The 144,179-nt window shown below is 39.6% G+C and overlaps 2 protein-coding genes across 2 annotated transcripts; both read left to right on the top strand.

Moving 5' to 3' along the window:
- The first annotated feature begins 8,262 nt into the window (after positions 1-8,262).
- KBTBD11 (kelch repeat and BTB domain containing 11) lies at positions 8,263-10,023 on the top strand. Its single transcript, XM_009953264.2, has one exon. The coding sequence runs from the start codon at positions 8,263-8,265 to the stop codon at positions 10,021-10,023; it is 1,761 nt and encodes a 586-aa protein (XP_009951566.2).
- Positions 10,024-54,165: 44,142 nt separating this feature from the next.
- On the top strand, positions 54,166-126,636 carry MYOM2 (myomesin 2). The gene is made up of 37 exons (XM_086460469.1): positions 54,166-54,272; positions 55,300-55,419; positions 57,093-57,231; positions 57,414-57,571; positions 58,459-58,551; positions 67,633-67,721; positions 67,802-67,852; positions 68,134-68,298; positions 74,396-74,557; positions 75,318-75,459; positions 77,068-77,267; positions 78,425-78,478; positions 81,089-81,216; positions 84,144-84,327; positions 87,641-87,815; positions 89,023-89,144; positions 91,041-91,061; positions 92,447-92,634; positions 95,226-95,352; positions 99,673-99,851; positions 100,025-100,139; positions 100,733-100,889; positions 100,994-101,100; positions 102,997-103,041; positions 103,508-103,644; positions 107,284-107,428; positions 107,541-107,600; positions 109,109-109,176; positions 112,934-113,047; positions 114,409-114,496; positions 117,381-117,419; positions 118,093-118,198; positions 120,625-120,788; positions 121,119-121,155; positions 121,283-121,305; positions 122,178-122,233; positions 126,292-126,636. Exons 1-37 carry the CDS (start codon positions 54,166-54,168, stop codon positions 126,634-126,636), a joined length of 4,410 nt encoding a protein of 1,469 aa, XP_086316595.1.
- The last annotated feature ends 17,543 nt before the right edge of the window (positions 126,637-144,179 follow it).

The raw sequence follows: 144,179 nt of genomic DNA, 5'->3' as shown, positions 1-144,179 counted from the left end.
TACCCACACAGTACGTATGGGTGCAGAACCTGTCCGTATGTTCCAGATGTCTGTTCAGGAGCTGGTTCAGGTAGATCAGCAGTACTGTACAGCTCAGACACACAACATTCATCTCTGCCCTTGCAGGAGAACTAGGAGGTGCATCCCACCCACAGATACATTCTGTGTAGGAATATGGCCTCAGGCCTGCCCCATGTCTCTCCACCTTGGCCTGGTTTCCATAAAATAACAAATAAAAGAAGTCAGACTCCCATGAGTCACCTAATAGTTCACAGTTACAGGCCCAACAGCAAACTCTACCAGCAGCTCTTCTGCCATGGCAGAGAGACATCTGTGCAAGCTAATTCTTTTCCTCCTTTCAGATTAGGGCTGTCATGCTGGAGGGTTATTTTGCTATCTGATCTGGCTGTCTTAGGTCTTAGAATATCTCTATTGCACTGCCATCTGCCAGATAAAACTGCCCTCAAAGGCAGCCTTTGCCATGCTTAGCATTGCGGCATGTCTCTCCATCTTTGAATCCAGTCCAAGGTCTGTGTAGAGATAATGTCTACAGAAACCTGGAACTGTTTTGTAAATCTACCTAGATGTAGTGTAATTTTTAGCTGCAGCTAGAATGACTGTAAAGTTTGAAAAAGTATCTGGGCAAACAAACAGTGTATGATGTCCAAAACCGAGAAGGGTGCCATTCACCGTGTATCTAAAAGACCTCTGCCTTTCTAAGCATCGCTTACTTAATTCATCAGTAAATCAATAAGTCTGTTCAGTCTCTAAAAGTGGGCCTTTTTTCTGTTAAGTACCTGATTTAGAGTTTGTCTGGAAAGAGAAGTGTTTTCATTGTTCCTTCCTCTACAAGTTTTCGTTTTACTTTCTTTTCCTAGGCATAGGTCTCAGAAGAATGGGACTTTCTTGGCTTTCCTTTGAAGTCTATTGTTACTTCTCAAATTCTGTCTTTCTCAAGCACAAAGGTGACATACTTTGGCAGATTTCTGGTGCTTTGAGCTCTTTAATCTGTATGTCCTTTCCATAATGATATTAAAAGCAAAATCCAGTTTTGTCTTAAAGCAAGGAATTTCATTTCCTCCAAATACATTGGCCCATCTTCTGTATTGAATGCAGTACATAGCAGGTGGGTTGCAAGAGTGAAGTACATTAGTGGGGATCAAATGCTCTTCTGGAACTCAAAACCGAGCCTGACTCTTCTTTTATTTTCACAAATCTATCTGAAGAGATCTGGTTTGCTTCACTTGGCTTCTCTGTGGATATTCTCCTCCTCCTTTATTAGTACCAACATTGGCATAGTGTTCTCAGAGACTTTGTTTGCAATTATTTATTTGTTGACAACACAGTTTAGTGCCGAAAAGCATTTCTGCAATCAGCATTACAGCAGTTAACTGCACTAACGCTCAAACGAGGCTTTTAATCATCAGAAGCTGATGCTTTGCTTGATGTCAGTATTCCTGGTGTATGGCAATTTCCAGAATTTAAGGTCAGAAAAGATCACTAGATCAACTAGTCTGCTCCTATCAAATTTCATTCCCCCTGGACTCCCAAGTGCCTTCCAGCAAGGCACACACTCCTGATCTCCTTCATCACATCAGAATAAGGGTCTTCTCATGTCAGAGCAAATGTCCATCTAGCCCAGCATTCTGCCTCCCACATGGACCGTGATCCAGTATTGAAAGAAGCATGTAGCAGGGTAAAAATGTGTATTTCTTCATGGGATACTACTTGTATCTTTGCATATTAATACTCTGACCATTTTCCAGCTCAGAATCCTCCTAAGCTGGACGCAATTTTAGTGTTTAGTGTGTATTTGGTCAGCTTCAATAGATTTCCCTTCCTTGAGCCCATTCTTCACTCTCCCCATCAATTCATGTAAACTTTCAGTATCCACCATACGTCTTTTTTTTTTTTTCTTTCTTCAGTAGTGTATATATTTTGCTTTGTTTACGCTTCCACCCCGTGTTTTGTTTAGGGCTTTCTCCACCAGCCTAAAAAGGCCATCAGTATGCAGAATTTTCATGTGCCTACACTTGTGCACAGTCATCAAGTCACAGAGTAAACATACCAAGCCCTGAAGAAGTGTCAGCACTGCATTTCTCAGGCTGACTAAGGCTTGCTCTGCCTGTTCTCCAAGCTACTAGCTCAAGCCACCTTCTCTCCAAAGCCATGGAAGTGTGGCTCTGAGGTGGTGCCTAAGCTAGGTATGACCTTCTTGCTTGGGAGTTGGCTCAAGACTGGTGTACACCGTGTGGAGACAGAGTAAGCTCGTGTGTGGCTGCAGAGTGCTGTTGCGAGTCTTTCACTGAAGTGTTTTTCTATAGGTCTTAAATTATTTGGTACTTTTCTCTGTTCTCCTAGCTTTTTAAATACTACTTCCAAAATGTAAAGCCTGGAACACACATGCATCTGTCCATCCATCGTGTTCCATTGCAAACCTACTAATGCTATAGATGTAAGGTAAGCTTTTCCCTACTGTTACTCCTTATTTCCCAGTATCTCAAGGACACTCAAGGACTGCAATCAGCTGTAGCCCTACGCTGGTACGTTATGTACAGCTGTTCATCTGAGGTAGTGTTAGCCATGTCCAGATACGATGAAAGTAACCAGACTTCAGTTTATCACAGCCATGACCACATGCTCTCACCTTTTGTCTAGAACTATAATTACGAGGCCATGTCTAGAACTAGCAGCAATTCTCCATAAAAAGTTTTGTAACATTCCGTATGGTGTTGCCATGCCATTGTCTCCTGATCTGTCGTGCATTAGTGGTGAAGACATCACATCAGCCCCGGTGTATCCCCAAAGGTATTGTAATCACCTAAAAACTTGTTTCTGACTTTTCTTTCTTTCTTTGTTAGACTTTCTTTCTTCTAAGAGATATTGTAGAGGACTTTCACTTAACCTTTGCTAGAGTCTACTTTTGTGGGAGTGTTATTTCCTTTTTAGTGTCAGAACTCCTGAGAGACATTGCTCCTCCCTAACTACTTCTGAAGAGTCTAAACTGGAAGGAACTCAAAAAGATAGTTTCCATTTTAGAGAATGTTTGTCTCTATGGATATCACTGTTAGGAAACCTTTTCTCTGGTCATGATGACTGTTTAGAACTTGTATATTTTTAGTTTAGATTTGCTAGCTATAATATCGATTTCGTCAGGCTTTTGATAATGTTTTTATGATGATTTACTTCCTCTCTCTCTTCCTCCCTGCCCAGACACACACAGCCTTTCTTCCTCTGAGTGTCTGATGAGAAGCTGCTGCCCACATGTTTCTTGTGTGGTCTGTAATCATAAGCTGCATTTCTTAAATGTTTATTTTTCTTTATGGTTGTATGAAAATTCTGTAGTTATGAGATAAAAACATATATACGTCCATTATGTGTTGTGAGAAAATTACAGCACCTTGAGAGGTCCCAAGGAAGCTGCATAGGCAACTTGATGCAATACTACGAACGCCATACATCCAGTAGGCAGGGATTTGTATTGTAACCCCAATTCTGAGCACCCCTAATTTTAAAAAAGGGAAAGAAAATATTTATTGTTCCTGCAATTTTTCTCGAGGTGGGACATTGAAAGACAATTCTTTTGTTTGTACAAGCCGGAGGTTAATCAAGCCATTAAGATCTAGAGTTTAAATCTGTAATAGGTTGCAAGACTTGCTGCAAGCCCTTTCGGAGAAATGGCATCTCTATGCTCCAGATGTTTTCCTGAGGTATGAAGAGACCATTTTTTCCCCCCAAATTTCACAGGTCTGCTCAATGAGCAGGAGTGTAACAGACCATTTTTGTAAATACGCAAACCTCTCTACACTTGACTTTGCCCCCTCCAGAAGATTTTTGCCTGCTAGGCTGAGCTGGATGTCTTCCCGCTGGCCAGTTCTAATTTTAACAGTCATCTTTTAGTTTTTAAAATAAATACAAGGGATGTTTTCTCTCTTTTGATGATCCTGCATCTTTGGACTCCTTAATCACCTCAATCAGATGACGCCCCTATCCTGAGGGAATTCTCTTACTGGGGTAAAATTTGGCAGTACAAGTTTTTACAAAAGCATTTCCTGGACTAAGGTGGAGCAGAACAGCGTTATGTCAGTTCTGAACTGGTGTAGTGTCTCTTGGGGTGGATAGGCTGCTTATGTAAATTAGAGTTGCTTATGATAGGGAAAGCACTGCTTTTATTTATCTGGGACTGAGTCAGAGCAGTTTCCATTTGTGAACTAGAGAGCAGTAACTCAATTCCTCCCACATGTGCATATTCCCCAGAGAAAGTGGGTCTTGCTGGAGGACAGAGTTTGGGTCAAAGGTTATTGGCACTGCACGAAAAAAAATATAGAGAACAGGGAAAAACAAGCATTTAATGGGATTTTATCAGAAGAACTGCCAAATGAGTACAGTGCCAGGAAACTTCACCTGCAGCTCTTCGTTACAGTTCCTCTGTCAGAAAAAGCTACATCGCCTTATCTGTGCTGTTACTTGAGCAATGTCTCGCAGCATCTGAGGTCGGGGGCACACATCCAGGATATTGTAAGTGTGTCACTGCCAAGTCTGTAAATACGGTTCATGTTTGTTGGCAGTTCCTCTGTTCATTAACATTACATCATCCCTAGACCAAACCCATGATAATGAAAACGGTTTCAGTCCAAGTAATTCAGCTTCCGACTTAAAAGTCCCCAGTATAAAAGGTGAGATCAGTCCACAGATGCCATGTACTCTAAACAGCTTGCTTCCTTTTCCAGTACCTATCCTGTTTGTGAGTTTTGAAAAAAGTGCTAAAACCAAGTTTGTTTTGAGCCAAACAAGATCGCTAGGAGCTCAGACCCTTTTGAATCAGCACAGCTATCAAGTATCTTCTGCTATTCTGTAATTTTTGAATATTCTGTGTCCCAGAACAGCAATACAGCTCTTTGATCACTGTGGATAAGAAAAGAAAGAAGTTCAGTATTGTATTTCCATCAGCACCTTTCAGCTTCTTCCTGTTTTATACTAAATCCATGACCTTTTAACTCAGATCGGTCGTGTTGCTCAATAACTTCTCTGAATTGTTTTTTCAGCTTCATCTTTGTGTAATTCCTATACTTTGTTTTCAGCTAGACAGAGGTGCTGAGGTTGCTGGAGCAGTCATAGCTCTGTCATTGACAAAGTCTTCCAAACCCTCTTTTAGCTTTTCTAAGGCTTCAGCTTCCCTGTAGAGTTCCTTGTTCCCTAAATTGCATGTGATACTTTGATTCAAGTCCTCCTTACGCTCAGCATGAATTTCTACATACTCTTGGTAGTTAGCTTTAAATATACCAGAAGGTAATTTTCTTCAGAATTCTGCTGCTTGCCATTGGCCAGCTGTAGCATCAGTCCTTCTTGCTCCCTATGATTCCTCGAGAGGATGTTAACGCAGGTGTTTGTTAGGACTGCGGTGGGTGGCAGCTTCGTTCTCAATAACATTTCGGTGTCCAGTGAAACTTCTAAGCCAAGCAGAATATATCTGAATAGGGGAAAAGGTACGATTACTGTGCTTGAGGATGATTTCCCCCTTTTTATTTTCATTAGCCGAGAACATTGAGAACATCACTTTTTCTGGATGCCGTTTTTAACAACTTTGAATATTCTAATTGGTGATTTTCCTTCAAGACAAGATGCAGGAAATACATTTCACCATACAGAGATATTACTGGTATTACAGTTACTGGTTTTGACTTCACACATTTAGTCACCCACACTTTTTATTTTTGGTAGCATTCTCTTTCATTCTTCCTTTATAATTTCTCTTGCAAAATCAAGCAGTGGACTGAGAGCTTTAAACTATCTGAAGCTGCTCATTCCTTCTTATAGAGGGGGAACAGAAGTAGGAGAAGTTAGGAGGAGTGGTCTCAGAAGTGAGATATGTCTGGATCTAGGAAAGATCATAGTATTGAGGGCAGTAGGGGCAAGTATATTAGCACTCTTTGAGTGTTCGTGATTGAGGAGGTCAAGCTATCCAGAACTGAAGCAAGATAAGGGCTGAATGTCAGGGTACTCAGCCCAAGAAAGAGCAGAGGAGACACAAAATGTTTCAGTTACTTATATTACCAATGATATACTAGTAGCAATTTTCTTAATATTGCTAACAGTACATCAGAGCTTGGGGTTGTAGCTGTTTTTCTAGCCATCTCCATTTGCCCTTTGTCATTTCACCAGTGTCAGTTACAGTAGCTGCTCTCGAACAAAGGTGATCCTCAGGGCTCTGGAAGGCCTGGAGCAGAAAGTAGATTAATCTCAGTGTCTGCAGCATAATAAATCAGAATAAAAAATAGTTACATATTGAATTCAGTTCTGTGAAGACTCACTGAAAAACAGAATCACATCGACAGGGATGCTGCCCAGTTTAAGTTATTAACGAATGAATCTGTCTTCCATAGCTACACCAAGTGTACACACAGATCACTTCTGTGTCTAGTTAAAGGTGCCTACCGAGTTTGAAATTTGCCACGAAGGCTATCCAAAGTTCATAAAATGTCACTGAAAGTTCCTAAGTGCCAGATTTTTAAACACCCAGGTGAGGAATGCAAAGTTTTTGAAATCTACTAATTCTAGCAAGGATTTTTCAAATGCTATTAAAACCTTGTTACGGTCTCAAAGGCTCAAATATCCAGAAATCAAGCCTCCGTATTGATTTATTGTCTAACTGAATGTGATCAAATGTAGTAGAAAGTCCTTCACAGGGCAAGTGCACCAAATAAAACCCATAAGAGAAGACTGATACTATCATTTAAGTGAAGTTTGCTTGCACAGGTGTGGGCTTCTAGGTTTCATGTCCATGTCAGGAGTTTCCAGACAATATCATCTACCAATTATGCTCCCATTAAAAAAAAAAAAAAAAAAGTTAGATTTTCCTAATATTGATTTAATAGAGTAAATAAATCATCTCTGCTGAAAGGAAGTCACAGGGCATATTTTAAATAGAAATGATGTTCCTTGAGGACTATGAAAAACCTGCCCACAGAGATTTTAATGGAAATTAGTAACCTCCTTAAAAATAGAATCAGAGCTGCAGATACTTATTAAATGAAATTAAGTACATTTGGACAATTTTCATGCATCACTGATCAAAACTGAAATGAGCCTGGGAAGTTCATAAACAAACATGAGGCAAACAAACAGCACTTTGTTGAATTCTAAAAACTACATTTGTGAAATGAAGATACAACTGGGTGGCGGTTGTGCTGACAGGGACTAACCTACTTGCAGCCATGCCCTGTAGCCTGCCATTTTCCCAGAAGAAACTTCATGTTCTAATTATCTATTGTGATTTTTGCTCGCTTCTACTTTTTATTAACAGAAGCCATAAATCTTTCAGACATCAACCAGTCCCTGTGAAGCCTGATTTGCACCTCGCTAATGCATTACAGCTACATATGCTGTTACATACACGTCAGATTGCTTTTGTCGTAATAACAAAAGAGAATCCTTTGATGTGTTTTGTAAGCAATTAGAATCTATTGGTACGCTTCTGGTCACTTTAAGATACCGTAAGATACCCTGTTAAAGGAAACATGACTCTTAATAGTCCCAAACTTCTGAGCGAACTGAGAATATATTGATTTAAAAACTAATGAACTTTTTCGTTTTCTGTTGAACAGGGGGAATGCATAGGAGGAGCAGTGATACGAAGAAGAAACCTTCTCGAGGGTCATGTAGCAGGAAACTTGGCTAGTGGGGAACCTCCTTCCAGAATAGATTACAGCCACTGCCTCCTGCTCAAAGAGTTGCACAAGGTGAATAAATTATGATAGTACTCCTCAGTATCTGCCTTTACAGGACGTTTTTGCCCAGCATAGCGTAGGGACCAGTTGCCGTGAAGAGGACGCAGTGCCCTGCAGACTGCTCCAGTTTTTTGCATAGCAACAGGAAAACCCGAATTGCTTTTCAGGCGGTTGAGGTGCTCATCGGGGCGATCCCCCCCCCCCCCGCCCGCAGGAAGAGGTCGGGTTTTCGGGGGTTGGCTAGTGTGGTTAGCCCCGGGGAGCGGGAGGCGGCAAAGGCGCAGGACGGACCCTCCGGGGGAAGGAGAAGCGGGGGTTTAGCCCCGGGAACCAGAGGCGGCCCCGCCTGCGAGAGCGGCGGCGCCGAATATTCAGCCGGAGAAGCGGGGCGGGGGGGAGCCGGCAAGGGGGAGCGGGGTCCGGCCGCGGGAAGCTGAGCGCTCTCCGATCTCCCCCGCAGGTGATGGCCGTCCCGCTGCGGCCGACAGCCCCCGGCCCGGGAGCGGCGCAGCGCCGGTGCAGCTAGCGCGGCTCCATGGAGGGCAGCGGCGCGGCCGAGGAGGAGGAGAGCGCGGCCGGGCACGGCGCCCCGCCGCCGCCGCCGCCGCCGCCCACCCCGGCCGCCCCCTGCGGCTTCAGCTCCTCCCTCTGCTTCAGCGCCGCCGCCGCCGAGCCGCAGCCGCCCGCCGCCGGCGGCAGGGTGGTGCAGAGCCAGTGGGAGGTCAACAACGCCGCCTGCCAGCCGGAGGAGGAGGAGGAGGCTGTGGGGACGCCGGACCGGCCGGCGGAGGAGCCCGACCTGGTGATCGAGGTGTCGGGGCGTCGCATCCGGGCGCACAAGTCGGTGCTGGCGGCCAAGAGTGACTACTTTCGTGCCCGCGCCTCACGGGACGTCCTGCGGGTGAAGGGGGTGAGCTACGGGGCGCTGCGGCTCCTCATCGACTACGTGTACACGGCCCGCATGGGCGAGGTGCGGCACGACAACCTGGCCGAGGTGGTGAGCGGCGCCCGCGTCCTCCAGATGCCTTGTGCCCTGCACTGTGCCGCCGAGGCCATGCGCGCCCAGCTCCGCCTCGACAACTGCTACCAGCTCCTCTGCCTGGCCAAGAAGCAGCGTCTGGCGGAGCTGCGGGAGGCCGCCTACCGCTTCATGAGCGACCACTACCTGGAGGTGCTGCGGGAGCCCGGCGTCTACGGCCGCCTCAGTGGCACTGAGCGGGACCTCATCCTGCAGCGGCGCATGGAGGCTGGCCGGCCCTGCTTGCTGGTGGCCGAGGTCAGTGATGCCTTCGAGCGGCCGGGCGGCGGCAGCCGGCCACAGAGCCGCGAGAGCAGCCGGCCGCAGAGCCCCTCCTCTGTGGTGTCGCTGGAGGACAGCGGCTCCCTCATCTACTGCTACCAGGAGGCCAGCGGTGAGTGGAGGGTGCTGACACGCCTGCCCGAGGAGGCCAACGCCAAGGGCTGCGCCATGTGCGTCCTCCACAACTACCTCTTCCTAGCAGGGGGCATTGCATCGGGCAGCGAGCCCCGGGCCCGCCTTTCAGACAAGGTCTTCTGCTACAACCCCCTCACCGACACCTGGAGCCAGGTGCGGCCCCTGGCTCAGCCCCGCTCGCAGCTCAAGCTGCTGGCCCTGGATGGTTACCTCTACGCCGTGGGCGGCGAGTGCCTCTTCACCGTGGAGAGGTACGACCCACGGGCTGACCGCTGGAGCCCTGTGGCACCCCTGCCCAAGGGCGCTTTTGCTGTGGCTCATGAGGCCACCACCTGCAATGGGGAGATCTATGTGTCGGGAGGCTCCCTCTTCTATCGCCTGCTCAAGTATGACCCCAAGCGTGATGAGTGGCAAGAGTGCCCTTACAACAGCAGCCGCCGGCGCTCTGCTGACATGGTGGCCTTCAAGAGCTTCATCTACCGCTTTGACGTGAGCAGCGGCCGCGGTGGGGAGCAGGGCCCAGGTGGCGGGACTGGTGGTGGTGTCGAAGTTTTCCGGTACAACACGGTGGCCAAGCGCTGGAGCCAGTGTGCCAGCCTGCGGCCCAGCGGTGGCCCCATCCAGCCCTTCCGCTGCGCCCCCTTGGGCAACACCATCTACTGTGTCAACCGGACCGGCACCCTCCGCTTCAGCCTAGCCCAGGATGGCGAGGTGGAAGCGGATGGTGGGCTCAAGGGCACCTTCGACGGGGAGCTTCTTAAAGCTCCCTTGGATGCTAAGGGTGTCCTCCTACCCTTTGTGCTCACCCTGCCCGAGAGGCTGGACAAAACAGGGGACCAGGAAGGCTCCCTCCCGCTGTGAGGTGGCCAGCCTGGCTCTGGCTTCCTGAGTGGGGAGCTGGGCTGCAGCTGTGGGGGACCCACAAACTCCTCCCTACAGAGGGGATGCTCTCTGGCATGTCTGCAGAGAGAAGGGGCTCCCCCTTTCCTCCTCTGCTCCCAAGATGTTGAGCTGGAGCCGTTTGGTTGTGACTCGGTTGTAACTCTTCTCGTGTTTGCTGTGCTTTGCGTGAAAAGCCAAGCACGTGAAAGGAAAAGCTGCTATAAAGGATAATCTCTGGATTATGTTTGTGCCAATTCCCAATCTGAGAAAAACATTTTTACACCTGGATTTCTAAAAAATTCCTGACAACAGTGTTGTAACGGGACTGTTAGTGTTGGTCGTGTGTTTACATGTAGTTGCAATCTGGGCTGGAGCCTTTTCTGCCATTTGTTTTCTTTCTCTCCGAGATGATACTGAGGGATAAACACTGCTGGCAACATAGCTTAGCTGCATTTTTTTTTATGTTAAACCAACTATTTCCTGTGTTGGAAAAGTGTAGGAAGAACATCTCCATCGCAGCCTTTCATTTCTGGTGCAATAGATGGTTTAAGGAAGACGTGGCACTGTGCAGTCCCAGGAATTTCAACCACGAATGATTTAACAGATACTGGACTTAAAGTTTTAAGTAACACAAATGCGTGCCACGTGTTTGTATTTGGAAAACACACACACAAAAAAAAAAGGCAAGTTACCTTTTTAAAATGTGGCATATTATAGCAGATATTAAATGTTGATATGTTCTTTATTTGAAAAAGGCAATGATTTCTGTATAAAAAGACATAATTTTATTACCTTTTTTATCAGAGATTTGAAATTACAACAAAAATGAACTGAAGCTGTTCAGACTGCAACCGATTGACATGACCATGTATGCCACTAGAGGTGGGGGAAATATTTTGTACTTCAGCTGCTCTTTAATTAACTGCAGGTCAAGGAAGAAAACCTAAACCAAATGTAAATTCTTTGAAACTGACTGCAGACAGCTTAGATGTTCACTGTATGTTCAGTATCCTGTGGCAAGAGGCTTTTCCAACTTAGTGCAAGACCGTCAGAGGAGGACATGGAAAATTGGAATGCTCTACACACGGTGATTATATTGTGCACTAGCATGATGTTATTTCCCTATCTTTTGGTTGAGAGTGCTTTATTTATTTCGATCTAACGATTGCTGTAATCAATAAGTCCTCGTTAACTGCAGTGCGTGCTGATGGCGTACGCTGTCACTGGGATTCTGAACTGCCCGAGAGCGCTGTTTGCGGAGCAGCATCCTGACGAGACAAAAGCAGACAAAGCTTCTTCCTGCCTGTGGAAAGTCGGACCATACTTTTTGTCATGTTACTCGAACTGGAAAAGCATAAACTGTCAACGCAGACAGGCTGTATTGAAAAGGGCACATGCATTTATTTTATACATTTTATATAAAACAAATCAATAGGCGAGGCAAATGTTTTAGCTTTATGGTAAATCACTGAGAAACCTTTTCTGAAAAAAAGAGCCAGTGTTTTCGCTGTTGGTAATTTAGCCTGGAACTGGCATGGACTGTGGAAGGGAATCGTTTCTACTTAAAGCTCTAGTATAGATTCATATCTTAGAAAGACGTAGGGACTTTACATCAAAGAAAGCAGATCTTTTTTATTAAGATGTTTCTGTTAAACAGGACATTAACGTTCTTATATATTATTGCTAGTTCCAAAGGAAGGCAGCAGGCTCTGTCCTAAGAGACACCGTCTTCACAAAAGAGAGTAGTGAAGTTTATAGATAATTCTTTCCGTCACTTTCATAGTTGTTTTTTTTCCCTTTTCTCCATCTGTCTTGCACAGGATTTTAATGCAGCTGATCTGGTTGGCCATCCTGTAGAAAAGTGATCCAGTCCTAAAAGTTCTTAGCCAAGTGAGCCTGTTCCCTAGTGAGCTAATTAAAGCATCAGCCAGGTAGGGACTGTAGGCCTGTGGAGTGTGATGCTTATCTTAGCCTCAGCACAGGTTGGTGCGGTGGAATTTAATTCCACAGGTGGCACATTCATTAGCGATTCACAAAGAAATTGATTCTTTTCACTGAACGATGGACTCAATTGTCAGACAAGGATCCTTGGAAACGTTGACTCTAAATTAAATTACAGCATTGTAGCTTGAGCAAGAAAGAAAAATTATGTGTCTGCCTTCAGCATCATTTTTATGTTAACTGTAGAAAGTATTTCAAGCTGTGTAGTGAAACACTTAGGTGCATACTTAAACTAATGACATAAGTGCTAGGCCAGATTTTGAATCGGGAACACACGAGGAAATGCCTGTTTTATCTTGCAATACAGTATGATTTCGTAGTTCAAAATATTACGTAGTATAGTTCCTATACTACAGCGTAGTGAGGAATCAAACCAGCTTTTGTATTACTGTTAATTAAGCATTAATTAAGCATTTTCATTCCTGCTAATGCATGAAAATGCTTCTGAATGAGTTTGGGGAAGTCTCCATGGTTTAAGCTGTGAAAATATGCCACAGACTTTCGGGAAAGGATGATACATATCCTTTTCTCCAATATTTGTTGCTGAACACCTTGAAGAAATACATTTGGAAATAATCTTTACAGTAGTAAGCATTCTACGAACCTGCAGTGGTTTATATTTTTGCTAGCTCCTGTTGTTAGAAAAGGTTGAATCAAGTGCTTACCCGCTTTCACTGTTTATGCAGCGTAAGTGAGGGCAGAGTCTGGTCTTCATTAGTAGCTGTCTGTCAAACCTGTTTGCTTTCTACACTCTCTGCATAATCACAGCCTGATAATTGACAACAGAGGCATGTTTCTAGACAGGTTTCCTACTCTGTGGCCTCTGTTTCCTCCCTGGTAAGCCTGAGGCAGGTTTGCTGAGAGTTGTTTTTCCCCCTAGTTATATCTTCAGTGTATCCAAAAAAACCCCACTAAACTCGGGTACTAAAACCAGAATTTAGGTAGACTTTAGGCATTTGAAGACCAAACTTGTCATTTCGGAAGTCTCCAGTTTAATTTAAACTGAGCAACCACTGTCGCTTTGCCGTGCGGAGGTGCTGGGCAGCTCCCCTCCACCCGGTCAGAACTGCTCCCCTCTGAGCAGTTACACACCTACCTAGCTACCGCCTCAGCTCTTTTGAGACTAGATGGTGTGATACCCAGAAACCACTGGTGTAATATGGGTTTATAGTACAAACTAAAGGGCCAGGCCACCCTCAAATGGCATTCACATATGCTTTGCTTTTAAACAGAGCTATTTTATAATCTACTAGCCTGAAGGCTACTGCATTTGCATGGGAACATTGAGATATGTGTTTGCTTTCTTAGCCTGCAAGGATTCAATCTCCCACTGCCTGATTGGCAAAGGATTGAAGGACCTTTTGGAGCTAACCCTTGATCTCTAAATACTTATGCATTTTGTATTGTACATTATTTGGCTAAAGATCTCAGAAGTTGTCCAGGTAGGCGAATTCAAACCCTCATCCTCACTGAGTGATCTGAGACTAGCTGGAGAGACATAGTCCTCTCTGCTCTCTTTCTTCTCCATGAATCTCACAGTTACCTTCTCCCACTTTTAATAGAACGTGCAGGTGATAATTTTTCTGCTTCCTTGTCCCTAGAGGAGTGCTGTTTTCAAGGTTATCTGCTAAAGGATCTAGGCTTGAATTCCCTTAAACTCAGTAAGGGCTGAACTCGAGGCCTCCCACTTCGTGTGTTCTCAGATCTAGACGACTAAAAGAAAATTGTTGGGACCACCTCCTTCCTATGGCTGTTTTTCGGGGATAAACCTGGTGCAAATCCTCCAAAAACACACATAGGCTCCTGCACACCGTGTTCTGGGTAGCTTCCAGGCTCCAGCTCCTGGATGGGTAATTCAGGACGCATTTAGTATATGTTGGTGCAATTGAGCACATTTTCTTCTGTGGAAAGCTTTTCCAGACAGGCTCTGTATTTTGGGTTGCCAGTCTGAGGTGAGAGACTCCATGCACCATACTGGGAGGCCAAGCAAGTAATTTGGATTCTTCTCAGGGGTGACGCCTTGGTAAAGAGGCGTTGCAGTGCCTAACGTGGAAATGCCTAAAGCCTTCTTCGCATCTAAACTAAATCCCTGCTTCAATAAAGAAACAAGCCTTCTTAGCATGTGCTGATTACAGATGGAACTATTTCCACCTATTTACTGCTTCCATAAAAAGAAATCTTAATCGCAGCAGAGGCATGTGTATAAATTCTGTTTACTCTTGGAAACCAAGTCAAAGGAATAATTGGCAAAAGAATAACCCTATTTGATCAAAACAGGCACTGTTAATCAACACGGGAAGGATGCTAATCATACCCTGTTAATGAATAAAATTGTGCAGTAGCTGACGTAAATTCTGTCCACAAAAAAATTTCTTTGTAAATAAGTACCTGGTAAAATTTAAAGTGATAAAAGAATAAATTATTCACATGAAAGCTGTAACTCTCCTGTGCTGTTTGATTGGCTCTCAGAGTGCTGTATCCTGATGGCCGATATTCACGAGTGGCCTGTTGCTTTCCCTGCTTTACGGTATCTGTTCCATGGACTGCTCCGTAGATGTGTTACCCTTCATTATCACAAAGCTTAACAGGGGTACTGAGGTGGTTTGCTTTGTGTCTGGACTGACGTGTAGTGCTTTCTGCTTGAATGAACCCAGAAGATTTAGACAGAATTGTGTATTTGGGCTTTTTTATTTCAGTAGCACTGCTCCTGGGAAACATAAGAAAGCACAAGAAGGGGAAATGGTGGTACCATTAAGCAGTTGTGGTAACAAGCATTTAATGAATTTCTTTTTTTGTCTGCTGTTATTCTGTGCACCAGATTCACACTGGATTTAACAGAACATCTCTGTGTAGCTATTACCAGTGTGAGCCTGAGTACTATGGTGGCAAAATATGTTTTTATTTAAGTATATTTACCGCCTCAGCTCCTACTCTGAGATAATTTAATGCACGTCTGCAATAGTTCCGCACATTTAGTAGGTTACTGGAACTATTCTGACTTTACATTACTGCTACTAAAAGCAGACATTGACACACAAGCTCAGTGAAATTGTGCACTCGGAATATATAATCACACACTTTTCATTTGTTCTGGCCTACTGAATGCTGAGAGCTGCTGGAATGAACCCATCAGTATTAGGAATCAGCAGGCTGTTTTGGAGACTCTCTAGCTTTCATAAATTGCTCAATGGGAAGAAATGGGAGTGTGAGGCAGAGGGATAGGAGGGAAGAGGAGAATTAGGAATCAAAAATAGCTGCTGTATGTCCAGTTGAAGCAAACAAATAGCGGGGAAGGGAGACCAGAATTGGTACTTGAGACAGTGAAGTCTACAGGGACAATTTTTTTCAAGTATTTCTTAAACAGCCCGAGTTTTTGCCAATTATGGTGTTAGTCTTATCATTTTGCACCTGCAATACATCTCAAACAACCGCAGTGTTTAATAAGCTGCTTTTTACAGGAGTCTCGTGCTTTGCTTTTAAGTCTTAGTGGATAAACCTTGGACAAATTTGTGAAATCATGAAATAATGTTGACGCTGCCACTTACAACAGATTAACTAATGCAAATGCTTCAGACACTGTTCACAATTCAGGTGAATTATATGTGTAACTGATGTATTAACAGTTTCGTTTTTGAAGTATATATAGGTAAAGCTTTTTATGTACTCCCAACTTATGCTGTAATGAAATAAATGCATACAAAAAGCTTATGCTCCCCCTTAGGGATTTCTGGGTAACTGGTTGTTTTTTCTTTGTCATCCATCCAATCAGAAACAGTATTATATTTGTTCTTATAAAGCAAAGACAAAATTATATGGATTATCACAAAGGTAAAATGTTTATGAAGTGTTTCTAAGGCTAAGCAAAGGGAATATTTTCATTTCACAGTGCCCTGGGTATTGGGACCATGAAATACTCTGCAGTGAAAACACTTTCCTATGTGTGGATTAGTTTAAGCTCCAGTTCAGTTAATTTTTATTTCCTTTTTTTTTTTTTTTTTTCCTTGTCCATACGTTAAAGTACGTTATTTATTTACAAAAGTTACATGTAGGTTTTCCCAGGATACTCTCCTGTCTTATGTCACATATGTCAGATTTTTGGCTGGAGTAGATTTACAGCACTATAAGTAAAAGCAGAATCAAACACAACTTGAAGTTTGCACATTGTCTCCTACTTACTTTCTCATCAGATAGTTTGCTTGAAATGAAGTCGTATAACCTGTTTGAAAACTCCGAGATTCATAGAGAGACCAGGGGTTGGACTTGGTGTCGTTTCCATTATTTCCTTAGCTGCCCCAATGTGCGAGCTCTACCTATTTCAGCTTTCTTAATGTTTTCTTCAGAATGGTTGAATTCTGCTGCTGGTTAAAGCGAGGGTAAATCTGGAATAACTCAACCAAACCTTTTAGATTGCCAGAAAACTTGTGCCATTCAGCCCCAGAGTTTAGAGTCTCATAATTTACCAGGGACTTTCATGGGAAAGGAGAAAGAAAAGCTCTGATAGAATAAGGCTCAGGCAACCTCTAACTTGAATGTGTTTTTTTTTTTAACTTCACTAGAACATAAATTCCTTAACTGTAATTTTTCTCTGTGCTGTGAACTAGACATCAGGAAGCTTAGTGACAGTGGAGTCTTGTCTCAGGTATATACTCCTGCTTGGTTCATTAAACATTTTGCACCTACATCTCTCAGGATGCTTAGGCCTCGGGCTCAAGCTTCAGGTGTTTCTGGAGTCTGGTGAATGACGATAACTTGTGCCATGTCACAAGATTAATTTTCCAGTTGTGAAACACTGAAACCAGTTGTAGCACAAAGGATTTGGGTTTCAAAATCTTGATTTGGGTACAGAGGATCCCCTGTTATCATGTTCCAGGTATAGTGCATGCTTTTAGCGTCACTTGTGTCCATGTAAAATCACAAAGGTTCGTATGAATCACCTCAAAAATCACAAAGGTTCATATGAAAACATCTAGAGGCAGATGGAGTTGACTTGTATTCCCCTGAAGGCAGAGAAGTCTTGCTGGAAAGACGAATCTGCTTCAGTTCCTAGACTGCACAAGCAGCAGTGAAGTCCCGTACAACTGGGAACTCCCATGTCATACCGAGTAGTTATCAAGTGTACAACGCAACAGTGTCATTGAACAAGAGTTTACAACCTACGGACTGGTGTGGGTGGGGACAAAGGCAACTCAAATTAGTAACTATTAATACTGGGACCATGCCTAGAAACAAATCCCGTTCCTGTTTCAGGATTGTGTTGTCTGGGCACCTGTAAACAGAAGAGAAACTATGTGTCTAAAAGTAGGTCAGGGGAGCAATAGGCATTTATTACTCAGATGCGGCAGTACCTGCGGGCTTCTTTCTGAGATGAGTGTGAAGAGTATCTGCATCTCATGAATACCACCCGGAGCAACAGGGAGTGAGCGAGCTCAGCTGCGGAGGGCAGGGAGCACGGCCTGACCCAGGGGTGACGCCTGCCTGGCAGGTCACTCCGGCAGGAAGCAATGGCAGAGGGGAGCTGAATGAGCCTGCTCTGAATGACAGCTGTCCTGACGCGAAGTCCTTGGGAAGGAGAGAGGGAACAAAATACACCTGGCGGTCCTACACCATACCCTTCGTTCCTGTGCTCTCTCTGAGCTTGCAGCGCCGGTTCTTGAATTCCCCAGTGAGCAGCTTACACATGGGGAGTTTTGAAAGTGATGTCTTTTTTCTCCTCTTGCTTTTTTTATCTTCCTTTTTTTCTTTCTCTCCCTATTTTTCTCCTTTCTGTTTTTTTTTTTTTTTCTCATGTCATCCTCTCTTTTTTTCCCCTCTACTTTCCTTCTCTTTCTTTCTCTCCCTTTTTTTTTTTTTTTTTTCCTTTGCAGGTTGCATGTGTTTCTCTCTCTGAATATTCCAAGAGGTCATCCAGGAGGTCTGTGAATTTGGAAAAATTATCTGTTGGAAACCAATGAAACTCCTTTTCTTTTCCTCAGGAGTCAGACTTTCCTTCCCTAGCCTGCTATTTTTTTCCCTTAATAAAGCCCTAAGTTTCTAGATGAAGTGGGGAAGACTTGATCCATCTGCTTCTTGGCAGAATTGTACGATAAACCGTGAGCTGTTTGCTTCCTAAGGAAATAAAGTTGAGAGCAATTAAGTTAGTCATAATGCAGACTTAAGGGAAGAGTTCTGCACATTTTGTTAAGCTTACCTGTGCTTTTAGTCGCTGCAGACTGCGGCTACAAGACAAAGTAACTGCAGGATTAAAGTATTGACCAGGTAGGAGGTCTCTGAGGAATGAAGCAAGAGCACAAACTGCTGCAGAATTAAGTTAATTCCCACACCATTTAGAAACCATTATCTCAGTGGTCAAGGCCTAATTTATTGAGAGCTTGTTAGTGTGTTACAGAGAAAAGGGTTTTCTTTTTTATTCCGCCCCCCCCCCACCCTCTGCTGCTTTGCAGTTCTTTGCACATGTGAAAAATCATTGCAGAGTTTGTGAGTAGAAAATTTGCAGCAATTTTTACCCATTCTGCATGGGTAAATGAATCTGTCGTCTGCAATGATGGGTTATATTTCTCTCCCATATTTTTCTATTTAAAGAAAATGCTGAATCTTGATTAGAATCAGAGAAATAAAAGCTGAGATTAATAATAACTTTAGGGAATGCAAATAAGACAATCAATTTTTACTATCATTGCCAGTCTCTGCTTAGATCATAATGAAGTTCCAGGCAGGCTGAGAGTCCTCTTAAAAATATGTTTTAAACCAATAAGAAAACTCAAAATCACATACGTCCACGAGAGGTCTCCTGGACTGGAAGCAGTGCTGTGTGGGAACCTCCATAGACTAATTAAGAGAAGCTGAACTTTCCTTTGTGTTCTTAGTCTAGTTCTATGCTCCTGTGTATATTTTGAAAGCAAATACTATTCCAGCTGCATGACTTGATAACATACCTTGGAGGTGGAGTACTCTATCACCCTGTCCTAAAACAAAATGAAGTGTCAAAATACGAATGGAAAAATATTGAAAGAAACAATTCATCATCATCTTCCTTCATATCTCCTTGTTAAGCACTGCTTCAGTTTATCGAGTATTATTCGAATGTAGATTCTGGCTGTGTCCATCTCTGGTTTACCTTTCACAGAGCAGGAGTATAAAGGTATGATGACAGTGCGTACTGATACATGTGATGTTTGTTTGAAAAGCCTAGTCCATACAAGCACATGCTGTCTCTTGTTCAGCTGACTGATGGCAAGGAGCACAGCCTGCCATTTAGCTCAACACACTTGCTGTCATCTCTACATTAGACTGTTCAAGCAGGTTGTGGGTGTACGGGTGTATATCCGTATATGTATCGCTATAGGTGCCTGTACTGTGATTTTACCCCAGTCTAGAAAGGGGCATTGTGCCTCAAGCCAAGAAGAGGAAGGAGCAGAGGCTGCTCACCTGATACTCCCTGTTGTAAGCAATGACTGGAAGGACATGCGGAACAGAATTTGTTCTGGCTTCTGCTGCTTTCCTGACCAGACTGCCTGGCCCAGTGCCTGCAGAAAGGAGCGAGGCTGTATATTCCCTCTCCCAAGACCAAGAGAGGTGCAGTGGCTCAGTTGTTACTCGTTTGTAGGTCTCTGGGGAGAGCACAGTTCCAGGCTTCCTCTTACTCAAATTACAAGGTTGCCCTTCATTCCCGAGAGCCAAGAAAATAGCTCAGCTTACATGTGGTAAAACAGAACTTGTAAAAGAAGTTATTTTTGAACGGGCAGTGAAAAAAATCAGTATTTGCATTGGCAACTCTTGATGTTGCTACTGTATTTGAAGAAGCTGGAATGTACTGTAGGTTTCCTCATCAGTCCCAGGGCTTCCTCATGCAGAGTTTAATTGCGAAGGGATCCAGGCAATAAGTTCACCTTTTTTGAACTTGCCCTGCTTTCTGAGGGCGCTAAAAAAGGCAAATGAGCCCAGCCAGTTGAGTGACTGCAGCAGTTCATCTTCCACAAATCTATGCAGACACCCTGCATTGCTGTGCTGTGGCTGATGGCAGCAGAGGGGGAAGAGGGTGCAGGGAGTGAAAGGAGGCTTGAGCGAAGCATTCCCAGCAAGAAGTCATAGGTGCACCTCGGAAACAGTTCCCTGTTAAAAGTTTCCTGATTCCTACATATGGTTGCACACACTCAGTCCAAAAAACAAAAAGACAGATAATTATATGAGCAATGACTGAACAATGGAATTACAGTTAGTTTCTGCTGCTCTTGCAGTAGGAAATAGATGCATTAGGAAGACCTAAGTTTTATTTCTGGTTCTGCCGTAAACTTCCATTTATTACTGGGGAAAAGCTTCTGTTAAGCTTTAAGCTTCTGTTTTCTCTGAAGAGAAAAGTGGGGACAGGGAGGGAAAGATGGTTCATCCCAACAGGTATTGGAAATAAATTCATTTTTTTGCATCAATAAAGCACTTTGGGAATGTTGGTTAATACTGCAGAGTGCATTATTTTGCTATTTCAGTTTTTCACTGTGTTTGATCCATGTGAACAGAATATTTTCTTCCTGTGGATCTGAATAGAATAAAAAAATGGGGAGTGAAACTGGGCTTTGGTCCCTATTTGTGAACTTTTGCAGCATCCTTTGCCCCTGAAGCCAGGACACTCCTGGGCTCTGAAAAGGCAGTAGGACGCCTGCCTTTCTGTTGATGCACAGATGTCTGTGGGGAGGAACCAGGTGAGTTAATAACATGGGCATACATAGTTTGGGAACGTACTGCTGCTGTGGCTATTCCTTCACCTTTGCCTTTTGTCCATGTTTTTTATGCTGAGAAGGACACCTAGTCTGGAGAGAAGTGGGATGAAAAAGTGGAGTTCTCTTCTCTGATCCCTTTATCGGACATGAAGTCAAGAGAACAATGTTGATTTGTGCTTCTTGAAAATCTGCTTGCTCTGTCGCTTTTGCCAGAGTCTTTCCATGTGCAGTTGTAAGGATCTGAAGTTGTAAGGATATCTAAAATGCACTAGCCATCCCTATGTAGAGGCCTTTAAAACATTTTTGGTGGTGGTGTTCACTGAACAGTCAGTTCTTGCCTCTGCCAGCCAGCTGGTGATTGCCACAGCATCTCTGGTGTAAAATTTCAAAACAAAGTATGGTGCAACCCTTGCCAGTTCCCCTCTGCAATGCAGCAACTCCATCCTCATCCAAACTAGCTAGCAAGGGTGCTTTGCTCCATTTCAAGGGCACAGCTTGCTTCCTGACAGAACTGCTTCCTGCAGTCCTTCTGCACATAGCTTCCCCTTCCTTTCAAAACTGGAAGCTTGGAGGTCTCTGAGCTGGAAATCTGCTACAGGTACTGGCTTTTAGCAAACAGGGCCAATTGTTACTTCTAGGAGCTCAAGCATCCTGCTTAGCCTCTCACATTCACCATTGCAGGCTGTTTGGGAGGAGGGAAAACCCACGGAGATCTGTTGTAGAAAGAATACTTATTATCAGTTTCCCCTTATGTCCACTTGCCAGTTTTCTCCTGGGCAGCTGGCCTACATCTAAATTAAAGCCAAATATATCTAAGCTTAGCTGGGTTCTTTTGATAGTAAAGAAGGGATTTTTTCTGCAGGCAGGATGAGGCTGCCAGGGACGTGGAGCATAGCCTGTTGAGCCAAGCTGGCATTTGTGGATATTACTTATTTTCGACTGATTATGGTTTCAGCAGAAACCCCACTTAGGAAACCACACAGCATGCAGGTAATTGGAAACAGAACCTGGCACAAGCATCTTCAAAAGTTTAGCACTGGGCTTTGAATTTGTAAATAGAAAGGGCCTGTGGCTCTGCACTAAAATGGCAGTTCCCCCAGTAAATTTCATGAAGGAAACAGAGACCTTATTGTTTTCTCTCTCCCGGTATAGTTTTCTTTTTCTTTGTTTCTCTCTTTGATCTAAGAAAACTCTAGGATGGCTCCTTTAATTAAGGGGCAGTAGACAAAGATTTGTCTGCAGAGCAGTGTTTGTGTTGACACACAAAGCTAAGCCTACAGGCTCTGCTCTGCCTCCACCTTTTTATTCTATTTGGAAAAGCAAGACATTTTTCTTATGACCTTTTTTTGAGTTTATAATATCCCTTGTTTTCAAAGATACTTCCCCCTTTCCTACCCCCAAGAGTCTGTATCTAGGCTGACTACATGCAGAAGACACTTTTCTTTCTGTTGCATTCACTGGTGTTTTTATCGGCACAGCACCAATGGTAATAGCTTACATAATGGTCTATAAGAACCATAAATTTCACTTCTATGTCTGTTGTTAAGTAACTGTGACTTCAGTAATTTCCTTAGTCTCTGTGTTACTTCTCCATCTTACACTGTTCTTCTCTTTTCTGCTTCTGCCCAACTCCTTTTAGTACTCTTTAAAGTGCCAGATGTGAGCACAGTTGTAAGCAGCTACATTTTGCAGGAGAAACTATTTTTGATGTTTTATTTTACAGTAGTCACATGGACAGCTTACCAGCTAAAGAAAGGATCAGTTGATTCGCCCTGCAAAATACGACTTTTCAAAATTATCTGTGGCTAAACTCCTACTCATAGCATCTCCTAGGTGACAGTGACTGCACGTACTCCAAGATATTTTAAAATAAAATATTCCATGGTTACAATCACTCATTGAATTAAGATGATGATAACGGGGTTTGGTATCTAGCCCAGAGAGCTCCAAGAGACTGCTGGGATTGTACATACTGTGCTTGCTAACCCAGCTTAAAGAGATCCATGTGAGACAGAATTTAAAGCACTGGTGAGAGTATTTTAAGTTAGGTTGTCTATCTGACCATTGCAAGCGTCAGTGGAACTGGATTTGAGATATAGGAAAAAAAGAGGTGAAAAGTTCAGTCAAAAATATCCCAGGATCAAGATAAGTATTTTGAGTCTTTGATGAATGTTCCTCCAGCTGTTAAAAACCAAACTCTTCCAGAATTAAATTACTTGTTACAGAAGGAAACAAACACTATTGCCTTACTGCTAGTAGGTGGCATATAAATCTAGATGAAGCAAGTGATAGTAAAGCAAAAGAGTGCCAAAATGTGCATAAACATGTGAACTAGTGGGTTGGATGACAAATAATGAAGTGATACTGGCAGTGCAGAAGTGCTGGGGCAGGCAAGGGGGATAATGATCTCTTGCGGTAGATGAGACATGACTGGAGCATAAGCATCAGAAGAACTGTGCTCAGACAGAAGGCCTGTTCCCACACCCGCCTTCAGTTTCCTTTGCCAGCATTGCTAACTGCTACTCTACTAACTCCTAGCATAAACAAAGCAGAGGCTTGGGAGTGAGGAATGAAAGGTTTACAGGCTGAGTGTTCGAGAGCTGTGCTCAGCTCCTGCTCAAATGCTTCCCCTGGGTCCTGTATTTGGTTTGCTCTTACCTACTGTGCTTCCTTGAAATCAGTTGTTGCATCAGAAGAAGACATGCTGTTTGTATTTTGTGGTTTCAGATCAGAATATGGAGGAAAGACTGAAATGCTTACAAAAATGTAAATGGCTTGGTTTTCACCATTTGGAAGATTCAAAAGAGTTTGTCATTTTGGGTGCCCAGGCAAAACAGCATTGAGCGTCATCCATTGCAGGCTTAATCTAAATTTAAAAACAGTGATGGCATAAAATGCAGTCAGTTAGAAGTTGTGTGGGAGGAGGGTGTCGAACCTGTCCTGTCTCTATCTTCAGTCTATCCAAAGTCTTAAATCCAACATTGAAGCAAGTTACCAGATACCTCTGCTGCCACCAGGGCCATCCCTCCATCAGCCTTCAGTGAGCAGGGAGAGGGACTGGGAGCTGTAGTCTGCTTTTGCCCACCTCTTGCTCCTCATGGCTTCATTGAACTGCCTAGAATGCTGCTTCCAACAGCTCCTGTGGCAGCAGCAGCAGGCAGGGGATGCTGAAGGTAGCAGGCAGGGAGAGGCAGTAGGTTGTAGCAGTGGAGATATTGACTGTGGGGGCTTGTTCAGTTACATGGTGAAAGAGGGACTCATGGCCCTTGTTACAGCTCTGTGTCCTATTTACAGGATGGAGGAAACCTCTGATATGAAGAACCTCTACTGACTCTCCACACTGTTTCCACTCTCTGGGCTTTATCTGAAGCAGATCAGCTTTTATGCTCATGCCAGGAGCACCCAGTTCTGCAGAAGTCTGTGGTTCCCTGCTGCATGGGAAACCCTTGACACCCTGACCCTTTCTAACCACCTCTATCTCTCCCACCTTTCTTCATGACAAAGTCATGACTGTTATTAAGCATATTCTAGATGGTGTTGTCCTTTGTAGGAGAACCCTGATGCTTCCTATCTGTATAGCTGGGTTTTAGCTTGGCTGGACTCATGCTTTATTCCAGGTTCCTGGAATGTGTTGATGACAACTTCCTTCTCACAGAATCACAGAATGTCAGGAGTTGGAAGGGACCTCCAGAGATCATCCAGTCCAACCTCCCTGCCAGAGCAGGACCACCTACAGTAGATCACACAAGAAGAATAGATTAAGACCATCCCTGCGGAGAAAGACTTGGGGGTGTTGGTTGATGAAAAGATCCACATGACCTGGCAATGTGTGTTTGCAGCCCAGAAAGCCAACTATACTGGGCTGCATGAAAAGAAGTGTCGCCAGCAGGCTGAGGGAGGTGATTTTCCCCCTCTGCTCCACTCTGGTGAGACCCCACCTAGAGTACTGTGTTCAGCTCTGGGACTCCCAACACAAGAAAGACATGGACCTGCTTGAGTGGGTCCAGAGGAGGGCCATAAGCTGATCAGGGGGCTGGAGCATCTCCCCTACAAGGACAGGCTGAGAGAGTTGGGGTTGTTCAGCCTGGAGAAGAGAAGGCTCCTGGGAGACATTATAGTGGCCTTCCATTACCTAAAGAGGGCCTCAAAGAAAGATGAAGAAGGACTTTTTACAAGGGCATGTAGTGATAGAACAAGGGGTAATGGCTGTAAACTGAAAGAGGGTAGATTTAGATTAGATATTAGGAAGAAATTCTTTACTGTGAGGGTGGTAAGGCACTGGAACAGGTTCTCAGAGAAATTGTGGAGCCCCCTCCCTGGCAGTGTTCAAGGCCAGGCTGGATGGGGCTTTGAGCAACCTGATCTAGTGAAAGGTGTTCCTGCCCATGGCAGAGTGGTTGGAACTAGGTGATCTTTGAGGTCTCTTCCAACCCAAATCTTTCTGTGATTCTACCTTTTATACAGAGGCAACATGGACGTGGTGTTGTGGGTCTCTGGAGCACTGTGGTCTTCGTATGTGAGATGGCTCATCGCAGGAATGGCCTGGTGGAGATGGAGTGAGTTAAGCTGGGAGAAGGTTATTCTGCTTATATGATAGATTCTGGTCGTGGAAAAGGTACAATGCTGTAATTAAGAAGGCAATGTTTTCTGACAGGGTAAGCTGCATTTCATTTAGGGAGGCTTCATGGTAGAGCTAACTAGGAAAGCTGGTATGAGCAAAACCTTACAGTTTAAGTCGTCTGAATACTCCAGATTATTTTTAGAAGATCCTGAAGGAGTCACTAACAGCTGACAGGAATGCATGTCTCGTCTCTCCCAATGACTACTCTTCAAACTAGGCTATAGAGTTATTTCCCTGTTACGGTGTATCAGACATTTAATTATTTGATGCCATATATAGCAGTTTGCAGAGAAAAGACTAAGAAAGGTATCTAGAAAACCTTCTAGACTGCTGGTTGTATCGAGGGGATGTGATGATGGTTGTTCACATTTCCTTGGGCAGAGAAAAGAGATGAAATTGTTTTCCTCTATTTACATTAAAGCTCTGAGAAGTTGCCTTGGATACACAGGACTAATCTCTCTCCCTGCATTTAGTGCTGATCCTGACCCAAAAAGGAGGTCCTGAGCGACCTGGCTGAATGAGAGCATGTAAGTGTGATAGGCCTAATAGGTGGACTTGGATGGGACATGGAGATAATGTAAATGTGGAGCTGTACCATAGTGTACTTTTTCAGTTGTGCCCAAGGGGGCACTTAAGTTCTCAGGGCACTTAGACTCAGTCTGTGGAGCTGAGTAGTTTGTGTGTGCGCCTGTAAAAAAGGCCGATGCTGATGAATTAGTTTCATAGAATCATAGAATTGTGTAGGTTGGAAAAGACCCTTAAGATCATCACAATGATTGGTACGCTTACAAGGGTGTCAGTGAGCACAAAATTGGGGTTTGTCACAAATCTTATTGCTCTCTGGAAGAGAAGTGCTCCAGCTCACTGGCATTTACAGTGCACATTCAACCCTTGTATTAGCTGGCTAAAATTACTATTTTCAGTGTAAGACTGCCTCTGTCCCTTTAAAATCTGTGGCAGTTGTGCTGCCATACCCTTTCTTAATAGTGTTGGTCACTAAGACCTCTCCTAATACCTTTTGTACTTTATGAAGTTTAAAACCACATTGTCTTAGACCCTCCAGGCTGAAGGCAGTCTCATCCTCTCTTGTCGTGACAGCGCAATGATGTTGAGAGATATAGGGCATGAGAGATGGGACACAAGAAGGTGCTGGATGTTGCAGTTTGCTGCAGACTGCCTCAGACTCTGGTCCCTGCTCTCAGTGTTCTTGAGTTGTTTATGCAGCATAGTTTTAATGCAAAAGGCTCGAGGGCCCCAAGATCAGGGATGAAATACAGCATAGCTGGTTCTTGCTCAGCTGTGGACCACCATCACTGCGGGCAGTGATATCTTTCACTCTCTCTCCGATCTCCTAGTTTGCATTCCTCTCAGCAGAGCAGCCCAGTTGCTGCTGTGTATCTGTCTTGCTTAACAAGTGAAGTCAAAATGCAGCAGCAACACAGTGTGGTGCACAGGGTTAGACTTATATTTAACTTCGCCATGCTAGTTTTACTTCAGCTTTAATTCACCCCAGCTTCTCCATTGACTACCGCGAGTTTCTCAGGCATCCCATGTTGGTTCAGCAGCGTGGCGAATCGACTCATCTTGGTGCAATGATTAAAGCTGCAGCTGTGTTTGTTGTTTTGTTACATGGTTCTCAGACCTCTCCTCTGCCACGTCCTTTCACAGCAGTTTCTCTTGCTGTGTCGGGTTTGTGGTAAGCGACATCACTAATCTCCCAGGCTGGGTCTCTGTACGCAGGATGCTTCCTCCTTGCTGACAACTTGCCTGGGAGGATTTTGTGCTGCAGGCCTTGGGCAAAAGATAGAAAAAAACAGAAGAGAAGAATGTTCCCCTTCCTCCTTTGTCCGTGTGTGAAAGTGAGCGTGTGGGATTCTGCCTCTGCTGCTGCACAAAAGGGCCTTTCTCTCCGTCCATCCCCAGGCTGAGTTTCCTCACAGTTCTCACTGTTCTCCCCTCTGGATGTCATTCAAGGGACAAATAGGGGTAACTAAATGTCCTCTGCTGTTCAAAGGGGTCATTGCAGCTTACATAAAATACACTGACTCTTTAAAACCATAACCAGTTAATCAAAGACATTATTCTGTGTGACATTGTTATTTTTTTCTGCATTTGCATGGTTTAACAATGTTTAGAGAGTATTGTATAGTACCGTACACATGCATTATTTTTATTCCTAAATATGTATAAAATATCCTTAAACCTTAACTTGAATAGCTGGTGTATCAGCAAATGCTTGTGCTTAGCTTAGCTGTTTGTATAAACAATAGTCTTATTGGTGAAATGCTGTACACATGTGAGTCAATGGAAAACACATATTTTTTTACTGCAATGGGATTGACTTTCACCCATGGAGTACAGTAGGATTTTGTGTGGAATCTAGGCATACGTCAGTGCAAAATTGGTGCCATATTTGCAAACAAGCACAGAAAAAGAAATACCTCAGGTAGAAATCTCATTTAATGACTGGTAGAGAGTTTAAAAATGTGTCTTTTCTGGAGGACTTTGCTGTAACAGGTTAGAACTGAATGAAACACCTTGGATTTACCATTTCTTCTCTTTCAGACTGGTTTTGTAAATGTGTAGGAAATTGCAGGGCAGATTTCACAGAATCACAGAATGGCAGGAGTTGGGAGGGACCTCCAGAGATCATCCAGTCCAACCCCCCTGCTAAAGCAGGTTCACCTACAGCAGGTCACACAGGACTGCATCCAGGTGGGCTTTGAATGTCTCCAGGGAAGGAGACTCCACAACCTCTCTGGGCAGCCTGTTCCAGTGCTCTGTCACTCTCAATGTAAAGTTTCTCCTCATGTTCAGGTGGAACTTCCTGTGCTCCAGTTTGTGCTCGTTCCCCCTTTTCCTGTCACTGGGCACCACTGAGAAGAGCCTGGCCCCATCCTCTTGACACCCGCCCTTTAGATATTTGTAAGCATTGATAAGGTTCCTTCTCAGTCTTCTCTTCTCCAGGCTAAAGAGCCCCAGGTCTCTCAGCCTTTCCTTGTAGGAGAGATGCTCCAGTCCCCTCACCATCTTTGTAGCCCTTTGTTGGACTCTTTCCAGTAGTTCCCTGTCCCTCTTGAGCTGGGGTCCCAGAACTGGACACAGTACTCCAGATGTGGCCTCACCAGGGCAGAGTAGAGGGGGAGAAGAATCTCCCTTGACCTGCTGGCCACACTATTCTTAATGCACCCCAGCGTACCACTGGCCTTCTTGGCCACAAGGGCACATTGCTGGCTCATGAGTAACTTGCTGTCCACCAGGACTCCCAGGTCCTTCTCCACAGAGCTGCCTTCCAGCCTGTACTGGTGCATGGGGTTATTCCTCCCCAAGTACAGGACCCTACACTTGCCCTTATTGAATTTGGACAAGTCTAGAGGAGGTAGCGCAAAGATAGTGAATAGTAAATGTAGAAGAACTGGAAGGTGCACCAACAAGAGGACATAAACAAGAGACATAACAAGAGAGCCTAATATATTCAAAACTTTAATGAACAGTGTGAATATTTTGGTAGATTCAGATCTTGCTTTTGCTACCTCAGGCTGCTACTACAGTCATGCAGTTTTCAGGGAGACACACCTGAGACTACCTTGCCTCGTACATGACATTCCAGGTGGGCAGCAAGTAACTTGTATGCTCCAAGACCTATCTGGTTCTGCAGGTGCCCAAAGTGAGTTCAGGCTGTTGACCTGAACAGGCTATTCCTCTGAAAGCCTTTGAATTTTGAGTTTTCTTCCCTGAGATCACCAGAACAAAGTTGTTCATCTGCTGGACATAACGAAAGGCTAGTTTTCTTCCATCCCATTCCCATACTGTTTAGGCAATGGGATACTTGAAGTAAGCTTTATTTATTTATTAAATTTTTAATGCCATATAATCTGTTTCATGTCAACTTCCCGGACAAGATCCTGGGCACTTTATATATATGCCTGCTTTAACCATTTGGTCTGTCACATGTTTGTCTCTGTCTCGTAGTAACAAGTGTACCAGTTTCCTCCTGTTTCCTTTTTGAATTCTACCTTCCGCGTCACCCACACAGAGGCTATGTTTTTTTTCCCATATGCCACGGCTGGCAATATAAATGAACTTCCTGACAGCAGGGAGGAGTTTGCTCTTCAGAACTGTTTTATCACACAAAGTGTCACAGCATGCATCTTCTGGGGACGGAGTCATGCCGTGAATAGATATTGCAAAAAGTAAGGGGCCTAAAGTAAGGTATGAAAACTGTGGGCTATTCCTAAGTGGAGTAAAAAAGCAGGGCATTTCCCCCACACCTTAAGCAAAAGTAATGAAAGTCACAAAATGCTGCTCCTGGGGCTGAGAAATTAAATGTGCAATGGTGGTAGGGAGCAGCTGGCCATGCGACAGAGTCCCTTGGGGTGGTATTGGAAAGCAAAGGATATTGGGTAACACTGTGTTTCTGTTATGTACCAAAGAGAAATTTGAAGTTTAAGAAAAAGTCTGAACAGCAGCATTATTTGTAAAAAGGGGATTAATTACACTTCTCTCCTTGGCAGGGGTGAGACCGGCTGAAATACTGCACCTACTTTCAGGCATTGTCTTTGACTGGAAGTGTGGACTCACTGGAGAGAATTCAGAGGGCAGCAAAGGGAACATGAGGTGGGGAACATGAGAAGTCTTTCATTATGTAAAAGGGTGCTATTAAAGATAATGATCAGTTGTTCTCTTTGTTCATTTAGGAAGTGCAAGGAGGAATCAGATTAATTTTTGCTTAGTCTGCAGCTAAAAAGATTCACGCTGGATACTATAAAAAGTCTGTTAAGGTAGTAATATTCCTATTAGTCTACCTAAGGAGGCACAACTTCCTCATTTCTTTATTAGTTTATTACTTAAAATATCAGTGCCTGAAATGTGCTTTAGATACACTTGCTTTGTATTTTGCAAGTTCTTGCAGTATCTTCAGGCCACAGAGGACTACTGAGTAATTTCTGGATACATGGAACAAAGATGCCATGTTTCTAACATCGTATGCTTCTGAGAGCTTGTGGGCTCACCCATTCAAATTCTCATGTTGAACTTTGGAGAGAGCTAAACTATATAGTCTAATAAAGCACAGGAGAAAAGTAACTTGTAAAATCAAAAACCCTCAAAGAGGGTAACACAAACATGGAAAATGATTGATTGATTAAATGATTAATGAAAAGAATGCCTGAAGATGCTGGGGGAAGAAGGAACAGTTGTTGGTGTGTGAGAAAGTGACCTCAGCAAAGTGAGGCATGCAGGTGACAAAGGAGTATCTTCCTGACATAGAGCTGTAAAAGAGCTGTGTGAAAGTGGGAGAGTGGGCAGATTAAAGCAGTGGCAGATGAAGTGTAGGAGGCAGAAAAGAAAAGCTGCCACATACATGAGGATGAAGTAATAGATCTCCTTCCCCCTTTCTTAAATTACTGGATGGGAGGTGGGTCTGGTTTGAAAGAGCTGTAAAGGAAAGAGAAAGCATTCTTCAGTCTGGACCTGCCCTGCACAGCTCCTGAGGCAGACTCAGTGTCATCAGAAAACACTGGCTCTCCCCATGCCTGCCTGTTCAGAAGCACTTTCCTATTATGGTCACCGCAAATACTCAGTGGTATCTGGAGCTCATGTTCCTTCCCCTGTGCCAGCCTGTGTGAACACAGAAAAGTCTTGTCTGTTTTGGTTTCTTTGCTCCAGTTGAATCCTGAATTTTCACCTTAATGATTCCATTCCTTCAGTTTAATTTTTTCAGTTATGGCATATTGTTCTCCCCTGCTCCCATTACAGGCTTCCAAGATTGCTGTTGACCTTGCCTTAATATGCACGAGCTGCTTCACTTCCATACTACTCCTGTGGTGCATATCTCTCATGCTGGCCTTGCTCCAAAGCTGCTTAGCAGCTTTTCATTCTTATCAAGTGCTCCATTTTTAAATCTACCGTGTTCTGGGATTACCAAAAATAAATAAAATGAACAGGGTTATGGCTGTCATGGCTGATCCCTAGAACTAGTGGCATGGGCATGTCTGCACTAGAAAGCTATTTTAGCTAGCAGAACAGGAGGACCACATCCAAACCTCCATGGGCAATGATGCCTTGCTCAGGCTGAACCCTGCCTGTACTGAGGAATTGTTAGGGAATTGTTAGGGAAAGTACCATATGTCCCAGTCCAGAAGGGTGCCAAGGAGCACTGTAACACAATTGATAACCCAACTACCATGCCAGGGAATCTCCTGTTAGGTTCATGAATAGCCAATGTGTTCTGCCTTCAGAAGTTGCTCTTGGAGAAGGCTGGTGCTCCAGGGTCTGATCCAGGCAGACATAAACAGGATAACAACTCAGCCAACCTTGGCTTAGCTGTTGGCCATTTTGGCGTGAGCAGGTCTAGGCTGTCTTCACCCAGAACGGCTGATGCCCCTCACTGCACTTGCTGCTGTGCAGAGCTGATATGAAAAATTGATTTTTTCCTGCAAGCTGGTAAACATCAGAAGCCTGATATCTCATAAGAACAGAAATAGACCATAGAGTTGACAGACATTTGTGTGGGACAGTTTGTGGTGTTGTTTAACTATAATGTGACTGACCTTTCCTAGAACAATTAACTTCAAGGCTCAAGGTTTATGTTCCTGTCTCCTACATAAGATTTACCATGTTAATAGCCTCTCAACCCACATTTAGCTGAAAGGTCCCCAAGGACTATTGTTAGTTGGAAACATATTTTCCTGAGGGATGCTGGCATTGCTATTGTCTGGACCAACAGGGATGAAATACATGGTGCTGCTTGTTTCACATAATTTTGTCCATGTGTTCCCCTGTGGGTAGGTAAAGCTGTAGTTCTATGTAGTCAGACACAGTTGTGTGAAAATCTTCTAAATTTTATTGGTAGAATACAGGGACCTTTTTTTTTTTTTTTTTTTTTTTTTTTTGTTTTAAGGATGTTGGGTTTTAAGGAGTAGATAGCCAAGAATTTATGGGGTGGAGGGTCTATGCTTTCCTTCTGGTGTAGGTGCTAGTAGAATTCAAGTTCCAAATTCGTCTCGAGCTCTTAAACTCATTTGCGGTTCTGATATTTCAGGATGCTTTTTATCCTTATTATATTTCTCCTCTGGAAATGCAGCTTCTCAGTGTGGACGCGGGTTGCGAGCTGAGCACTTCTTGCCTTGGGGCCCCATCTAGTGGGTGGTGTCTGGCACTTAGCACCACCAAGAGTGACTATGTTGCTCTGAGAAATAAAAACCAGTAAAAGCAGCTGATACGAAGATTCCCTATAGAGCTTAATAATCGCAAATGAAATCACTGTGTGTTCATTCTTCTCCTGCTGACATTTTGTTTCTGTGTCTCTCTATATAGACAGTGTTACTTTGCATTATGTCCTGGTGCATTTTCATAACATAACAGAAGCATACCCTAATCGTAAAATAAACCAAACCAAACAAAAACAAACAAACAAAAAAAAGACAAACCCCAAAAAAAGAAGAGAAGAGAGGAGAGAAAAGAAACAACATAAATCAAAATAAAATCATCATCAATTCCTTCTGTACCTCTGCATTTCTTGTGTTGCTTTAATGGAACAGCTGGATTATTTCATCGAGTACTCTGCCGTCATTGGTAAATGATTCAATGATATCGGTGTTACTCTGTGAAGTTATCCATAAGTTAAGAGGCTTATTAGGTAACCTTGAAAATAGGAAGCATTCCAGCAGCACTAAAAGGTCTGTCAGAGCCAAACATTTAAAATCTGTATTTTATCTTGACAGAACTGCTTGTATGCCAAATTGCTGAAATGGTAACCATGTTCAGATATGAACTGTTTGTTGTACATATGTATTAGGAAAAGTAAGCGGCTTGAGAAATGGGAGAAGGTTTTATGGCTATATCCAAGTTACTTTTACAGAGGACATTTTTCTAGTCCATCTGTCAAATGAATTTAGTGAGCCAAATTTGGATTTCAATTGTACTTGTGTCATTCAGTGTAACCTGAGGGAGTAAGAGGGATAGCTAGACAGAACATATGGCCCTAGCTCCATAAATTCACTTTTTTAAAATAAAAAGGAGAAGAAAGAAGGAAATAGCTAAACTATCTGGTAAGGATAAAGCTGTTTTCTCAGGCAAATGTGTTTTACAGAACTAGCTGTTTTCAAAAAAGCGTCTGTAACTGTACATAGCTCGCAGTCTTTACAGTTAAAATGCACCTTGATGAAAGAACTTTCTGAAAAGTTTCTTTGCTATCTGTATCTTCAGAGAGGGTTATAAGGCATGGAGGCTGAGTACTCCTGAGTTTGTCTAACAGGCTTGTTTTGCAAAAAGTTATTTCATAAAGGATAAGCTGATTATTTTCATTAAGCTGTGTAGCGGGGTTATTTAAAAACATTGCATGAAACTCCCAAGGTGGAGATATTGGAAGACAAATGAGAATCTGGCTAAAATAAAGAAAGCATTGTTGGGAAAAAAGCCTTTTTTAACTTTGACTGTTGAACCATGATCTTGCACTTCTCTTTTCCTTAGTCCTTTTTTTTCCTTCTTTTAGTCTTTTTTTTTTTTTTTAATTTAGTGAGGGGGGAAAGAAAAGACAAGTAATGAATGTAGTATCTAGAAAGTTTTCCATGCCTTCAAAATCTGACTCTTCAGTTTACTGTTTATAAAAAAGGAAGAGTTTAAAGGAGAAATGTGTGAGTGTGTGTTTTTGTGTGAGTGACTGACAAATGATTTTCCCTTCTTTTCTTATTGACATCATATATATTTGTATTATTTTCTATCAGTTTTCAGCTTCTCTTATTTTGTTCTTTGGCTTCTATAACCAATGGGCCTTTTGCAGCACACTTACAGCTCTCTCTTTTGATAGCCTAAGTTGGTTTTACACTGTCTCAGGAGTCATGTAGAGAGCGGACAAGATCTTTACCTGTGCAAATTCTGGAGAAGCTCTAAATTATTTTTTTTACTATGTTTCTCAGCCTGTAGGGGCTAAAATAATTTCTGAAATAAATGATCCTGGAAAAAATGACTTTCAGAACAAATGAGCTGAAGCTCAGTGCTGGAGTTACAGCAGCTGGAATGCTCCCATAAGACCCATTACGCTGACCAACAATTGTCCTAGCTCTGCTCCCCAGGAATGGCATGAAGGGCTGACAGAGGTGAATGCTGATAAGGTTTTTAGGAAATAGATCTTATTTGTGAGAGAACCTTTGTATCACATCTATATTCCACTCTAGACTAGATGGAAAATATCTTTTCCACTGTAATTTCTGAGTTTCATACAAACTTCTTGAACTGCAGCAGTACAGATACTCATGATAAATGGAAGTCCTTCCCTCACCCGTATTGAGGGTCAATGCCTGGGCTTGGCGTCCTGTATGTTCTCCTGGTTAAACAATTTCCATTTGGTATTTGACTATTCATATTTTAGAGAGACTGGGCACAGTGTCAAAGCCAGTCATTTGGAGAGGGAAGAGTTAATCCCTTTTTCAATCCATGCAGAAGTTAATACCAAAGAGGAGAAGCTGCAGTGGAGGAGCAGAGGTGCTCCCAAACAACATGGGGCTGAGGGGAGGGGACAGGCAGATGCAGGGCAGGGTGCCAAGTCTCGAGCTGCATGGACAAGGGCCATGCCTGTCTCCTCTCAGATGGCAGGCTGTCTCTGAGGATACCTTCAGAAAATGGTCTAATGCTTCCTTCATGCTAAGGAAGGTGTTCTGACCTTGGGCTCAGGCTTGGTGAGCCAGTAGCAGTAACAGTTACAGGGCTGGTGGGAGCAGCCTCACATCCAACCCCTTGCCTAGTGGGTGCCTGCCCTGTCAACTCTTCCTCAAACTACAGGGTGCAGGTGGGGCCCCTACACCCAGGGCTGTCCTGTGCTTTCCGGGTGTGACAGGGAAGGCAGAAGTGCAGCCTAAGAATTCATAAACAGTGTAAATACATCTTCTGTGTGGCCTGAAACTCCTTTTTGGACCTGAAAAGCGTTTCCTACCAATTCCATATCCACAGATGTACTTATCTGGAGGTAATTTCTGTCGAATGCATGCTAATATTTCGTATACTGTAACTATGCTATTTAATATGAACTTTGATATTTATGAAGTATATTGCAGCATGAAGTTTAAATAATTGGCAGTACTGAAATAATAGCTTACTGAACCTTGCTGATTTGAAACTGGAGTTTGTGAGTCATAATGTATTGCAGAGGTTAAATGAGGCTTTAAAAGACAATTGGCCAGCTTAACGGGCCAGTTGTATAAGCGCAAATATGCTACCATGGAAACCTTGCTCTGTTATTTTGGATTCCTTACTCACAAAAAGCTATATTCTGTGTTATAAGTGAGACAATAGACATTTCCTGATTGATGCAGTTTCACTGATGTCCAACACCACTCAGTGTGTTTGAAGAGTAGTCAGAGGCCTGGAGGAGGCTTTCAGCAACTTTCCTTCCCAAATGTAATTTTGGAGTTAATGACAGCCTCCCCCCACCCTGCCCATGGCCCCATTTCAGCCCGCCAGGGCCATCACCCCCTACCCCAGTGACACCACAGCAGTGCCGGTCTCCAGCTCCCCACAGCCCTGGGCACCACTGAAAAGAGCTCGGCACTGTCTTCTTTACACCTTCCCTTCAGGTATTTATACGCATTCGTATGATCCCCTGAGACTTCTCTTCTCCAGGCTGAACAGTCAAGGTCTCTCATCCTCTCCTGGTATGTCAGTTGCTCTAATCCCTTAATCATCACCATCAGGGCATTTCAGTGTAAATGCTTATGTATGCAAATTTTGATAATGTACATAACAATTAATCCAAGGATGGTAAATGAAATGCTAGTTGGTAGTCTTGTAAATGGTGGCCAACAATTATCTAGTCATGAAACTTCCTTGAATGTTTAAAGAAATCTGAGGTGATTCCGAATGTTATTAAACACTTTGTATAGACATGCTCATCTTTGGACAGCTACTATTTAAATTATTTCCTGGAGGGAGTTGATGATCTTTGGTGTTGATCTTTAACTGTAATGTGTCTACCTAGAAAGACGTCGTTGTACTTGGCTCCTCTTCTGATCCCTTTTACACGCATTCTGATTTATCTTTTCTCCTTACTTGGTTGCTGTTCCCTAGTCTTTTCTTTCTATAGATATATTCACCAAGCAAATGTTCATTAGCTTCTGGAATGCAAATCGATTCTTTGACCTTTTCCTCTTTAAGATCCCTGGTGCATATTTTATAAGTGTTGTCTTAATGAAAGAATGACTTTATTAGACCAGGCCTAGAGGTACATTTAGTGTCTTCTCCCAGTCTATAGCAAATAGCAGGTCGCTAAGAAGGATTTAAAGAGCAAAGCAAATGTATGTGTTGTGCTGCTCCCCAGAGTAGTTTCCATCCCCTTACCCAATTTCAGGTCAAGGGCTCTATGAGAGGAATATAGCACCTCTGCAGCTGTGAGTTCAGAAGAGCTGGATGTGGAGGGCTGCTTTCAGGACCAGCATCGGCCCACCATGTTCCAGGTGCCTGTGGGGTCCGTCAGCAGGAAGTGTGATTACCTGTAGAGAGCCCCATCAGAAGACTAATGGAAAGCATGATTAGTTATGCTCATAAAATATATGTAAACCTGCTTGTTCTGTGTCTCTCTGAGTGGTGAGAAATGGTGGCATTGTCTTCCTGGTCCTCCTCACATTCCCTGGACTGGCGCTGGTAATGAGACATCTGCACATCTCTCTTCTCTTTCTTCTCGAGAATTATTAAGGAGGGTGGGGTGGTGGTGTGAGTGGAGGAGGAATAACAAAAAGTAATATTGAACAAGGCACACAGCAAATAAAAAGTCCAACTATTGAGAGAGCTCTCTATATTACTTGAGACTGGAGCTTTAATGGACTGTTTCCATGTGGTTCTCACGGGGCACAATTGTTTCCCAGGACATGTGACACACTAGGAAAACGCTGGTATACTTCTATCAGAAAGGAGGTGACACTACACAAGTGTGTCCTTTCTGCTGGTAGGGAGATACATGTGTAGTGGTCTGTTCTCTTTCCAGTGCCATATTTTTTAAAAACTGGAAATAGAGGCAATATTTCTTTTCTAGCTGTATCATGCATGAGTTTAAAGTGTGTGATTTATCAAAGATTCACAGAAAACCAGCCACCTGTTTTTGTTGACCATCTAAACCCACCAAGACCGGAACAGAGCTCTCGCTTTCCTTTCCACGTGCCTCTGTTTGATGACTTCTTTCATGATTCCTGTGAAGACATAACCTTCCGAGCTGTCAGATAGCCTCTCAACCAGCAGCTATCACAATCCGCATTACACTCTTTACACCTTTATACTAATTCTATCAAGGATTAAGCAGCAAAAAACATCTGCAAAGTGTATTTGTCTTTCTACATGCGCACAGCTGAAGTTCATGCTGAAGCTTTTCTATTACAGTATAGGAATGCAATGCAGGTTGCTCAGTTAGTGTTTCCCAGAAAGCTTCTGAGAAGATCATAATCCTAAGGTGTTCTTGTGACAAGGTTCCTCCTTCTACAAGCTTCCTCTTTCTAGAAGATTAATTTTTTGTAATGTATCTCTGCAAACTATTTCTTCCATTGCTTAATGTTTATCATGACCTATGTCTGTCCCTCATCTCTGATTATCCAAAGGTCAACACAGAATGCCAACTTCCTTGTTACTTCATTGCCTACTTCCAATGTCTTCTAAGCAGTCACTCTCTTTTCTCACGTCTGGAAAATGACAATTATAAACATCCCAAAACCAAACTTGTTTTAATTCTTTCTTCCTTTCTGCTTTGTTCACAGAAGTCCTGACTGTTTTGTGCTAGCAAGCTGCACCAGCATCATATGATCAGAAGCAGATATTCTGTCTAGCAATTGCAATGGGAAGGTGAAGTGTGATGGTTAGTGTGTGAACATCTTCAGAGGAAGAAGATACGGGTTTTTTTCTTTTAAATCTGAGGAACTAACAAAGACTACTGAATGGAAGGCAACGCTAGGCAAATTTTGACTCAAGGAAAAAAGGCATTTTTTTTTTTTTACACTAAATGTGATAAAGAGTTGGAGGAAAGTACAATCAATAGGGAAGAATTAATCCCTGGATATGTCCAAATTAAGACAGATTTCCTTTTATAGTACAGGTGCTTCAGCTAGGAGTTGTTTTGACTACACGATTTATCAGTTGCATGGTGTCACCACACAAAAGTAGCAAACATAACTGAATAGACTGCGAGGTATAAATAAGAGAATCATAATGATTCTTCTGGCCTCAAACTTTATGTTTCCAGTCAAGAGTTCCCACGCACTGGAAACCCTGAGCAGCTGATTTCAGTCTCTTTGTCAGGAAGGGAGCAGCAATCTGTCACTCCTTGATGTGTCCTAAGGAATCCCAATGCTTACTGTGATGTTATGATGTTGCTGTTGTTGTTGTCCTGTCATAAATGCCCAGACATCTTGACGACTGCACTCAGCTCAAGATTTTTTCCTCTCCTGAGCTGCTGTAGTATTTGTGTCACTTGGGGAACACTGCCAGTGGATGGGATTGGGTACAAGTGTAACCAGACAGGCCACTGAGGCAGGGAGAGAGGACAGCTGTCCTAAGCATTCAAAGCTTTACATTCTGTGCTGCTCTGATGTGACCTGGACCTCAAGATATTTATTAAGCTGGAAGAAAGCCATTTTTGGTCTTGCAGCTCTATGAATCTGCCTACCTGTTATTTAGGCTATGTTACAGTAGAATCCAGAGCAGTACCTAATGCTGGCTTATTGCAACAGAAATTCAGAATAAAAGAAATAGGCTCTATACTGGCCATGGAGAAAAAATTTTACTGCCATCTCAAGCCATCTGTGTATCTGAAACCCATAACTTCCTCAGATTAAAATTAAGAATAATAGAAAGATTGTTTGATTCAGATATCAGTAAGGTAGAAATCAAAATGTATATACTTCTATCTGTAAAAGATTTTCAGTCAGTAATGTAAATATTACCTTTGATAAAAATACAGCTGCAGAGGAATACTCAGCAAGCCCAGCATGTGAGACAAGACACAGGTTGGATCACTCATGAAGAAAAATAAAAAGAATAAAATATGAATAACTTGTCTAAGCTGCGTTTGAATGTGAAGAGTGTTTGTGTGGGGAACTCTACAGTCTTTATTTGGGTAAAAGCACAAATGAATCTTTAGCTTGAAGACCAAGGATACTAGCAGGTGATGACTGATTCAGTGACAACTGAATGCAAAAGAGTGAGAAGAGTAAATAATCAATTAAATGGCATGGACACAGAATTCAGCAAAACCTCCCTGTCGGGAACAGTTGCAGCTGTACAGTAACTGAGGGGATGTAGCAGTAATGGTGATAACTAGTGATGTAGCTTGATCTGAACCACCAGAATATGAACCATGGAGAGAAGTTAGAGGCTGGGATGGAATCACCAAGTAGGACTCTTCAGTCTGTTTTCTGTAATGAAATGTTGCTTTGTTTTATGCACTATGGCATTGCTCTTGAAGACCTGGAGAAGAAACTACAGAGCAGCTGGAGAAGGATCAATGTGACTCATCGACACTTCTGCAAAACAGTGATTTCTTCCTTTGTTGGTACTAAAAATGCCAAATGCTATCTGTTAAAACAGTGTAAATTTGCCTGGGACTGACAGTCTTAGCACACTTCTCATTGTGCCTACCTGTGGTGAACTGAATCCTTTTGGTTGTGACAGCCAAAGAATCAAAAAATCCAGCAGTAGTGATGAACATGAATTAAGGAGTCCAGCTGCTATCATTTCTAAAGAAAATACATGTGTGCTGCATTTCCAATAGTTCTTGCTTTTTTACAGTGAAACCCAGCCAGGCCTCCACTGTATTATTCCTTCAAGCTGTTGTGGATGTGATTCATTTAGCCCTGAAACTAAACACTATCATTTTTCTGAGAGTTACCTGTTTCCAGGGATATACTAAAGGCTTATTACTCTAGAGTGCATTTATGATCATATGTAAGTTGGATAGTATGTGTGTCACAGGCCATACACAGCGTAACTACAGGCTTTCAGTGACATGAGCTGATAGAGATGCCACACAAAGTTCTATAACCTTGAATAGTGGGATATGCCTGAACTTGATACTGTTTGACGTTTTCACGTCAGCTCTCACATTGGACTCATCGTGCAGGTGATCTGCCGTGTGATCTGTTATGTATTTCTTTCCTTCTCCTTTTCCCTTGTGAAACAGGAGCAGATATTTTCCATGTTATCTGTGTGAGGCTATGTGGAAGGTGAGATTGTTTATTTTCTATAAGATTATCTGACTGAGGACCATGTCAAATGGGATGATAAGGAAAAGCAGAGCACGAGACAAACAGACACAAAAAACCTGACTGACTAGTGATAACAAAGTTAATAACCAGAAACAAACCTGGTTAGTGGCACTAATTGCTAAGGATGATGGAGTGTGAGAATGCTTATTCCAGCAAGATGATCTGATTGAGGAGCACCTAAAATCAGGTTGATAAGAAAAGGTGAAAGCAATGAACATACAGAGGAACAGACCTGACAAATGATGGAGACTATGAGAAGAAACAAACCTTGCCAGTCACACTAATTGATGGACTATTCCAGAATAACTCAACTGGACTTTGTGACTGATGATTATAACTGGAGGGGTTGGGATGGGGTGGATGAAGATACTGAATGCTGGACCAGATGAATGGGAACTGGTAGATCTGTGCAAATTGCTGAAGAAATATTTAGGGGAAGTTATGGAGGAGGAACAATGAGAGGAACAGTCAGTAGTCTTGTCCAACTGAGCCCTGTGCCTGATCACCACAGTCTGTCCTGTCTTCTTTAAAACCTTGTTTAGCTATCTCTCTCTGTAATCTCACTCTTCATCCCATGTGTGTCAGTGCTGCGCAGATTGAGTGCCAGTTACTCGGGGGCAGTGGCATGAGGGGACAGAGTGCCAGCTATTGGAGACAGACTGAAGGTGTAGATGCCCCTACACCATACATGTAGGTTTTGGGGGGACCTGTAGGTGTGGGGTGCCTGTGGGATGAGTGTATGAGTGTGTGAATCTGCAGCGCACACTGACCTAGACCAGAGGGAGAGCAGGCAACCAGACAGCAAATGTGTGTGTGCTTGTGAACCTGGAGAGTGTTGTGTGTGTGCCTGCACTAGTGACCTTCAGTCTCTGCCAGCCCAAGAGGAGGAGGGGACAGGACCAGATGAGACATGAGCACAAAATGAAACACCGGATGTTCTGAACATTAGAAGACTTTTTTTTTTTTTTTTTTTTTTTTTTTTTTTACTGTGAGTGTGGCCAAGCACTGGCACAAGTTGGCCACAGAGGCTGTATAGTCTCCATCCTTGGAGATATTCAAAAGTCATCTATACATGGCCCTGGGTGACCAGCTTTATGTGGCCCTGCTTGAGCAGGTGGGCTGGACAAGATGACCTTCAGAGGTTCCTTCCAACCTTAAACATTCTATGATTGGTATCTCTGTGCTTATGTCTGGTGTGAGTCCTGTATGGAGGTGCTGTTATGAACAGTAACCCCCACAGCTGGAAGCTGCTAAAACATGAAGGCATTAAAATAGACTTTGCATGGTGCTACCCAGTGGTGGATTTGGGACTGTAGCTGTCTTGCCTGCATTTCCCAGTGTGGTGAAGCCTCTGGGCCACACGACTGCAGTGTAATCTGTTCCTGTCTCTGCCCTCTTACAACCTGTGGTTGTGTCTAGATTTAATCTGTTGTTGCTGACATTAAGATTAGTTGATAGAGAAAACTTGCTACAGCACATATCTGCAGAGCGTATTGTGTGACACCAATAAATATACCAGGGTAAGTCAAAAATCATTATTGTCCTTATCTTTGCACTTGGTTAAAAAATAGATCTCATTGTAATGGTAAATGAAGAGGTGCCACTGAGCTGATATACTGGTAGGGAGGTCTCCTATGATATGGTTTGTCTAACTAATTACAGTTAATAATCTGTAGTAAATGCTGTTGTTTTCATAAAGGTTTATCAGAAACACTTCTGAAAGATTTGATTAAATTAAAAAAACCCGACAATATCTGAAATCTGAGCTGTAACTTCACGTCACTGGTGAGACACTGTAATTTTCATGGCTTACCCTAAAATTTAGCAAAACATATTTAGCTAAGCATTCCTACTGGCTGAAACCGCAATTTTAATTAAAGTGTCACTGTCAGCCCGTTACCAGCTCCGGAGTATTTTATGCTGTCCAAAGCAGTGGAAAAGGTACTCTTGTTGCCACTTGCAGTAACTCACAAAATAAATAGTTGAAACATCCTGCTGCACCAGGCAACCCTGTATTTTCTGTTTGTGGCTGAGCTAACCCTCTGTCAACTTTTTAAGGAGGCATTAAATCAAGGAGGATATGAGTCAGAGCTTTCCTGAGTCAGTAAAACCTTACCCTGATGTGCTCCAGAGTGGGTCCTTGGACAGCAGGGTGACACATTACCATTTAAATACCTTATAAATGATTGACTCAGTGTAGCTCAGTGGTGTGTTTGTCTTCTTAGATATAAATAAGGACACTTACTAAGAGATTCACGTTATCTTATGTCGAAGGGAATACAATCCCAACATTTGTATATTCAGGTATTTTAGTATTTGTTCAAAGGCTCATACTGGAAGTGTCTGATGTTTTGGATGCAATTCAGTCTATCAGTGTTCAATTGCCATGTGAAAATCCCTTCCTAGCTATTTAAAACAGCTTCTAGCAAGTGGGGTTTTTTGGATTTTTTTTTGTTTTGGTGTGGGGTTTTTTTGGTGTTTTTTTGTTTGTTTGTTTGTTTTTAGCTGCTGTTGTCATCTCTCTGGGAGCTGCACAGCCTTCTCGTGGTTGAAAGTGTCTCCTCCTTCTCCTCCAAATATCTTGGCTCTTCTATGGTCTCATCTCCGCATAGCCTATCCTCATTTTTAAGAGGTGTAGTTTTAGCTTTTGGCAGTTTGCAGCTGCATGTAGCTAGCCTTAAAATACTTGCAAGCTGAGTGCCAAACAAGAAAATAAAAAGGTCCTAGTAGAGGAAGAGAAAATGCACCAAGAAAAATGAAAATAAGCAGAAAGCAGGAGACAGAGAGAGGTGTTTAAGCTTCTTAGGAGCTGGGATGGGATTGTTTTCTCCCCACCTGAAAGAGGCAGTCGGCTGTGTTTTCCCTTGAGGATTTGTGCTTAGGTGCCTGAACACATTTACAGTACTGTCAGCAGTCAAGTGGGTCTATTGCTGCTCTTTTGTTAGCTAATCTTCATAAGCAGGGGCTTATCTTTTTTTTAAATTAAGTCTTTCAGGTGGTGATATTCTCTTTTGAATAAGATACATTCTATTTGGTACATATATGATAATCCTGAACTTCTGATCAAAGGCAGTAACTGAGGAAAGAGCATGATTTATTTTTCATATGGTCGAATTTGCATGCATTGTTTTGTCTTTCATTTGTAAAGTCAAGGGAGATGCTAGGACCTGCATAGCTGTGAAGAAAATCCAAGAGACTGTTCTATGATCACCAGTGCACAGTATCCATTGCTCTAGCACAGCTTTACAAACCTTACCACAGGGCTTTGTGAATAATTAGGGCTGCTGCAGAGTTGAGGAACTTCATTGTTAGTTACCAATCTTTTAATTCACATGAAACCATAAATATGCTACAATCATTTGAAGAAATCAAGAGCTAACATATTAACAAAGCTGGACTTCAGAATCTGCCATACAAAGATGCATTAAGTTTTCTTGGAACTGGAGAAAGCTAAAAGCACTAGACCACTATTAATTCACTCTTACAGGCTAAGAACATACCTTTTCTAACACCATTACATTTAATTTCATTACTGTTTTGATGTTTCCTCCAGTAGCTAAAAAGCCAATGCATTTTTTTTTTTTTTTCTGAGCTCCATTTCAGATATTCACCTTCCCCTTTGTTGGAGTAGTTGAGTCATTACTTAAGCCTGTATCAGTCAAACAACCCACATGAAGCAACTAGTATAAGATAAAGAGGTAATTCTAAAATACCACATTCACAAAAGGATTTTAGCACATGCTCAGTTTTAAGTGCTTGACTAATCCTTTTGATTCCCTGCTAAATCTCTGCTTTAAAAAAGCATCTCTTAGGGAAGAACTTCTGTTTGGGAAGTGGATGGATCAGGGGAAGACACTTTCAGTGCCATGGAGGAAGTTTGAGAATGTAATGTAAATTATTTCACAGTTAAAATGCTGGATAATTTTTGGTTCTCTGCTGCCTAATTTTCAACAGCACTAAATAACAAAACATTTCAGTTTCCCCTTCTATCCTGTTTTGTGAATATCTATGAAGAGAACGAGGATTTATTTATTGACTTACCTTGAGACAACCTGGGACTGGCCTGACTGCATGGCTTGTTCTTGCGTATGCCCTGTTCCCCACAGCCCTCAGGATGCACTTTCGCATTTTTGACATCCAACCACACCCTGAAGAAAGAACTTAAAATAGAAGGGAGATCAAGTGTAAAGGCAGACAGAGCAGGCTGTACATTCCTCCATTTCTTTAAAGACAATAAATATAGAACAAGAAATTAAAAGCAGAGTGTGTAATGAGAACTTTAAAGTTTTCCTGAAAACCAACCTCTTACCTCCCACAGGAAAATGCAATAGGAGATAAGAGAAGGAGCTGTGTAAGTAAAGTGGGCTTGCTTTGGATTATTACATGCTAATTACTTTGACAGCTGCTTCTGAAGCAACATCTATGCTCAGTGCATATGCACTCATTCCACTGTGTCTGTCTCTGTAGATCTAATTCTGTCAGACTGAGTTATAACTTAAGACCGATGGGAGGAAGGGAGAAGTCTGTGTCAAGCAAATGGTAGTCTAGATGATAAGAAAGTGGGAAAGATCCTTATCAGAACTACTTAGGAAACTTGGATGGATACTGTGGATGAGAGAAGAATCAGTTGGTTAAAGGCTTTTCCACATCCTGCTCTGCTTCCCTACGTATATGCATAAGAAGAAAGCATAACTTTAAAGAGCATTGTTCATGTTTCGAAGTTTCTTGTACCAAGCACTGCAAGATCTTAATTGTTATTTAGTCACTTTGGTCTTGACACTGTTCCTATATAAGTAAACTGAAAATAGATTTTTTAATTTTCAAACACTTTGAGTATCAATGAATTCCCTGCTTTTTGTGTGTTGCTGACTCACTGGATATTTGAGTCACTATGTGTCAAATCATGATGTGTGATTAGGTCTGCCATGTAGAAGAGGAATGTAATTATTTCTTCATGCTTGTCACAAAACTGTGTCAGGGCTTCTATCCTTCCTTCCCTTCCCTCATATGGGCTCACATCATGGGACAAATCCCTAGGGGATTGCATACCACCAAAATATAGCTGAGTGACTGAGCCCACGCTCACCAGCTCTGCAGAGCAAGTGCTGCTATCCCATCACATCTGGACATGTCAGAGCCACCACAGGGATGACTTGAAGCTTTTGGATAGAAATCTAGGAGCCCTGCAGGCACCAAACCTCCATTTTACCTGGTAGTATTCAGGGACCATCAGGGACCATCGAGGTCTCACAGAATTGAGTGCTTTGGCTGTGTTTTTGCCTCTGCCTTTATGTACCTCTATGCATATTAATTCATCCTATTTTACCTACAAGACACAGAGAAATCTTTCTCAGGTTGACTGGTGTCGTTACAGAGATGGAAATAGTGACTAGGAACTGGATTATCTTTAAATCTGTGTTAATACATTTTTATACAGTTGCTATGCCTTCCATATTGCAGCCATGTTCTCAAATCAAGGGAGCTCTTAATGAGGCAACAGGAAGGCTCATTTTGCAGCCTGAGGCACCAAGGGGATCTCGTGTCTCTACTAACTATATTCTAGGGTTTACGTCTCCTTACTGGTCTTCTAAGTTACTGATTATTTAAAAAATTCAATAATTTCTAAATAAAAAAAATAAACTGTTTTCTGACATTAAACTGTTTCCCATGTGCTTGGTGTTGCTGGGAAAAGAACTCCCACTTTTAACATAAACTACTTTTTTTAGGAACAAGGTCTACTTTTGTTGAAATACAGTATAAAATTGCATATGGGGTAGAGCTTTTCTTCTGCCTTTATATCACACCCTTATTGCCTATTAGGCTGACCTCAGTTTTGGAAGAATCACTTGGTTAGTTCTAAATATAGCACTGCATCTGCCCTTAAATGGGAGTGAAGGGGCAGTAGCCTTTAGAGAGGGGAATTATTTTTGTTTTCCTCAGCCAGAGTTTGCTAAGCTGGGAAAGGCTTATCTTCCTCTCTGCTTTGTAATTTTTCTATATCCCTCGGTAAGTCCATTTTTCATCTAGGTTTTTCTTGTTCAGAACAAGTGAGACTGATTGTGGGAGGGTGGTGAGTGCTTTTCTGTAAAAAAATAAATTACCTTCCTTGGGGAAAACAAGCAATAAACAGGACACAGATTGATTTATGAAGAGAATTGTATTATTCTGTGCATAGTCAGCTTGATTTTATTGTGTGTTGCATTTCATCTATTTCTTTCTGCATATGAAGAACTACTATAGATACATAGCTCTATTGGTATACGTGCTTCTCCAATTGCACGTATATTGGCAATGACACTTTCTTGTGTGCTTATACTGTGTAAAGAGACAAAACACAGAACCATAGAATCATAGAACAGTTTTGGTTGGAAGAGACCTTCAAGATCATCAAGTCCATAATTTATCTGAAGTATGTGCATAAATAATTAAGCATAAAATCCTATAGTAGCTGGCAAAACTATTTGGCATGCTGAAGAATAGGATGTAGCTAGGACAAAAAAATTCTACTTTTATTTTTTGTCTACCGTACTTTCAAGTACATGTCTTCAGAAGACACATTTCTGGTGTCTGTATTGCTCTAGGCTATGTGATGTGTTCCATGCCACATGAAAATTCCAGCTAAATACCACTGATAGAGTCTTGTTCATGCTCTTGAAACTACATCTGTGTGTTGATAATACCTGTGAGCCAATGAAAGTATCGTAATGAAGGATAATGAAGGTTGAGATGGTGGTAAGTGACTTTCACCATCTCGCTGTCTCACATTCCTTGCTGTCCAGTTGAAGGGATGTAATACACTTGCCAAGTTAAGGGAAAAGTTAAAACTTTATCGGAACATGTTGCAACTCTGTGCATTTGGAATGTTAGGATGGCAAGGTTTCAAGTCAACGTGGACAAATTCAGCCTCATTTAATTCCCAGTCATGTAAGATCATGAATTCATAAGAGATCATCTACATAATACCTTCTCTGGGCTATATACTGCTTAGTTTATAACAGGGATATGACAAGGGAAGTCAGATTGGAGGCTTCCATTCCCTTCCATTATGAGAGTCATAGAAAAGTCAAAATTACAATTTTTTTAGACTTACAACAACGCAGGAACTGGTGCTCCCCTCCACAACAATGACCTTGCTGGACGGAATGGTACCCATGGCTCTGCCTTCTACCTGCTTGCCATGGAGCAAAGCTGGTGGTTGACTTCTTCAAGGGTTGTGTCTATGACCATGAGCATGACCACGACCACCCATGGTATATTTCAAATTGCCTCCACACTAACTGTTATGGCTCAAGGGTGAAGCAAGCCATTCAGGGATTATTACAAGGTCAAGGTATGCATTCTAACTAGTCATACATGTGCTATAGCCAAGCGATTGAGCTAAATTGCTTAATCTACCTGTATGTCTTTGCAAGCAGAATGGTTTGATTTGAAATGTTAAAAGACTACTCATTTAAAACATATGAAATTATTGATAAAGAACAGACACATCTGTGATGGCCAGTCAGCTGCTTGAAAATATTGCTTTGCTGGATATTCAGATGACTAGAAATAGATGAGAGAATGCCATTTTAAGGTTTAATGAGAAAAGGAATGCATGCACTTCTGGGGATGATTTGAATGAGATTGTACTTCTTGTCCACAAGATTTCTGTTTAAAACTGATTTGTGAAACTAGGATAATACTATTCCCATACAAAGCAGGTATGATCATAAAATATAAGCCCAGCTATGATGTAGCTAAAGATGTCAGAAAAGAAAAGACAAGGAATCTCAAAGCTCTCTGAGTAATGTCTGGAATTCCATAGTGTTTAAGCAAATGAGAATTCCATATGCTTTTTTTGTTTCAGAAGCATTTGTATTCTGTTGTCAGAAAAGTTAAAACTGAATTCTTGTTATTCAGAAGGAAAAAACTCTTCAATGGGAAAGACAGAAGCATCTTAAAATAACAGTAGATAGTGTGTTTTTTAAAGTTCATTGTTTTTCATACACAGAACATACTTTTCTTTGTAAGATCTAAATACACACGTGTGCACAGAGATAAAAGACTGGAGAGACATATTAGCATTTTAAAAGTTTATTAACAAAATGGGGAAGCTGTTACCAGACACTTTACATCCCATTCTGTTTTAGACTGCAGTGTCTATGAGCTGCGTAATGATTCATGCTGGTTTTACAAGATTTCTACCAAAGATTCCTAGGGGAAAAATGTTCTTATGTTATTACCTACTGCAATTTGTACAGGATTGATATAAGCATCTGGAAAGGACCACATGTTTTCTGAGGCAATATGGTAATTCTTTAAACTGGTCATTAGAAGAGACTGATGACTAGAGGGTGGGTTTTTTTTTTTCTTTTTTTTTTCTCTTTTATCTTTCATTGTGGTGTACAGGTGGTATGGAATTAAATATATTTTATCAGCTAAGTGTCATGGGCTTTAATGTACTGTGGAAGTATAATTGGAAAAACATGGCTTTCTAAAAACACCTTTGAACAATGTGGAGAACAACAAGCAGAACTACAGACAGGTAGAGGAAACAATGCCTACATCATGGGAAAAACCCTCAACTCAATGCATATAGTCAAAGATATTTAAGAAAGACGAGGTACAGAGGAAGATCAAGAATGAGGGTATGTGCATAGAAGTGGGATGTACCGATCTTTCAGCCAGCATGAGAAGGATAGCCTACGTGAGGGCAGGCAAGAACCTGTGAATCGTTATTGGCACTTCTGCATATGGACAAGGACAGAGGTGGGCAAAGAAAGTGCAAGTTGTGTGGTATAGAGCTTACAGGTCATGCAGAGAAAGTACATGCTGTATAGTGCATTGGTCATGACAGGAGCCCCCTCAGTCTTGGAATGCAAGTTGTCTATCTATGGTGAGCACAACCATGTTCTTCTTCCCATGGCATTTGTCAATCCTATCCATCAATTTATTTGGTCGTGTGCCTGCTCTCTGAGGCTCTGTGAATGATCATGCTAGAATTTACTGCCTGTCCTTTAAATCTTAAATTAACTCACTCATCAAACTAACAATGTCTATATCAGACTCTTGGCTTCTCTGCTCACGAATGTGGCCCCTTGTCACGTGGTCCTAGATTATTACTTTCTATTCAGATCAGTATTACTGTGGCATGAAACTATGCATATCCTGGCCTGAGAACTCTGCTTTTTACTCGTGACCAAGTATAAATTGTTATATACATGCTACTAAGCATGTGGAAATGTATATTTATGTAAACTGATTTGAACATTCTAATTCACCTGTGTTTTCTATCATTAACCCTTAAGCACCTTTTGTCTGACTTAGCATTTTGTTTGGGTTTAATAGTCTTCTGAGTGGTTTATATAGCACATAGATTAGTGCAGTTTAGGTCCTTCTGATGTCCCCAGGATTTACAGTCATAGAAATAAATAGGAATAATAAAAAATAAAGTAGGAGTACAATGGTGCTGCGTTCCCCCCAAAAATTAATGGTTGGATGAGAGACTAAATGTTTTAGGACCATGTCCTGTAACTCTAGGTCTTTTCCTTGAAATCCAGGAACGTTAATAGGATCTGCATGGGTAGTTTGTGACACGTAGGCCATATATTTCAGCAAGTTGTCTGTAACTTTTGCAGTCACATACCAGTAGAACTTGGTGAATAAATCTTGAGATTTGCTTTTTAATTTGGTACAATTATCCAGGAAATTAATTTGTCTTTCTCTTGGATTATTTATGCTTTTTTTGTTTTTGTTGTTAAATTTTCAATTTCCCATTGGGAAACATTTTTAATCTTTTTTTTTTTTTTTTTTTCCCCTCCAATGCGTGTGCCAGATGATTGCCTGTATCTTGCTTTTGGGTCAGTTCCACCAATTGACTTGCCAGTATAAGTAGGTATCCAGCCATTGCCAGTAATAAAATCTCGGTTCACCTAAATCGGTAACTTCAGACGCCGGGGCTAAGCTGTCATCTGCATACTATGTTATCTATCTCTGTTAGTGCAGGTTGACTAAATATTAGTATATGTTTCAAACATCTCACATAAGCGTGTGTCAGTGGAAAACTGGGAAAGTAGTCAACACATTGTTCCTAGGAAGACAATAGAAACTTCTCTTATCATGAACTCAAGATACCCTACATGCTCTGTAGACCCTGCTGAAGCTGGTTTTACAGTGGGGCTGTGATTTTTCTTGTCTTTGCAGCACTGTTAAGTATTAAATACCTACTCTGCAAGCATCATTGTAATTAACTGGTGATGATTATTACATTTGGAATTGTTGCCAGGCAGCTCCCCTCTGTGTTAACAGAAGGCAAAATGAGTCTGGCTGCTAACAAGCTCAGTTAATTGCTTGTATGGAGGCTGGGAGTGAATGGCTGTGCTTGTTTCTATTCTAAGGGTGTTTGAGTAAATGTGAAAAATATTTGAACTCAAATTTTGAGAAACCCTGGGTGCTGATTAATAGGAGAAGATATGCTAATTAAAATGTAAGTTTTACATTTAGTGGAAAAGGCTGAACTATAAATGACAAAGATGTTTTCTCCTATCTCAAAAATGAAAACAACCCAGACTATGATCCATCCAGACACATGGACATTACTCTGCAACCTTTATACATCAGATCTCAGTGGGAGTTGCATACATAGCAACACATAAATTGCATGTTGATAAATTCACAAAATTTTTTAACCCACTGCATGTAAACATGAGTAGCACTTAACAACTGAGTCAGCTTAATCTAGGGGTTTGCCCTTTACACCTTCATTTAGGTGAAAAGGCTAATTAAAAATAGAAAAGAAGGAACATTATACCATTAACTGTCCAGTTAAGGTATGAACTAAGGGGGAAGTAAAATGTCATATACACAATAGTTACACAGTTAGACAGAAAGAAGAAAAACAGTATTTGATGTCTGCAGGTATAGCATCATGTCATGTACAGATACCAAAGCTAGGAGAAGCCAGGGCTGCTCATGGGTCTGTGTAACTGTGTTCACGTAACTAATACAATGTGTTGTACGAGAGACCTTTTTCTTGGAAAAGTAAAACTAGCTGATGTGAGAATGTCATAACTCGGGGGCATCTGAGTCCACTTTTGAATACCTGAAAGTAGCAATCAGACACAGCTGGAATTTATTACACTACTTACTTAATCAATAACTATCATTTCTTTCTGTTAGTAAATCCTATATGCTGGAAATATGGTATTTACAGGTGTTTTACCATGTTTAAATGTTCAGTTTCTCAGCCTATAAAACATGGGTTTTTTTAAATTACTTTGTGTTTAGCTTTATACAGTCCATGAAAAATTGCCAAATATAATGAAGTGACTTGCTAAACTAAGAATTTCAGTCTTTCATTGAATCATCTTACATTCTTCTTTCTAAAAATAAGACGTGTATAAGATATCTAGTTCTCATTTTTCAAGAATGCAATGAAATGTAGAAAATTATTTCTTCTGCATATACAATCTGGCTAGTAATACATTTAGAAAAAAGTTAACAAGTCACACTTTAAAAATTCATGCAAAAGTCTTGATAATATCTGTAATTTTTCATCAATTTTATCATTGTTTCCCATTCTGAAATGGGGATTTTGCAAAACATGAGACAGAAAACATCATGGCTTTCAGAATAAGTAATAAAGATTTAAAAACCTATATTCATCAGTATTTTATTAAGATACATTGATTGCATGTACTTTTCACACAGTAGAGATTAATGAAGCCAAAAAAATTACATGGAATTTGAAAGTTGACAATGACGTAGTGGCTGAATTTCTTCAGTTTTGAACTAGATCTCATTTTACCAAAACCCACTTTTTTTTTTTCCTGAAACAGTTTTTAATTGAATTTTAATATAAGTATTGCTCATTTTTGTCCCCAAAGTACATATCTCCAGGTATTTGATAGGAAACAGAACACACCCTAAAATTGCTCAGTACCAGTGCCTTTGAAATTAAGAAAGAGAAGCTCATGTTGTATCTCGATGAGTTTATAAGAATTCTACTCAAATCCCTTTGAGCTTTTATTTTATATACATTAGGAAGCTGCCTACTTACGGGACTTTTTGTTACACTTGCAGAATTTTGGTGTGGGTTTGAGGATTTCCATCACAGGCAGGTACTTCTTGGTCGGATCCATGGCCACACAGGGCCATGTTGTGAGGAGCTGGAGACCAGCCCTGCTGCAGCATTGCTGGGGCAGGGTTGATGGCCCTGGGGGGCTGAAATGGGACCCTGGGCCATGGGCAGGTGGACGGAGCCCTGGAGAAGGCTGGGCAGGGACAGTCAGGTCCATTGCTGCCCCAGGACCCTGACACCCTCTTAATGTGGCCCACGGATGAGCTAGTGTTGCTTCACTTCCCACGAGTAGCCCTGAGGTGGGCCTCAGGTCATGCCTTTGCCTGTACTCCAGCTTCTGGAGCAGAGCTGACAGGCTGCACTCTACATGGGAGTGTAACAATGGAGGCACTCATTTCAGGAGGAAATTAAATGTTATTGCAGGAATTTGCCTGACTAAAAACTTCAGGATTTGGCCCAAGCTGCTTCATAGACTTTGTATGGGAAATTGTTTCCATTGTCACTGAGATGCAGCCATCTCATGGTGAAGGTGTTGACTGTTCAGTTCCCCCCTGGAATCCCTCACCACTAAACAGGCTAAGTGGTCCAGGAGTAAAGAGCCCACATCCAGCTGAGACTGTAAGTGGGACTTACTCAGCAGACTGTAGTTACACAAGCTGGCACCTACTCAGGACACAGCTGGTGACATTCCCCACTTTTGCAAGAAGTTGTCATGATATTTCTAATGAGCACAGAGGGATGTGGGCACTTCTGGGTTCTTTTAATGCCATGGTTGGGAATTTACTTAGCAGTAGGAGTGGGAAACATGCTCTTCCCACCCACACTGCTTCTGGGAGGTTCCTGAACATTTCTGGGAACCTTCTATCCAAATACTGGTCAAACTATGCCATGCTTTTGAGAAACTTTCCAGGAGGCCAACCAGAATAATGGGAGGTCTAGAAAAAATAACCCATGAAAAAAGATTGGATGAGCCAGATCTATTTAGTTTAAACAAGAGAGCTGAAAGGAGATGCAAACAAAATCTTCAACAGGCTGCTGCAAAAGTGGGTGAATACAGTCTGTTGTTTGTTGTTGTGGTGAATTGGACAAGAAACAGTGAGCATAAATTGCAACAAGCGACAAAGTAAAAGGTTTGAAGAGCAGAGAGCTGAAACACCTAGAACTGCCCAAAAAAAGGTCAAATTTCCATCCCTGGAAATTTCTATGGAGGTGTTAAATGACATTTGCAAAGAAGGAGAAAAATGATCCAACAAATTCTCTTCTAGCTCTATCATCTATGATTCCATAGCTCACTGTGTGGCTGATAAGATGCAGCCTGAGGTATCCATGTACATCACTGATGGTTCCAATTGTCATAAAATGGTGGAACTTCATACATTTGTAAATGTACAAACATGTCTACTTATTGAAAAATATAAAATCTAAGTGTCTGAAACATAGGGCTAAATGTGATTTCACTCTCTGCAGGAATTACTGATTGTAACAAGCTGAAGTATGTCTTCAGTAGCGGTGCCATTTTACCAGAGGAGGCACAAGCACTTTGATCAGTCCTATCGCAATATTCAGACAAGATATGTGCTTGAGGAATATGCAGCAAGAAAGTAAGTGCCATGTATTTCACATATAGAGCATAGAGGCTTTCTGTTTTGGGTAATTAGTTCTTATAATCAAGATATTTAGCTTCCACCTCTGCCCCTTAAAACTGATTTACTCAGAATGGTGATTTTCCAATTCCTTCCATTGGGGTGCTCCTTCTCTATAGTCTCCCACCAGCATAGCTAGACTTTCTAGCTGTGTTGCAACACACCTACACAGACCTTTTAGCTCAGGATCTGTTCTGCTTACTACCTCCAAGTTGGAAATTCTTCCTCTCAGGCTCCGATTGAAACTCTGACTTAAAAAAAATCTCCATTAAATCACAAAACCAGCTTTCTACCCATTCTTCCATATGACATGAGGGTATTCTTTCTCCTGAAGCTGGCTATTCCTACTTATAGCTTTTGTTATTTATTTTCCTTTTTAAAAATTAAATAAAGTTTTAAATTTTCTCATGTGAATTCTCAGAATTCTAGCTGCAAGATACATGTTCTTTGTATCTCAAAGACTGGAGTTTGAGTCTTGGTTGCTTAAGAACCAGTGTCCTCCCACCTCAGTAATTAAAATGCCTAGACAGCCTAGCTAGCTGTCTAGCTTGCCTAGCTTCCCTTATGAAAGAAGAGCGTTTATGCAGAAGGTTTTGTGAAGTATAGAAATGGAGGAATATTTAGAAATAGACAATGTGATAGGGATTCTGTGTGATTTATGTATTAGACAGGATGGTACCCTCGTGGTTCACTGAAGTGTTATCATAGCACTTGAATGATTGGAGACTGAGATATGTATAAATTTAATAGAACTGAATGAAATAAAATGCCTGATGATCCCCAGTGACAGATGATGGGCATTAAGGCCTTGAAGGACAAGTGGGAATCAGCACCCTAGTGCAGTCAGTGAGGAATACAGAGTAGGCTTCTCACTGAACAGTGCTCAGTCATGGTATTCAGCTCATTTAAAGTAATTTCTGTAACTTCTGTGAGCTCATGTTTTACCGGAATTGCTGGATTGTAACGATGTCTTTCCTATTTGAAGGGCTGCTTCCAGACAGGCTGCTTATTATGAATCATCTGGCTTGGGAAAAACAACATGTAGACTCTGTGCCCGGAGGGCACGCACGTTGGCTCATGAAGCAATGCAAGAATCCAGGAAAAGGTAAATCTCTGTTGGGCCCATCTGACCCGTGTAGTGGCTCTGATCCCATTTAGTATCGCTCTTTCGCCAGGGCTCTTTTCAGAGTTGACAAGACTGGAGGCTTCTCTGTCACTGTTCTTCACTAATCTATTTTGGCTGGAATACTGAATGACTGAGTGTCACTTTCAATCTCATGTTTCAACCCAGAGTTGTTCCCCTAATCCCCACTCTGGCCCTTGAGAACAGCTTTAAAACCAAAGTAAATTAGAATCTGCCTGGGATCCAAAGCTCGTTTTTGAACAGATCTACTCCACGATTCCTAAATTTCTGATTTGGAGCAATTTAAACATTTTGAGTTCTTTCCTTAATATCAAAGGGGCTTACTGTCACATCTCAGTTACAGCCTTGATATGAAGTCCTATAGTAAATGTGCTGACGGCAATATGCCTATTAGTGAATGTGACTATTTCTGTTCTGCCATGCTGTACGGTGCCTGCACCAAAGATACAGAGAATTTGTACTACAAGAATGAATTCTGCCTTGTTTGTAGAAAATGTGTTGCAAAAATCATATACATCCATATGTATCTGGTACTCTGATTGTTTTGAAATATATGTCCTAAAACCAGAATGTTCTCGGAAAAGCGAACTAATTTTCATACTCTAATTATTTTTTTTAAATGATCTTAAATTTTATCAATATAGAAAAACACATGGCAGAACAAGGCTAGTATTTAAAGCACATTGAAAAGGTACAAAGAAATATTTTTAAAATACCAGACAAATAATATTTTGATCTACTGTTCACTGAACTTCATGCAAATCTTCTCATTTGCTTCACAGCATGTTGGGTTATACTTTAAGAGTCTTGCCATATTCTATAATGACAGCCATGTTAGAAATGTCTGATATTCAGCTCTGTTCTTTTGTCCGGTTGCCAAGGCAAAGAGTAGCATAGGTTGTTTACTGAATCAGCATGAATGCAGAAGCTTGGGCTAGCTCCTCCTAAAAAACATTTATCAGTTGGGATCTTTTTAGGAATTCTGAAAAATCTATGGAGTTAGATTTTCAGGGAATAACCCACAAATTTCTCAAAACATTGTCTTTCCTGCTAGTTTCTATAATATTTCCTGCTCACCCTTCTCCAAGGACAAGTTTTTTGCATGTAGTGGTTCATCAAATCCTTGTGAACTCCTTGGTCTGTGTCTTTCAGGTGAGGTCAGCTGATACAGCCCATGGAGACAGCAGAGTTTCCCAGGTGCTAGAGCCAAGGGCACACCACAAGCAAGGCCCAACTCTTACCAGGGTGTGAAAAGGCACAAAACATGCCTTCACTCCTCTGCCTTTTTGTGTCCACGGGAAGGAAAGTTAGGGGCTAGAAGGAAGCCAGGCAAGTTCTTGATCTTGATTACCAAAGGACTAAGACTATGGGGTACCGTGTCAACATGACCACTCCAGCTTTCAAGACCTGAAGCTATGGCACCACATATACAGGGGGAAAGAATATGAAGGAAAATTCATATTCATTTCACATACTCATCAGAGTAGGCAGATAGACTCTAAGAATGATTCCTAGACTAGATTTTACATCTTGCTGATACAGTTTCAGAGCCCTCAGTTACCTAATGAGTATGAATAATAATCTTGAATCTTCATATTGGTTACTCTTACCTGATATTTCTTCTTGTCCTACAGGACTCATGAACAAAAGTCTCATGCAAGCGATGAGAAAAGGATTCGGTTTGCCAGTGAGTTGTCTGCTTTGGAAAAAGAGATTCACACAGCCAGGCACCATGCTAGAGAACAGCTGGACAGACTTGCTATACAAAGAATGGTACAGTGCTGAAGCTTTTTGTTCCTATCCAAGCAGAATTATGACTTATACTGAAATTTAAGCCTGTATTTCAAATACTAATAGTGATTTAACATGTTTTAATTTTGTGGATTTAATATTAGATCTTCTACCCCATTTGAGTCTGGTGCTAGATGCTTCTTTTCCTTTCCTGTGTTTAATAGGTAGAAGAAAATATGGCTCTGGAAAGACATGCTCTTGAGGAAAGGATCAGTCGAGCTCCTGAAATCCTAGTGCGCCTGAGGTCTCACACTGTCTGGGAAAAGATGTCTGTGAGCCTTTGCTTCACTGTACAAGGATTTCCCACCCCTGTTGTACAATGGTAAGAGATTGGCCTTTCCTAGCTCTCTAAAAATGTTGTTAAGCTTTTTTCATTTGGAAGTTATGGCATAACTGGTAAGTGTCGCACACATAATGGCTATGTCAAACCCCCTTTATAATCCTCATAGATGTGCTGGATTATAGCAGTTGATACTGCAGTGGAAGGAGTGGGAGGACAGCTTGCTGAACGGCTCTGTGTAGTGTGAGAAGCAAACTCAAATATTTCAGAAGGCAGACTGTGGAAGGCATTCCAGTCTTTCTGGCCATTGAATTCCCTGATAATGAAGTAGCAAATGGCAAAATACACAGAGCTCACAGGCTACTTGCTAAGCCTGAGTAAACTTGCACAGCACCGTTGTCATCATGGGCTGTATCCGTGTTCACTTTGTGTCAGCCTCTGTTGAGGTGGACATGAATGCAACATCCCTGAAGCTGCCCTCCTCTCCAGACAAGTGCTGTCCTGTATACGTGAGAGCCCCGGGCTGGACTGTGAAGATCTAACCTGAGGCACGGTCCTGTTGCTGCTTCCTTTGTTTGTGCTGAAGTGCTTTACTGTGATCCAAGACAAAGTTTGCTTCCCATCTTGTGTCAGGGCTAGCAGATTGAAAGTTCAAGCCATGTGCCACCTTCTCTCTACTTCACTGCCTGCTCTTCTGGTTCAGGAGCACATCTTCTCTTTCCACTTTCTTGCTGCAGTGATGGCTCCCCTTTGTCTTCGCAGCCCAATGTGTATCTATCCATACATACTGGAAAATACTCTATACAAGTAGAGAAGATTTATAGAGAGAGCTCAGGTGATAGTAAGTGGTATCTGGATGTAAAAATCTACTAAGTTAACACAGTGAGTAGTAGCTGATATTAATGAGTTCGTTTTTTCTTGATTGTCAGGTACAAAAACGAGGAATTGCTTACCCCTGCAAGTGATCCAACAAAGTACAGAATTGAAAGCAAATACGGAGTACATGTGTTGCATATAAACAGGTATACTCTTCTGGGGAATACAAGTTTTTTATACTCTACGCAAATTATTTTATATCAAATACAATTAAAAATTCACACGAAGGCTGCAAGAGTTGTTAAATTCAGCACACTTCTCTGTTGGTGCTCACATTTAGGCTTGAGAGGATTCAAAGTAGCGGAATATTAGATCCCAAAAATGAAATGAAAAATTAGATATTTCTGTTATTTAACTCTAGCAATCTACAAGATAGAAAAGAAGAGGTAAGTAGCTGAAAGAATGGTAGTTCCTTTTTATTAGAATTATATCTACTGGGCATTCAAAGTGGAAAATTGTCTGTGTATTTTATGTTCTTGCCATGATGAAGCACTTTAAGGGAAGCAAAAATTTAGCTGGTCAGGGCAAGGTTATCCAGTTGTCAGTATTTGTTAGGTTCCATTTACTTTTTGATCTCACTTTTTTTGTTATCCAAAAAGTAAGGAAGTGTAAATTTATGGTTTTTTTTATAAAAAAGGTTCTAATTAATTAATTTTGTTGTTCAAAATGATGTTAACCTTGTGGTATATAAAATGCCTGGGTAGAATACGTTTGCAGAACTAATCCTGTGCTGTCCTAAACAATTGAAATATTGTATGTTACACATAACTTGGTACAAGTTGGGTTTTTTTTAAAACATAAAAACTGAAAGAAAAATGAGGACATGACTGCGGTATTTAAGAAGAAAATTAATATCTACAACAGAGGCATGAAAGCCCCCTTTTAATTTCCCCAGAACATGAGCATCAGCTGTGTGAAACAGCTGGAATATTTGTGGCTAACACTTGGCTAGCCAAACATTTCATCTTCTACCCTGTCTCCATCTGTCAGCAGTGGCAGCAGCCCTAAGCACAGCCTTGTGGCATTGGTACAGAAAATAAATGCATCATTCCTTCTGCTTTTGGGAAGGTCTACTTGCCCTTGTCATCCTGCAGCAAAGTCCAGCCCAACTGTCTACCTTTTCATAGCTCAAGATGGGAGAAACATATCTCTGTACAGAAGCTGGCAGCAAGAATCACTGTGCTGCTGCTTCTTAAGCAATGCTTCTCAAGGAGTAGCGGTACTTATGAGTACTTCCAAGGTCCTCATAGACTTCTACCCCCAAGCCATGGATAACTTGCTGGCTGCTCTCTGTATCTGGGAGATGTCTCAACACCACTGATTCTTCCCACCAACATTACTTTTGGAGATAAGATCAGGAGGTTAAAAGATAAAAACAGGTTGTCTTGCAATATTCTCCCTTGCATCAGGGCAAATGGAAAATGCTCTTCTTTGTCTGGATGTGTGTGAATGACAGTCAGGAGATGAAACTTGGGTGACCTCCTGCTAGTGAGTGACTGTGGCTATGTTTATTTGCCTTGGTTAGGGTTTACGAACAACTGCTTGGTGAGTCCAGATGCCAGATGTGTAGTACATAGGTTCCTTTTGTGACATTTTGTGAGTAAATGGCTTTTTGAAGAAATGACAATTAGTCTTGATGCTGCTTTCTGAGAATCTGTAACCATGAGGGTGAAGGGTACTAATGGCGTACATCCCCTTGGTGCTTTTTCTGTCTTTCCTATGCCAATTATCAGTCATGTAGGCACCATACAGAATCAGCTTTGTGAGTGTTCCGACCCAGCCATATTTATTCAGACATACCAGAGTCATTTACTGGTACCCATTCAGGTTCCCACACCCACCCATCATCACCCACTGTTTACTAGTCCCAGATCTGTATGTATTCACGCAGGCTCCCTCACATTCAACCAAGCTGCCATTTTCAGAGGCTGTTGCTCCATTTCTCTTTCATTCTGTCTGGTGGTGTGCTTTTTTTGCCACTTAAAGATGCCTAGCTGCTGTCCCACAGGTTTCTCTTCTCCACTTAAAAGAATACTCAGAGGTTGTAGACTCAGAGTAATGATTTAGTTACCATAGATTTATATAGTTTATTAAATTAAAATTTCTAATTTTAAATTAATTTCTTTATTACTAATATATTTCACTTCAAAACTTGACCATCAGCCATATTTTCTGTCCCAAAAGACAGAAAATCAACATACAGGAAATGGAAGAACGTTTTGATAGTGCATTACTAATATTAGCTGTTTCTCATATTGAAAACAATAGACGTATAGGTAGTGGTTAAAAAATATATATGTTATTAATGTTCTTATAGAAACATGTAGCAATTAATTCTGGTTCTTCCATATCTTTGTGCACATATATTTGGAGTATTATTTTTTTTTCCAGGAAGTAGAACCGTTGGGATTTTCTACCTATCCACTTCTGTGCTCTTCTCAGCTGTTCATACCAAAATGCTGAGCTACATGTCATCTGATCCACAGCCACTCAGAACGGCCTTAGAATTTCTTGGCTACCTTTCTAGTGCTTTAGTGAAGCTCAGGGAGTGAACTTTTCCTTCTGATGCAAGTGTGATATTTATTCCTATGAGTATTCCTTGATCCCAGTGGAAAAATTCTTGAGGCATCAAAACCAGAACGTCATCTTGTCATCTTAAAGTAGTAACTGGACACAATTTCATCCCCTTCTGTTTGCTGTCTTCCAGGGCCCATATGCCTACACAGTAACCAGATCATTTTCATTTCTGTGTCTCATATTTTTATGATTCTCTCTGCTCAATTTACCACATTTTCTGCATGCATTCAGCGCTATCATTATCATATAGTGCCTCTTCCTTGCTCCTTTTAGGCTTCTTCAGTTGGGAGCTTGAGCTCAAGGTCTCCCTTGTGTAGTAAAGAAAACGGGTTTGGAGTTTCATTATATTTTTTGCACATCTCAGTTGCAGGAGAAGAGATATTGCAACCCTGCACTGGGGTAGTAGTTCATCCCATCTTTCATCTCGCTTCTGATAGGTGATTTGGAGAAGACTGTGAGGAATCCTCTGAGGGAAAGCTACCAGTAGTTGCAGTGATTCATACATGTCTGAGAATGTGAGGGTTTATTTAAGATGTATTTCCTTATCCCAACTAATTTAACTATGGATAGGCACATAATATAAGAAAAGATTTCTGTATCAGAGGTAGTCAACAGAGCTGCAAAATATATTCTGCCTTAGTGTATAACTTAGTAATTAAAAATCATAACATTTTGAATTTCTTAGTTGCTGCTACTTGTTTAGCAAAAGGGATTTTTTTTTTTGTTTGTTTGTTTGTTTGTTTTACTGTGATGCCTCCTTAAGTAAATCACTTAGCTTTATGCAGCTGAGAATGGATTTATTGCATTTCCTGATATGTTGGCTGGGGCATAGGGAGGACAGCACTATGTTCCTGACGGGGCATTTCTGACCCCTGCCCCTCAGTGAGCAGGCAGGTGAGCTGATGGGGGCTGGATGGTAAGGAGCAGGGAAGGAAGTTTGATTTTCCACTGGTGTGATGTGGCTGCAGAGTCTTGCCTGTACAAGGCACAAAGTTTGGCAGTATTTTGTCTTTTATTAGGGCACTCTCACTTTCCTGTTTCATTAAGTCATTGCTTAAGAAGTGCTTCTAACTGCAGCAGAAAAAGTTTGTCGTTGCACCAGCAAAAATGTGTGGCAGAGCCAGCAGAGAGCAGTGTAATCCCTGCTGCCGGCAGGCAGAGCCAGCCGTCTCATCAGGCGCTCCTCAGCACCACCAGCACAGCTTTTTTTTTTTTTTTTTTTTTTTTAAAAAAAGCTTAAAAATTGAATGAACCTTCCTTTCTAACTATTCTCATTTAACAAATGACACTGTGCAGTCAGTACAGTGCTATATTAGTTTGATTAGGCACAAAAAGCTTGAGATGATTTAATCTGGGGAGAGTGAGCTTGCCCTTTCTCCTGCTATAGGTGAAGCAGAGCAGAGGCATTGCGGCAAAGGCAGTCCTCTGGCATACAAGGCAGAGCCTTTGAGCTGTGTAGGGTTGATCGGGTGATAAACTGCAGCTCCCAGGGTTTCGCAGGTATGCAGTACCAGTGAGTGTACAGGCAGCAGGCAGGGTGTACTTCTGCTTTTCTTTCCTGGCTGAAATGCAAACAAGAGTCCCCAAATGAAATGGTCTGTGATCTTCTGACCAGCCACTGTCACCTGTAAGTTGCAATAGTTGGGATCTTGAGAAAACGGCCACCTCATAATAGAGGTCCCCTCTTCCGTAAAACAAAACCCAACCAAATAAAAAGGAAAAGTCAGATTCAGTCTGACAGGAGAATCAGTACATGAGGTGGTAATCCTGTCCGTTATTTCCATATTTTGATGTCATATAGCCATAACACTGAAAATTTTGTCATTTGGATTCAAAGGAGGCAATTTTAACTCTGTAATTTACTACATACTGCTTCCTGTTCTTTACATGCACTGAATTGTGTTCCAATTCAGGCAAAAATATAATTCACTCTTAACTCCTGTGTTTAAAACTACACTAGGCAGATGGATGAATATATGCATTTTAAACAGATGTATCTGCCTGGGGAATATTCCCTGCACAAACATTAGCACTTCAGAACCTCGTGTGGATTCAGGGCAATTTAATTTTCACAAAATGTATTAGTACCTTGGGACAGATACAGTTCTGCACTCACACTTCATGCTATCTAAATGTACGCTATGCATATTTTATCTGACCTTTGTAAAGGTTGGAAAACACATTCTCTATCATGATGTAAGAATAACTGTTGGAGAGACCACACCTTGCCTCCTGGGCACTTCAAATATCGTTTCTAACTAGGTCTTGACTCAATGCACTTTACAGTGCAATTTAGAAAATCTAGGATGTTTAGCATATGGGGAAGTAGATAGTTTCCAGGATAATCCTCAGTCTGATCTGGCATGAAAGGAAAGTCAGGACCTTATGTGACTTGCCATCCTGTCCAACTTTCTTCAGAGTGGGTATTAAACAGGTGTGCTGCCTAGCTCTTACCCACTAACAACATACACTTCCAATATCAGATTTGAAGGCATTCCTCTGAGTATTAAGCTATCTAAGATGGCTTGATTTCTCTCCTGGAGAGCCATGTTAGAGATCATAGCAAGGAATTTCAAAATGCTTTCAAAGCAGTGACCTCCAGAAAATGGGTAGTGTTGTTAGGACCACTCAAATAGCAGAAAGTGTGTGGCCTGGGGAATTGCTACCTCTGTGTTCATAACAACTGTAAGTACCTTGTTCTCTTTATAAAACCAAAGGATGCTGTAAGAGTGTGGTCAGTCATTTGGTCAGTAGCTTCTTTCTTTTGTTCTTCCTGAGAAAATTAATTATCATTCCATCACTAATTTTGTCAAATAGTTGCTTTCAGACATTGAACTTCTTGGGCTAAAGAAACATTCCTTTTGTGATCTCCTGTCTGTTCTAGAGACTTTTAGGATCGTAATCTGTTTTCTCTACCTTGGAGACCATCACAAACAGGAAACTCTCACCATGAGATATATTTTGCTGTTCCTTATGAGAGCAAAACTATGTGGAGGGGATTGAGATGAGCACAGATACATATCCATTTGAAATGCTAATCAGATATCTGCCGTTCTGCTTCTTCATTTTAGGGAGACAACTTTGCAGTTCTTACACCCCTAATTTCTGATAGTTTGATCTAGCATAGACTGGGGCCTCACATTTGTTCGGAATACATGTTTCTATAGTTTCTGGGTTATTTTTACGCCACCTTGTGGTTAATGATAAATCACTCTCTAGGTCCTGAGTCCTGTGTAATTCTTACAGAAATGAGTTCCTATTGACTATTTTAGCTATTGTTTTGCTGGAAAATGAAGCCAAAACTGAGAGCAGAAGATGACCATTTTACAGTGATAGTTAATCAGAGATAACCTTGGTTAAGTTATACTGATATTTTATCCTTTTTGTCAACATTCTGTAACGACAATGAAATGTTAAAGAGCAGTTAAGTTGGATTTGACAGAAGTGAAGCAGCCCGAAGTAATGCTTTGTTTATGTGAGCGAATGGCCTAATACAGCAATGGTGGGGTAGTTCTCATCACTCAGTTATTATATGGGTGCTGTATGCTGTTTAAATCCTGTCCATCCCAGGGATGGATCAGCACCTCATCGGCAAACACAGCATGGCTTCCCTAGAACATGCCTTGACAGATGTAAGTGTGCACCATCCTCCCGGAGGGTCTAGCTTACCCAGGAGAAGCCTGGACATGGAGGTGGTAGGAAGACACTGTGCACCTCTGTTGGGTGTTTGGGCATGATGGTGAGTTGCCTGGGCTGCTGGCTGGAGGGCAGGAAGCCTTTATTAGGCATGTATCTGGGGACAAGGCCTGCAAGGTATGCTATGGCAAATACCTGCCACCAGTCCCTAGGAATTATACTCCTGGACTCTGCCTGACATAGTGAATTAAAGACAGGCCTCCTGTCACGGGATAGACTAATTCTCTTGTCCTTCAGGATGGGACTGTCAGGACATCCAGACTGTTGTTTGGAAATGGTCCCTTACTATCTCCTGAGCTGTGCCCGCGAATCCTTTTCATGAGCTGGTGCACACCGAGACACGCCAAGGATTATTTTAACACATCAGCGTTAGGGTGATCAAGATCTGGTTTCTGGGGACAAATGATGTAACACTATTTAATTTACTAATATGTAATACATACTATTAAATATACTATATAGTAGGTACTATGTTTACTGTATTACTGTATATTCTATATATATTTCCTTGAAGTAGGGATGTAGTACAGAGTGATGAGAACACATTACAGTACCAGTACAGTTAATTCTGCAATGCCCCTTCTTGTAATAAATTTTTGAGATGTCTCATTTCTTGTTAGCTTGTTTCATTACAGCAAAACACTGTACTGTGCTGTGATAAATGTGTGAACTCTCTACAGTTCAGTATAGAGGCTTTATAACATGATTTAGAAAAAAAAAGCCTGTACTGCAGTTTTACATTGTTTTTGGCATTTTATCACCCAAGTGTTAAATAGTGTGAAACAGGGAGAGTAAAAAAAATATGTTCTTCTTTTAAGAAGTTAGTCTAAATAAATGTCATTAAGTCTGACAGTTTTCAAGCAAGTCGAGTCAGCTAAGCTTTATATAGAACTTTGAACAGGTATTGGCATTTTTGAAGGCCTTCCTGAAAAACAAATAAAAGAAAAAGTTGAGTAATATCGAGCCTAGTGTTTATATATATATTTTTTTTTTAATTTTTTTTTTTTAACTTACTTTTCCTGTCCAGGCTGTAGTAGGGTGCTCAAGGGCTTCATACCTGCAGGGTTTTTGGTCAAGTGGCTTAATTTTAGGACTTACCTTTCTGGTTTGATAATTAATTTTATGGTAAACTTTGTATTTTACTGCTTTATTTTGTGAAATGTGCGGCTGAAGATTTGCCTGCAGGAGGAGCTGTTAGTCCTGTACTTGTAGAGAGATAAATCTCAATTTAATAGAGCTTTCATCAAGTTGTGTTTTAGACATCACAGTACAGATAGTATCATTTTTGTGATATGACACTGTCCAGAATCTATGCAAGTGCTGAAAAATAGGTGTCTGATATGCCTGTCACAGGTGCTACATACCCCAAAACTGGCATCCTGTTATGCAATTTACATCAGACACTTTTACATATTCTTTCTTCTCCCACACCTGGGATATATGACCTCTTAGAAGACATGTGCAACTAGAATTTCATCCCTGTCATCTGGCAGTTGCCAAGAAGGTACAAATTTGTTGTTCTAAGAGGAAACTGAGGTATGTATGAATAACATTTTATCTCATCACTGGAATTTCTGAGTGGCCTCCATTAAAAGCACTACTAAATGAACTACACAGAAGGAGGATTTAATTGTGTGTGTTTCAGACAGCACTCTGATTAGGTGATGGCTCTACCTAATAGCAAGAATCCAAGAATCACAGAAAGAAAAGAAATAAGAAACATCAAAAATTCTGTTTGACAGACATATTGTAGAACACTTGACTAACGGAAAAGTTTAAGAAAAAATATTGAATTGGACCAAATAAAAAGTTTTGTTCATTCAAAACTGTAACATTTTATTCCATATTAGAGTATTTAGTATGTTTCTGAAAACAAAGCAGAAGTAAATTCTTAAATAATTTTTAAATTTTGAAATGTAAAAATGAAATATTCTACCTTTTTCCAAATTGTTTCTTAATCTGTACTGCATTCTTTCAGCACAACTGAGGAAACCTCATTCTACCCAAATCTGCATTTTACCAAAAACTAGTCCAAAATATTTTTAACTTTTTCTAGTCAGTAGTGACTTATATTTATATTTAGTAGAAACATAACAAATAACTTTATTCCAACTGTAAATGTGAGTAATTGCACCAAAAATATATATTTGCACATAGTTCAGTTTCCTCTCCTTTGCTTCAGTTTTATGTCAATAGTTCTTCTCCTGACTGACCCCATTTTAAATAATAAAAGAACTGGGACATCAAAGTTTGTACCTATATCTTAGCATCTGACCGTATATCTGCTAAAGTAACTTCTTCCTCAATGTATTAAGTGAGACAACCCGTCACTGGGTCCTATTTTACATGAAGTAACTATTTTTTGCTTTATTTTTTGTTATATTTCCTTGCATCACAAATATCTTTTCTCACTAAAAAAATATATCAAGCGAAAACATTTATGCCCATAAACAATTTTGGTCAGTTTTCCTGGTTTTCTATCATTTCCTCTGGACTGCCTAAGAGATATGAGAGAGGTAAAAAAAAGCCAGTATCTGCCTGCTGGGAATAGCCATAGAAGGAGGAATTTCTGCAAGTATCACGTATACTTTTCTTCCATGTCTCTTTCTTAAAATACAAGGCAGAAGGGCAAGATGGACTAAGGAAGAAGGTTACATACAGAAAGTGAATAGCCAGACTGGCATCCTCCAGCTATCTCCTTTTGGTCATTCTCTAAAGGTCATTTCCACTTTGCTCAAGCTAATGCAGCCTGCACACCAAGCTGTGATAAAACTGCAATGAAAAACAGTACCAGCTTTCTGATTTTCTTTCATCAATGTCTTGCACTGTGTGACACCAGCAAAGAGCTTTATACACATTCCTCAGGGTTGATGTAGCCTGGTTTATAGTATCAGTCATTAAAAGAATTTGTATTTGCATAAAGAGTCACCTGTTTTCCTCCTTCCCCTTTTCAGAGCTGACTTTGATGATTCTGCTACCTATTCAGCAGTTGCAACAAATGTCCATGGGCAGGCATCAACTAATTGTGCTGTGATTGTGCGAAGTAAGTCCTACTTCATGATTAAAACAAGAAATAAATATGATGTTCACGTCATTGAATGTTTATTGTATGTTTATTTATAGGGTTCAGAGGGGACGAAGAGCCTCACCCAGCTGGGATAATGCCCTTCCACTGTAAGCATTTTTTTTTTCTTTTTGCTTAGCTACTTCATGTATTCTTAGAGTAATGTTTTACAGATGAGAAAAATGGATACAACTTGCTGCTTCTGGCTTTGCTTTCTAAGCATTCAGTTACAATAGGAGCTGTCCAGCTGCTTTTACTTTCCCAGCTGCATTTCTAGATCAGCACACAGTACAACAGAAAGCTCCATCTCCTGTTCAGATTGGACAGTAATCTGCTTGTGCCAAGTACAAGTTACTTATACTCAAGAATGTTTTTGTTTTCTCATGCATAGTGCCTCTGTCATATGACGTTTGCTTCACCCACATTGATGTCCAGTTTCTGGAGAAGTTTGGAGTCACCTTTGGAACTGAAGGTGAAACACTGACCCTGAAGTGTTCTATGTTGGTCACCCCAGACCTGAAAAGACTACAACCTCGTGCTGAGTGGTATAGAGATGGTAAGTTAGTACATTGAATAGAAGCTACCTGGAAAATTCTGGAGAAAACACTGAGGACAGAAGACAGGCTTAGAACATGTGATTCTCAGATTTGGAACAGAGCAAACAAATTTCTCTAGTTAGAATTTATAGATCTGCACTCTCTTTCAATTAAGTGACTTGGTCAACCTTTTCTTGAGCACATATTTACAGCAACAGGAAGTAATCTCATCTAATAACACAATAGTTAGAACATTTACTGACTAGGTAAAGATCTGAGCTCACTTCCTAGATTTGACCATGATTTATAATTGAATGCTGTAACCAGTAATCTGAAGGGTACTCACAGAACAGTAAATTAAATTTTGAAGAACTGAGATGTGGGTGTGGACACTCACTTCCATCTTGCTGCAGTATTTATTGTGATTTTTATATTTAAATCAATTTAATGTACAGTTCACAAATACTTATAGGAGCCAGGCCTGAAACACATGCCTTTGCTTGCTGTTTAAGTGCCATGTTGGTAGGTTGCTTTCCTCTTTTGTCGGTGAAAAACTATGCTACGCCAAGTGAAGCAGTCTTAACAAGAACATCACTGAGGCATATTGTATACTTTGGTGGATGGTACACAAACCCTGCATGCATAGTGGTTCTTCACTGCACCAAAAAAAGGTTTTGAAACATAACATAAACTACTTAAAGACAGCAGATAAGTGAGACAGATAAATGGTTTTATAACCATGTTCCTGTAGCAGACACCACTGAGAATGAGGTGTCTTGGACCCTGGTGACCCACAAAAGCAGGACACCACTTTGGTCTCCACTGTCCAGCATCACAACAAAAAACATTTATGAAGCTTTAACGCATATAGACACCCACGAGCAATGTCTGCATGGTGAAACTGTACCAGCAGCACAGTGGATATGGTAAAAAGAAGGGATAAGGGCTCGTAGTGGGTGACTCTGGTAAAAGGCACTGAGGCACCTATCTGCTCGCCTGACAGTGAGTCATTAGAGGTATGCTGCCTTATGGGAGCTAAGGTCTGAGATATTGCTGAGAGGGTGCCACAACTTGTCAAGAGCACAGACTACTATCCATTGTTACTCTTTCATGTGGGCATGATGACACTGCAAGCCAGAACTTGGGCAGAATCAAGGAAGACTATAAAGTCCTGGGGGTGCAAGTGAAAAATATTGATGCTCAAGTTATCTTTTCCTCCATTTTACCAGTTGGAGGAATGGGGGCAGCCAGAAATACATGAACAATGTGTATCAACTTCTGGTTACATGGCTGGTCATGAGGGTTTTTGCTTTTATGACAATGGGACATTCTTTGATGACTAAAAGCTGTTAGGAAGGGATGGAATCCACCTGTCTAGAAGAGGCAAGTGAATCTTTGGCAGCAGGCTGGCCAACTTGATAAGGTGGGCTTTAAACTGAAGGACTCGGGGAGTGGGGTCCAAAATGGCAACAGTCATGCCATTGCATCCAATGGGGAATAAGCCAGGCCAACCAAAGCAGTGACAAATGTTCCTCAGCTGCCTTCCTAGATGAGAACCAGAAGGCAAATCACCTCAAGGGTGTGTATGGCTATGGTGGATACTCTTGCACCCCTCCAGGGAAACATGCATGCTCGATTACCTTTCTGAAATGCCTGTACACCAAGGCACAGAGCATGGGGAATACACAGGAAGAGCTAGAGATCTGTGTGCGGTCTCAGGGCCATGATCTCATTGCAATTACAGAGACATGGTGGGATAGCTCGCGTGACTGGAATGCCTTCATCATAGAATCGTAGAATTGTAGAATCATAGACTAGTTTGGGTTGGAAGGGACCTCAAAGACCATCTAGTTCGACCCCCCCTGCCATGGCAGGGACACCTCCCACTAGATCAGGTTGCTCAAGGCTCCATCCAACCTGGTCTTGAACGCTTCCAGGGATGGAGCATCAACAACTTCCTTAGGCAACCTGTTCCACTGTCTTACCACCCTCAGGGTGAAGAACTTCTTCCTTATATCTGGTCTAAACCTGCCCTCTCCCAGCTTCCAAGCATTATCCTTCGTCCTATCACTGCAGGCCCTTGTAAAAAGTCTCTCCTCAGCCAGAGGGTTGGAACACCTTTCCTATGAGGACAGGCTGAGAGACCTGGGGTTCCTTAGCCTGGAGAAGAGAAGACTGAGAGGGGACCTTATCAATGCTTATAAATATCTAAAGGGTGGGTGTCAAGTGGATGGGGCCAGGGTTTTTTGGTGGTGCCCAGTGACAGGATAAGGGGCAACAGGCACAAACGGGAGCGCAGGAAGTTCTGCCTGAATGTGAGGAAAAACTTCTTTACATTGAGGGTGAGAGAGCACTGGAACAGACTACCCAGAGATGTTGCAGAGTCTCTTTCTCTGGAGATATTCAAAAGCCACCTGGAAGTGATATTGTGTAACCTGCTGTAGGTGAACCTGCTTTAGCAGGGTGGTTGGACTAGATGATCTCCAGAGGTCCCTTCCTACCATTCTGTGTGATTCCGTAATTCTGTGAAAGTTTAACAGATACCAGGCTCACCACTTTTCACCAAATACAATGTCTGTGTAGGATTCTAAAGCAAATATTTTGCCTGAGGATTTAAGGAAAGCCTTGGTTATTTGTGAATGGTGAGACCTTTCCCCAAAGGGACCACATTTGAGAATGGTAGACCCCCAAGTCTGATGTTCAGACTGGTCCCAGGCAAGCTAGCAGAAATTTCTATGGCTGACAAAATACATAAACTGAGAAGGGACAGTAAGATTAATAAGGCAGTCAAGAAAATTCAAGATTAGGAAAATCAGGAAAAGGATGCTTTTATTGCTGCTAGTCATGCCTTTTGTTTCATATACATCATAGTTTTACACAGATTCACATCTGATCCTTCAGGGAACAGACTGTTACTTACAGTTTCATTCCTATTTGTCTGTCAATGTGGATACTTCATTGCGATGGAACTATTAGATGTTACTAAAATAAAAAATACAAAATAATAATAGTAATGGCTTTTTTGTTTGGTGAATAACCTAAGATTTAAGGCTTATCCTTGAACCCAGGTTATTTTTACATTGAAGTGGACAGGGATTTGTAATTGCCATAAAATAATGGCGATTACATAATCTCCCACCTCACTCAGGTGAGCCATCAGTTTCAAAAATACCTTTACTTTGTTTCCTACTCTTCCCAGTTTCTCAAGGTGCCAAACCTCTGAAATTTTGGGTTTGGAACTGCAGCTATGACGAACTGCTAATTTTGAAGGGATGTCCCATATTGTTCCACTTTACATCCAACATGATTTTTTCTTGCACTATGGATAGATGAACAAAAGCTTATGGCCCTTTTGGTTTAACCTTTCATAATGTTGAGATAGTTCCCTCTTGATGTGTAACAATATTATGCTCTTTGTTTTCCCCCTTATTTGACTTAAATTTACCTTCCCTGTGAAAACCTGAGATGAAAACTTGTTCTCTTTGAACCCCCTAATTCTACTCACATTACAGGAAATAAGATGATACAAACAAGCTTAGATTTGTCCTTTGTTGCACATATAGGGATCACAATTTTTCGAAGAGGTGTACAGGTGCATCAACTAGCAGAATGTGTGCCCAAACACTGCAGGAATTCACGAACCTTTGCTATGTGCTACAAGTCCCTGTGTTGAGTCACTTAAGAGCTGGAGGCAATGCATAAATGTAGACCATGAGAAGTTTAATGATTTGTGCAACATCATGTGCTTTAGACATTCTGGATCTTTTGAAAGCATTAAAAGAAACTGTATTTTTCCTAAAATTTTTCAGTTTGTGTTAATCAAATAATAACAACTAAAGCCCTGAGATGGATACATATGATTTACTTCTAATAATTATACACAAGAGACACAAGTGTTTATCCAGCAGTAAGCTTCATGCGAGTGAAACTTATTGAGAATGTCTACTAGAGTCCTAGGGATGTATAAGTCAACTGAATCAAATCCTCCAAAGTGGTCTGGGATTTGGAAAACATGAATATGATGCCTGTAATTCATGGCCCACTTAGAACAATTTAAGATACTGAAAGAACTAAATCAAAATAATACTTCAGGAATGCATATCTAATCTGGATATGAGTTCAGCTGGTAACAGCAGCTTTCTGTTATTTATCTCTAATGGATTATAAATGTTATAAAGCTATATGCACAAACATTTTGCAGCCATTTATGCTATAATCTAGAATAAAATAAATTAATTCAGAGGGAAAAAATCATGGAGTGGAGAATTTAGCTGAAATCGCGGCACACCAAAGTACATGATGAAAAGGAGCTTCAGTATATGGTGATTCCTCACTCTTTATATGAATTTTCAGCAGAGTACTGTTTTAGGAAAGTTCTGCCGTGTACTGAAAACAGCATGTGAGACTTGAGTCACTCTGCTTCCAAGGGTTAGTCTCCTGCAGGTTCATTCTTTGGTAAATTCTGGAGAAGTGACAGAGCACCACACATGAATAGACTGGGAATTTGAGTGCATTAGTGAGACCCTGTAGTTCTAATATTATTGTGATGGCCGGTGCCTGAACAGCTGCTCTATTAGAACTTCTGAATATGTTTGTGGCCTTCAAAATTTACTGTTCTTCTTGGCTTGTCTAGAAAGTCAATCATCCAGACTGCATTAAAAAAGACAGCTGCTTTCTTAAGGGATCTAGCGGATCTTTGGCCTTGTGTGTAGGACAGAAACTTTTCTCCTTTTACCAAACAGAACTGCCTCCACAGTTTCTGGTGTCAGGTACACATAAAGGGTGGAAACAGATAATTCTGGCCTTAATACATGATCCAGGCTTGCCTACAGTTTCTATATATTCAAACTAGAGTGTCTACCATTCCACTCAGTCTTGAAGTCTAAATAAATGACCTGCTTTTCAGAGGTGTTGGTCACTCAACTTTGCTTTTCCTTCAGGGTTTTCTGCAGAACTCACTCACTGGTTAAAGTTTCTAGGTGAAGACATTTTCTAATTTAATTTAAAGTACGTAATGTCTCTCTACACGAAGTCTCAGTACCATTGTGACATGCATGACAGAAAGGGGACATACAGATTTTCTAGGCAAGGTTCTCATGATTAAGGTTTTCATCGGAAGGAATGTGACTGAATTTACGCTGTACACTTCTCAGAAAGCAACTGTATGCTTAGGTGATTATGTAATTTACTGCTGTAAGGTTTAGTAGTGTGTGTCTTCCAGATGCTTTATTATCTGAATGTGTGTCATTTTTTTATACCTTCTTATGCAATTCAGCAGGTAGGTGGGAAAACTAATTCCTATGCAATTGTTTGAGTGTATGCTCCAAAGTGTATTTAAGCAATAGAATAATAAACATTTATAGATATTCAGCTACTTTAAATACAGTTCTGCTGCTTTGATTACAATAAATTAGTATGCAATATGTCTTAGGGAGTTAAAAATCAAAAATAATCCAATCAATTATTAAAGAGTGTGGTATGAGAAAGTCCCTTGGCTAGCATAAAATATCTTGCTCATTCTTTTGCTCTGGTTTCACTGAGCAATCAGATTAATTTGCATTAATCATGGGTCACCACCTCTCACCTGTGAGAGATTCAAATTTAATTTTATTCACTGCTCAACAGGCATGCCTTGAAGATTTAAATTTGGTGTGTATTTATAGCAGTCTTCAGATTAAACTGAAATCTGGTCTTTAAACTCGGAGGAAGAAATTGAGTAATCTGACATTTGACCTGAATATGTAGCAAAACTTATTAAAAATGAAACAAAGTTCCACCCTGCATTTGTTACAGTGTATGGCAGGTTTTTCAAGTCATTGTTTCGAAATGTGGTTAATATTTTTCTCTGTCAGTGCATTAAAAATTGTAGTGACAGAAATTCTGTCGTTGGCACTCAATAGTGTAGCCTGAGACCTTATATTCTGTAAAATTCACTGATCATATAAGTTTAGAGAGATGCAGCTTACTCTTTGTAGAGCTCTCATAGCATCAAAACACCATCACTCTGAATAAAGCTGGCGTAAATGTTAGTTTGTGCCCCTGATTAGCACAGAGCTGCACTAGGATGAGGTTGTTCTGGCCTGCATAGTGATGTGTCTGATGGGTCTTCTCTTCCAGATGTGCTGATAAAAGACTCCAAGTGGACAAAGCTGTATTTTGGAGAAGGCCAGGCAGCTCTTTCCTTTACCCATCTGAACAAAGATGATGAAGGTTTATACACCTTGCGCATGGTTACTAAAGGTGGAGTGAGCGAATACAGTGCTTACCTATTTGTCAGAGGTAAACTTTTTATCTGTTTCTTGAGGAGAAATTAAAAAGAGCAGTAAAGAGATTAGTTTTATTAAACAATTCCATGTAGTGCCTGAAGTACACAGTGTTGTGGTGTTTCAGATAATTTGATGTATGTAATAGTCTGTGCTAGGAAAAAAGCTGCCTTACATGAATGGGGAGCTTCAAGAGGAGCACGCTCCTGAGGGCATTTTCTTTCCTGAAGTACCAGAGAAAACATTCCTGTAAAGAAACCACTTGTTTCTTTGCTTGCCGTCTCCTTTTCCAGTAGGAAATAAACATCTTTGCATACTACCAGTCCTCACTGTGGTGATTTTAGCTCTAGAGATTGCCAACTGGGAATGAGCCTTGTTGGGCATTCTCATACCCTATGCTTGGCCTTAGAAGGAGGCACAGGAGAGAGCGAAAGAAGTATTCCCATTGCTAACCAGTCACAGTCATCTCAATAATCAGAGAAAAGGAGCAAAGTAAGAAATTACCTCACTGAAGAATTAGAGTTTTAACAAGGGACATAGATAAAAGGAGGTAAATGTATTAAAACAGAATAAAGGTCAGAATTTTCCCTCATGTTTGCATGCGCAACTCTCAGTGAAGCGAGAATGAGCTTTCACATGCACCTGTGAGAACAACTTAGTTTTCACTTTTTTATTTTTTCAATGAAAGATGAAAATATTCCAAGGTGATATTCCTAGTAGTCCTCCTGATTTCAGAGGAGCCAGGGTCAAAAGATTTATTTTTATTTGTGGTCCAGATGCTGATGCATTGATCGCGGGAGCACCAGGGGCGCCGATGGATGTTAAATGCCATGATGCTAACAGAGACTATGTTATTGTTACCTGGAAACCACCAAACACAACCAGTGAGAGCCCAGTCATTGGATATTTTGTTGACAAGTATGTAAACATCGGGATTTATTCAGTTTTGTTCATTGACAAAAACATGTATATACTGAAGAAAAAAAAAAACAACATTATATCCTTCAATATGTGGGTTCTTCAGATATATTTTTACAGACGCTCGGCACTGCAACTCAGTTGCCTACAGTGTTAAATTACTAGATTGTTCCCTGACAAGCTTTTAGCCCAGATGATCTAGTACCTTCCTAGGCAATTCAGGGCACAGTCTGGGAGTCAGCAAGGGCCGGGGGCCATTCCGAGTAATCATTCGCAGGCTGCCACATTTTATCAGACACTAAAAATGTTCAATAGTATGGATGTAGACAAATCAGAGAATAAGCCCTGGCAATATTTAATTTATAGAATCCAGAATCCATGGGCACCTTGAATTAGATTTAATCTCTTTAATCTCTATATTGCAGAAGCTGAAATCTAGGAGTCATTACATTATCTTTTTATTTCTGCCTTAACTGCAGTACGCCAGGAGCTCAAGGCATGGGCTCCCAGGAGCTGGTAGTTTAAATCAGAATGGCAGTCCTCTCTCCTCCAGTCTGCTTTGCACTTTGCTGGGGTTTCAGCTCAGTGCAGGCAGCTGGGGAATAGGGGATCCAGGAGCTGTTTTGCATGTCTCTTCCACTGAAGTGCATGCCTGCCTCTTGTAGCCAGAGCAGAACATCTGATCCTCAGTGTCTGAAACTGTCAGTCAGAATAACATTGCTGAAATTATTTCATAATGTATATTGCTCTACACTTAAAAGCAACATTTGCAGCTCATTGCTATTTGCTACCCTATAATTTGCTCTAGTCAGTGTCAACTGTCTAGGAATTGCTGGAAAATGTTGGTTTATGAATGGCAGTCAGTATAAGGAAATTAACTTAAGCCCTGGGGACTCTACCATTTATATCTGATTTGTGCAGTGCATAGATCATGGAAGTATTTCACTATTTTATGTACAATCTAGTCAACTGTGCCTTTCGACATTTTGCTTGGATTACTGCAGTGCCAAGAAGCCCTTGATCATGACCTTCGTTTTCCCGGTACTGTCAGCACAAAAGGCAGTCTTCTCCACAAATTTAATAGTAGTAGGACACAAACCAGATATGTTCACACAAAGGAGACAGTATGAGGACATCAGTCTGCTTCTTGGTAACTCCTACACTCTGTGGCCCAACCATTGTTGGAGGGAAAAGCACAAAGATCCTTGCTTAAAAATATGACAAGAAAGGGATGAAAAAGATTAGGTGAATGTTGCGATTTCAGCATGTTCTGTGGAGATGCATGTTAAAAATAAAAGTGAATAACTTGTTCTTTATATGACAAGGAAAAGAACCAAATGGAAAGGAAGCAGAGAGAGTTGAAAAGGCCACAAACCATGCAAGAAAAATGATCTTTGCAATTGCATTATGAATAAATATGAGCAAGGTGGGAATTAGTTGTCTGATCAGAGGAAAGAGTGTATAAAGTGTGTGACTTTCATTAATGAGGTGTGTGATTTAGTTCCTCGACTTAGTGAGGATAAGTTCTGTGATTCTGCCAGTGTGTGTAGGATGATATATATTTACTGTGGGACGATACTGATAAATACTGTCTTCTGCTACTCCAAGATGTGAAGTAGGTTTGGAAAACTGGGTCCAGTGCAATGACGCTCCTGTAAAAATCTGCAAGTATCCTGTGACTGGTCTTTACGAGGGACGGTCTTACATATTCCGAGTGAGAGCAGTGAACAGTGCCGGCATTAGCAGGCCTTCTCGAGTCTCTGAACCAGTTGCAGCTCTTGACCCTGTTGACCTGGAGAGAACACAAAGTAGGTTATACAAGGCTGAAACAGATGTTGAATATTTGAATTTTTTTTTTTTTTTTAAGATTCTGTTTGCTTAGTTAACCTAAGGAGCAGAGTTTATTTCTTACTTTGATTGAATATCTCACTAATTTCAAGATGGGAGTTGTAGTTGGAATAGCAATGTCCATACAGACAATTTCTCAGGACCTGGGAACTCCACCTCAATTGTGGCTGTTTTTGCTTAACTTTAAACATAGACAATATCACAAGGAGCTGTTTTCAAAAGAGCTAATATGCCTGTATCATTTGCACTGGGAGATGGGTCCTTAGATCCCATAAACTTCTATGTTTGCTGGTAATAACTTTTGTAAAAGCTATTGAATATGTCTGGTTTAGTTAAAGAAAATATAAAAATTGTGATATGAATTCACTGGCTCACAGACCGTTGTATTTATCCACATCTTTTTTCTCAGTGAAGTGCCAGCACTGGCACAAAGTCCCCATGCTACAGACTGGGGGGCCTCATGTTGTGACTTTTCTGGCAGATGGAAAATGTCAATCTATCTAATGTACAAGCTCTTTCTGAAAGCTGTTCTTGTGCTCAAGGCCACTGCAGGCTGCAAAGGAGCCTTATGAGAGCTTCTTCGTGAATAGAGTAAGCTGGCTTGCTCTGGGAAGTAGTTTTGTTGATTTAGCCTTGTCCTAAACTCCTGTACAGGTTCCGTATATCAGGTACTTGCACCCCTTCTGCTTTGTGTGCTTTTTTTACTCAGAGGGGAATTAAACTCATTATGAAGACTGCAGAGCACTGCCTCAATGTTGCTTGTAAAATCTGAGTTGAGAATTCTGTGTTTCCATTAGTTTTATGACTAATTCCTATAACAAAAGTCCAGTTCATGATATTTTTTACTAATCTGCCACTGAATTGAATCCATCTGCTGTGACTATGATTCTTGCTTTTAGCACATCTTTAAATAGTACTGTCTTATCATGCTCTGTTTTCCTATGAAAGTGAATGAACCAGTGTACGACTTTGAGTTGACTCCATTTGGGGAGGATTTAATAACAGGGTTATAGAAATAGAGGTATATGAGTTTTGAACAGGTGATGAACTATAATTTGCAAAATTTGGAAATATATTAAACTAGTTCAAGAAACTGACTGAATATTTTGATTAACAGCTATTCATGTGGATGAAGGGAGAAAGATTGTGATCAGTAAGGATGACCTTGAAGGTATGTAGCATTTCTATGATTTTAATCTATCTGTTTATATTCCAGGAATTTAGCATTATAATTAGAAACATAGCTTGAAAAGAAATCCACCTAGTGAGTAAACTATTTCTAATAATACAGACAGACATTATGGCTTGCAAGGCTGAGACACAACATAAGGGAAAGGTGTGGTCTAAAAGGACAGAGAATACCACGCTCTCAACAGCACTACTTTCATTATGTTCTGACAGCATCTCCTTACCTTTTTGCTTTGGCTACTGCTAAGCTGAGTTTAAACAGCTGAACACTGCATTTGATGGCCCACATTTGCCTTCCTCCTATCCTTCTGGAAGCTAAACATATATATATTTATTTTTTTTTTAAATTGAATTTAATTGAGCAAGTTATTTCCGTTTCCATTAAAAAGTTATGCAATCCATCTGGATTCTTTAATTAATTTATCTATCTGAATAGAGAAGTTGTTCTTAGGGTTAAGGTTATACACTAAATATTGCTTTTCCTCAGGAGAACTGGAGAGATCACTGCCAACTTCTGAGACAAAAACCTCAATTTCTTGTGTCTTGTTTCTATATGTGGTGATTTTTTTTTAGGCTTTGGTAATGATCTCCTTTCTACTTAAACTGTCAAAAATGTTCACTATAATGACTCAGTAGTAAAAAAAGTCTGTCTACTCTCCTCCACAAAGGTTATAAAGCTGTAACTCCAATAATAACATAGTAAAAGAGAAAACACCTGACAACAGGTGTAGTTCAAAGGAGAATCAGACATTAAATGGTTTCTTCAGTGCATGGGAAGACAGATGAGGTTTCTCTACTTTTACAGTGGTTCTCTAAATGAATTGATATTAGTATTATAGGATTTGAAGCTCATTATGGGATCAAAATACATTTTTCTTACTTGTTTGGCTTCCCAGAACGTACACCTACTCTCATGATTGTCTGAGAATGATCAGAGGAATCAAATGGCCACTCTGGCATAAGCATGAATAATGATATTTGGATTTCTATTACATGAATGTGTGTATTTAATCAAGGAGTATGAATATCCAAATACCATTTTTTGTATAGATCATTACTTTCATCTGCAAGATTGTAGACCATTTCTGAAAAGTGATCTCATAGATCACAAATGGATTTCCTTTTTAGTGCTGGATGACCTTCCATTCTGGGAGAGCAGGCTGTACCACCATGTTATATCATTACAAATTATGTCAGCTTTAGGGTTTTCAAGCATGTAAGAAAACATGTTGAGATTTAGTTATGTTAAACGAATTGGAAACCTTTTGACTTTATGCATTATGCTGTGAAGGATTATTGTAATTTTCTTGACTGTATGTTGGCAATTTTGTCTTAAACTCAGCTGACTCATGTGCCTTTCTTAAAGAAAAAGTGAATTTGAAGGAAATTAAATCTAGAAAGCATTGAGAGAAAATAAATTTTCTTTGTATATGTCAGTTTGCTTTAAAAAAGCTGGTTTTGATTGGGAAATGTGTACGATGAGATAACTTCAGTGTACATTTTGGGCCTGGTTGGTTCTACAGATGTTTGTAAACTGTTAAAACATTGCTTCCATGATTTATAGATTATTATTGAAACATTGTTTTTCTTTTTTAATGTCAGATCCTGAGCATTTAGAGGATATATGCTCCTTGCTAGCCTGAGAAGTGACAAAATGTACCTTAAAAGGACAAACCTTTTGCTTTCTCTATTGCAAGCAATAAAAATAAAATATTTGTACTTATCTGCTGAGTTGCTATTTCTGTCCTATTACTAAGAGGCAGCTTCTTCAGGGCTGTGAAACTATGCTTGAAGTGGTCCATCATAGGCCCAAGCCTCTCCTATCTGGTACTGTTTTACACCACTGTAATTCCTTGGGTAGCAAAACTGGCTTCTTACACTGTGAGGGGTGAGCGTGACCATAAAGGGCCACACTGAATTCCTTCAGCCTGGACCGGGGTATGCAGGTCCTGCCTCATGTCCCTGGTAACCCAGCAGAGTTAGAGTGGTTTAATCAGACCACAGCAACTGGTGGAGTCATCAGAGGGCTGGTGATGTATTTTTATGTCTCTGACCCATAGTTTTTAGAAGTGCTTTAGACTATATGGCTGGTAATACCGTTGCATTGCAGGATACCTTGCTAATAGGTTCTGCTTCTTTTTCTGCTGTCTGCTGTGTTTGAAGCTGCTTTTCTCCTCACTGCACTTCCTTTCCAGATATCTTCTAGTCTAATTTCTCATAATAACTCTTTAGACTTCTCTCTTTGATCAAAAAATATGTCTTGTTTGCATATAGAGTGGGTTTTTTCCAAAGATTCTGCCCAGCAGATAGAAGTAATTCAAATGTGATCAAAGAAAAGTGTGACAAATGCACAGGTTTTCAGGGGACATATTTAATTTTTACTGAAAAAGTAAATAACTAGCTTTTAATACTGATGCTTTATTTCTCAAAATTTAATTGAAGTGAGCAAGTCAAGTGCACAGATGATGTCATAGCCCCTAACAGCTGAGCAGTGAACTGCAAGGTGGGAGTTCAGAAAGATAAGCTGTAGCGTGAGTGCTGATCCAGGGGTTAATCTGCTGTTTAACACTTGCTATATTTATTACTCTTGCAGGCGATATTCAGATTCCAGGCCCTCCCACCAATGTACACGCTTCAGAAATCAGCAAAACATATGTTGTACTCAGCTGGGATCCACCTGTTCCCCGTGGCAGGGAGCCACTGACGTATTTCATTGAGAAGGTACTGACTGTACAGTGGCACTCGGGTGTAAGGTGCTTCATTGCTGTGTGCAATTACATTCAACTAATTTTTAGAACTACAGAATGAACAATAAAACTAACGCTTTCTGTGGTCTCGCAGGATTTGGTAATGGGATGTTAGAGAAGCATGGACAATCAAATGCCTTATTACATGATTTAATGACCATTGAAATTCAAGGTCTGGGGAACAGGATGCCCCTGCTCTATTTGCTTGCTGCTGTCTAAAATGAGAACAAACTACATGTGTAAGGTAGCTGTTTAATGGAAAAGAAACATCTTAAGATTTTGCAGTCCTACAGGCAAGTTTGGAAGTTTGCAGTCAGACTGTATTAAAGGGAAGTTTCTGGTAGTCCTATGGTCCAGCAAGGAATAAATACTGACTCATAATTTGATCCTCACTTTCCTTTTAGCAGCCTTACGGCACACTCTGCTATACCGTGAAATTTCCAGTTTATTCCCTATAAGATCAGTGAAGAGGCAGAGATCTGTCTCAGATACACTCCTCCTTGTAGTTTTCACGGCTGCCTTCCTCTTCCCTTTGACTTAACAGGGGACTCCAGCAATCACAGTAGGAGGGGTTTGTTCTTCTCCCACCTAAGCTACTAAGATTTAGATACATCTGTCCTGGAGCCAGGTTTCTAAATTAAGTATGTTGGATTACAGCCAGAGGTCATCATCTTTCCTCCTTGCTACAAAGTTTCCCCAGTGGGTAAATTTGGCCTCACACCTGACCTCTAAAACTCTTAGATGCCAAGCTATGCTCAGTTTTTATGAATTATGCCTCTAGCATATGTCCCTTCTTAATGATCCACAAACACTAAAACTGTCCATAAAATTTGCATCTTGAATATGGTGACAGTCTTTTCTCAGGCCCTTACCATGCATTTTTTTTCTTCTCACATCTGTTCAGCACATTCCTCCAAAGTTTGTTTCCCACCAATCATTCTATTCACATCACTCCTCTTTTTGCAGACCCCATCTTGCCTTTTCCTTCTCAGTCACATAAAAATGTCCACTTCAGAAGACCTTTATAACACATCTTTACATTCTTCATCATCCATTATGTGCTGGATGTTGAACCAACAGGTGTAAAGTGAAGTCCAGTCACTAGTTAAATTTTCCAGCAAGCATGTCCATGATTTCTCGCACTCTGCCTTTCAGATTCAAAATAGTAATTAAAATTTCAATAGAAATAAGTATCTAGTTTTCTTTCTATGCCATAAAATGGCATATCTTCCTTGTACTTATTCCCAGTTGCATACATCTGCTCCTATCTATGAATTTCAAGCATACAGACTTAAGGATTTTGAACCAGCTCTTGGTATGAAAATATCTTGTTGTTTCCAGAACATGCAGAAATAGCCCAGATAAAAAGCTCAGATGTAGATTTCTATTGAGTGGACACCTACACGTGGTTAGCTGAATTTCTTTCTAAGTATGAATTGGAAAATATATATATCTCCTTGTTTTACAGAAATAGCTTTATATAGCTCCAGAAACAGTACAAAGCAATGACAATGATGAACAAACAAGTCTTAATTAAATGCCAAACTTACTAAAGGAAAGCAAGAATGAGGACTAAAAGGCTATTATTAGAAAAAAAAGTTCATGATACTAATTAGTACCTGAATCTAAATTCCTTTTGCATATAAATAAGATATATGAATTGCTCAGTCAGTTCATAGGTGAATGTTTGTTTTTTTGTTTTCCACAGTCATCTGTTAATTTAGAAAAGCACAATTTCGAATTAATTTCTTTCAAATAAAGAAAACTCAGTCCTGAAGAATAAAAATGTATTTTTAAAGGCTTCAAGAAACACAAAATGAAAATGGGTTCTCTATGTTGTATAGCAAAGTTCCCTTAAAATCATTATTTAACAGATAAATCAAATCAAACTACAGAATAAAATGTGATGTCAATTCTTTCCTCCGTGAAAATGAAATGCAATAACTAACATTTTTCATGACAGAAATTAAAATATATGGCATAATAATGTTTATTTCATATTTTCAATTTTTTTATTATGAAGAAAATGAATGCTATATTTCTTTTTTCTGTTGAGAACACTGGGTGGGTTCAGTATCTGTGAAGAAGATTTTGATGTATTGGCTCCAGCTGTTTACATTTTTATCATTTCTCTAAAGTTGTTTCCCAGCACTCATGACACACTGTTGTTCCTCTATGTTCACAGGTTTTGTTCCCAGACTCTGTTATGGAATTTTATAAACATTTAATTTGTATGCACCTTTCTGCGCTTGAAGGAAATTTTAAGCTATTTACTGGGCACTTGGGTTTTACTAAAATTGCTGGAAGATTCCATGACTAATTTTTATTTTGGGTCAACAGTTTACCTGGGGAACTTAATGGACGGCAGATATCTCTCAGAGTGCTGATTTGCTGGCTCTGTTCCATGGTGATGATTAGCTCAGCTGCTGCATTGAGAATATTCAAAGGCAATTATTTCATTTGATGAATGCTTTTAGGGACATGACCTTACTCAACAGAATACATAAAGTTAAAGCAGTGAGTAAACTAACATCCCCCTCCCTACCTTTCTACAGAATTTGGATTAGGACTTGCTTGCTTTACACCGAACCTTTGGGTGTTCAAGTGAGTTTTGCAGGACATGGGAGTAATCCTTTTGGGACCAATCACAGCTGATAGGAAGGCTAGCTGTATGTACAAGTGTGCATATATTGAAGGGAGGGAGACACTGAGATATTCAGACCTTTCTGTAGAGTAATTGCATGCATGAGCTATGAGAATTTGCATATGTTAAAGCGAGGCATTTGAGAGTCATGCGTCTCTTATAGCTCTTAAATTTGTGGCAGGATGCAATACAGCAATATGTTCATTTTTGACAGTTCACAGAAGTGATTCACAGCTTTTTTTTTTTTTTTTTTTTAGTCCATGGTTGGCAGTGGAAGCTGGCAAAGAGTCAATGCACAGGTTGCAGTAAAATCTCCTCGCTATGCAGTATTTGACCTTGCAGAAGGAAAATCATATGTATTCCGAGTCTTGTCAGCAAACAAGCATGGCATCAGTGATCCATCTGAAATCACAAACCCTATTCAGCCACAAGATACCATTGGTAAGACATCAATTTTAAGGCATTAGTATTAAATAAAATTGATATTTTACAAAATGGAAATAGACCACTCTCATTATAATTAGTTTAGTATAATTACAATAACAGTAATCAAGTTTATTTGTGTTCAATACTGTGAAGGACTTTAAAAAGACCAAGATGCTAAATTTCAGAAACATTCAAAAATTTTTCTAATGATCACAAGTCTCCTTACTGAGACCAATAATTGTTAAAAAGTTAATTTTAGTTATTCATTCTTCAGAGTGCTCTATTAATGTGACTTGTCAAAAAATAGGATAATACAGGTTAATCGCTAACTTAGATAATTATATTGTCTGGCTCAGGTAATTATATACTACCTAATTCCCTACAGTTTCAGCTAGATAAGGTAGCCTTTCGTTTCGTTCTTAATATTCTAAGTTGCAAATTACTGCTGGTGCAGAATTCCTGTGGCATGCAGATGAGGAGATTTCAGGGACATGGAGAGATATATCTACATATTCAGTGGTAACTTTCCATACAAAAATTAAGTGTTTATCCTGGGGCCACATTCAAAACCACAAGTGATAATTTAGGGAGTGTTTATTCATCTCGTTGCTCAAGTATTTGGTTTGCTCTTGCAGTTTTGTAGAGGTCACATATAACAGCCCCATGTATTGACAGCTGCTACATTAAAAGCACTTATCTTACTAGTACACTTGATAGAAATAGAAGAGATATTTACAGTATCTGGTATACCATAGTTCACTAAATGTTGATAGATACAGCTTTTTTAATGTTTATCATAACTTTAAAGCATATAATCCGTCACCTTTATCTTGATCTTTAACTATACATGAGGAAATAAAAACATCTTTTGCTTTTATGTATTTGTGATTTGATGTCTCATTAATGCATATAAATTATTTAAATGATTAAACATTCCCTAAGGTAGCAAAGAAAAATACTGTATTTAGTTCACTTAGTACAGAAAATAGGCTATTCCTTTAACGGTTAACGCAAGGCATTCTGAATAAATCATAGCTATAGCTGAAAGCAGAAGATGCTCTTTTGAAGAGAAACTGCAGAAGTATTTTCAGAGATGGACTTTACCACCTGAGCTAAAATACATCAGACACACACGTCTCCTTTTAGTTGCCTACACATAACACCATTTGACACGCCTGAGGGTAACTGAGACAACTGCATGGGGACGGCAATCATCACAGAGGAATTATGAGTAGCTTTCTCTCTTGAGCAGAAACAAGTGGATGGATGGGATGTCCTAGGCAATCCAAAATGACACTTAGTATTATGCATCTGAATTGAATGGTAAAAGAGCATTCAGTTTGAGATCAACATCTAAATTTAGGTGTTTCCATGTAGGTGCTCTAGATTCGTCTGCTCTCACTGTGGCAAATGAAGCCTGGAGTATAAGTTGGCTAATGTTGCCATAAGTTGCCACATGGCACCCAGCTGTGGAATGTCTACATTGGGGTGAGAAGAATAATTTTCAGGACTCTACCAACCACTGATCAGAGGCTCAGTTTAATTGGCCAAACAGACATCTAGTAACTTTTCAAATGCTTTCAGTTTGCCATTTCAGAGAGCAGGTATTCAGTATCTCCTGAGTCATGTCTGACAGCTCTGTGAAGTCTCAGATGCTCTAAAATGGCCCCAAATTAATTTGTTTGGGTAACTGAATTAAGCTCTAGATCTTTGGCTATAATGGCAGCTTAAGAATATGTGCTTGTAGACACTTACATATAAAGTCCTAAATGTAGATACCTTTATCTCAAACTCAACCCATTTGATCTTACAGACTTACTGCATAAAGTACGATAGTGTGTAAGTATTCTTTTTTCTTTTGAGATTGAAAGACTAAATGAAATAAGTGCTGCCTTTAATTTGTTTCCTGGTGCTTGTAGTTCTCCGCAATATATCAATCTAAGGAAACTAAAATGCCTTCAATAGGCAAGTGTTGGATGCCTTTCTTAACCTATCATGAAAGGCTGAGACACTGCTTTAGTTCCTTACATTGTGATAGATCAGACAGATGTTTTATAATGTACAGAATGTGTTGTCCTTGCTAAGATTTTTTTTTCCCACTTAGATCTCGATGTTTCTGGTTCTATTTATGCACATTCAAGGTGTTTAAATCAATGTAAACCAACAGTGAATTTTCACTGCATGTAAAGAGAACGGTACACTATGCTACATTGGGAGAGCTGTAGTCAACAGATTGCAGGAAGCTTTATCCACTCCTGCTTGGTGCTGCTGAGGTTGATCCTGAAGTATTGGTTGCAGCTCTGGCTCCTTTAGTCTAGAGGATTGGATGTAAAGGAACTGGAGAGATCCACTGGATGGCAACCAAGATGGTCAGGGGCCTAGAAGTTGTGACCTGTGAAGATGTGGCGATATCTGGGCTTGTTTAGTTTGATGCCTTACAAAGACGATGGTGCTGAACTGCTCTCCGCAATACTAGATGACAAAAAAAGAGGCAACAGCCACAAACTGTAGCTTAGTAAATTCAAGTTGGACATATTCTCTTAGTGAAAAAGGTGCAAGAGTTCAATGCTGGAAGAGGTTGTGCAGGGAAGCTGTGAAATCTCCATCATCAGAAGTTTTCAAGACTCAGACAAACCTGTGACTGTCAATTCATCTTAGTGCTGGTCATGCTCAGTGGTAGGTTAGACTAGATGATCCCCAGAGATCCCTTCCAACCGATGTTCCTATGCTTCTGTGAAATGCATCTAGCTAAGTTTAGCTAAACATTTAGCATTTAAACATTTAAAGTTGTCCTGAAAAGCTGACCATTTCTGAATTGGGATTGTAATTAGTTGACTGGAAGGCAGTATTTCTTAGTCTTGATATCATGCCTCTATAGTTTCTGTGCATTTCTTAGTGCTACAGGAACATAAACTATACATAAACCTCTCATTTGAGAATGAACATTTGGGAGAGACATTTTGAAAAAAAACATTTTCACATCTGTATGCTTTTATTCATACTGATACTTGAATATATGTTCTCCTGTAACTCCCTCAGAAAACCTATATAAAATCAGACAGGTAGGGACCCTCATAGCTTAGAGCAAGTTTACTCTAAGTAAACCAATAGAAAAATAAAAACATTTATATGCACATCTATAGAAATATCCAGACTTACAGTGAAACAAATACACTAATACATGTATCATATAGCAAAGTTAATATGTTAGGAGATGTCATAGCTGTAGTGATTAAATATGATAAAAGTATACAGTGTTGCATCTACCTCAGCTTACTTTTATTTTTATGTATTTCACAACAGTATATGTTTTCTCTCTTTTTCTTAGTTGTCCCATCCGCACCTGGTCGGGTAGTGGCCACAAGGAATACAAAAACATCTGTTGTAGTTCAGTGGGAGAAACCAAAACATGAAGAAGATCTATATGGCTACTACATTGACTACTCTGTAGTGGGATCAAATCACTGGGAACCTAGTAACCATAAACCTATTAAATATAACAGGTATTGACAATAATTCTGTATTTTGGGGAGGTTTGAAAACTGTAGGATATTTTAAAGACAATCTATGTGCTAAGCAATGGTTCATGGAAGATGAATATTGAAAGAATGCGAAGAAAAACAGTCTGCAGACTCTCAGAGCGAAGCTTTTCAGATTGCAGGGCAGACTTTCTCACCACCTCTGTTGTGTTTTTTTTTTTTTTTTCTCCAAAAAGGTGCATCTTTTGTCTATTCCATGATTTTGAGCTATAAAAGCAGGTTCTAGAGACAGAATTCTGTATGTCCTGGACATGAGTAAGCGTAAAATAAATGAATTATGTCATGGATTAAACAGTCTTGATGCACATCAGAAAGAGTATGAGGAGAGGAAACTCAGAATCTTTCCCATCATCCATGGGCAAAAGGGTCAGACCACGTCTGCTATAAACATTGTGGGAAAAGTGCTTTGGCTGTTGACACGACTGTGCAGGAAATCCAAGTGTCCCATCCCAGAAATAGCAGGGCTCCCCAACCTGCTACATCTATGGGCAAAGCACAGTAGCCCCTGTTTCTAGCTCCCTTGTCACGATGCTAGCCCTGTCTGTATTTCTGATGATTTATGTCTTACTGCCTCTTGAAAATATCACACTTCATTATATGATTCTTCAAGTAATTTCCTTTGTGACAATCACGCTTGCTTTTATTGGAATCACCCATCAAATGCAAAGTTTAGATGTGTAATTTATATTTTCTTATGGGTATATAACAAGTACATCATGTTGTCTAGTGTATTTTGTATGACTTTGTATTCTGCTGAATCTTTTGATGAAGTAGTCAAGAAATTTGATCAAAGAAAAAGTAAACAGTAATTCTTGATCAAAGGGATTAGGACAGCACACAAATAAGAAAAAAACATTTAATTTGTTCATATGTGAACAAATCCTACAACAGGATAATTCTGACTATTCTATTTATTTGATACAATAATTACCTAGAAAGTCAGATCAAAACTGAAAGCTATTTTTCATAGTGACTATGAAAATACAGTGGAAAATATAGTCCCTTCCCAGAACAGATTAGAATTTAACAAGCTAAAGTTCAGAGGGAATATATTGTAGTTTATCTGACTCTACCTGGTAGATCAGCACCAACAATTTAGTGAGTACTGTGACAGCACAAACTGCTTCCTATAAAATATATACTAATATGTGATGCTATTTTTTTAACCCAGGTTTGTTGTTCATGGTTTGGAAACTGGAGAACAGTATGTCTTCCGTGTGAAAGCCGTGAATGCTATAGGATTCAGTGAAAACTCACAGGAGTCAGATGCTATAACAGTACAGGCAGCCCTTAGTAAGTATGATTCTGTGCATCTCAGCTTCTTGTTTCTTGAATGACTTACATATTTTCAGCAATCACATCCTTTGGTTTCATTTGCTATAACAGTACATTTTGCAGCCATCAAGCACATCCCCTTAGTGGAGTTTGTACTCTGACATATGGTCTTTCTAGTGCAAAGACGTTTTTAAAAAAAGAAGTTATTCATAATGCCTGTTAGAAATATTGGGTCAGATTCGCTATAATGACCAGGTTGCCTACTGCTCCTCAGCTGTAACAAAGAAATGTAAATCTTATAGAATAGAATCATAGAATCATAGAATAATTAAGGTTGCAAAAGGCCTCAAAGATCATCAAGTCTAACTGTCAACCCAACACCACTATGTCCACTAAACCATGTCCTGAAGTGCCACATCTATAAGTTCTTTGAACACCTCCAGCAATGGTGACTCTTATCACTTCCTGGGGCAGCCTGTTCCAATGTTTGACCACTCTTTCAGTAAAGAAGCTTTTCCTGTTAGCCAATATAATCCCTAGCCTGCCCTGGAACAACTGGAGGTCATTTCCCCTTGTCTTATCGCTTGTTACTTGGGAGAAGAGACCAACACCCACCTCACTCCAACCTCCTCTCAGGTAGCTGTAGAGAGCCATAAGGTCTCCCCTCAGTCTCCTCTTCCCCAGACTAAACAACCCCAGTTCCCTCAGCCGCTCCTCATAAGACCTGTTCTCCAGACTCTTCACCAGCTTCATTGCCCTTCTCTGGACACATTCCAGCACCTCAATGTCTTTCTTGCAGTGAGGGGCCCAAAACTGCACATGGTATTCGAGGTGCGGCCTCACCAGTGCTGAGTACAGGGGCACGATTTCTTCCCTAGTCCTGCTGGCCACACTATTTCTGATTCAGGCCAGGATGCTGTTGGCCTTCTTGGCCACCTGAGCACACTGCTGGCTCGTGTTCAGCCGGCTGTCAACAAGCACCCCCAGGTCCTTTTCTGCCGGACAGCTTTCCAGCCACTCCTTCCCAAGCCTGTAGCACTGCATGGGGCTATTGTGACCCAAGTGCAGGACCCAGCACTTGGCCTTGTTGAACCTCATAGCATTGGCCTCGGTCCATCAATCCAGCTTGTCCAGGTCCCTCTGTAGAGCCTCCCTACCATTGAGCAGAACACCACTCCCACCCAATTTAGTGTCATCTGCAAACTTACTGAGGGAGCACTCAATCCCCTCATCCAGATCATCGATAAAGATATTAAACAAGACTGGCCCCAATACTGAGCCCTGGGGAACACTGCTTGTGACCGGCTGCCAGCGGGATTTAACTCCGTTCACCACAACTCTCTGTGCTTGGCTGTCAGCTAGTTTTTACCCCATGAAGAGTACACCTGTCTAAGCCATAAGCCATCTTGGTTAAGTTAGACAGGTAGCTATTGGGTGATTCGGAGTGATGCAAACCAGTTTAGCATGGAATCTGCTCCATTTAGAAGAGTTTCAGAAAACTTTATTACCATGTGGCTGAACCAAACAGAAAATTCCCTTTGGCTGTTCTAGGTTGGAGCACAATCTGCCTCCTCTTGTACCCTGCAAACAAAATTTCAGTGTAAGAACAATCTATTGTGCAACCTTCAGTGGGAATGGCACCTGCTGAGTGAAAGGCTGGATAATTACTTAGAACAAATGTATACAGATATGGGCTACTAGGGTCCAATTTTCATTTCTGCACAGTTTCAGTTTCACACTGAATAATTTAAAACAGAGCAACTTTTCCACGCCTGAGTGGCCTCCACGTCTTGGAGAAGAAGACCAATAGGCATACTTGTCAGAAATAATCCTCTAAAAGATTTATAATTCAGAATGGCTATTAGAAGATAAATTTGGATTCAAGTTCAAACTTACCCTATTTGATTTTTTTAGGACGCAGCATGTCTCATATGGGTAGGTGGTGCATGGATACTTGTATATCTATCACCCCTATGTCGTAAATGCACTTGCACCTTTTATTTTGTCACTGTGTGTTTTGAACATGACGGTTGCGTGGGGCATGTCACAAAACACAGAGCACATGTATCTTACACACACTTACTGGATGTTGGTGGCTTTTATCTCTTTCAGCAGACTTTGCAGCAATTTAGCAGGACTATTTACAAGTGACTTACATCAGCGTGGACTGAATCTTTCCATAGTATTATTTTAAGGGCATTTATAGGATTATAGATCTTTCTTATTTACCAAGGAGTGTTAATAATTGCAAAGACCATGTTTTATGGCCTCTGAGTATAACATCACGTTTGAAAAAAAAGAACAGAAGGCTAGTTCTGCTGATTATTGTCAGTTTTCATGCTGATCACTATCAGTTTTCATGCTGATCATTACTACAGCTACAAGATCAGGGACTGTGTTAAGGGCCTCTGCTAACATACTCTCTTCTGAATGAGGTAAGTCACATTCCTTCAAATAATACTGGTAATTCAACTGAAAATGTCAGATGAGCTTTAGGGGCAGGAGCTTAGCCTGTACCGACTGCAGCAGTACAGGGTCAAGAAACAGGTGTCTTCAGGCAAACTTTCGTTCACAGATGCAAATACAAAACAGTGCTTGCTAGAAAATGTGTTTGTTAGCAGTAGGGATCTAAAAAGCTCAGAAAAAAACGTTTTCTCCATGTCTAGACAGATGCCTGGCTAACATTTCCACTTCCGGTACAGATAGGAGTAAACTCATGCAGGTAAACTCATGAAGGAAATGTCTTTTCTGCCTCAACATATGTTAAGCTAGTGAAAGCCTAAATATTTTCTGTTCCTTATAGGGCAGAAAGCACTCTCAGTCTGAAGTAGGCTTATAACATTGGAATAGGAGGGAAAAACCATGAAGGTCTTAGATCAGACAGTCATATGACCTCATTTCATTCAAGTTCATAGCCTTTCTTTTTTTTTTTTTTCTTGTTGGGTGATTCTTACTGTATTCCAAAAGTGCTTGAGCAGCTTATTTGTTTCTTAGCAGGAAAAGATCCTCCGATCCATTTCAATCTTATAGCATAATATTTGGTCTGGGGACACTTCTGCTGACACTACCATTTCCACACCAAAGATCATCTGTTTGTTCTTGCTATCTCCTGAGAGGGCAGCACATTAGGCAGGTGCTTCAGAAGCTTCCACGTTTATGTTTTAATGTTGATTAGCAGCTTTATAATTACTTTGTTACCGATATGCAACTGATAGCAGTAAGCTGCAGAAAATAAAAGCAATACAAAACATGCTGAATAACTTCTACACAGCAGTGTTTTAGACTCCATTCTAACTCTCAGGATGCTTATTTCCTTATAGCTTGTCCATCATATCCTCATGGTATCACACTTCTGAACTGTGATGGTCATTCAATGACCCTTGGCTGGAAAGCACCGAAGTACAGTGGAGGTTCACCAATCCTTGGTTATTATATGGATAAACGGGAAGCTAACCATCAAAACTGGCATGAAGTCAATTCTTCCCTTATTACCCGGACGATTTATACGGTTGGTACTTTTTAATCTTTATTTTTCTGGAGTTGATTTGTATTATTTCTTTGCTTTTGGCTGAGTTCTAATTTATTGCAGAGAAATGCCTTAAATACTTACTACCACAAAAATAGGCCTTTCCATTGCATATTTTCAAGTTCAACAAGCCTAAAAAATGGTGTACAGAATCAGTGCCACCTTTGCTATGAAATTCTAAGACCGATAAGGCCATTCAGATATGGAAATTTTTGAGGAAAAAGGTGTGAAGCACATTTATCACAAAAAAGATGACCTATAAAATGCTTCGTAAACTATATTCATTAATGAGCACTATATGTATCACCACTGTAATAACGTGCAGAGAAAGGATGAAAGCATTTAGCAGGACAGATGACCATGCTGTCTGTAGAACTGGAGACTTGTAAATGAAGTGGAGATGGGCTGGGAACAAATGTAACTGTCCCTGTTCTTATTCTCAAAATCTGCCTTTAGGTGGAAAGAGAAGTGTATTAATAAACCTAGCATTATGCCTCATTGCCTCCTTTCCAGAGTACCAGAGAGATGATTTTAGTTTTGAAATAAATTACTTCTGGTTGCACTTACAATGTATTCAATGTTTCTTAAAGGAGGAAAATTGTGATGTGAACTGCCATGAGGAAAGGTTAGGAAGATAGAATATAGCAAGCAATTAATCAATCTGACGCATGTTAAATTAAGTTAAACAATCAGATTTTATTCCCAAATGCTTCCTAAAATTATTTCCACAAGTCAGCATTTTTTCTGTAAACCTCAGTGCAGAAATAAGTCTTTAGCAGATATTTGACACTAAAGTAGAAAATGCTGCAGATGAGCTCAGGAAGAACGTTTCGTGCACAGAAGGCAGCCAGCAATACTCAGGTGTATGTATGCTTGTGAGTGAGTTTATAACTGGCATCTGTGACATAGCAGATGGAGCATGGATGTTGAGAAATAAAAAAGGGCAGGTAGGATAGGCATGAAAAGGCAATACTAAGCAATGCTTTCCAGATATTTTCATTTTTAATGCATTTGTAAACAAATAAGTAATGTAAATTAAGGAAAACCACTCAGAGTTTAATTAATTTGATATTTAAGTTCAGTCCTGCCAGTAAATGTATTTGTGCCTGAAAGTGCATCTTCATACATTAGTTTGAATGACTGGAATCCTGAATACTGATGGGAAACAAAAGCAAGGCAGCTTTTAGTAGCACAGAATGTTTTATGACATACTGCAAGCAGAGAAGGCCCTGAGATATACAGCACAGCACCAGGAAATCACTAAAGGTTTAACCCTCTCTGATTAAATAACACAATGGGAACCCCACAAAGATTCACTCCCTTAATAACCTGGGATTTCAAAACCATTTTTACAGGCTTATCTGTTATTCTTTCTTGTGAATCACACTATATAGCTCTCTATCATCAGGAAATTCTGTCTAAATATTATCAGTGCCTGGCTTTTCCTAGTTTACGTTGTTTGCTTTGCTTTTGTATTTGATGCTATGCTGTCATATGTTTGTGACCATCCTACCACAGTTTGTTGCCATTAAAAAAGTCACATCAAAATCCTTTTTTATCTTACATGTTCCCAGAGAATATAGTTTATTAGTGAAAATCTAAAACTGTTCAGTGTCTCCACTAGAAGTACTATCCTCAGCTGCCGCTTTCTCTTGAGACATATGATTAAACACAACTTTGGGAAAATTATTCAGAGTACTGTGGTGTAGAAGACTTGTTTATTATATGTAGGTGGTCTGGAAGGATGGAATAGGGCTGACACCATGAGGCACTCAGGGAGTCAAGAAGCTCCTATATGCTTCTAGCTTATAACTTGTCTACCTTCACCTCAAAATCTGAGGTGGTGATGTGGTGAGGGACTCGTTAGATAAGTCAGGTTTCATTTACCACGGACATTTCCAGAGGTATAGCATGGATACAGGTGATCCCATTTTCAGTGCTTCCAGTGCTTCCCAGTGCTTCCAGTGCCTCACTTTGTAATGGTAGGTAATATTAAGAGAAGGACACATACAAGCCAGAAAAAAATTACTGAGAGAATTTTTCCGAGTTATATCAGCACACTGCAGAACTGATTGGATTGGCTTTTCCGTTAATTTCCTGTCATTTTCCTTTCTTCCCCGGTCAGTCCACTATGACCTCTTTAGACCAAACACAATTTGAACTTTTGCGTAAGTGAATGGCTTATGAAGAGCCATTCATGAGCAATGCAAGAAGGTATTTCATGTTAGAACACTCACCCATAGTATCTGCTAGTGGTCATTCACTGAGTGGGCTCTCTGGACCTTTGGTCTAACCTTTTACAGCCTCTTATGCCAATACATTGAGTGCTGTTATTCCTAGGATAATGTGGTTGAAACACAGAAGTATAATGTAGATCTCTGCAGTGTGCTTGGATTAAGAGTAAAATCTTCTAATTAGATCCTTCCAGTATTCCAGCACAGGAGTAAGGCCTGATAATTAATTAACCAATGCTTATTTTTTAGTATTTAATTTACTGAAAGAATATAAATCATGGCTTTTGATGATACGTTGGATTGATACATTGATTTATTGAATTGTTTTCTCAAAAAAAGGTAGAGGATTTGACAGAAGATGCCTTCTATGAATTCAAAGTTGCTGCTGCAAATCTGGTTGGAATAGGTCAGCCTTCAGATCCCAGTGAGCATTTCAAGTGTAAAGCCTGGACTATGCCAGAACCTGGTAAGTCTATTAGTTCCTCAAGAATTTCAATTCAATATAAACTCCTTAAGATATAGTCAGTGTAATGTTCCAGCCAAACTCTGCTGGATGTCTTTTGGTTAGTTTCCTCCATATCACCTATTGAGATTGCCATTGCTTCTGAGATCTCCTGTTAAAAGCTAACTCCACATCCTCACTGATGACATTGAAAGTCCTGGGAAGTGGGTGACCTTTACTTAGTTTGCTGAGTGTCTCCTTCTTTCACTGTCCACATTACCTCAGAGTACAAAGACTTCAGCCTTTAGGCCATGTTTTTATCTCTATCAGCTCTTCACCCCCAGCCCCACAAGCTCAACTTCACACTCACCACCTGTAAAATACAGGCATTTCTGCACAATAATTGAAGTTTATTAAGAATATTCCTGGAGTTTCAGACTCCACAACTATGGTCTTTGGTCATAAAAAAGATACAACAGGGGCCTGTTTCTTGACATAGAGGCAAGTAGCACAGTGTGGCTCACACTTTACAGCTAAAGTCAACTAATGTGCCCTTATTCATATGTTTCCCCTAGATTGTACCTAGGTGCTACCTGAGAGATTATTTTAGCCAGGTGTTAGAACAAATGTGCTAACAAACATACAGTAGGAATGACTGCGTGCTAGTACTCTAACCTGTGTTTAGGTTGTCTGTAGTTTAGCGGTGTAGATGTAGCTGAAGCCTGTTAATTGCAATGCTAACTCTGCAGAACTGTTAAGCAAGTATTGTGAATTCAGGACCCCTAGCAAAAGAAAGTTAAACCTTAATCTACCTCAGTGAGCAAATAAATTTGTGCCTAAATGTTAGACAGCTAGGGAATTGGTTCCCCTCAGTAATGTCTGAGTTCTGTAAATAAACATTGAAAGGGTTTTTGAGAGCCCATTCTTCTTATTTCATAACACCCTTGCTCATACCAAGCAACACTTTTGCTGAAGCTATTTCTGATGTCTGGTACTGATTTGCCTAAACAAAGCATATCACAGTACAGCCCATAATGAGAACACAGGCACCTACGACTTTAATATATTTCTACGTTCTTTTCCCCAAAATGCTGTAAAATACTGCTGTGTTGTTAAATTGAATTCTATTTATGACATTGAGCATTGATATGAAATTAAGGATCCATTCTAATACTTGTTTGTGTCATCAGGAGCTGTCTGACACCTACACACATCTGTTTCATGCCTAAATGTTCACGCGGTTATTTTCTCGGTTAAGAAAATAATTCAACCCCCTAAATCTGCTTTTGTAAAACTACTGGAATTTTTAGTGATTTCAAAAATGCATAATTAGCATAAGGCAGCAGTAATTTTCAGTTTTCTTTTCTATGCTATATGTAAAAAGTAAATCTTGCCTGGAACAAGAAACAATTCAGTAACATTATGGAATAATTTACTAGGAAAGAGTCTCAAATATCACCTAATTCAACTACGTGCCCACTTGCAGGATCAGGTATACCTATCTCATTGACAGAGGCTTGTCTAATCCGTCCTTAAAGACTTCCACCTGTGAAAAAGTACAGGTTCTTTGGACAGGTTCTTTGGACAGGTTCTATTCCTATTCTTAATTTTCTCACAATTTAAAGGTTTTTCTAATATTCCTGAATCTTTCTTCCTGCAATTTATGCCTGGTTGTTTCTCATCCTGTCCACCAAGGACACAAAGGTTATTTTTTCCTCTTTGCAGCAGCTTTTCTGTGTGTTTAAACACTTTATCAGACCACTAACTTTCCCCTTAAGTTGACAAAATGCAGTTCATGCAACCTTCCCTATAGATCATGTATTCCTTATCTCTAAATTATCAATTTTTTGCTGTTCTTTGAACTTTTTCTAGTTGGTTAATGTCTTTCTTGAATGACAGCACAAACTGGAGACATTATTTCAGATAAAGATTTTTCAATACTGAGCAGCGAAATGGTGACTCCACACCTCCTACAATTATTTGCCTCCTAACATATCCTCTTCTCTTTGTCTTTTTTAAAAAATATTACACTGTTATGCTAAATTCCAATTTTGCTTCTTTTTAATGCCCAGATTCTTTTCTGCAAAACTGCTTGTCAGAGAGTTGTCCTCCCCGTTTTCTAGCTAAATTCTTATGAGTGAATAAATCTTACCTTCTGGATTTAATGACATAGCAAAGCTGTCAATAACAAAATGTTTATTCTCCTGACCTTAACTCCCTATGTGTTAATTACATTTTCTTATCATCTTGTAATACTTAGTATAAATGCAACATCAGTGGAACAAGTGTTTTCCTTAAAGAAAGGATCTGTGACTTATACTCTCTACAGTGTTTTCAAAATGTCAATGAAATTGCTTAGTGTGTAAACACGTGAAGATTATCCTTCATTTTAAATGATATATAAAGAAATAAAATAAAAGGCACTTTCAGGAAATGAAGAGAGTGAAATTTCCGTTTTCATAGTGAACAATCTGACCTTTCTGCTCCTTGGCTAATTACATTCTTCTCATTATGAAACTAGTTGAACAGAGAGTATTGTATTCCTTCTAAAACAAACCACCACAAATAAACAGCCTCCTCATCCTCCCTCCAAATCGCCAAACCTGTTAAAATATTTCACAAGCCTTTTAAAACAATGTCTTAGCAATAATGAAATGAAATAATTGAGACTTAAGGCTGGGAGAAAGAGGCTGACCCTCTTCCCTGACTTGCTAAAGGTGCTGAAGATTAATGTAATATGACTGCAATATACTCCCAGTGTCAATGAAATATTCTTCCACCTTTTTGATATGGAAGGGAGGTTTCCTTAGAAAGGCTAAAACCCCTTGCAGGATTTCCAGCATGAGTGATGGATTCCTTGCCCAGAGCCCATAATTATTTCATCCTTTTGCAGAACTCCAGTCTTAGGTATCTCTGTGAGATTCTGTGAGTTAGCAATGATAGCTAATGAATTATTTTACATGACTTAAAAAAAAAATGAAACATCTGTGGTCTCAGAATCCTCAGAATAGAACATACTTCATTAGACATTTTCTTCTACTGTCCAGATTTCTAGCAGCTGCATCTGCCAGTGGAATTTTAATGATCTGTGGGTATACAGACATTTAGGTTGGGATTTTTTAAGACCCCTGAGAGAAGGCTCTGGGCTTCTTGAAAATTGCGGTCTTTCCATGAGAAACCTAGTATTTATCCTCATAAGGTCTGCAACAGATACTTACATGTTTCTTTTCTGAAATGTGCTTATCCAATACTGAGAAACACTTTTCTACTGGTTTTTGCTGTATATTTGGTGAACATCATCCTTTACAAATTTCTTGCTCGTTCATCACTGGTTAACTTCATGTAGTCTGGATTAGCAATCAGGTTTATTTGCAATGGTTTTCTACTCTTCTTTATTTTGAATAGTGAGATGTGTTGTAGGGAAAAGTAATATCTTGAATTACGCCAAACCAATAACACTGAGAAAATCCCTAAGTCTCAGATACTTTCATGTTTCCTTACTCCAAATTTAAAGCACAAGAAGCAAGCTTCCAGCTACATAGTTTGGTGGAATATCAGTATTCTGTCATGGATGTTTTCATCACGATAGGAAATGGATATGATTATGCCTTTATAGTATACTGGTATAAATAAATATCAAGAGTATAGTAAAAAAGAAACACGGTAAGTTAAACTGAATGGCACTAGAACAGTTAAGGGAAGGAGAAGGAAAGTAGAGTATGGAGAATATAACCTGATAGCTGCAAAGGTATAGACTCTTACTTATTCACAGAGCATCAGGATATTTCAGGTCTAAATAGTTCTAACAAATATCCTCTTAAGAAGTTCTTATTGGCTATTGTTATCCACCTCACAATGAAAAATTCTTCTGTCAGGGAATGAGAAGCCTGACCCAAAGTCCACTGGTGCCAGTGGGTTTGTACACCAACAAAAAATAAAAATCTTGATGCTAAATTATGAACCTGAGACAGGCTCAGTGAAGCAACTTTGATGTGGGGCTGCTGAATTAAATAATAGACAAGAAACCTCTGTTGTTGCAAAATTTTAAACTGCATGGATTTTCCACATGAATAACTTTCCCTTAAAATGGAGTTACCGAGTTCTAGCTAAGAATGTGTGCATCAGAATACTAATGTCACTTACTGCATAAAGCAGGTATTGCTCTATACAGCCATAAGGGGAAAATGACCTAAATACCACACATACTAGGTTTATTGTGAAGGACAAGATTTTTGAAAGCAAGCACAGCCAGAACACAATTAAAGTAGCGCATTTTGGCCTCTATAGGGTGTTTGCAAAACTTTATTATATTGAAGTGAACTTCCAATACTTGAATTATTTTAGGTCCTGCATATGATCTCACGATTTGTGAAGTTAGAAATACATCACTGGTTCTTTTGTGGAAAGCTCCTGTGTATGAAGGCAAAAGCCCTATTACTGGGTATTTAGTGGACTATAAGGAAGTAGATACAGAAGACTGGATCACTGCTAATGAAAAACCTACTTCAAAGCGCTATTTTAAGGTAACACTTTCATCAGTTAGGTTTAATTCCAAACTGAGTTCTAAAAACATCTGATTGATTGAGTACAATAAAGATGCATGTTTGAACTTGGGCTTCTGTTAACATCTTCATATAAGTAAACAAAAGACTTTAGATTGTTTTTTAAATTGGCTGTGTTCTTTATCTTGTTCAAGGTCACTGATTTACATGAAGGTCACACCTATGTTTTTAAAGTTCGTGCAGTGAATGATGCTGGGGTAGGCAAGTCATCTGAGATATCTGAACCAGTGCTTGTTGAGGCACGGCCAGGTAATGACCTGTTTTATCTTCTTTGCTTCTACAATACTGAAATACTTAGAAGTGAATTTAATCAATCTGATTTGATATTGTAGCACAGACAAGTATTTCAAGAGTTAAGAAGCTCTTAGCCTTAAAACTTAAAGAAAAAATTCATGTGGATACAGGTGTACTGTCAAGACTTTTTGCTTTACTGCAGGAAATATTTGATAACTAGTTATTTTAGTTTTTATTCTCATAAACAAAGGTGTTACTTGCTGTGAGCAAAAAGAAGTATGACTACACATTTATTAAAACCTCAAGATTAATAATAAAATTAATTTACTTAAATTATTCATATCTTCTCATATTCAGTTTTATTTCATAGATTCATTTCTCAATAATCATTAATTATTTTTAGTATAGCATTTTTTTGTGTAGAGTAAGAATCTTGCTAGTATGTGATGCTAAGTCAGCATGTGACATAAACATGCATGAAGATCTGCAAGCAAGATCAGTATCTGTTAGTGAAGATGGACATAATTTACACGGGCTTTAGTAATTTCTGAATTGCAGTTTGAAAGAAAAATGCAGCCTTGACATTTGACTTGATTCCTGTTCTGCAGGAACGAAAGAAATCTTTTCTGGAGTGGATGACGAGGGCAATATTTACCTGGCTTTTGAGTGCAAAGAAGCCACAGACGCATCTCATTTTGCGTGGGGTAAATCGTATGAGGAGATTGATGATTCTGATAAATTTAAGATTGAAACAGAAGGAACTCAGTAAGTCATGCCAGTCTATCAAATTATTAGAAGTTTTTTATGTTACAGGTCTCAATAACATGAGAAACTCTGCTAATTATATCCTTCTTTATTGATGATTATAGTTCTAAGCTGTACTTCAAAAATCCTGATAAATCAGACTTGGGAACTTACTCTGTCTCAGTTAGTGACACAGACGGGGTTTCATCCAGCTTCGTTATGGATGACGAAGGTAAGGTCCTTACCATCTCAAGCCTTTCTTCGTTTTATCACCTCAACTGCACTCAAAATTGTCCAATAAAAAAGAACCCCACAACTCTCACATTCTTTCCTATGCATTAAGGAAAAACAAAAAAGACCACACGACAGGCTTTGTGTGATTATTTATTTTTCTGATTATCACAATAATGAAAGTTGTCAATATTTTCTTTTTTTAAAAAAAAGGTAAAGAATATGCCCAATTAGAATTGTATTCTTTATGCTGGAACTAAAATGCTGTTTGCAAATATCTGTTACACTTCCAGTTAAATGTCTGAAAATGTTGCTTTTACACTGTTTTGTGAACCTCTTTCTCTAGTATGCCACTTTTGCTGTGCTTTGACTTTATAGACTTTCACATCTTACAATAATTGGTTCTCTGTTAGCTGTAATATAGAGACAGACCTTGAGGCTGTAGGTATAGTTTCATATAACTGAATCCAGAGAATTGGTGAGAAGAATGTGAGACAAAGGATGTTGCTTTAACAAGATCTGAATGTATCTGGTTAAATTATCCTTTGGCTTAAATCTAGATTAGTTTTGCTTTAATTCATCATAGCCCTTTTGTTTCACCAGACTTGCAATGAATTTGCTTCGGTCTGACCTTCATTTACCATTGAGAGGTGCTGAGGTGAAAGGCAAAGTAGGGGACTGCTATTTTTAAGTAGCACAAAAATTACTTTGGTGCTTTCCCAGTCCACAGGCAGTAATTGCTACGCCCAGTTCCATTTAAGGAGAGGAGATGAGATTGAGTTTGAATGTGATAGGCAGGCCTTTTATCACAGTGAGAACCATGTCAAACCTCCCATTCAAAGTAGGTGCTGAGAAGAAATCCCTGTGCAGCCACAAAAAATATGGTTCTCCAGGACATGGACCATATATGCAGACTCTTATTCATTATCAATATTTGCTTCTTCTAAGGAAGCTAAACTTGTATAATTTTTAACTTTCCGATGAATACTGTAGGAAAAGACTGAAATGTGTTTGATCATGAAAACTTCTCTTTGGCTTAATTTTGAAGCATCTCTCTGAAACCTGTCTGTAGGTCTTGTCACCATTGGTCCTACCTTTGAAGGTCTTTTGTAGAAGAGCACCAAAGCTGTTTTCCAACCCACACTTAACCCATGTCTTCCCTGATCGTATCTGTCACTCTAAATTACACTTTTATCTGTACTGTATCCCTGCCCAAGTGTCAGATTTTGCATCTTAGCACTGAAAACAATTATTTTGCTGCACTTTTACTTCCTCAAATGCTATAAGTTCTCCTGTGATTTTGCTGAATCCTCAACCATGTAATTTCCTCTAGTCTTTACGGTATCTGTAAATTTGGAATTGGCAGTCATGTTCATCTTCCAAATCTTTATTACTATGAAAATCTAATGAAGTGATTTCTAGACAGCCTTCATGGGGATTTAGTGCATTAAATAGAACTTTCTGTACCTTTTTCAGACTAACCTGTGCTCAATCTTGTTTCCTGCCACAGTAAAACAAGATTTCCTGGTACAGTGACAGTAAGGAAGTCAGCAGACAAAGGAACCTCACACACAACTTAGAAGCTATTGTCTCCCATCTTTCATTTAAATCCCACAGAGAGATTAAAATAGGTTTCATCCCTTGTTTAGATTCTTTTGCATAAGAGACTATGCATGAAAAATGCATGAAATAGGAACACTCACTGAATCTATGTATCAGAATTTCAAGTTTCTTAAATCTTATTTTTTAGTCCTCATATTCTGAAGAGAGCTGGGTATTTCACATATAATACTTAAGGACATTATGTGCTGATGCTGATATGTACCTTCTTTGACACTTGTGTTCTGACTGTATTTTTCAGAATAAATTAAAACATTAGTATTTTTCTTAATTTCAGAGTTTGAACGTTTGATGGCATTAAGCAACGAAATAAAGAATCCAAGTAAGTTGAAGATTTGAATCTACTTGCTAGTTCCAGAAGAAATATAATTGCATATGAATGACTGAGTTTGAAAGTGGTTCTTCCTGAGACAACGGCAGCTTCATTTTTCATGGAACAACTTGCTTCCTTATCTTTCCATTCATTCAGAAGAATATTAGTTTGCATTGAATAAAATCATCACTGCCTAAAAGTCTTTTGAACTCTAACTTTGACAGTAGAGTATAGGTTGCTACTAGTCAATTCCTTAAACAATGTGCAAACTATAAGCTATAAATCCTCTTCTGCCTTTGAGAAACTGATTTTAAAATCAACCAAACAGTGCATTAGATGTCTTTTCCCTGCATAAAATTTATTCTATATCCAGCATTCCGTAAAAAATAGCGAGCTACTAATATTTTACTACAATAGTCCTTTTTCTCACAAAGATTCATGCGTTATTGACTTTTGATTGCTTTTCTTTCTGCAGCAATACCTCTGAAATCAGAATTAGCTTATGAGGTTCTTGAGAAAGGAGAAGTTCGTTTCTGGATTCAGGCTGAAAGCTTATCACCAGCTTCTACCTTCAGATTTGTTATTAATGATAAAGAAGTTGAAAACAGTGATGTAAGTACATATTGAGTACTATATATATATATATATATATATATGTTTTGTTTACTAAACCTTTATGCATCAATAGGTATTCTAGTTTTACAGTTGCTTAAAACCATTGTATTAAGGTCCGATAATACCTGAAAGGAATGCCAATCTTTAACTTGAACCGTTTTTACAGTATAGAATTCCTGTTGCAGAGAGAGCCTATTCATACCACAAAAAGAGAGCAAAGTTTAACCCTCAGAAGTCCACATTCATTTTGGGTAGATAGAGGACCAACAGCCAAAGAGAAGGGGAAACTAGATACAGAACAGTATTAAACACATCTCATTAAAAGTAGAGCACAAATATTTTAGGAAAACAGCTGAAGACAAAAAAGTTGCTTCAAGTACAGTTTTGGACTCCAAACCAGCAAGACATGTTGTTCCTAGAGACCTTCTGAGGCTACTGCTACTAGTTTTACATGTAATGTGGGAAACATGTGACAATGCAACAATGGCCATAGATATAAAACTTTTAGATGGTGTCACTTTAGATTTTATTTTTTTTTTAAATTTGGCCTAGACACCAAATGGGCGTTCAATGGCTATGTGGAGATGAAAGGGCACGCTGTCAGCTTCCTGCGTTTTTGTAGCTCTAGGAAGATCTTTTATAGGAAGGGACACAAAAAAGTGGTCAGACTGGGCTGAGAAGAAAGCAAGTTCATGCCTTTGCAGGGCTGGAGTATGGTTCATCTACTGGGCATAAAGTACAACACTAGAAATATCTTTTCCTGTAAGGAATCCACCTCCAGTGCAGCTGTTTGAAAGGTTCAGTTTATTCTTGAGGATGCAAAGCCTAGTTTTGGCCAGAGAAGCTTATCAGCATTTTTATACCATAGAAAAGCAAAGAGCATTTACTTTAATTAGATATTGACAAGTGCAAGAAGAAGTGTTTCTGAGTAAAATGCCTCTTTTTTTCTTGCTTTAAGAAGTAATAAACTACGGCACTGAAAACCAGAATATTAGTGACTAGGATGTATAGAAATGACAATATTCTGTCTTGGCAATGTTAATGGAACAGAACGAGCTATTTTTAGTTCGCATATGTTTTGGAAGTGTTGATATGAGACAGAGTCTTGAAGTGGAACTGCATTATTTCACCTCTTTAATTAGTAACCCACAGGTGACATTTATGTTTGGAGACTGATGATATTTTTGTGGAAAGTCACATAAAAGTCTAGTATTTATGGTGCCCATAAAATCACTGAACTTCATCTTGCTCCATAATGGCAATAGTTAGAAGCCTAATTACACTCTAAAACCTGCCTGGAGACTGGGCTACAGTCACTGAACATGTTCAATAGACCGTTATGCTGGTGAATTGTAGTCCCATTCTTGACAAAGGCTGAAGTGACAAATTTTTCCTTCTAGGTCCTAACAGGGAATGGTTTCGATACGATTTAAAAATAATCTGAGAATGGAATGAACGGGGCCCCATTTAATCAGCTGTCATTTTAATCTTTTAATATTTTTTCCCTTTACCCAAAAGCTAGAAATAAAAAAAAAAATCCAGAAGTGTGATAGAGGATCAGAGTAAAACATATATCTTGCTCTTCTTTTTCTGCTTCTGGCAAATCTCAATATTCTCCCTGAGAACTCATGAAACGAATGCAAGTGTTGTCCTTGACCTCTGTGGGCGAGAGACTGTAAGCGAGAATTTGAATTTACATTTTTTGACAGTTTGGTGAAGTTTTAACTTCTCTTTTTAACCTACCTGGCCTATCTTCTCAACTCCTACAGGTGAACACTTACATAAGTAATTGTTCTACTTAATTTCCTGATTAATTAAATCTTGTCTTATTCTTTGACATTATATCTTTCTTTGAACTATATATAGGAAAATGCATATACAAATTATATGAGTATTTTCCCCTGTTATTTTATATAAATGTTATACCTTAGTCTTTTCCCTCTAAGTCATTTATTTAATAAATTGTTATCCTTATCAGTCTGTTGGCTACTTCTTTGTTAATTACATTACCTTTTCTCTTTCTTCATTCTTTAGTTACCCTGTTAAGATTTAAATTAGTACTATTTGTACATTTGAAAGTACTAGGAATGAATGCTAAATATCTTGACTATGTCTACACTAGTCTTCCAGGCTTCTTGTCTGTAAAACAGTGAATCTGTTCTTGAGGCGGGCCAGGAGGTGTCCCTCAAACTGAAGCTGATATATCCGTGGGGTCATTCCTACCAATTTTTGATCAGTACTTAAAAGGTTCTTCCACTTAAGGAAGTGGTCCCAGAGACTTTAATAAATGAAATTTTTACAAACTTTTTAAAATTTTCCTTCTTTATTCCCCTTTCCTTAACTTTGTCTTCCTGTGGCTTTAGGTACCTTTTTCTAGTTTCGGAGTCCCATAAAAAGATTAACCAAAACATTCAGTTTATAAGGCACCATGTCTCCTTTTAACAGTAGCAGGGTCTATAATAATTTACCGCATAAAACTCCTTCTAGATGGTGATATTTACTTTTCTCTACCATCATGAACAGAGCAGTTAGTGTGTAACCACATCGGCCACACTGGTTACCTAAAAGTATTCACCAAGTAACTTCTGTGGATTATTTTTACTTTGCTTTAGGAATTTATCAGTTGAGATTCAAACAACATCAGTGTTAGTGGGACACACAGTCCTCATAGCTGTTACTACCGAGTTAAAAAGGATATTACTTAGTAAAAGGTGATTGTATCTGAACTAGTATCTGGAAATTCAAAACACATATTTTGCAAGTATTGTCTAATATTTGCTTGCAATTTTCTGTTTCCTTGACAATGCCTGCCAATAATTTATCTTTCCGGAATATTTAATAGAAAGCAAACACAAAAAGGACACAAACAGTGGAAAGCTTATTTAACTTTGAATTCAAGTTAATATTTGGTGGTTTGGATATTTTGCCTATCACTTCAGTAGATACCTAGATGTTTTGACAGAATTCTAATTCTCTTTTGCTGGATTTGATTGATCTTTATAGTTCCCAGAAGCTTTGTTGGTTTTGCACGAATTAGTGTTCTCATGGTCTTGCACGTTAGTGTTCCTTGAAAAGAACACCTAGCCTTGGATAAGCAAATCGTTATACCCTTTGTAAATAAACTTTTTTAGTGAGAATATAAGATCCAGTACTGAGCTGTCACTTATGTCTGAGATATTTAGTAGTGATGACTTTCTGGATTTGTTGTGGTGGTTTTATTTGGAGATCCACATTTGTGTCTCAAACATAATACTTCCAGCTATTTCTGGACTCTGCTAGCCATAGTACGTCAGCCTAGCAAAACCAGTGGAACTGGAAGCTGTAATGCAGCTAAAGGCTGGCTGTGTAGCCTCTTCTTCAAACATGCAGAGTGCCGTAAGCTATTGTTTTTAAATCCAAATCAGCTGTATTATGATGACTTGAGGACTCCAAATGCAGTTGCACACAGAAGTTTCTGTCACCACAGGGATCTTGTACAACAGTAAATACAAGCACAGCCCTGTTTCCATAGTTTACAATTAAAAGGACATGAAAAAGGTTGACTGTGGAGCAGGGATATAAAACATGATTAATTCGATAGGGAATCATAAGTAATTTACGCTACAGTAGACTGAAGTTATTACTTGTTTATTTCAGAGGCATAAAATAAATTGTGACCGTTCAAATGGTGTTATAGAAATGGTGATGGACCGATTTACAATTGACAATGAAGGTACCTACACAGTACAGATTCAAGATGGAAAGGCCAAGAACCAGTCTTCACTAGTTCTCATTGGAGATGGTAATTTCACTGAAATATTGAAACTTTGACTCTGATGAAGAAATGATCTTCAACTATTCTTTGAGTAATTTTGTGACTAAATCTTTTTTCATTTACTTCTTCTAAAATTTAGCATTCAAAGCAGTATTGGCTGAGTCTGAACTCCAGCGAAAGGAATTTCTCAGGAAGCAAGGTAAGACAGAGTAGACTGGTGACTTTGGGCCCAGTTTGCACCTAATGATGCATCCCTGGTGAATGCTAAGTTCTTCCAACTTCCATTGATTTCATTAGAAGATGAGTATATTGCACAGTTTGAGGAGACACTGAACCCTTGGTGGAGCTTATTTTCCAGCATTATCATATGGTACATGCAAGTTGTGACAGAAATTTCCTAAGTAGAGAAATAAAGCGGGAGTCCTTATGAGAGGTTATCTTTGCACAATATTCATGAGAAGTGTGCCTATTGTAGGCTCTGATCCAGCAAAATATTTCAGCATGTTTAGTTTTAAGCATACAAACTGTCCCTGCAATATAAATGGCAGAAGAGTAGACAGCATAGTTCAGACAAGGAAGATTGAAAACCTGGTCCTGTAGTTTCTGTCCAGACAAAATTCCAGGATCTAAATGTATATTGCATAGTTGCTATACAGTTATAGGTTTTGTTATGTACTTGTTATCAATATTGTATTCAGTTGAAAGCAGGAATTAGTATTGGATACCTAATTCAGAATCATATCACCATGAAATCCTTAAAAAATTGAGTTTGAGCTCTAGTTTGTAATTTTCACCTGTCAAGCACATCACTTTTAGGAAGAAAGTAACAATAATAATTAAAAGCATTTATTCTCAATAGCATAGGTAAGATTCTCTACATAAGCAATGCAATTCTATTTTTTTCTACTTTTTTTCACTTGGGGGGGATTATTTTTTTAAAAAATAGATTTAGGGAAGAAATTATACTACTTACAGATAAACTCACAAGATCTTTCAGTTCTTAATGATTTAACTGAAAGCCTGTTGACTTTGCTACCTCCCAGGTCTGGATATTGCAATTATGGGCCCGCATCCTGTGGACATTAAAACATTTAAATTTACCGACATGAGTACCCACAATAACTTTAAAAAAGGCTATGTGTGTCAGTAAATTTACTTTACAATATGTAATTGTAGGATTGGAACCTCAGTGGGGAAAAGGAATATTTCCTCTTCTTCTTGTAATATTTAATATATTTTTAATTTTATATAACTTCGACAAATAATGTCTGCCATGGGATTTTTCTTTCAAACATTTACTTGGGTGTTTGGGTATATTAGTTTATTCTTCAGTTCCCTTTGCATTAAATACATTGTTTGTACATTTTTTTGTAGCTATTCTATTTCTTTCCTATGCTTAGCTGGCAATAGGGCATAAACATATTTAGCAAACTAATTTGTCTCACTCACCATTTTACATTTTAGAATACTATGTGAATTACCATACAAACAGAGATGAGCCTCAGGTTTCTAAGCTATACTGTAGACACCTGGGTCAATAAAAAAACTTACTGCAGGATTTTCCTTCTAGTGCATGGGTAGTTCAAGAGTTCCCTCTCATTGTTCTAGTGTACAGATGTTATAGTTGTCATGCTTTTTCTTTCTTTCATTTGATCTCTGAAACTCTTCATTCTACAACATATGCATTAAGACAATTTTGTTCCCTAGGTCCTCACTTCTCAGAGTTTTTGTACTGGAAAGTTACAGAGGAATGTGAAGTTTTACTTGCTTGTAAGGTGAGGAAATACACTTGAAATTATTTGTTAGAATGTGTTGATTAAAAATCAAGGTAGCAAAATGTGAGGAAAGATTTTAATATTTTTAAAATTAAGAGTTTCATATGAAAACTTTTCCTTTATTACTTAGAAATATTTAAAATAAAAATTTCTGGCTTACCACTCTTCAGCAATAGTCTTCATTAAACCAAAAAAACAAAACGACATTTCTAAATGTGTTAGGTGATCTAATTCTTTATTATAATTTTAATCCATACAAACAATGTAAACAAAACATTCATCCCTTAATGGTCCTTCTTCTTTCTTCAAAAAATAGTCACAAAAAGCCACAGATCAAACTCTTTCCTCCCCGTTTTCAGATTTGGAGGTTTTTCTACGAAAACATCTGTTATTTAATCAACTATAACCAAATATGCAACACAGGCTTCTAGAATTAAAGTTATTAAACATTATTTTTATTATATTTGGCTAATGATTTTTGAATCTTAACTAATGCTAATGTGCATGGAATTCAGGGTAACTTCTGGTATTGACATCTTTAGATGACATTCTAAACTGATATATTTTCTTTTTGTTACTCTTCTAGACTGACTAATTCGAGGTCTGAATAACTAAGTTAACTGAATTCAACAGGCATCAAACTCTTCTTCATTGCCTTTTCCTGTAATATAAACTCTTTTGTATTAATTTTATTCACTTCTCTTGAAGAAGTTTTTGGCTTTTAATTAGACTAACTTGAATCATTCATTATGAGCAATTTACATGCGCATTTGTGGGATTTTTTTCCCTTCTTTTTTTTTTTTTTTTTTTTCTGCTCACTAATTAGGAGACCTTTAACCTCAACTTACTCCCAGCAGAGCTGACCTGGGTGGTGAACCTGCCATTCTGTGTGCCCCCATCTTAGGGCTCAATACTCATTAGCTACATGGTACCTTTGTTGGTACTGAGCTGCATAACTGGAGTACTTTATAATCTCGACATGCTTTTGCCTCAGGCATGAACCCTACTTATCCTTTCATGCACGTGGGGAATTAAATGTTGCTGAACCAGTTATACCAGTGTTAATTCTGTACAAATTAATCTGAAATTATCCTTTTTTTCATTGACTGTCGAGTTTGTTTATATCACTGAAACTGTGAAAGGCTGAGCGTCTGATTATATGCTTTTCACCAGTGTACTTTTTGTTCATAAGGTCAGAACATTTTATGTAAATGAAATCTAGGATGTGGGCTGTTTGCACACTCATCATTTTAACTATGCCACTGACCTTATAATATTTCTTACTGTTAATATGTGACTAGCCATTAGGTTCATACAGTACTGTTGTTTATGCCTGTTTAACTGGTATTTGTACATAGGAAGAGTTTGAACAATAAAGCCTGGATTTGTGCTATGAACTTCAGATACCTGACATTCAAGGTAGAAGTGTGGCTGCCCTGGGCTATTTCTGTGGTAGTAAAAACATCCAAAGAACAATCTCTGTCTCCCTAGGCTGTATCATAACACTTGGCCCAGGTCTCTTCTAGGCTCTGTTTAGTGCAAAAATAATCGTCATGGGTGTTTTTACCTCTTGAAAGAGCCTGGGATAATGTGAAGGAAGTACCTGTAAGAGAGGGCTTTTTGCCTTGATTTTCATGAAGGCCATGGCATGAAATAGGGGAGTTAGGAAACCAGGCCAACTGGAAGCTGGTTGTGTAGGGTGGAGGACTGACTGTATGATCCAAGTCCATAACAGTAAAAATGAATAAATATGGATTGTGTTATAAAAGAGTATATCAAAAGTAATACACATTACCTCATGTACCACTTATTTTCTATGTGATTAGATCTGATTGTCTTTTGATTGACTTAGTATTTAATTCTGAAATAGCTGGGATTGATGACCTAGTTCTTGGTATTGTAGCCACTGCATGCCAGCAGGACATGTTGGTCCACCTGGATGATAATTTGATGGCATTTTCTTTTTATTGTGTGTTTATTTTTCTTCATCTGCCAGCATCTACTATAATTTTTCTTCAAGTAGTTCCAAATTTCACAACATTCAGAAGCTACCTGCTCTTGAATAACTTTGACCCTTATTTGTACTGTGTCTGTTAAAAGTGAGATTTTAATGTGTGGCTAAACAGCGAAAAAGGTAAATTTTCATAGTAAATGTCAACATGAAATAACTTTGGCACTGCAAATTGCATGTGTCTGAAACTCAGTCTATTTGTTGTCAGATTAAGTGCTAACAGTCTTTGATGAAAAATTGTTGAAAAGCATTAAAGGCTTGTTCCTTCAGACTTTGTTCAAATAAAATTGCCACTCACGTCATATGACTACAGGAATAGCCACTTTGTAGTTACTGGTAAATGTAAAATGTTGCTCATTTTTCTCAAGCAAGGCATTGCTTTGGGCCAGGTTGTGATCTCACATACTCTGTCAGAGATCCATAGCAATGACACTGGTTATTAAGCAGCAATATATGTGATTAATTTGAGCAGGTTTTATAGAGATGTCCAGGAATTGGTATAGGAGGCCCTCCTATTTGTCTAGTCACCTCTGTAGAGCTGTTCATCTATGGAATGACTTCTCTAATGTGAAAGGGTTAGAAATTGGTGCATGTTTTTTCCCCCAAGCAAGCCACTTGAAAATTATTGCAGATCTGTATTAACTTCTGGGCTGCCCTCTATCCATTTGTTCAGTTCTTTTTTAAGGAGGCTTTTTAAAGCAACTGCCTGGGGACTGAGAAATGTCCTGCCAGCTCTGTCCTTCTACCAAAGCCATGCTGACTAGGAATTCAGACTACACATGGAAATACCATTGCATTTTTGTAATTTTTAGAAGGGTATGGGGAAAGTGATGTCAAATAAACCATGGTGTTTCTGAGAGGGAAAAAAATAAAATATATCGCCAGGGTTTCTAAAAAGAGCTGGGCTTCTTTGAATTCATAGTTTGAGATCATCCATCCAGTGATATTTTAAGCATCACCAATACACAATGTATTTTTCAAAATTATAGCAGTACTTGAAGCATAGCTGTGGTCTATTTATGCATTGTTTAGATGAGCAGCTGCTACTACAGCAGTTCTGCCTTTCAAGGAACTTCTCTGCATTTGCATTGTGTTGTTAAGCCCCTTTGTGTTGGGAGAGACTGCAATTTGTAAGATTCCTCAAGCCTTTGTACTTCACATAGGACACAATATAGTTGAAAAAAAGGATTTCTGGTGAAGCTCACAATTTTGAAGTCTCAAAAGCTTTCAGAATAGTAATTTGAGTTGCTCTCTGTAACTTAGCACTGAAATACATTGCTTATATAGCTGGGGTAAATCTGAAAATTGGCTGAAGATTCTCTATGATAAGGCCTAAGTTCTGTGTTATAGCTCTCTGGAGACACATGGCAAACACAGAAAGATAAGAGAGTTCAGCAGCCCTAATTTCAAAGATACTTCTCACAGATATCTCTAGACAAACTACAACCACATAGCAAGGATGCAAAACCCTTTAAGGGAAGAGATTGGCAGGGTTGTCTTTAAGGATTTGCCAGGGCTCTGAAGCTGTAAGCTGTATACTTCTGACCAGTTCTGTGCTGCAAATAAATACTGCAGAACTAAGATTTGCTTGGTAGGACTTGGTTGAAATTGTTCTTTTACTTAACTTTATTTGACGTGTTATAATAAAAACTGGCATTTTATGTTGAAAGTATCTGTGTGACTACCTACAGTGCAATACCTGTCTTCAGGACATAGCCATGCTTATGCACCTTTTCTGTCGTGCAGGTTGCGAACACAAAGAAGGAGACTGTTTTCAAGTGGTATATGGATGGTTCTGGGATTGACATTGATGAGGTGCCTGATCTGCAGAAAGGAGAATGTCACCTCAGTATTCCCAGGGTACAGTATCACCTACTGTTTAGAAATGACAGCTTCTGCTTGACACACTATAGATTTGCCATGCAGAGCACTAAACAAGCTATCGTGATTTCTATGAACTGTTTTAAGAAAAACTGTATTTTCTACCCTTCAGTTAGCTGGTGAGTAACTAATACTAAAGTAAAAGAGTATCTATTTTTGTTAGCTCAGAAAGCTCATGCTTAAGTTGCTTCAGCGTCCTTAGGTGAACTCTATCTTGTTCCTTCTTACTGCTCCTTAATTTTTCAATTTGTTCAAGCACCTCATTTCTGACACTGTTTCAGTTTTATTGCCTAAAATGAATATGTTTGAGGTACATGGCTTCTTAAGATTTATCTTTATGCAAACAGGATAACCTAACTTGTGTATGAAACCTTAGTTTGCATAGTTGCTGACTTCGTCAAGTGCCAAAACTTCCCTGCATTGAGTTTTTCTTCTTTCAGCATAATGAACTTTCCATTTAATTTATTTATTTGTTTTATTTATTGGTTTCATATTCTCCTAATTTCCTTCCTTCATTTCACTTGCAAGAGGATACTGACTTTCCAGTGGTTTAATTTTTCATGAGTAGACTTTTTTAGGGGAGGGCGGTTTCTGCTTGTCTTGAATTGCTCTTGTTACTTGTCATTCAATTACGTGATGCTTCTACTACGATTTACTTGCCTGTGGACTTGTATAAGTCTAAGACTCAATTAAATAACCTCCAATCTGTAGATAATTATTTACACTTTTTCCTTCAGGTTTTAAAATAAATTAAAACACCCCAAACAAAAACCCCTACAGACTTTAATGCAGTGTCTCTGTGTTAGATTTTAGAATGTAAGCTCTCCAAGGGTTATGAATTCATTATTTACTCAGCATAGATATAATTTCACTACAGTCACTGCTTGAATAAAAACTACTGAGCTGACATTTGGACAGTTAAAGGATAGAGATCTGTTGTTATCCTTTACATAGATTGATTCAAAAAAGTGGCTGAAGAAAAATTGCATTTCTAAAGTTTGTGTGGGTGGAAATTACACTCTGTTACATCTTGCTACACTACTTGTAAGTTCTACTGACCAGGATCAATCCTATTTGTCTTTTTGGAACAAGAGAAACAACATGGTTTGTCAAGGCAGTTTTGGACTGAAATCAGAATACGTTTTAGGCTTAAGAATTAACTACATCTCCATAAAAAATCACGTACAAGCCATTCATAGTTTCCATCTCATCTCTGGTAAGATTATTTAACCAGAATGTGGTACAATATATGTTGTTTGATTTGGAAAATCATGCACGGGTTGAGCAAATGTTGTACTATTATCAAGTTTGTCAGTAAACATCTTGTGTTTTCCTTGTAGCTGTCTCGCAAAGATGAAGGAGTTTATAAGGCAACACTATCAGATGATAGAGGTCATGATGTATCTACTCTGGAATTATCAGGAAAAGGTAACATTCAGTTTGCTATATTGAAATAACGATCTTCATATGCTCTTAAGGGGTGTCAAAGATCTATCCTTGCAAATGGCAAGTTAGCAAACATTTTTGGAGTCATTTGCATTTTAGTTCTATTCTTATGTTATAGAGGCTTGAACTGCAGATCACCAGTTTAGGAGGGGCAACACTGGGCATTGTAATGATTAATCTCTAGCACTCTGACAGGCGAGAAATGAAATAAGTTTCTAATCAGACAGACACGCCTTTTTATGTGAGATCTTTTGTAGAACGCTTTCTTTCAAATTTGTTAAGAATGTGGGACTGTTAGTGGGGGCTAAGAGTCATTTTGATAAATTGTAAAGCTGTTCTGTGAGTTAACTCCAATAGGCAGCTCAGCCCTACACAGCCACTCACTCACTCCCCCTTGGTGGGATGAGGGAGAGAATTGGAAGGGGAAAAGTAAGAAAACTTGTGGGTTGAGATAAAGACAGTTTAATAGATAAAGCAAAAGCTGTGCACACAAGTAAAGCAAAACAAGGAATTCATTCACTGCTTCCCATCGGCAGACAGGTGTTCAGCTGTCTGCAGGACAGCAGGGATCCATCACATGTAATGGTTACTGGGGAAGACCAGTGTCATGACACTGAACATCCCCCCCTCCTTCCTCCTTCCCCTCAGCTGTTATTGCTAAGCACGACATCATATGGTGTGGGATATCCCTTTGGTCAGTTTGGGTCAACTGTCCTGTCTGTGTCCCCTCACAACTTCTTGTGCACCCCCAGCCTACCTGCTGGTGGAGCAGTCTGAGGAACAGAAATAAAAGGCCTTCATGACGAGCAAGCACTGCTGAGCAATAGCTAAGACGTCCCTGTGTTATCAGCACTGTTTTAGTCACAAATCCAAAACACAGCACCATACAAGCTTCTATGAAGAAAATTAACTCTATCCCAGCCAAACCCAGTACAATATCCACCCCTTATTCCATACCATTTTTCTCATGCTCAGGTCCCACACTATCCAATATATCCTCATTAACTACCTCCTCCCTTCCTGTCCTCTGATATATCATTCCCTTAGTCTATGGATTTTCAAGTAAGGGGTATCCCGACCACTGGAATAAACAAAATGTACAGTAGTTCTCCATCATATAGTCAGGGGTCTTTGCATATTCCAGAGACTATACATCAGGTGTGTGCTGTGCTGGAAATGTACAGTGAAATGCCTATTTAGAGAATTCAGTGTCTAATTCTGTGGGTCTTGGAGGCTTGAAAATGTCAACCAGCAAAACCACAAGAACTACAGTGTTAAAACAAACAGTGGGTCTCCTAAATGGTGGAGTTAGCCTTGCAGAGTGAAGGATAAACAGGGAAGTTTAGCATGAATGGGGCCCTGGAAGACTGCGTATTGTATGGGGCAGGTTAGTTCAAGCTCAGTGTGCATTGGCATCCAAATGAAGATAAATGCAAATAAGGGTAAAAGAATCTCGTCTAAAATGCACTGGTGATAGGCATTTAAATAAAGTTTCATATGTTAGCAGACATAACAGTGAGCTATTGTAATTCTGTGTATATTCAAATTTGTCCAGTAAAAAAAGGGTTAATTTACTTCTGAGTTTATAGCGAAGATTGATCTGTTGCCAACATAAATGATTTTTACTCAACTTTGGTAGAGAGAGCTTCCCTGGGATTCTTTGCTTAGGTCCTACCAACTAGGCCAAAGTGAGCCTGGATTCATCCCACCTGCATGCAGACATTTGACTCAAATAATGACTATTTTTTGCTGGGTCCTAATAGAGGGAGAAAGACATCCAAAAATTAACTCAGTTTACCAAAGGTCTTAATATTTTCTTTCAGCAGGTCAGGGAAGTACCTGAAATAAGAGGAAAAGATTAATATCAGACTGAGTTCTTAAGCTGTGGTTTACCTCAGAAAGCTGTAACATCACTTGATAGTCCCAGGCATTTTTCCTTTGCATAAATTCTGCCCATTACTCTTTCAGACAAAAACATCTGATTGAGACAGTGTGGGTGATATAATCCCACTTTCCCAGACATGTGTAATGTAATGTATATGTAGTATGCAATTCATGTCCTCATGTCAACATGTCCGTTGAAGCATACTGGAGTTTGCAGAGGGTTATGGAATAGAGTCACGATATATTTTAGCAGAGACAAAAAATGTGCAGATACAGATCAATACAGACCAAATATACAAGTAGTATTTTCTGAACTTCATTAATTTCTCTGTCTTCCCTATTCATAAAAATTCTTCAGCCTTGAATATGCATTCTTCATCCTTGAATATGCATTCTTCAGATTATGGTGCTTCTTTCTTTCTCTTTCCATTTTACATGGTGACACTGAATAGGATTCTTCTGCTATTAAAGATTTTCCTGCTCTTCTGCGCTGGTCTCCAGGGTTGTCCCCTTCTGCAAATCCACCAGTTCTATGATATTTCAAAAGCTTGATATGACATCTAGTTTCTTTCACTTGCTTTTGAAGGTGTTTGCATTTGACAAATGCCATTCTACAGAGAGCAGGTGAAAACTCTTTTCGCCTAGAATGTGATAATTTCTCTTTCCCCTGAACTCTCCTTTGAACGTGAACTATCCAATTTTAATGACCTTTCATTGTTTCTGGCTTGAGGGATACAAAGATTTGACAGCAGACAGCTGACTCCACACACAGAGGAGATACTGAGTGACAAAGCACAGAATTCATATGCTGTACACAGACAGTCTCCCATTTGTCCCATACACCTGTTGCAAATTTAATGTTTTTCTTTGCCTGAGGATGCGAAGATTTCCCATATTGCTTTGATTAAACAGAACATAACAAAGCTATATTCTGATTGAATTTTGATGGTACTTTTTTTTTCTTTTTTTCTTTTCTCTTCAGTGTATGATGATATAATTCTGGCATTGAGCGGAGTCAGTGGTAAGTAAATGCTGTCTTGGATTTTCATGTAGGTTTTTCATATTAAAGTCATCTGAGCCTGAGGCAGACAATTTTTATTATGAGTGGGAAAACTCTGAGAGTCATGATGCTTATATTATTAGGGATGTGCTATCAAGTTTCTGAAAAGGCAGTTGACCTTGCTAATTGACACTATTAAAAGGGAACAAAGCGTTATTCCACCTGGCTTGTTTGGTTTAGATACTGTGGCAATGTTGTAGCAATAATTTTCTTCCTGCTTCCCATTCGTAAGTGAACCATGATACAGAGAGAACGAGATTCTGATCCTGCTCCCAGTGAGAAGTTGGGAGTCATTCCACTGAGAGAACAGGGGTTGCACAAGATAATTTTTTTGTGCAATTAGAATCATGACACTACTGTTTCACGGCTATTACATGACGAGACTATTATTTCACAATGGATCTTGCTAGTCGCAATGTTTGTGTATGACAATAAAACCATAAAATCATACTGAACTTTCACCTGACATAAAACCAGCAGATCTTTGAGAGGCAAGAGCTGTCTCTTCGTGGTAGTTGAGAATCATGGCCCAGATCTTGAGGTTTTTTTGTCCTGACAGTACAAGTAGTCACTTTGACTGGTTCCTGTTCATTCCACTATCCTGTTTGATCTGCTTATATTCTGTTTTACTTAGGTAAGTCAGCCTCTCCACTGAAGATCCTTTGCACTGAGGAAGGAATAAGGCTCCAGTGTTTCTTGAAGTACTACAATGAAGAAATGAAAGTCAACTGGTCTCACAGGTAGATTTTTCAATTTTGAGAAAAAATACCATCTTTGTGATTTACTGTTTACTGTTCTGTGCCATTCATTTAGTATCTGGACTGCATCAATGAATTTGTCTTTCCAGCACATCATATCCTCTTTTCACATAGATAGTACATACAGTACAAGAAATATTAACAGACTTGTCCAACACCTATCAGGAGGGCTGTAACAGTCAGGAAAAAAGAGTCTACAGGCTATTCCAGCCTCTTGTTCAACACAAGAACCTTTGTCTTCCACTATACTATCTGGTTGGTTCAAAGATATCAAAACATGTGAGCATACTTTTCTGTTCAGCTCTGCCCTTGTCTTTAAATGGATGAAATTCTCCTCCAGTACTAGGTGAATATCAAGCATCCGTTCTCACAGTTTAATAAAAGCCTGTATTAAGATAGGATTTTTTTTTCCAAACATATTCAGTCTTAAGTAACCTAAAATATTTTAATTCTGGTCATCTTTGAAAAGATATTCAACAGGGCACAGAATACTTTAGAATAGCCCTCAGAGCTGAGAATATGACCAGAAATGAGCTTTAAAGTTCACATTAGTTTTCCATCCTTATGTTACATTAACCTTTGACTTCGGAGGCATTTTATTCATCTGTGTATTTACAGGTAAATGTGTGTTCAAATACTTCGCTATGTCAGGCCCTTATTTGTTTGAAACTGCAGGTAAGGTTTGGAAGGATTTAAAAACTCTCCTTGTGGTTTCAACTTTCACTTTTCCAAGGGTCTGACTTGGACAGGAAGAGGCTGGTTTATCAGCATGTTGTCCTAGTTTTGCAGTGCTGTCTAGCCCTTGATTTCTACGAAGCAGGAACATGAGAAAATTGTCAGTGATCATCAGGTTGAGCGAGCTTGAGAAAAATTCTGCAAGGGTGTGCAGCTGTAGGCATAACTCAAGCTTTGTATTCAGTAGGTTCTGCTCCTTCTTTCAGTAAAGGTGGTGCTAATATGATGGAAAGGAAAAGAAAGACTATTTTTTGCCTCTGCCTTTTACTATATCTGCTTGAGTTTTAAAAGTGACTTAGTCCATTCCAACATCCAGTTCATAGAAGTATAAAACTAGAGAATGCTACATGGCTCATATGGAAATATCAGTGCGGATATTTGTATTTACATATAGACACCTCCTCCTGTCTTAATATTTCAGATTTTATAACGTCTTACACATTGATTGCTTTGAAGATTATTGAATACAGATTTTGAACAAATAAAATAAAATTTCAATTCTTCCATGACTAAAATGATTATAAGCCAGAGTTTTTAAAGCTAAAACAAAGACAAAACCAACCAAACCAACCAGCCTTCCGCAGCCTCTCCAAACCTCCCTGCTCTTGTAAATGGGGTACTAGCAAATATTTTCTTGGAAAAGATGAAAGGCTAGACAATCTGGTTTTTTTTACAGTGGTCTGCACTTCATGAAACATACCGTGTAAATTTCTAGCTAGCTTGGAATTATCCACTATGCTGCATAGCAGGGAACGTAAGTCCTAAAGCCAGCACGCATCATCTACTTCATGGCACAGTGGGGAATATTATATGCAATATTTGCTAATGTCCAGGTACCCATTTTGGTATGCTGAACTCAATGTAGTGATTTTACAGAAAAAGAAATAGTAAAAATTCCTTTTCCCCATCAAAGTAACTCTCTAGCTATGAAGCCAAATCAGCCCTATTTAGGCAAATAAAATAACTGATAAAAGAGAAGCTAATGCAGACTTCATCTAATAAAAATACCAGCTGAAGATGCTTGGGGAGGAAGGATGAAAATAAATATTTCTTTAGTTAATGAGTGAAAGAGGAAACTTCTCTTTAAACCATTCAAAATGCTCTGGTTAATGCCATTGTTTTTTTAAAGACCTGTTTATTAATTATCTGCAGTTAGGAAATTTTCTTTTTGCTTGCTCATAAAAAAAACAAAACATGTTTTTTGACTTGATGCAAGAATAATACATTCTAGGCAAACCTTTTATTGTTTTCTTAATCGATTTTTGAACTTAATCTTTTTCCTCATCTGAAAAAGTTATTTGCCTCTACTTTACTACTCTGATATGTTCTATGTTAGTGTGTGTGAAGTGTACGGAACTCGAAAGTCATGTACCATTTTCACATACAGACGTGTATGTGCATATAGATGTAAACACAGATGATTGTGTATGAGGAGAGAAGGAGAAGAGGGTGAACAGATTAATCTTTGGAATGAAAGCTCAAGCTTATGATTCCAAAGTGTTTCATACCCCCACTAGGAAGAAAAGAATCTTCCAGGAAATTCCTCCCATTAGTTGTAACTTATCTGTAGTTTAGGAATAGCATGTTATACTTTGTAACTTTTTATAGCTGATGTCTTATAGAGAATATACGTGAACAGAATGTTCAAATTAATTTCTATTCATTTTTTCCAGGGAATCTAAGATTTCTTCTGGTGAAAAGATGAAGATTGGAGGTGGAGAGGATGTTGCCTGGCTGCAGATATGTGAACCCACCGAAAAGGATAAGGGGAACTACACCTTTGAAATTTTTGGCGACAAGGAATCCTACAAACGCACACTTGATCTGTCTGGGCAAGGTATATTTATAAGACCACACTTATAGGGTGGCTTTTCATGGATTAAACAGAATTTACTGGCAATGATTAGAGGAATGACAGTAAAAACAGAAAGCCTTTCATCAGAACCAGTTAAGTTTAGTTGCATAACTGTTATGATCTTTTTAGTCTTATATCTGTTTGTACCACCAATGGCATTGGGTTTCAAAGGTTTGGTTTCCCATTTTGCTACTGTGTAACCCTGTATAAGTTTTAAAAGAGCTCTAACATGGGTATGTGTTTAAGTGTTTATACTGAACCCCAAGAGTGAGTTGTGTTCACGGACAATAACTCTCAATTGTTTTGTTACAGCTTTTGATGATGCATATGCAGAATTCCAGCGACTCAAGTAAGTGCTACATCTTTCCATTTTAATGCTATAACAACAGTGTTTTTACTTACAGAAAACATATTTTATTAATAATTTCATTAATAACTCTATGTATTTCTTTTCCTCTCTTCCTCAACAATTTTAGGGCAGCTGCTTTTGCTGAGAAGAGTAAGTTTATTTTACATTTTATTAAAGGTGTTCTGCAACATAGTCTAGTGTTCTCTTTAAGGTATCCATCGTGATATGCAGCCATAGCTTTCAGAGTTCTGTGGCTGCAGAAATCCCTTGTTAGCACATAATACTGCAATAATAATAGTAATTTATGGATTTATTTGTTTTTAATTCCAGTGGAAACTCACTAAAAGATTTACACATTTTGCATCTTCTTATGTCTGCAGAGGTTTTGTGAGGTGTGTGCTTCTGGGTGTCATATCAGGAGGTGTTGACTCTGGGTGTCATACAAGGAGGTGTTGACTCTGAAAGCTGATGATGATGCTGAATATTGGGAAATACTTATTAAGTAAAAAATTACCTGCTAATGCCTGATGGGCAGTGCTGGCTGAGACACAGACAGTGGGGAAACTTGTTACTGTTAGGGGCTGTAGGAATTGTGGTACTTTGATATCAGTTCCCCTGGTAATGACAGGATTCTACTGCCCACAAAGAGAGTGGCAGTACAAATTTTCCCTAGATCTTAGATACCACCAAGATGCTAAAAGCATCCCCCTTGCTTTGCTCTGTGCCCAAAGCACTAACTGTCAAGCTCAGTGGTATCTTCAAGGTTGTTATGTATATCAGTTCAGAATGCTATAGCACAATCTCTGCTAAAAAATCCGAGGGGACCATTAAAAAGAAATAATGCAAAATATATATAAAATGTATTATTTTATGTTCATTCAACCAGGAACTACGTTTTTTTTAAAAGATAAATCCAAACAAAAGCTGTGACTAATAAGGCAACAAGTTATAAAATCATTAAGAAATTAGTAATTTTGAGATCTAAACTTCCCATGATGCACCTATTTTTCTTTATCTCCTAGATCGTGGTAAAGTCATTGGTGGTTTGCCTGATGTCGTTACTATAATGGATGGGAAGGTAAGGATAGTTTTTCTCAGGTCATGCTGACTGGTGAGAGGTTTGTTCTGAAGGTAAAAGAGGAGGGAATGCAGATAATTTTGTAGAAGCTGAAAGAAGAAGAAGGTTAATTTAAACCACCTAATGGTAGTCATTTAATTGAGACATATGCAAATTCTGAGTGAGCACAGGTACCGTAAGCTGACTATACAGTCAGAGGAGGCACAGCCTGATTCAGATCTTAGGTAAGCAAGGTCAGCCTCAAGAGAAGCTGGTCTTGTGCTGATTATGTAAAGACTCTGAGTTAACTGTATACTAAAATCTGGGCTGGCTTTCAGCACTATGTACTGAGCAGAGCAGTTCAAGGGGAGAGTCCTCTCCTGCCCTGTAGAAGAAGAGGCAGGAGGAAGCAGGCACTCTCTGAGAGCCAGTATACCAGAAACAATAAAATAGGTCCCATTCTTCAGCATGCTAGATATGGACTGTTGTGGCTAGTAAGAGTAAAGGAGTGTAAAGAACCTACCTGGACCAAGGGGCTAAATTCTCCCCTCTTCCCGTATATTGGCAGATAGCCCCATTATAATATATAATTATGGGAGACTGAAGGCCAGTGAAGACACATATTACATTGGTAATAACTAAATGCCCAGATACAAAGTCAAAATTGGTAAATCTTCGCAAAGTCCCTTCCTAGGTCAGCTTGACCGTTGGAGATGAAATTTCATGATTCTGACTGACCGGTGTCCCTCACTGGGATTTTTGTCATGGTGGAGTGGGATCTCATGCAACCTCTCTGGATACTAAGACAGAAGGAGAAGACTTGGAATTTAGGAAAAACTTCTTCACTGAAAGAGTTGTCAAGCACTGGAACAGGTGGCTTGCTGAAGTGGTTGAGTCACCATCCCTAGAAGTATTTAAAAGATGTGTGGGTGTGGGGCTTAGGGACACGATTATGTGTTGGACTTGGCAGTGTTAGGTTAATGGTTGGACTTGATCTTAAAGGTCTTTTCCAACCTAAATGTTTCTATGATTCTATGACTATTAGTCTGAGTTGCTGTTAGTCTTTACAGGTGCAAGGAACTACTGGAACTCGGTCTCTCCATCCTGGGAGTTCCAGACTCCAGACACCCAAGCCTTCAGCCCAGGAAGGACAAACTCTTTTTATTCTTCCTACACAGAGAGCAAGTTCTTGTCTCTTTCTCCTGAAACAAAGCTTCTACTTGGTGCCCTGTCCTTCCCTATGGGGAGAAACTAGGTCTTCCGTCTGGGAAGTAAAATTACTGATAGAGAACAGGGTACAAAAAAAAAAAAAAGCATTCTGCAGTATTGTGTATGGTGCAAAGGAGGTACCTGGAAATTATTACCCAACACTTCTCACAGTACAAAACCTAAGGAATGCCTAATTATATGGTCATTACAGGCTTTAAAGAATCAAAAGGAAGTATTTTGTCAAGTGGCTCATAATTAATTTGTGCCTTAGTACCTTAGGCGAAAATAGATTTGGGTCCAAAAAAAGAAAATAGGCAATATCATGAAAGGAAGTCCAGCAGGGGCCATTAAATACAGTGTTCTTGATACTACTTGTGCTTATAACTAATTTTAGAGCCACCAAACTGTGGAAAGCAGGAAAGTATACTGGGACTAGGATCATACTATTCATCCTCTGTATTTTTATACACTTTCTTAAGCAGTTGCTTTTGATTTCTAAAAGATGGACTTTCATTCTTACTGACTATAGCAGATCAGCTCATAAGCCAATGTGACTCTTACCATCTGTGGGCTATCAAAAGAATGTTGATCAGTTTGTTTACATCTTTTGTATGAACTGCAAATTGAGACACCACAGCTGTGTTGCTCTCCGTGGCAACTGTCTTTCTTATCACTGGAGTAAGAGGTTGCACACAACTCTTCCAACTTTCTGTGTACTTGGCCATTTTCTGGATATCCAGAAGCAGTCTCTTTAGAAAGACGGGGGGGGACATCTTGTCCTTGAAGTGGATGCTGAAAGCTCCTCAATTCTGGACCAGAGAGAGAGGATTTTCCTCCTAGCCCATTCCTTCCTTTGTCTTACATAAGGTGCCTTCTTATTGTGGTAGACAGAGGCACCCCACTGTAAGGAAACAGCTTGGTGAAGTCATCCCTGACGGCATGCACAGGCTAGCTGCAGTTTCCTTGTTATGATCATGCCCCAAAAACTACAACCTTAAATTAAGGAAATGCTACATGCTGTGTTCCCAGAAGTAAAAGGCTTCAAAGGATATCTAGTCATGTGAGGATGAAATAACTGAATGTGTAAAGAGAAAATCTCTGATTCCTGAAATCAGGCGAAACAAAATGGATCACAAGAAAGTCAAACAGGTACCATGTAAGAGTCGTGCAAGTACAAGTGTGAGAAGTAACTATACAAAAAAAGATTTTTCCTCATGCAATGGAACAGTATAACTATACAAATCTATGGACACAAGACAAAGTTTTACTAGTACTTGTTAAGAGAATATAGATGATTTTAGGTCACATCTGTAATTTAATAAATAGGCACAGGCCCAAATGATCTAAAATGACTATAGAATATATCTGTTCTTGGTAATTTTTTAATATTAACTTATTAAGACTGGTTGAATTATTATGAATTAATTATTAATTGCTCTTAAATGAGGTCACTTTTGAGGTCAATAGTCATGAAATATTGTCTGAGTTACAGAAAGGACAGTGATTTTTAAACTCATGCTATTAGACATTAGTTCTATTTCTCAATAATTTATTTTTATGTTTGCATCATTACTCCTTCAAATATTTTATAGTGAGGTTTCTGTAGGCTATTAGTTAACTTTTCAACCTACATGAAATCACTTCAAGAGTACTTACAAGCTTAGGTTGTCACTAGGTTGTACCCAGTCTTGCATACTACTATTTGTGAACATATGGCACTTCTGATCACTTAAAATTTCTTCCTATTTTATTTTTTTCCTCAGAGTTATATCACCCCTATTTAGTCATCATTATTCAAGAAAAATATTGCACAGAAACATTCACATGTGCACACAGACAGACTTTCTTTGCTTCCTCTGGGTCAGGATTTGGCAAAACCTCAAGAGAATCTTGAGGGGAGGTAGTATAAGGAAGTTTTGGGTTGTTCATTATTTCTTTTTCTTTCTTTTTTTTGCCCTAATATAATGGCACATATGTGAAATCCTTAAGGTGACTTTTAATTTTCTAGGACATAATTTTGGGCAGAATGAGTTTCAAGCAAAGATGGACAAAGTACACACTAATCAATGCAACTTTTCAAATGATTCTTTCGTTTATTCTGTCATCACTGTACCTAAATATATAAAGTTTACATACATATACATATTGTGGTCAAAATGGGGTTCAGCAGTAACTATATCAAATTTGGAAGAATGACCCTGAAAATTTTATGGGCTTCTTCAATCTCAGTTCAGTCCTTGGAAAATACCTGCACTGTCAGAATGGATTACTAGGTCATTTTAGCTACTCTCTGAATACGCTACACATGCGTGTAACAATTTTACAACACTTCTGTATTATTTCTTTGTGAAATATTTCCATTTTACTAGTCAGCAGCACCTGGGATCAATGTCCAATGATCCATGTTATGTACTCTATTTTTAAGTGATTTGTTGTTTGTTTTTTTTTTTATCATCTCAAGTAATAACCTCAGGATGCCCTGGTCAGAAAAGATTTGCCCAGTTCTCCTCCCTGCTGTGTACAGGGAAACTTCAGGGATGTTTTTAAACTTATCATTGCCTGAATCTCATGTCAGACTAATGGGTCGTCAGGAGTCTCCTGCAGGCAGGACTGCAATGACAGTCCAACATACCATCTTCAGACACTGTTACCCTGAGGCTATTACTGCATCACAGCCACTGGTAAGATGGTGGAAAGACTGAATCAAAGAAAATAAAAAATATTAAGAACTCTAGTTTTCAGACCTCAAGAACATACCCGTCTTATTTTAATTAACTAGGAATAAGAAGTGCCTGAAAGCAACACTGAGGCTATTCTGGTCGAACAGATCTGACTGATCCTCAAAAATTACTTCTTTTTTCCTCCCTCAGACGCTGAATCTGACTTGTACTGTATTTGGAAATCCTGACCCCGAAGTGGTTTGGTTCAAGAATGACAAAGCCTTTGAACTTAATGAGCACTATGTGTTTTCACTGGAACAAGGCAAATATGCCAGTTTAACAATCAAGGGAGTGACCTCAGAAGACTCAGGCAAATATAGCATCCATGTCAAGAACAAGTATGGCGGGGAAACAGTGGATGTCACTGTAAGTGTGTACAGACATGGTGAAAAAATGCCTGAAATTAAGCCTGGACAGCTTGCTAAACCCAGGCCAATACCACCATCAGAAGAAGTCCTCAAACCTGCAGGAAATGCAAAATCCAATGCGAAGTAAAGCTTGGCACTACCTTGAACAAACAAAATAGAATACATGAGCTGTAGCTGAGGTATTTCCATGCATAACTACTTGGTAATGTCCAAAGTGAAACTGAGCTTTTAGGAGTTTACTTTAGGAAGGTAGATGCGCTATCGTGCTGTACACGTCTGCAACAATCTCATTTTGAATACGTTACAGGGTAGGACTTGCAAATTATAAAAAGCCAAATGCCTGCCAGAGGTCCCATATGCAATAGCAAGTTGCACAAACCTACAGTAAACCATCAGCAAAGGTACTGAACTGCAGTTAGATACATATTCAGAGATGGTTCCTGTTTTGTTCCACACACAATCTCTTTGGCTTTGAAGCCTCTGATCCTGTAAGTCTAGTCGATAAGCTCTATTTTAGTAGTGTTGTTTTATAGTGTGACTTCATCTTTAGTTGACTTTTACAAATGTTCGCTGTTTACTCATTGGAGCATAGGTCACACGGCTGTATTTTGTTTTTCTTGCTTTGTGCTAATAAAACTTTAAAAGTCACCTTTGCTATTCACTGCTTCAAATCACACCTAACTAGTTCTGTTTATTATCTTTCATTGTTTAATTATTGCTTATTGCACAATTTCATAGCTGGTAGCATGCAGACTATTGACTTTCAATAAAGAATGCTCATTATGGTTAATCACAGTCACCAGGTAGCACTTGTGACATTAATTTTACTCTTTACAATACAGGTCAAGATGCAAGCTTAAACTGATACCAAAAGACATGTATACAATTCAGTCAGTTAAGATAATTATGGTTTTGATTCTCCTGTATCCAAAATGAACAACAGAAGTCTTCCATGGGTGAAGTGATGTTCTGCTAGGCAAAGATTTCAATATATGCTTATCATGAAATGTTCAAATAGAATGGGCTTCAGTGAGATTACTCACCTATCTGTCATACAATATATGATTGAGTGTTTGCAGTGCTGGCTTTTTCAGATCACGTTCCCTGTTCAATAAAAGTCCATTTATCTACCTCAATGAACCTTTGTAATTTGCTAAGCAGCTTGCAGTAATGAGTTCTTCTAACGGTAAGTAACACTGGTGGTACAAACCTCCTGAATGCAGCACTACTCTCTTGTGGCTTCTCCCAGTCTCTAGCATAAATGCCAGGAAAAGGGAGCATTGTTGGGAGACAGAGGAGCTTCGATGAGGGGTGGCCTGGAGAAACGGCACTGCAAAATCTTCACTGGAGAAACTGGATGAAAGCGTTTGGCACAAATATTGGTACTATAACTTGTGATTGGGGTCATGGCTGAAAGCTGGTGCTGAGTCTCTGACAGACTCCAAGCTTAAGTGTGGAAAATATAGAAATAATTGTTCTGGCTTTTTTGTTTTGTGGGGGTTTTTTGTGGTTGTTTTTTTCACCCCCAGCAGACACATTGAAAAAAACCAGGAAAATGAACAGTTTCAGAGTAAATTTAATCTCAGGGGTTTTCTTCCTTTTTTTTTTTTTTTTCTCATCCAAGTGATGTAAACCTTCCTTTTTTTTCTTGTCTGTCAGACAAATACTTCATTTGATTAATTTTTTTTATTTTATTTTATTTTTGAGACAGATGAAAAGCAGAGGAAATGAGAAGGCAATTTACAAGTTGTCAGATGCAGTAGGTTGGAGCACTCATATGGGAGACAGAAGAGCAGCATTCCCCTTCCCCCTTCTCTCCATCCATGGGGATTTGAACCTGTATCTCTGATCACTAATCCCCAGTCTTCCCTGGATTTGGAAGTGCTGCTTCTGTTTATCCTTTTTTACTTTGTCTGACTAGGTAAACAGACTTAAAAAGAGACTAGACCTAGAGGCATCTTACCTCTTGCATGAGCATGTAAAATGTTGGATTTTTTTAACCTTTTTTGTACTTTATCTTAGTTTTCGATATTGAAGGAGGGATAGAGGGTGTGGTGCTGTGGAATATTTAAGAACCTGATGGTTTGAACAGATAATGAGGAGGATGGATTCATTGTACTTTCAAATTCCTCAGGTAAGAAAGACTACAAGCCTTCTTTGCCACTCATTGATGTCTGTGAGTGGTCATGATAGAAAACAACAGGCCAGCTCTGGGAAGGAAATAGTCTTTAATTACACTTTGTTAAAAGATGCTTTGATTTTAAATAAACAGCTTTTTGAAAGACTTGTGTACTTAAAGCTGATGAACAGTTGAGTTTATATTTAAGCGCAGTATAAACAGCCAGGAATTACATTGTATGGTGTGAAAAATACTTCTTTTGGGTGAAAAATTATTGTGGCTATAGAACCATATTCTTTGTCTGGTCATTGAATGAGAATGTCCGAGAGGGTTAAGGACTCAAGAACGTGATATTGCCTTGAGACAGTTTAATTAGGAAATTTTAAGACACAAAGCAAAGCAAAGATTTATCCTCCAAATATCTATCAAAATAGGAAAATATATGAATAATAAAATATATAATGAATCTGTCATCACAATTTCTCAATAAAGTAACTCAGATTTTCTGTTCTACTCTAGTTTCTTATTAAAGGCCTTTAAGGTTTTCAAAATCTTATTATGGCAGGCTCACAAAACATCAGAGCCAGTCTCTGTAGCATACAAAGTGAGTATCAGCAAGAATTTAATATTATTCTTATCTCCTTCTACAGTACACAGGTTAATTTTAGCTGACACTATCAAATTATTGCATGTTATGGCAGCTTTTCAGAGGTATCCTTGGGCACAGGAGACAAGGTTAGTCTCATCTCGGTTGTACCTTTAGCTGGCCTTCTTAGTTAAGCAAGCTTCACTTCTTTCCTTCCAGGCAAACAGAAATAATTTATTATGACAGTTAATCCTCTGCTGAAGTATAGAAATTATCATTCACAGAAACATTGTATTCAAAAGGCTGAGGACTTCCTATATAAACCGTTTCACATTTCTTAGTGTTCAGTGTACATTTGATTCTTTCGCACACATGTAAAAATCTTGTTATCAGTGCTAGTAAATGAAGTGGGTTGACTCTGTTTAAAAAGGAGTATCTTTTCAGAGTGAACGTGCATCTAGTTGCCTGGAAGGGCAATACAATTGGATGGATATTAGAGGGACAAATAGGATGATCTGGTAGTCAAGTCAGATGGAATACATGATGAGGCATATTAGCGTTTGCACACATCCTTCACAGGCTTGGTGTCAGCATCAGATTAATTAATAAATATTTTGAAGGTGGAAGAGAAGAAAGTAAGATTTGCTGGAGAAGGTCTGATGCCAAATGAGTCTGCCCACACTGAGGTCGAGGGAGATTGACTCATTTATACTGAATGTGAATCTAGTCTGTTATTTTTACAAATCCAGGGGCCCATTACAGTGAGTTATCTATTTCTGTTACTTTTAAAAAGAAATGTTCCTCTTAGAATGATTTTCTGTCACACTGGTGAGTTTTGTGTTGTCTGAGTTTCATGTTGCCTTTTTCTAGGAAGTGCTAGCGTGAAATGGAACATCGTCGACTTGTCACGGGAGGCAGATAAGATGTCAGCCAGTTGTGCTGATGGGCCAAAGTCGCGGCTGTGTCTGTCATGTTGGCATTCTGCTACAGGGCTAGTAAGGCTACCTTTTCTCCAAGTACCTGCTTACTTTAAATCAGCTTTGATATGTTACTGTTTATTTTCCTGAAAACAAGTTCTATGAAAATTTCTCCTAAGGACACTTTACAGGTGCTTTTCATGAAGAAAAGATTTTTTTCTTTTTTTTATGGCAGTATTGGCCTCTAGTGCAAATCTTTCCTCAGCCTGTAAGGTTCATTTGCATCCCAGAGCTCAAACACTTGTGCACACTTCATTAATCTGCCTTTGTATGGAGACAGAAGTTCAGTGATAATAGCACTCCAAGTGATGTTAATGCACAGTTTTTAAAGGAAACTTTTGAAATACAATAAAGCACTTTATTTTCTGTTTTGTAGAACTAGGAATAAAACCTCTAGATGGCACCAAAAGAACAAGATAGAAATGAGCAGATCTTAAAAAATTCTGCCAGCTACAGCATATCCATCATTTTGATGCAAACATATCACTTAGGGAATGGGAGATTATTAAAAGCATTATACTTATGCCAGTGACAAGGACAGGTCCAGCAAATGACTGTTTCCCGGAAATAGCAGGTGATTTTGCAAGCAATAACGCTGCCTCTTAATCTTTGCATGACACACATTAAGAGGTTAAGCATGCCTTGTAAAATATTGCAAGACTCATATTACATCAAGTTTCTCCTTAGGATATGAAAACCCCAGCATATCGACTGTATTTATGAAGGGTGATTTGAATTTGAGCTCTAAAGGCAAATGTCTCACACTCAGCAGCTTCCATAGGTTTCCAAAACACTGTTTCTAACTGCAAGGCCCATGCTCTACAATTTTTGTTCAGTCTTTACAGAGGGATGATTCCATTTGAAATTAACGGGAGGTCTAGGAGCAAACAGTGCAGGGTCTGGCTCTCCACACTGCGACTGCAAGATTCAGTGATGTCAAGACCTGTAAGGAACTACCAGTAGCCTTCTATATTAATATTTAATTCCTCATTGGAATGTGCAGTAATTCAGTAACAGCTTTGTCCTTGGGTATTAGCTCAAGGTTTATCATATTGTTATATTTTAAAAATAGCACACAACCTCACATCATTTCCTTTATGAACATTTGAATATTGAACTTTGTGTGGGTGCATTAAAGGACTCTTAACTTGTAATAAACTTGTCTCATTTTTTAAGTTAATGCAACTTCGTTTTCTGTTATTGTTGCTTCTCTATTACATCAATATTGTACAGCTAAGATTCTGATAGGAAAAAAGTCTTAGACACTCTACTTCAGTTAGAAGTAATACAGTTAATAGCTGGAGCTAAAGCCCTTTGCATGGCATCCTAAACTATCCAGCAGGGTTGTCCCATGCAGATTTCACTGGGCATCAGTGACCCCAAAGAGGGAATTTGCCCTCCACACTGGCGAGGGTCTCGGCGGGGAGCCATTATCCAGTGACGTTAGTGCACACAGCATGTAGAAGGGAGGCAGATGGAAAGAGCTACAACTTCTGTTAAAGACAGAGCTAGTATAGCTCTTTATGATTTTAAATGATGGTAAAAATGATGATAAAAATTTTAGTCTGCTGACTTAGTGACCTCCACTGGACCATTTTGAATGAAGAAGTGCACTAAAAGCCAATACAACAATTGTAAATCAACCCCAAAGCCAGCCCTCTTGATTGCAAGATAGTATGTGAAAAAGAACCCCACATAGTCGTGTGCCGCTTTTGCTGTCTGGGAAAAAATGCCTTCCATATATGAAAATGGCAATCAACCTCCTGCATGGTGCTTAATGGGAGGTAAAACACAAGACGACTCCCTGGCTGGGAGTTACGAGGCCACATGCAGATGTCTGCATCTGAGCTAATCACTGAAACTCCCTTCTTAGAAAATGGAGAGAAACAAGTACTAGTAGGGCACAAGCCATGTTATTCTAAAGCAGGTGTCTCAAATAAGTGAGATGAATCATGTCTATCCTTTCCACTGACAATAAAGGGAGCTTAGTATAACCAGGTTGGATGGGAAACATCTACATGGTTGATGTTTGAACTCAGGTGTGATAAATTCTGCACCATGTTTCTCTCATTTAACTAGCTTTTAGTTGAAAAATGTATTTACAGATGTGCTTCATAATAGCTAGAATTTTTTTCTATGTTTTTACAGACTAGTTTACTTTACTGAACTCTTGTATTTTGAAGTCTTCGCTGCCTTCTCTGACACTCGTGTTATTCCGAAATCTCTGTGCAAGCATTTGCTGCCTTCTAGCAACCACTTGGTCCCAACTCTTAGTTGGCTCTTGTGGTTTGGCCTTTAACAAGACATTGTCTTAGGCCTTCTATTCTTTTAAACATGTAAGTTGTCATCCCAGTTTTTAATTGGCTGTGATGCTGCTGTTAGTACGGGACTTGTTTCTGCCTTTACTCCTCTCAGTGCAATCACTCTGCTGCAGCTTCTCAATCAACAGATTCCATAAGTCTTTCATGGTCAATTAGTGCCCTTTTGCCAAATCCATAAGATATACCTTGTGCAGTTTCTTTATGGCGCTGGCTAGGCACATCCTCTGGCTGGAGAAGCACAATTCTGTGGTTCTTTTATGTCAGACTTCTTCTAGTGTGCCCAAGGCAGCTCAGTGACTGACCAATGCTCTGAATCCTCCTGCTCCTGGGCTTGAAGTTGTCTGCTTTTTTCTTCAGGTTGTCTCTAACTTGTTCCCAGTTATCTTTCTGTTCAGCTCTGTTACTCTCTAGACTTTGTGGTTTCTTGGTACAATCTGTGTTCCTCTGTCATTCAAATGGCTTTCTTTCAATACTGCTTTGATGGCAGAATCTGTATCAGTAAATAAAACAATGCTAGGCTTGGTTATCTAGTCCTTAGGCCAACACCATGTACACATCACATCAACCTCTTCTAGCATCCACTGCAAAGTGTAATGTCATCTGAACTGCCCACTGGAGACAGTTCTTACCCACCCTAACTTCAAATCAGGAGGTGTTTAGGAGTGTGTGAGCTGACCTGCACCAAAACTTTGCTAAGGTCAGTCTGAACAAATAAAAGCACTAGCTAATTAAGTTCAGTGCTGATGCCTTAGCACTCATTAATTTATTAGCAGAGGTTGTAACTAAAGTGTCCAAGCACCAGTAGTCATATGAAAAGTGTATGTGATAGCATCAAGGCTCAGTGTCCTGTTAGTAAGTAAATAATTGAGCCTACGTGGTCTGCTGTTCTCATAACCACTTTCAGCAAGCAAGCCTATCCTAATGAAAATGAAATGTTTGGTTCAGCAGCCTGTGTGTCGCTCTACTGCTTGTAGCTGAACCCAGCATTTCTGAATGTTGACTCTTTCCTGTCCATGATGCCTTTTTATCAGCATCCACCACCGATTGTCTTCCCATTAATTTTTGGGTAACTTGGGGGAAAAAAATGGGTTATGATTAACTGGCACGTTAATACTTGAACTCCTCTGTAATATATACAGCACTTTGCATGCTTAGACCTTAAACTTCCTGATTTTCTTCTTGGATTTTGGATAGACCTCTAGGTCACATACGGTAAACACCTGTGGCAGCTTTTGCTGTTAAAGGTTATGTTCTGACTTTTCAGGATCAGGTTTCATCAGACCTTTCTCCTTATCTTGGTGCATATCCCCTGCTGCTTCAGTCTGTTTGACATTTATGCCTGATCAATGGGCTTCCAGATTGCCTTGGATGTGTCTTTTTTTCTTCAGGTATGACATGCAGACCTGTTTCACTTTATTATCAGGTCTTAATCCTGCTTTTGTGTTCCCTTTAAACATAATCGTGTTTTACATGCACGACTCTCCTTTTACTGGTTTCAGGCAGCTGAAATTGTATGGATCTTATTCTTTTCAGGCTAACTCGGCTGAGGTAAGTTTGTGTCCCATCCTGTTGTGACTGCCTGAAGTGTCCCATTGCAAATCAGAAAGTCTCTCTTGCAGACCTCCCTGTCTCCTGCATTATCAAGGCTCCTGTATTTTAGTTCATTTAATTAACCATAATTTCCCTTCTCAGAACCTTATCCTTATCTTGTTGTACCGAAGACTCAGAAACATAATTTCCATCACTTTGAGAGCTCTGCATGATACTTTCTGATGGGCTCTAGTCAGGTCTCATGTCCATCCCATGCCAAAAATGTGAACTGATATGACTGTTCCATTCCAAAGAACGCAGCTAGTAATTCCCCTTCCATCTGAGCATAGTCTTTTTGGGCCTGACAAGCTTTAATTGAAAATGCTACGGGCCAATGACTTTGCAGTAACTGTGCTCCCAAGTCTCCTCCTGAGGCCTCAGGCTGTAATTACAGATGCTCCACAGGCATTTCAGGATTGGCAGCTTGTTTATATTAATCTTTATTTTTTCTGATGGTTTTGTATTTTGATGTTAAAGAGACGGAACTGAGTTATTCTGAGTGGGAAAAGGGACTTTTGTCTTTAGTCTGAGTGGTTAAACAAGTTGAGACACTAAGGGGTAACCCGTCTGGAAAAAAACCTGACGAGACTTGTATTGTTTTCCCTTTCCAGGAACAATGTCAGGAATGATACCAGCAAACCTACCCTGGAGATGGAGTTAACCATTGAAGGATTGCTTATCCTTCTCACAGGAGTAATCATCGCCAGCATGAATCAAATTTGGTTCACATGTCAACAAGCTCGACCCACAGATTGGAGGCCCTCACTTCTTTTATTTGTGCTAATGAGTACGGTAGCTATAGTACACTCTGTACCATATGTGTTCCTCAGGTGTGAGTGCAATCTACTGCAACAGCAACTATAAGGGAAGGTGATGAGGGCACCTTGCCCACTGAGATTCAAAAGGTAATTTGAGATGATGTGACTCAATCTGAAACGGATTTCCAATCTTGGTGACATCTAGTTGACTTCACTTGTGACCCTACTGACAGTAAAGCCACAGCTTTTGTTTTGACAATAAGCAATGCTTTGGTATACACCATCATTGCACTGGGATTAAATCATAATGGAACTGTCCTCTATCTATTAGAACACAGTGTATGGGTCCAACAAAATGGGAACAAATGGCAGACTATTGATGTTGATGCATGTGTTGTACAGGAACAGCAAGGACTTATTTGTGAAAGTAATACCATTAAGGACCAAGACATTTGTCTTGACACTGAACAAAATGTTTGTCATTTGTAAATACATTCTGATGAAACCCCTGAAACTGTACTTGTGTATGTTGGAAATGGATGTGTTTGTATGATAACCTTTTGTGGTTCTATATTTACAGACAACACCACTGTAGAGACATATAATCACTCAAATATCTGTATTTGTAATGTTACCAAAATTATGGGATGTGACTTTAACTATTCAGCTCCTGTTACAACCCACCAATTGCTGCAGTCTAACTATACATTGTATGAAGATTTATTGCCTACCCCTATTGGAGTGAATCTCACATTGGTATGAAAAGTGTTGCAACATGATGACCTGCTAAAATTAATTCATAACAATGGACAAAGAACCCTGATCACTGTCCATCATGACAGGGAGAAGATACACCATGTTGTAGAAAGAGTGAAGAAAGATGGAGAACATCACTGGTGGGAAACTCTTTTTGGATGGTCACCAACAGCAACTGGAATTTTGAATTTGATGCTGCACCCAATTGTAGTTTTATTAGTTTTAACCTTGTTATGTTTACTACTTATAATCATTCTGTATATCAAATTCGGGCAAAAGATGAAACAGAGTACATCAATCCAATGTATGCAATCAAATGATTCCATATGTGAAATGGTATATAAATAGCATTAATTGTGACACTTAAACTAAACAATTTGCCAAATAATTGTACTCTTACCACTAATCTGCAATACTCCATATATTTATGACATAGAGGAAAGAGGCATAGAAGACTACCACTCTATGAGCTGATAAAGTGGATTTACTGTAGTCACAGGGTTGAGCGTGATGGATGCACTTGACCCCTTAACCAAACTAGCAGTGGTTCTGTACGGTCTCCAAAGGAGGTAAAGGCCTGAGCTGTTAACAGACCAAGAATTTATCTTATTTCAATCTGTTCTCTGAAAACCCACATGGGAGCAGAGTGACACAGTGAGCATCGATGCATATGAGCTTGGAACACAGAATGATTAACACATGAATAGCAGGTGGCTTTTCCAAGACTCGTTCATCGAAGGACAAAGAAATTTGTTACTACGAGGTGTCTAATGCATACCTTTCCCATCACATGCAATTTGACTACAAGCCAACCACTTTATTCCATAAATATGACAGCCTAAGTGAGCCTTTGAGTTCTCCCTGCTAGGCAGCGTGGCTGCATGGTGGTGATGTCCGCTTGAGCTGGGATGCCTCTCAAGGTTGCTCCTCGAGGCAGAAAGACCTTTTACTAATGGCAGATCTTTGGTAAGTGACTGATAGGGCGCACAAACTTGTAGTACGGTAACTTTGATTTGCGACTTGGTAACTTTGATTTTGTCTTGGCAACTTTGATTTTAGTAACTTTGATCTGACTTGGTAACTTTGACTTTTGCCTTGGTAGCTTTAATTTGTGCCTTGATAGTTTTGAATCATTGTTCAAATGATTGTGCCATACAGTAATAGAGTGAACCTTGCCATCGAACTTTGCTAAGTTGCACTTTTACAACATCATATTAAGACCACTTTTTCTAATACCTTTGACAGTGGTTCTTTAAGCAGTCTAAACCACCCATTCGTGACAGATTGAATGGAGAGGAGCAGGAAAGGGAATCTGCAGAAGAAAATTGCTTCTTGCTGTTCTCTTGAAAACCTGTCTAAATTTGACCAAGTTGGTAAATTGCAGTTTGCACATGAGTAAAGATTTCCTAGAGGTAAAAGTCTGTGATGGTTCTGCGCGCACAGGTCAAGCTCCAGCCGACAGCAGTTTGCCCTTTCCCTGAGATGACTTCACTGGGATGCCAGAAGCAGCACCTGTTCTCCTCCTAACTAGATGCTGCAGTGAAGAGCATCTCGTTTCATCCTCCTGCTTCCCTGCAGGGTAGGAAGAGGGAGCTGGCTGATGCTCGTGCAGAGCTGGCGAGAAGACATGGTTATGGGAAGCCTGGGACTGCAGGGAACCCAGGGAAGAGAGGGGAAGGGGGACTGTAGAGGTGCTGGGGGGCAGCTGATAGAGTGAGTGGACAGAACAGCTCCAGAGAGCATCTGACTGTGGGGATAAACAGACAATAGCAGGGGGAAAGGAGAGTTCTGAAACTACAAGGGGGAGCATGAGCTAGAGGTGAAGGAGGCTACAATGAAGGGGATGGGCAATCAGGCTGAGATGAGTACCCAGATACATGTGTGGAAGAGACAATAGTGAAACAGAATACAGCTGGATAGGAAGGCACAAAATCAGTGAGAACAAAAGCATGGGCTGGATGACACGCATTTCTCTCCAGAGCCTGAGATCATGGACATCTCTGTGTATCTTAGATGAGCATATTTTATGAAATCTCTTGTTGATTAGTCAAAATTATTATTGGTGGCAGCTTCTAAGGGAGCAAAGCATGACAGGAGAGTGGGGTAACACGGCTGAAATTCAGGAGAATCAGAAGGTCTAAGCAGTAGGTTAGAGTGACAGGAAGAGAGACAATGTTGAGAAACTGAGGGAAAGATGCTGCTGTAACTGGGGAAGACCACATCAGATCACAAGCCAGAGCGATATGGAAAGGTACCAACTTTGAGATACTAAAGCAAGACTCAGAAATAACACTGACCAGAGTATGCAGGGAAGAAAGAGAGAAATTAAACATTCAACCAAGCTTGTAAGCTGAGGAGATTGATAGTGGGTATATTCGTGGCTATATGAGCATATTTGCAGTGGGAGTATCAGAACTTCAGTTTGCTTGACAGTGTTACATGGCAGAAGACACTGGCATCAGAAGCAGAGGTGTGTGATTTGGGTACACAAGAAGGTTCAAGCTAGTCAGGTGAATGAAACAGTTGTTCTTTTAGTTATAATGGGAATGTCCCTGCAAATCTCTGATCTTCTATATGTGAAGACTATCAGGCTCACTAAGGGACTCAGCTACATGATTCTAAACAAATAAATGAAAGTCTGTGACCAGATCCTCAAGACAAACTTGCAAAATCTTGATCTGAAACTTTCTGGTGGTTAAACTTCTCCCCTTCTCAGGATCTTTGCGGACCTGCTAAAATTAATACACGGAGTGATCTGAATATGTTATTAATGATGAGAAGTGGGACACTCCCTTTGCTCTGAGGGGATGCTGGTAGGGAATTCTTCAGTTTGGGGAGTTTCTTGTCCTTACCAGCTGTCCAAATACTAATAAGAGAACTACTGACAGAGGAAAGTTTATGTTTGGGCTACACAACCTGATTAAATGTTCTTTTCTGGCTGACTGGCAGTACGCCGGATCTCAAATAGGGCAGAGAAGGAACTGCACAGCTATCACTATTCTCTCTGCAGTGATTTCATCTGTCAAGCTGCATACAGCTTTCTGCTCTGATTTAACAAAGCCAAAATCTTTAATAGAAAAAAATAAGAGAAACTGTGGCCTACCAGTTTCACTGATGTGTCTCTGGTTCTCTGTACCCAGCTCCAGTGACACATAGTGGCAGTAACCCTAATGTTTATGACTTTCTTCTGGCATGGTGCAAAACAACTCCCAAGAAGCAAGCATATCTTTTTTTCACCTGTAGAAGTACTTTGTTTTCAAAGTTTTCTTTTGTTTTCACTACCTTGCCATTGTGGCCATGACCTATTGTATGAAGGATTGCAGCACTGTATTTGTAGAAAACAAATCTGTGTATTTTAACTGCCATTTTCTGATTTTTAAGCCCTGCCCTGTTAATTTATTCATTTTCGTGAACAATAATAAATGCTTCAATGATGAACCTACACCTAATTTGGAAGACAAATAGAAGATACTTCATGTAGCTCTTATTTTCCCTTTTTTTCCCCCTAATTTTTATTTTCCTAATTTTATTTTGGTGGCTAATCCCAGGTGGGCCATGACTGTCACACCCTCTTTTTCTGCAAGGATTTGATTGAGTGCATAAACTCTTACACAGTATGAATCACACTTGAGAAGCTTGATAACAGCTGCTGCAATAATCCTATTTAACCCAGAATTGCAACATCTTAGCTATCATTTACTGGAAGTATATTTTATAGTGAAAAGCTTTAACAGACCATTGTTTAAACTCTTCCCAGAAAAACAAAATTATGAGAACAGAAGAGCAGAGAAAAGGTAGTGCACTTCAGGAATAAAAAACATCATGAAAGAAATATCATGGGCAAGTGAGACTTTCTTGAAAAAATTGAAGTCGTGAGCTGGAGTAAAATTAGTAAGAGGGAATGCAGGAAGCTCTGACAACACAACCTGATAAAAATAGGTTTTGTAGCTTGTCCCTTTTGTTAAAATTTAAAGAAGAAATTAAATGAAAAAATTAAAGAAGGTGGGTGCTTTTACAGAGCGAATGATCCACCTTGTAATCTCACTTTCTCTCTGGAATATCCTTTACTAGAGGGGTAAGTTCTTCACAGGGGCCACTGCACATATACCTCTAGAAACAAATAGATCATTCTGTGTCTTGTATCATGCAGCATTCATGAAAGCACGCAAAAAAACCAATGTGTGAAAGTATCGACAGTACTAAAGTCCAGCCCTCATTCTGTTGCTTGAAAAATGACTAATGCATAAACATTTTAAACCAGGTACTAGGAGGAAACAAGCCTCCTTGAGGCTAGCAGAATTCAAATTGGAAGCAAATAGCTAATTTTCGACAGTGAGAATCAATTAACATATGGAGCATAGCTTTCAATAGCAATTGAGACAGAGGGACTTTCTGAAACAGTTACCCATTAATTAATTACATAATTCTGGTCAACTTAGTTTCTGGGTTTTTTTTTTGGTTCAGGTTGGCCAATTATTTTCTTCTTGCCTTAAAAACCTGTAAAGCAATTGCAGTTGTCCCATATAAACTTGTGATATGAAGTGAAACCTTAATTCTTTCTTCAGCTCGTGGATTTATGGACAAGGTCTTGAACAAAAGTGTAAGCGACTGTCATCATGAAGGGTTTACAACTCCATAACAGTAAGAAGTAACTGAAAGGGGGACTTCAACTAGATATTTCTGCGAGGCAGGAGAGATGTATATTTTCCCAGTATAAAAAATATATGACAAGATACACCTGTCTTTTCATTCAGAGATGGGGATCATTAACCGTATTGAATGGGGTACAACTCCTTGTCTATCATCAGGCTGAAACTTTGAGTCACAGGCTTGCCATATTATTGAAATAAGTGGGGTCATACTAAGTGACATATTCTTGGGCACTGGGAAGTTTTGGTCCCCAAGGATTTTATTTGCCTGTGTTAATTCTACTTATCAATCAACCAGTCGTTCACATTTAATCCTGGCACTAAAACATTCTTGCAGAAGAATCTTAATTTGTGAGCTCTTTATGTTCTTTTGAGAGTCAAGAAGTTAAACTAATTTGATATTGCACTCCCTTGATAATGAAAAAGGCTGATGAGAATAAGAAAGAGTTTACAGTACTGTGTCTCATTAAATCATTTTGCATTTCAGTAGCAGGATGGTTTATCTTTCAAGTGGTGTTTGTGATACAAGACAGATAAAAAAGCTGTCCAACAATCATTCTAAAAATATGTGTTCATTATTTTTATTACAATAACGTTCAAATTGTGGCTAAAAATCATGGCTGAATGGTGCTAGAAGTTGTACAAGAAGCCCCAGATCCATCAATGAGATATAATGTTGCCAATGGCTGCAATTTCTACTGCACCACCTCATAATTTAGACTCTGTCAAGGGTTGAGGCTGGGCTGGCCACTGTCAAATTACAGATGCTCTGTATTAACCCCTCTCCCTCCCCTAAAAGCGAAAGGAGAGAGAATAAGGGATAGAGACTTACAGTTTGGAAAAGAAAACAGCTTAGATAAAACAATAACAATAAAGGAAAATATAATAATAAAAATAAGAAAATAATGAAATATATACAAATAATACTGAACCAGTGATGCTGGAGGGCTGGCACCGGAGAATTCCCAGGCTGGACTCAGCAGCAGACAGGAACCGGATACAGGAGCTGGATTCGGGAATGCACGGATCGGGATCGGAGACAGAAGAACGGACAGAGTCCTCCTCGGATGCCAGCCATTGAAGAAGAGGGATTTACCCTTGTGATTCCTCAGCTTTATACTGAATATGATGTATATGGGATGGAATACTCTGTTGGTCAGGTTTGGGACACCTGTCTGGTTCGCTCCTCCCTGCAGGTAAAACCTTTTTACGTACTTCCAACCCTTTTCACTTCTGGAAATACAACATAGGGTACAAGATTTAGCAGTGACCTTGGTTGCTATAGGAGCAAGTATAAGCAAGAGCCTTTCTGCATACCATTCCTTGGTAGTAACTATAAACATCAAGTGCTATCACTACTAGAAGCAGTCACCGTCTGGAAAAACATGCTGTTGATTTCAGAAAGTGCAGTTACTTAAAAGACACTTAACTGAAAAGTAAAAACCAGAATTAGTTCTGTTTTAGCTCAAACAAGAACAGACTCTAAGACTAATGCAAGTAGCTCAGTTTTAATCTAAAGCATAAGAATGCATTTCTAATCTGCTGGTGGTGCAGAAAAACTGGATAACATGAACTAGAAAAGGTTAGAAAATGAGAAGGCAGAAAATAGAAGAATTTACCCTTTGGGGGAAAAAAAAAAAAAGTCAAGTGCATTTAACACTTCAGAGGAGAACTGGGCTTATTCTGTCCACTTTAACTACATCATTCACAAGTTTGACCTCCCCAGGTGTACCCAAAAAAAAGCATCCTAGGGTGGGCTGCTGCCACTGGAGCAAGTTGGAGAACTATCTGCTATGGAGCCTCTTTACTTGGGGACAGCATGGGGTGGGGAAAGCTCTCCTCAGGCCACATGAACTGTCCTTGTTACAACTCCAGCCTGCTCCTCATCACCATTTTCCCTTGTGAGCCTTCTCTCATGACATGACAGAAGCAAATCAATTTGTTAGACTTGACCCTTCCTCCTTGGTTGCTGCTGAACTGCCTGAAGAGAGGGATGCTAAAAACAGGTGTATGTTGGATTATTTTTTCTGATGGGCCACATGAAGCCTCACTGGATGTTAGGTGAGCAGCCCTGGGTTATAATTTTATCATAAACCTGAAGGCATTTGGCTGATAGTTAATTATGTATGAATACAGAGAGATGAGTTTTACCTTCACCTGTAATTAAAATGGTGTGAGGATCAAGATTTACCAGAAAAGAACCTGCTTAAAACCAAGCACAAAGATTTCCTTCATACAGGAATCTGATTTCCAGGCAGAGCAATGTGTTTATCTGTGCAAGAAGCCTTCTTGATCATATTCACATAATAGTCTACTTACTGCAACATACAATAATGCAATGTACAATTCTAATGACAGACTGTTCTATTTAGCCATAAACTCATAAATAACCTTCTTTATCCAATCAAATGTGCTGTCCTTTTCATTGTTGCAGCTTGTGCTTGTGCGGCTGTAAAGCAAAGTTTTATATGCTTATTAACATAATTGTCACATAATATCTCTGCTCCTGAAGAGAAATACAAGACCTTATTTTTCATACTTTTTGAAAAAAAAAAAAAATTTCTAGAAGTCCTTTTATAAGAACAAAGATTAGTGTGAATTGAATTCACATTAAGGCAGATCTTCAGTATTTACTGTTTAGAGGGGAAAACTAAGGTCTAGGAGACACCTAGTCCTGGATGTGCTCATTAAAAAAGATGCATAAATCAACCAGTTTAACTCACATTCACAGGTAAAAAAAAACAGTTTACTAACATCTAACACGATCATTCACAATTTCCTGAAACAAATGTTGTTCTAGCTTAACAGTGAGGAAAAAGAGGTGAAAGAGGAGCTGATTTCTTATCAAAACAGGAGTAGAAACACTCTCATGATGCCAGAGAGATGTGTTAAATGTTCTTAATAGTGATGAAAAGCAGGTCACATACATAGGTGTCTAAACACAGGTTAATGAATATTTGGCCATGTGTAGCCTCTGTGCAGTGCTGCAGTGTTCATGAATCAAAGAACAGCAGCATCTTTGCAGAGTGCTGAATGCTAGAAATGTTAATGAGGCAGTATGCAGGAGTATAAGTGTTGCCACTGTCAAGTGGCCACGAAAACTATTATCTCACGAGCTATTGGAGGCAGAGCTACTATCCCCTAAATTCTCATGGAACTCATCTGACTTACTAACTTCTCATTGCATCAAGATTTTTAGTTTGTTGTGGCAACCTAGGAACAGAGGAGTAGGATGCCATCAAGCAGCAGTCATAATGCAAGCATAAGTTAAATGACTCTAAAGTTAATGATCCAAGTTCTTTACTGCAACCACAAGACACACAGTGTAACTTGGGGGAAGTGTACAGATGCTGTAAATTACTTTGGATGCCGTTAGCATGACCCTGGGCCAGCTGCATATCAGACCAGACTGGTGGCATAAGTTACAGTATTCTAACTGCTGCTGTGAGTAGTCCTGAATGGCAGTTGTGGCAGCCATAAAATACCAGTGACATGCTGAGTCCCTGCAAAGCTTTTTTTCCCTTTCCTTCCTTACTCTGGCTGTAGAGTTGAAAGTCACATTTTTTCTGCCCTGATAGAAAATTACCCCACCCTGAGCTGCTGGTCCTTTTAATTCAGTAAAATAATGTAAGAAACTAAGGCAATATGCTTTCCCCTGATTTACATTTGTTTCTGCTTTACATTCTATTTTATTGTAATACCATGGACAGTAATTTTGCTTTAATTGTAAAGCCTAGATCCAAGAAAATGCCTTTAACGGTATAAAAAACTATTCACCTGGGTAAAAAAATGGCAACTGAAAAGCAATGTTATTGACAAAATTATCCATCAGTGCAACAGCATCCTCTCTACAGTTTTCACAGGGTGATGATGTTAGTGCATGTTAAAGCTGCCTGCCTGCTTTGCTGCCTGCT

Source organism: Leptosomus discolor, chromosome 2, assembly GCF_034619465.1.
Source record: "Leptosomus discolor isolate bLepDis1 chromosome 2, bLepDis1.hap2, whole genome shotgun sequence".
Taxonomy (NCBI): domain Eukaryota; kingdom Metazoa; phylum Chordata; class Aves; order Leptosomiformes; family Leptosomidae; genus Leptosomus; species Leptosomus discolor.
This window is presented reverse-complemented; position numbering and strand designations above follow the sequence as displayed.

Coding starts and splice junctions, on each gene's coding strand:
- KBTBD11 (XM_009953264.2), top strand. CDS start 8,263: ATGGAGGGCAGCGGCGCGGCCGAGGAGGAGGAGAGCGCGGCCGGGCAC.
- MYOM2 (XM_086460469.1), top strand. CDS start 54,166: ATGTCTTCAGTAGCGGTGCCATTTTACCAGAGGAGGCACAAGCACTTT. Junction 100,890..100,993: donor ATTGAAACAGAAGGAACTCA/GTAAGTCATGCC, acceptor TGATGATTATAG/TTCTAAGCTGTACTTCAAAA. Junction 114,497..117,380: donor TCTGGAATTATCAGGAAAAG/GTAACATTCAGT, acceptor TTTTCTCTTCAG/TGTATGATGATATAATTCTG.